Source organism: Manis javanica, chromosome 3, assembly GCF_040802235.1.
Source record: "Manis javanica isolate MJ-LG chromosome 3, MJ_LKY, whole genome shotgun sequence".
NCBI classification, from domain to species: domain Eukaryota; kingdom Metazoa; phylum Chordata; class Mammalia; order Pholidota; family Manidae; genus Manis; species Manis javanica.
Genome location: NC_133158.1, coordinates 58,936,623 through 59,041,300, shown reverse-complemented (window position 1 = coordinate 59,041,300; position 104,678 = coordinate 58,936,623). Strand labels below are relative to the sequence as shown.

At 41.9% G+C, this 104,678-nt stretch overlaps 4 protein-coding genes across 9 annotated transcripts; 3 read left to right on the top strand and 1 right to left on the bottom strand.

The window, feature by feature from the left end:
- Window positions 1-8,129: 8,129 nt before the first annotated feature.
- PARP9 (poly(ADP-ribose) polymerase family member 9) lies at window positions 8,130-53,174 on the bottom strand. 5 transcript variants are annotated; one of them, XM_073231554.1, is made up of 12 exons: window positions 52,811-53,032; window positions 47,479-47,531; window positions 40,312-40,342; window positions 39,156-39,796; window positions 37,657-38,504; window positions 26,951-27,178; window positions 25,494-25,712; window positions 21,503-21,563; window positions 17,790-18,179; window positions 13,891-14,027; window positions 13,114-13,288; window positions 8,130-8,914 (listed from the first exon to the last, which is right to left on the bottom strand). In XM_073231554.1, the coding sequence occupies exons 5-12, from the start codon at window positions 38,320-38,322 to the stop codon at window positions 8,538-8,540; spliced, it is 2,253 nt and encodes a 750-aa protein (XP_073087655.1). In that variant the 5' UTR covers window positions 38,323-38,504; window positions 39,156-39,796; window positions 40,312-40,342; window positions 47,479-47,531; window positions 52,811-53,032; the 3' UTR covers window positions 8,130-8,537. The 5 variants fall into 5 exon arrangements, with proteins under 5 accessions (XP_073087655.1, XP_073087653.1, XP_073087652.1 ...); XM_073231552.1 differs by lacking the exon at window positions 39,156-39,796 and having other exon boundaries at window positions 53,024-53,174; XM_073231551.1 differs by lacking the exon at window positions 39,156-39,796 and having other exon boundaries at window positions 52,811-53,035.
- A 31-nt stretch (window positions 53,175-53,205) lies between these two features.
- On the top strand, window positions 53,206-58,300 carry DTX3L (deltex E3 ubiquitin ligase 3L). 2 transcript variants are annotated; one of them, XM_017676906.3, is made up of 5 exons: window positions 53,206-53,389; window positions 54,137-54,315; window positions 55,117-56,640; window positions 57,063-57,280; window positions 57,845-58,300. In XM_017676906.3, the coding sequence occupies exons 1-5, from the start codon at window positions 53,206-53,208 to the stop codon at window positions 57,912-57,914; spliced, it is 2,175 nt and encodes a 724-aa protein (XP_017532395.2). In that variant the 3' UTR covers window positions 57,915-58,300. The 2 variants fall into 2 exon arrangements, with proteins under 2 accessions (XP_017532395.2, XP_017532402.2); XM_017676913.3 differs by lacking the exon at window positions 53,206-53,389 and adding an exon at window positions 53,516-53,655.
- Window positions 58,301-81,212: 22,912 nt separating this feature from the next.
- On the top strand, window positions 81,213-96,361 carry PARP15 (poly(ADP-ribose) polymerase family member 15). Its single transcript, XM_073230457.1, is given in 14 exon segments — window positions 81,213-81,254; window positions 82,720-82,833; window positions 86,488-86,665; window positions 86,668-86,723; window positions 87,705-87,773; window positions 87,776-87,925; window positions 87,958-87,960; window positions 89,166-89,254; window positions 90,884-91,008; window positions 91,011-91,022; window positions 92,048-92,108; window positions 94,333-94,502; window positions 95,956-95,971; window positions 95,973-96,361. Coding segments are annotated over 14 exon segments (1,317 nt in total). The 3' UTR covers window positions 96,205-96,361.
- A 513-nt stretch (window positions 96,362-96,874) lies between these two features.
- Window positions 96,875-97,942, top strand: LOC108407044 (large ribosomal subunit protein eL39). The gene has a single exon (XM_073231550.1). The coding sequence runs from the start codon at window positions 97,018-97,020 to the stop codon at window positions 97,171-97,173; it is 156 nt and encodes a 51-aa protein (XP_073087651.1). The 5' UTR covers window positions 96,875-97,017; the 3' UTR covers window positions 97,174-97,942.
- The last annotated feature ends 6,736 nt before the right edge of the window (window positions 97,943-104,678 follow it).

Here is a 104,678-nt window from a genome sequence, read left to right as displayed (position 1 = left end):
AAACAAAAAACAAATAACCCAATTAAAAAGTGGGAAGAGGATCTGAACAGACAATTCTCCAAAGAAGAAATTCAGATGGCCAACAGGCACATGAAAAGATGCCCCACATCCCTAATTATCAGAGAAATGCAAATTAAAACCACAATGAGATATCACCTCACACCAGTAGGAATGGGCAACATCGAAAAGGCAAACAACAACAAATATTGACAAGGATGTGCAGAAAGGGGAACACTCCTACACTGCTGGTGGGAATATAAATTAGTTCAACCATTGTGGAAAGCATTATGGAGCTTCCTCAAAAAACTAAAAACAGAAATACCATTTGACCTGGGAATTCCACTCCTAGGAATTTACCCTAAGAATACAGCAGCCCAGTTTGAAAAAGACAGATGCACCCCTATGTTTATCACAGCACTATTTACAATATCCAAGAAAAGGAAGCAACATATGCATCCATCAGTAGATGAGTGGATAAAGAAGATGTGGTACATATACACAATGGAATATTATTCAGCCATAGGAAGAAAACAAATCCTACCATTTGCAACAACATGGATGGAGGTAGAGGGTATTATGCTCAGTGAAATAAGTCAGGTGGAGAAAGACAAGTATCAAATGATTTCATTCATCTGTGCATTATAAAAACAAAGAAAAAACTAAAGGAACAAAACAGCAGCAGACTCACAGAACCCAAGAATGGACTAACAGTTAACAAAGAGAAAGGGAGTGGGGAGAATGGGTAGGAAGGGAGGGATAAAGGTAAAAAGGGGCACTACAATTAGCATACATAATGTAGCAGGGGTGAGGGGGTGGCACGGGGAAGGTAGTATAACACAGAGAAGACAAGTAGTGATTCTATAGCATCTTACTACATTGACAGACAATGCCTGTAATGGGGTAAATGGTGGAGAGTTGAGAATGGGGGGAATCTAGTAACCACAAACTTGTTCATGTAAGTGTATATTAATGATACCAAAATAAAACAACAAAACCATCTATATGCTGCCTACAAGAGACTAATTTCAAACCCAAGACATGCAAAGACTAAAAGTCCAGGGATGGAAAGAAAAACAAAACAAAAAAGGACAAAATCACATGATCATCTCCATAGATGCTGAAAAAGCATTCGACAAAATTCAACATCCATTCATGATAAAAACTCTCAACAAAATAGATAAAGAGGGCAAGTATCTCAACATAATGAAGGCCATATATGAGAAACCCACAGCCAACATCACACTTAACAGCAAAAAGCTAAAAGATTTTCCTCTAAGATGGGGAACGAGACAAGAATGCCCACTCTCTCCACTTTTATTCAACACAGTACTGGAGGTCCTAGCCACGGCAATTAGATAACACAAAGTAATAAAAGGCATCCAGATTGATAAGGAACAAGTCAAACTGTCCCTGTTTGTGAATGACATGCTATTGTACATAAAAAATCTTAAAGCATCCACCCCAAAACTACTAGAACTAATAACTGAATTCAGCAAAGTTGCAGGATACAAAATTAATACACAGAAATTCGCAGCATTCCTATATACTAATGATGAACTAGCAGAAAGAGAAATCAGAAAAACAATTCCATTCACAATTGCATCAAAAAGAATAAAATACCTAGGAATAAACCTAACCAAGCAAGTGAAAGATCTATACCCTGAATACTACAAGACGCTCATGAGAGAAATTAAAGAAGATACCAATAAATGAAAACACATACAGTGCTCATGGATAGGAAGAATTAATATTGTCAAAATGGCCATCCTGCCTAAAGCAATCTACAGATTCAATGCAATCCCTATAAAAATAAAAACAGCATTCTTCAATGAACTAGAGCAATTTGTTCTAAAATTCATATGGAACCACAAAAGACCATGAATAGCCAAAGCAATCCTGAGAAGGAAGAATAAAGTGGGGAATTATGCTCCCTGACTTCAAGCTCTACTACAAAGGCAAAGAAATCAAGACAATTTGGTACTGGCACAAGAACAGACCCATAGACCAATGGAACATACTAGAGAGCCCAGATATAAACCCAAGCATATATGGTCAATTAGTATACAATAGAGGAGCCATGGACATAACAGGGAAATGACAGCCTCTTCAACAACTGATGTTGGCAAAACTGGACAGCTACATGCAAGAGAATAAAACTGGATTATTGTTTAACCCATACCCAAAAGTAAACTTGAAATGGATCAAAGACCTGAATGTAAGTCATGAAACCATAAAACTCTTAGAAGAAAACATAGGCAAAAATCTCTTGAATATAAAAATAAGCAATTTTTTCCTGAACACATCTTAGGCAAGGAAAACAAAAGCAAAAATGAGCAAATGGGACTACATCAAGCTAAAAAGCTTCTGTACAGCAAAGAACACCATCAGTAGAACAAAAAGGCATCCTGCAATACAGGAGAATATATTTGTAAATGACATGTCCGACAAAGGGCTAACATCCAAAATATATAAAGAACTCACATGCCCCAACACCTCAAAAGCAAATAATCAAATTAAAAAACAGGTGAAGTATATGAACAGACAATTCTGCAAAGAAGAAATTCAGATGGTCAACAGGTGCATAAAGAGATGCTCCACATCGCTAATTATCAGGGAAATGCAAATTAAAGCCACAATGAGATATCATCTCACACCTGTTAGGATGGACAGCATTGAAAAGACTAGGAACAAATGGTGGTGAGGTTTTGTAGAGAGGGCAACCCTCCTACACTGTTGCTGAGAATGTAAATTATTTCAACCATTGTGGAAAGCAACATGGAGGTTCCTCAAAAAACTAAAAATAGAAATACCATTTGACCCAGGAATTCCACTCCTAGAAATTTACCTGAAGAAAATGAGATCCCATATTCAAAAATATATATGCACCCCTATGTTTATCACAGCACTATTTACAGTAGAAAAGAGATGGAAGCAACCTAAGTGTTCATCAGTAGATGAATGGATAAAGAAGATGTGGTACATATACACAATGGAGTATTATTTGGCCATAAGAAGAAAACAAATCCTACCATTTGCAACAACATGGATGGAGCTAGAGTGTATTATGCTCAGTGAAATAAGCCAGGTGGAGAAAGAGAAGTATCAAATGATTTCACTCATTTGTGGAGTATAAGAACAAAGCAAAACTGAAGGAACAAAACAGCAGCAGACTCACAGACTCCCAAGAAGAGACCAGCAGTTACCAGGGGATGGGGAGGGAGGGAGAAGTGGATTGAGGGGCATTATGATAAGCGCACATAATGTAGGTGGGTCACGGGGAAGGCAGTATAGCACAGAGAGGACAAGTAGTGACTCTATAGCATCTTACTATGCTGATGGACAGTGAATGCAATGGGGTGTGTGGAGGGAGACTTGATAATATGGGTGAATGTTAATAACCACAACGTTGCTCACGTGAAACCTTCAGAAGATTGTATATCAATGATTCCTTTAAAAAAAAATAAAGAAAAAAGAGAAAAGAAAGTCTATTTGGTCTTCATCCACAGTTCCTGAAAACACTGCATAGTCTTAAAGGTGAAAATGCATATTTTATCACGTTAATGAGAGGCTTTTGGACCCCCACCCCAGGGGCTGGAGGTTGAATCAGCCAATGGCAATAACTTAGTTAATCATGACCATGCAAAAATCCCTGAGAAGAGCTTCTCTCTTCTCCATCGGTTGGATCCTGGTTCTTAGTCAGGGAGGGCTCTACGCTTGGGGAACCAGCATGCTTCCATGTGCTACCCAGCAAGGCCCCAAACTCCAGGAGGATAGAAGCTACTGTATTTGGGACCTTGCCCTGTGTATCTTTTCATCTGGCTGTTACCTTGTATCCTTTACAGTATCCTTCATTAAAATGGTAAACGTTAAAAAAAAAAATTGGTTGTATTCTTTATCACATAAATTCTGACTTTCAAACAGTACTTAGCTTCTAATTGCAAATATTTGCTGGAAAAATTCTAATGTACCATAAAATATTGACCATAAAACCTGTAATCTGAAAAAGTGCATCATAAATACTATAAAACATTTATCTATTTATTATATAAGGTATAATGTATAAATTCGAGAGATACATATATCTCAAATATGCATCTTTATAAATTTATGTATTACATACTTCATCTATAGAAATATATATTTGAGATATATATATTTAAGATATATATTTCTTCAAGTATATATACCTTCAAGATACATATATTGCCAATTTTCCATATTGGCACAGATCTGTTTTGGAGCTGTCCATTCTATTCAGTTGGTCTGTTTGTCTATCTCTGCACCACAACACATCCTAATTACTGTAGTTGTAGAGTAAGTCATGATATGTTGTCAGCCAAGTCACTTCCACTTTTTCTTCTTTAAAATTGCCTTGGCTCTTCTTGGGCCTTTTTTTTTTTTTTTTTTTACTTTTTCTAAATTTTATTTTATTATCATTAATCTATAATTACATGAAGAACATTATGTTTACTAGGCCTTTTTATTTAATATAAATTTTATAACTACTCCATCAATTTGTATGAAGAATATCTGTTATGATTTTGATTGGAATTGCATTGACTTGATAAGATAAATTTTGGGGAGCATAGACATCTCTATTATATTAAGTCCTCCTCTCAGTGAGGGTATATCTTCCCATTTATTTAAATTTTCTTTAATGCCTTTCAATAATGTTTTGTAATTTTTTTCATGAAGTTCTTATATATCTTTTGTTAAATTTCCAGTTGCCTTATTTTTTTTACTGCTACTATTGTAATGGTAAAGAAAAAGTCATTACATTTCCTGTTTCTCGCACAAAGGAATGAAATTGATTTATTTATAACTTCTATTTAGAACCTTGCCAAATACTTTTATTCTAATCATTTGTCTCCAGATTTTCTTGGCTGCTTGCCTGATTAATTTCTGCCTTTATTTTTTCTCAATATAAGCTTAAAAGTTATGAATAAGCATGATTTTGGCTTTGTCAGAAAATAAGTATTATTTTCATTATCACTAACTTCTAAATATTGATGTTAAGTTTTCATGACCCATGAGGTGTTATTTTGAAGTATACTATCTAATTTCCAAGTGTATTCATTTTTAAGCTATTGTTTATTATTGATTTCTAAATTAATTACATCATAGGTAGTGGTCAGAGAACTTGGTCAACTGAAAATGTCTTTAAAATTGTTGAACTTAGAATATGGGCAATATATACATAAGTGTTCAGTGTGTACTTGTGAAGAATATGTATTCTCTAATTGTGGGTAGAGCGTTCTAAATATTTATATTAGGTAAAAACTGTGTTCATATATTCTATAGTCTTACTAAGTTTTTTTACTGTGTCTTCTACTAGTTACTGAGAGATGTATTAAATATGATAGATTTGTCAGGTTTGCCTGTAATTTTGTCAGTTTTTGCTTTATATAGTTTGAGGCTTGTTATTACATGCACACAGGTTTATCATTTTATCTATTTTTGGTTAATTGAAGCTTTTGTTATTACCAAATAGTCATCTTTACCCCAAATAACACTCTTTAACTTAAGGTCTATTTTGTCATTACTAATATAACTACCCCAGTTCTCTTTTGGTGAGTGCTTGCTAATTACATTTTTTTCCCATCTTTTCAATCTTTATGTATTTTAATGATGTTGCATCTCCTGTATACAGTATGTAGTTGGATTTAAACAAAAAAACAATCTATCAGTCTGTGACTTAACTAGCAAGTTTAGCCCAAATTCTACATATTATGATCATTTATGTATTTGGACTTAGTCTACCATTTTATACTGTTTGTTTCACTTTTTTTCCCCCTAATTCTTTTTTCTTCCTTCCCTGCTTTTTCCAACCTTTTGGGGATTTTTTTTTTATTCCATTTTTCTGTCTACTACTCAGAAGTTAGGTACTTTATTTCTCTTCTTTTAGTGACTACCCTTAAATTTTAATCTGCATAATAAACTAAGTAACACTAATCTCCTTCCTCTTAAATAACACAGGGATTTTGATTCCCTTTGGTTATACTCATTGCTCTGCCATATAACATGGTTCATTTATTCAGTGTCAGTTTATTTTATTCCCCAAATTAGACATTTCTATTACTGTTGTTTATTATAATCAAGGATTGTTTACATGTATCCATATATACTATTCTTTTGCTCATCAGGTCTTCCTGCAGCTTAGATTTGGTTTTATCCCTCCTTCCTGAAGTATATGCTTTAAATTTGAGTTCCCTGTGGGCCTATTGTTGATAAATTCAGTTTTTGATAGTCTAAGAGTATCTCTATTAAGGCAAAATAAAATTTAGTTAATTATAGAATTCTAGGTTAATAGTTAATTTTTCTCAGCCCTTTGAAAATATACTAATGTCTCTAAGGCTTCCATTGTCGTTATTGAAAAGTATATTCGTTTTCTGTTACTGCCATACCAATTACAACTTTAATGGTTTAAGACAGTACAAATTTACTGACTCACAGTTCTGTAGGTCTTAAGTCAGGTATGGGTCTCACTGGGCTAAAATCAAACTATTGGCAGACTTCACTCCGTTTTGGAAGTTTCTGAGTCCATTTCCTCGCTCACTCAAGTGTTGGCAGGTTCAGTTCCCTGCAGCTAAAGGACTAAGATCTCAGTTCCCTTGCTGGCTGTCAGTTGGGGACCACCTTTACCTTCTAGAAGCTTCTCTGGTCTTTGCACGTGGCCTGCTAGAGCCAGCCCAAGTCATCAAATCCTTCCTATGCTGCCATCGCTTTGACACAGCTAGGAAAGGTTCTCTACTTTTAAAGACTTAATGTGATAGACTGGGTCTATCTGGATAACCCCGGCTGATCTTCCCATCTGAAGGGTAACCTTATATCACATCTGCAAAGTTCCTTCTGCCATGTAAGGTAACATATTCACAGATTCAGGAGATTTAAGTGGGGGTATCTTTGCAATGGGCAGGGGAGGACATCATTTTGCCTACCGCAGGAAGTATGCTGTCAGCCTGTCACTCCATTGTAGATGATGTAGCTGTTCTCTCTGACTGCCTTTAAGATCACCTCTTTAGTGGTCTATGGTTCCACTACGATGTTTCTTGGTATGAATTTTCCTTATTCCTGTGAGCATTGCTTTTCCTCCATTTTCTTTTCAAATCCCCATTAAACACCTGCTAGATCTTTCAAATCTGTCTTCTCACCCTCAGTTCTGTTCCAAAGGCCTCATGCCCATATCCAAGGGCAGCCTTCATGTCCAAGCCTGATCCTTGCAAATGGTCACCCATTGGTCATTCTTGATGCAGACTGTGGCACAGGCCACCCTTGGAAGGAGAGACCCGAGAAAGAGGCCCATCAGGCCTTGAAAGTAGATTGGAACTATTTAGGCAGGAAATTTGGGGGTACCAGCTACCCGATGGATGATTTAGGAGTGACGTGTCTTAAGTTTTAAATGAGTATATTCTTTTGACCCTGTGAACTCCTCAAACTACAGGTCTAAGGCTGGGCTTCTCTTCCTATATCCAAGGCAGCAACATATGAGACAACAAGCATGCCTTTTCAAAAGGAAGAATGCTGGTACCGTACGGTGAGAAGGAGGAAGTATTCAGTGCAAGAGGCCAGGAATGTGAGGGTCAGCACCTCTGCACTGCAGAACTCTCAAGTGAAAGTTGGGCTCAGTCAAATTGGCTGCAGCCCTTACAAGGGCTATTCTCTATGCATAAAATATTATTCTGATTCTGCTGCCTATTTCCTGCTTCCTTATTTGCCTCTTTCAAATTTCTCAGGTCTCAACTTGAGTTTCACATTTAGAAGGCCTTCCTATGAACCTTTAATTACTTTATCCTTTTCCCCCTCAAATTTTCCCAAAGAATCTGTACTTCCTCTTTTGTTATACCTAATTACACTTGTTAAGTTGTCCACATCTGCCTTTCTGATTAGTCAGCCTGAAAGCTTTATGAGGACATTTGTTTTGTCCATCATCATATCCCCAGCACCCAAAAGGTGACTGAAACACATCTGGTGATCAAAAACTATTTGGTGAATTAATAATTTGGCCTCATGGTGCATGAGTAGCCTTGCTTAATATGGCTGAATCCAAACAGGGTATCAGTAGAGTATCAGCCTTTTGATGTCTGTCCATTTCAAATAATTTTACTTTATACATTATTTTTCAAAGCCAGTTACTCAGACAAATGTGATTTATTTTGATATCTAAAGCACTACATAAGATTCTCTGAAAACTCTAACATCATCCTGCTGTTCTAATATGTTACACTATCACTGTTTTAGAAAATAAAAGGCTTGGATTATGCACTAGAAAAACCTCTTCATTACATGTAAAATGTTTTCACTGTAACCTACAGTAAAGGAAATGAAAGGACAACTTGAAGGAAAGGGGATGGTTCTGAAAGTGCTTTAGTTGCTATCTACCCATCCACCCCCAGGAGATGAAGACAAAGATAAAGAAACTAAGATGCCAGTATGTTGCTGGTCCACTTGACATATGCAACCACTCTGAGTCGTTGATGGTCATTACTTGGTTGGTTCCTCCAAAGTAAGGACATGCCAGGGGTTAAAATCATGTGAGGTTAATCAACAGGGCTGCCACTTGACAATTTCCTCCAACGCTGCTCTGGAGACATCACTGGTCCTGATGAGTAGTCCTGTGGCTGTACATGATCCTGGGCACAAGTCCACAAATACAGGGGTGCAGCCTGCAAGCTACTAAAAATAACAAAGGTTTCAGGGCTGGAGACATTGTCGACCACGCTGTCATGGCTCTCTATGACTCCAGGACTCAGTGGTGGGGGAACAATATTTAAGTGATGACCCTGACAGAAGGAGCCTGTGAGGACTTCGGCCTCAAACACATAGATCAGCTTGTCTGTGGCAGGTGTTTTCTTCACCTGGCATGCTAGGTTTATGAGGTTCTTGGTGAAGTATATGCCAGCTCCATATTTTGGGTCTGATGAAAGAAAAAAAATTAAAAGATTAATATGAGCTGATGAACATACTGCCCACTGGGGTACTAAGATGTATTCTCTCTCTAGTCTTCCAAGTAATCGCTGTCTCTTGGTCCCAAGTCCCTGTGTCTATAGCAAAGACACCTTTAGACAAATTATCACTAATATATTAACATAATAACAGCTTACATTTAAATATATCTTCCTTCCTTTTTGTTTCTTTTCCTTCCTCTCTTTTTCTTTTTTTACATTTATTTGGGACTTAACAAGGTTCAGGTTCTAGAGCAACACTGAACAACGGATACACAATGTGGACCACATATGTAACTTTAAATTTTCTAGTAGCCACATTAAAAAAGGTAAAAAGAAACAGGTGAAATTAATTTAATATTTTTATTTAACCTAGTATATCCAAGACATTATCATTTCAACATGAAATCAATATAAAAAATGTTGAAGGAGGTATTTTACATTCTTTTTCTTGGTAGTGGTCTTTAAAAATCCAGTGTGTATTTCATACTCACAGAATATCTCAATTCAGATTAACCACATTTCAAGAGATCAGTAACCACATGTGGCTAGTGGGCACCATACTGGATAATATAGCTCTAAAGCTTCAAAAACGACTAACACATCATTCATCCTTAATCTGAAAAGTTCACAAAGGGGAACTCCCCACATGCAAACAGTTAAAACATGGCACAACTTTATGTGGCAAAGAAATATTATGAGATAAAAATCAAAGATTTATTTCCTGGGAGTTTCTTCTTGCTTTTTGTCCCTATACCCATTGAATTCTTGCTACTTATTAACCTCAGGGGAAAAACAGAAAGCTTAGAACAAAATCAATGGAATATAGAAATAATAGACATATATATAGTTATTTTTAATCAAAGTAGAGTATACAGTCTTAGAAAATATGACTTTCAGAGTTAGGTTTTCTGAGCAAGGACAATAGTTGTTTGAACCACTCAGAGCATGGAGCCTATACCATGTATGACAGAGAAAAGAACACAAAATATTTGAAGAACAGTTTTCTCACTTCAAGATAAATGACATTTCTGCCATCCAGATGGTGGGAAGAGAAGAATCAGAGAGGGCCAGACTAAACTTGTGGGGACTCTGAAGAAGGGGCTCCCTTCACTACTCCACGGCCTCAAGAGAACCTTGGAAGTCCAAATGCAGAATAGAAATCTCAGAAAAACTGGGGGGGACTTGCAAAGCAGGAGGGACTAATTCCTGGCTCTGCTGCATGCAGTGCCTTCATCCAGTTTGGCACCTGAATGCCAGAAAGCAGCAATGGCTGGAGAAGACGTCCAGAACAGGTGAGGACTGCCACATAACACTCTACTTTTCAGCTGAAGAATGTGCATACGCACACATTTCCTGTGCTGTACAACATGGCCTGGAAGAGAATTCCCTTGGCATAAAAAAGAGTGCACTCTGTAGACACTGTCCAAGAAGAAAGGGCACAAGGAAGTTCAGCACAGGAGGGTGCTAATAGCCAAAGCCCAGGGTAGCTTATCTGGCAGAGAACCACCAGAAGGGGAACCTGAACTAGACCACCCTCCCAACAATGCCTGTCCCACTATCTAGAGCACTTTCAGATAGAAGAGGACAAGAGGGGGCAAAACCTTGCAGGAACTGAGTTTAAACCCCAAAGGGTCTAAGAAAACTGAAAAACAATTGAATTTATCTTGATCTGTCAGGATGGAGTTTTCCACATCTGCAGACAATGGGAGCAATGAAAGCTTGGTGAAGTTCAGTTACAGAGCCATAAAGAGAACAGCCCCATGTCTGAGTTTTGTGGGACTATAAATGTTCATACTTGTTAGAGAAGTAACAAAAGAATGGAAGAAGTGCAGGAGCACAGGGGAGGAAGCAATTCACTGAGCCTGCAGAAGCAGGAGAAGGTGTCAATCAGGAGATGCCATTTGTGCTACATCTTCAAGGAGTAAGAGTTTGCAAGGCTGAAAAGGGTGAGGAGGGAAGGCATTCCACACAGAAGGGCACATAGAGGCATGAAAGCATACAGCATATTTAGGAAACTCTAGGAAGCTCAAGGTTAGGGTTCACGGAGGAACGTAGTGAGTGATAAGGCTGGTGAAATAACATGGGGCTAAGGTCTTACATGCTCAGGTAAAGAATCTGGGTCTTTACATTGTAGGCAACTAGGAATGCAGAATTGGCTGGAATGCAAGCAAAGTAAAAAGAAAAAAAATAAAGCTTTGTTAATAGAAGCTCCCTCGGCCTCAGGGTGGCATCTTAATTGACTGAGAGTTGCTTGAAAGGACTTGGAAACTTGGAGGGGAGAAAAAGCCAAGAGCCTTTGTGCTACAGATGAAAACTAGATTTTAAAAAAATGAGCTGCAAAACAACTTCAGTGGTGATAAAACTGATGTCTCCTGGCTTCTCAAGCACCTTCACCTATGTGTTCTCACCAGACACATGGACTTCCTAATGAGTCTATAGTCGGAACTGCCCAAGGGTAGTGGCTGTTAAGCTATAGGCAAGGGAAATGGGTAGAGCACAGAGATCAGCAAGTAAAAGATCAGAACCCTGAGGATTAAAGACTAGATGGAGACAAGATCTTTGTCTAAGTTATAAAGACACAAACTTGACCAGAAGCAAACTGCCTCATGCCTGCCGACTTTTTAAAGGAATTGTAAGCCGGAGAAACCCGCAAGCCTGGCTGTCAGCAGCCTGAGAGCCTTCTTGTCCCTGAGCCAGTCCTTGGACCCCTGGGGGGCAGTGGGCCTAGAAATGACCAAAGGAGGGTACATTAGGAAGGTTTTTCCAGAGTGCAAAACAAGTGTTTTTTCCACTCCCAGAATAGAGTCATCGCTATTCCTGTCCAGCAGCGTGTGATCTGTTGTGGACGGGTGACTTGGTTGTTTGGCTTCTCCCTTTTCCAAGTGGGAGTTTTTACTGCAGTTTGTCGGCTCCTTCAATGCATTGTTATGAGAGTCTGTTAGGGCAATTCCATTGCCTTTATGCTTTGAGAGAGGACTGCCTGGGCTTGAGACTGATGATGTGACAGGATGAGATGTTGGAACTATCTACCTTGGAAGGATGGTGGGTGTCTTAGATCTTTTGGGAAGAAAGATGTGTAGAGATGTTAGGTAAGTGATTAGCAGGTGTCTACTGCAAGACTGACAAGAGGGCACTTGCTGAATACGGAAAACAGGAGAAAAGAGATGATCTTAGAATAGTTTAGGTAGGAGGGATGGGGTGGGAAGAGGAGCCCATTGCAAAGGTAAGTTGTGAATTTTTAAGACTTTAAGGACCATACCAATCATCACTTTCCTCATTCCACTCAAAAGCTTCTTAGTGAGGATTCATTTATCAATTTTTATCCCCAGGAATTGCCCATGTTCAATTTTTACCCCAGGTATTGCTTATATTCTCTTTGGGGCAAAGAAAAAAGAATTTCCAGGCCCTTTGTTTTCTAGACATCTGGACTTGGAGTTGGCTGCACAGCAAAGATCATGTTTCATACATTGACAGGTAAAGATCAAGAGCCACATATGAAACGGACCAAATTCAAGCTACACGGCAAATTCAAGCTACACGGCTAGGTATCCTCCATGATCATGATTAACTTCTTAGCCTCCTTTGGACAGCTATCAAAGGGGCAATACAACAATTTAGTGTGCAATATTTCTGTACAACTGAAGAGACACAGAAGCTACACAGTGAATTTCATAGCTCAGAAGGATCTTAAGAAGTTATTCACTTTCCTGCCAGATAATACCTAATTCATTCATTAGCAGACTACAGGAAATGAAGAAGATGAAGAGAAAGGACCAACTTTATTAAATTCAGGAAAATGCCCTTTTAATTAAGTGATGAGGATAGTTTGCTAGTGTTGATAATAATTTTGTTGAGACAAGCCAAAAACCAAAAACCAAAATCTCTAGGTTCTCTGCAGGTAAAATGCATAAACACAAAAAGAGAATAGCTGGGAACTGCAGATCTTATGGCTAACCGTTTCATCAACATAAAGCCCCTCAGCAACAAAATATATTAAGGGAAAATAAAAAATATGATCCTTCCCAAATGACTTCACCTCTAAATGCCAGTCAAATGACCCTTTCCCCACAGGAACAAACGACATTTTATTAGTGGTGCATCATCTGCAGCAGTCCTGCTCACCAGTTCCCACACACAGTAGCCCCAGTTAGGAGGGGCTGCCACCTACCGCAGGGCCCTGAGTACATTCTTTGAAAGCCAACTCTGCATACCACTTTGCAGAACTGCCACGGGACATGCTGAAACAACCTGTGGCTCACAGGTTCCCTAGGCATTCTCTCTTCCATCGTTATTTTCTTTCCTTGGAAGGCAGCCATGAGAACTGCATTATCTATCTTCTCCACCTATAACCCAAGGAAATGAAAAACTGAAAAAGATACAAGAGAAAAACTGCTACCTAAATCACCTGGTACTCTGCTTCAAAAATAAAGACACTTAACAGGCATATAACCATGTACACAATTTGCTTTGTCTGTTCTTTGATTAATTCATTTAATAAAAATTTACTGAGTGATCACTGTGTGCCCAGCATTGGGAATGAAATGGTCAAAAATGTAAACATAAATTTTGCCCTCTTAATGCTCGCAGTTTATAATATGTAGTATTATTTATCATAATATATGTAATGTAACATGTATTTATTATATATCAATTATAATACAGTGTAAGAAATGCTATTCGATTTCTTTTGTTTTGCTTCATGATACACAGATAGCTTTATCCTGAGTCCTGGTCTATGTGTCTGTACATCCTAACATCATTTCTGCCTCGTGATTCCAACCATACCCCTCATACCAGCCCATACCTGCCCTTCTTCCCATTTTATTCCTAGGATTCCAGGTCAATGAGCAGCTAGCTTAGAGCCATCAGGAGGTGAGTTTTTCTTTTGGCTAACAGAACCAAGTGGTAGCAAGATGAATCAAATCCTGCCCTTAATTAAGTATACCTTTATAACCTGTAAACCACAGCTTTCAAACTGTTTCTTCTGATCCTGAATTTCTTGAGCTGAAAGCATTAGGCGTTTCAGAAATGTATTTTCTTTCATTTCATCCTGGATTTTTGGTTGCTGAGCAGTCCACTGTCCTAAAAATGAGTATCACAAAACTTTGTCTTAATGCTCTGTGCAAGAGAAAAGGTATGTAAAGAAATTAATGAAACAAATTATAGGAATTTGGAGGAATCAATTAGCCAGTTTAAACTGTATGCTTCATATGTTTAGGCCATGCAAGGGGAGCTAGGATACTTTAAGAAGCCACAGAATAAAAGAGGGGGTCCTTGGCTGATTTGGGTTTTGAGGCTAGGGGGATCAGAGAAAAAAGAGCATTAGTATATATGCTGTAATAATGATATATAAAATGTGTGGCTAATAGGAAGTGTTTGTATTTCTAGCCAGGCTGCCCATCAACAAAAAGAGACAGAGATAAGAAAACATTAAGGAATTATATGGAAAACAGAAGACATTTGTACAAAATATTAAGATTTTCAAAGACTTCTTATCTTTCTTTACCTCATTTGGTTACTATACCACCTCCACTGAAATAATTAACATACTTTTACAAATAATACATACAACTTAGAGAAGTTAAATGATTTGCCCTGTAATGCACAACTAATAAATACAGATCCAGGATTATAAAATTGGCTTTCACCAATGTTTTCTGTAAGGCACTAAGTGAACTACTTGGTATATATATCACTCACATGCCACCCAACCACAAAGAGTAAAATTTGGATATTGAGAGTCTATGGTGTCATATCTTTCCTCCCTTCCTTCCTTTTTTCCTTCCTTCTTTCCTTCCTTCCTCTCTTCCTTTTCTTCCTTCCTTTTTTAGATTTAAGGGACAGCCTGTTATTGCCTAAAGGATCTCCTTTTTGGAGTAAACATAGAGGTGGACAAAATGGAAACCCCACAAAGGCTTATTTTCTTTTAGTGTATTTTCAGTTGGACTTAAGACCATCTAAAATGACCCAATTCCCAACATATTATCCAACTGAGCAAGCTCAATTTAACCACATAAAGCAGATGTTAGATCCAGAGAAACTTGCTAGAGGACCAAGTTGTAAATCTGGAAGGCAGGAAAGACAATACTCCATAGCAGAGGAATTCCAAAGCCAGGAAATATTAAAGGAAGAGACTGTACATAGCTGACATTTACAAAGTATACTCTTAGAACTCAGTTCACTTCTCGAGTTCAGCAAATATTGACTGAGCTCCTATTACATACATGTCAGGCACTGGGCTGGGTGCCAGAGACTCAAAGGTCCACAAACTCCTCTCAGAAGCACTTACCAGGAAGGATAAAAAGAGCAACATAAAAGAGGAGACAATTAACTTCTGTTACTTAAATTTTACTGTTCTGATGGGTAGTTGATCTTCCCAGTACTAACAACTCACTTCAAAATTATCCATTTTGTTAAGGAAGACCTTAATCTGATTATGAGGGTGAGCCTGTATGAATCTCTGAAATGCTGCTGGGAATAGTATGCTTACTCATAAATGACCAAATATGTCACCTTGTAACAGAACAAGGGACTTGCATGACTAAATGGCCAATAGCTGAGAGACTGGGTCAACCTTGTATTATGAACGCAGTTAAAAATAATGCCACATGCTTTACAGGAGATCAATGTTTGTCTCTCGTCCGGTTGAGAAGTATCAGTGTCAGTTTAAATATCCAGTCATTACATTTCAAAAGCTAAGTAGAGAGCATATCTCCAGTCTCATTCTTGTTTATTATTTTTGTCCATGGTTTTTGGCACGGGGTTTTCTAGGAGTGTGGATACATTTATTGCCAACTCTCACTCACTTTGACCATTTCTGCCTGAACTATTTCTACAAACACATGGTGAAAATAAGGTGCCCTTTGAAATTTTGCATCAGAATTTTTGTACCAAACCCATCTTCCACATTACAGCTAGAGACCTTTCTAAAATAAAAGTTTAACTTTATCTTTGCTTAAAATCCTTCAAGGCTCCCCATGGGTTTCAAGAAAAACTCTGAACTCTTTCATGTGATTTATAAAGTCTTGCATGATCCAGACCCTGCTATCATCTAATTTCTTACAGTTTCTTTCTTCACCTTACTAACTTCTGCTTATTTATTCTTCATTCTCCTTTTATGACCCTTCCTCTCAGAAGCTTTCCCCTTGACCTCCCAAGTGTGGGTTAGGTGCCTAAACTGGTGTTCTGAAATCAATTCCAATGTGTGTGTGTGTGCGTGTGTGTGTGTGCATGTGTGTGGAGGGTGTGCCCACACATACAAACAAGCAATTCATGGAGACCAGCAGGGTGTCCGAAAATCCAGCTCAATTCTGACGCTATCTATCCAGAGATAGCATCAGATTCATATGTTAAGGGTTCAGTCCTACAAGACTGTCCCCTCCCCAACCCAGTCACAACCCAGGCTGATATCTTGATGCACTTCCTATAAATCAGAGGTTCCCATTATTTCCTCCTTTTGTTCAATTAATTTGCTAGAGCAGCTCACAGAACTCAGAGAAATACTTTACTTACTTGATTACTGGTTTCTTATAAAGGCATATAACTGAGGTACAGTCACATGGAAAACATGCTTAGGACAAGGCATGGGGAAGGGGGCAGGGCTTCCAGGCCTTCTCCCAGAGCTCCACTCCCCCCTAGTCTCCAGGTATTTGCCAAACAGAAGCTCCCTGAGCCCTGCCCTTCCTGATTTTTTATGGAGGCTTTGTTACAGTCATGATTGGTTAAATCCTCAGCCATTAGCAATTGATCCAATCTCCAGCCCTCTCCCCTCCTTGGAGGTCAGGGGTTGGGACTGAAAGGGCCAGCCCTCTAATTACATGGTTGGGTCTCCAGGTGAACAGTCCCCATCCTCAGGTGCTTTCCAAAAGTCACCTCATTAACATAACAAAAGACAGTTTCCATTCTTAACAGAAAATTCCAAGAGTTTTGGGAGCTCTGAGCCAGGGCCTGTGGACAGCGACCAAATATATGCGACAAATATGTTTTGATCATCTGAATGGCCAAATACAAATTCCTCATATTTCACAATATCACAGCGCCTCTTCCAGGTGCTGGCAGCCCAGAGCACTTTTCATCTTCCTCTTACATAACTTATCTGCTGACTTCCCAGTATCCCCAATTAGATTTTGAATGCAAATAATGTCCATCTTACCACTGTATCCCCAGCACCTAGCACAACATTTGGCAATTTCACAGATGCAACATACATTAGTTGCATAAACAAATGAAATAGCCTCTGTGTTTACCAAGGCGGCATTTTCAATGGGAGGATTTCCTAGTCAGCTCTTGGGCTGTGTTACAAGGATCACTCTCCAGACTCAAATTCCTAGTCATCCTGATGGGGTTTGCCCCACTGAATGGGTGACACTTGAGTGTACCTCACAGTATGAATGAATAATTTGTTTTGGTGAGAGGGCTCAAAGTAAGTGATTTTAGGGTTCCTAATGTTGCCAGAAACAAATTAATAAAACTCAAAGAAATGAATTAATCAAATGGAATGTGCTTACATTTGATTGCTCCATCTTTAGAGGTAGGGATGTAGTTTCTTTCCCCAGAGGCTGCTCTTGGGTTACCCTAGGCTTTCCATGTAATTGCCTCTTAGGAAATCCACCTCACCATAAGTATGTGCGTGAATGTGTGTGTGTGTTTATTTACTAACAGTTAACCCTGCTGGTTAGGAAGCCACAATACGGTTATGAAAGTTTATGGCCTAACACAGAAGCAGCATGGTTTCTCTCTCCTCTTCCAGTCCACCTCTCACCCACCTACACACATGCAAGCTCACACGGGAAAGAAGGAACAATTGGGAGAGTTGACTCTTCAACTTAATAGAAAATCACTCACCTGACAAGCTCCAAAGGGCTTGCTCCTTTTCTCTTGCCAGTTCCTCTTGAACTTTACACAGCATATGCTCGATATTCAAAACCACTTGAACGAGGTCACCCTGGGCTCCTTTAATCTCTAGCATTGCCTTTTCTGGACTGATGATCTCTGAGATAGAGACGCTTGAAGTTCTCTGAAGCTGAAGCAAAATATCATGTTCCTTTTTCCCCAGGTAGAGGATATGATTATTCTCAATGATGTGTTGGTCCTGGAGTGTCAGTATCTTTTGGATCCATACTTGGGCCTCACGCATGCTTTCTAGGTTGAATCCCATCAGGCTGATGGCAGGAGATCGAACTTTAAGCCCATTTTCTCTTTCTTCCTCTCTGGTCCACTCAGGGACTGAAAAGACTAAGATAAGCAACCACAGAAGACAAGTGGGTTTTAAACCAGAGCAAAACAAAACACCAAAGCAGTGTTTGCCTGGAGGATATTGTCACCATTATCAGCAGTAGCAGCTCCAACTAAGAACCTATTTCTGAGAGCTCAGCTGGGTACAAAGGAAATCTAAACATATAGCTTACAGTCTCTTGAGAAAACACAATTTAGCTTGTAGTGGGTTGGCTCTAACAAGTCTTGCCTCTGCTGTGTTGAATTTGTCAGTTCACAGGTGAGTTCAACTTGTGATCTCACCCTGAATGTTAAGCCACTATTATTTCCTGCTGAATGGGATTTGCATGAACCTCTTGCTACTACTACCCAGTTTAAAATCAAACTCTGAAAGCTGTAGAGCTCAGAGAGTGAAAATTCTGTAAAAAACAACAAAAAAGCATGTATTTCTGATTATAAAAATATTTTATTATTGATAATTGGGATCAAAGTACAATAAAAAGAAAAAATATCACAATTCCACTACCTAGGATTCCTATTTATATCTTATCTGTGTGTGACAGACCATTTTGCACCTCCACAACAAAATCCAGGGCTTAGCTGCTGCTTAACATAGTATATTCCATCATGTGCCCCTCTCTACAACCCCCTTCCACAAGAAGTAAATATATAAAGAAGAAGAATCTGATGTATTAGAATGACTCTGAACTCATATTGCAAAAAGAAAAAAAAAAGGTGGGGGCTGGGGTATGCAATGGACTAGCTGAGAGGGATTTTTGGGTGGCACAGTATCTAGAATGTATAAAGAATTCCCTCAAATCATTAAAAAAACCAGCAGCCAGCTGGGCAAAAGATTTCACACAGAAGGAAATACAAACGGCCCATATATATGTGAAAAGATGTTTATCTTCATTGGTAATCAGGGATACGAAAAATCACCCACCAGTTTGACAAAAAATCATTAAGTCTGACAATATCAAGTATTGGGAAGGATGTAGAGCAACTAGAACTCCTATATATCCATGAGGGATGTAAAACTGGAACACCCACTCCTAAAATGATATTATTTAAAGGAACTTTTGCACATGGCTATCAGATGTGTGCAAGAAAGTTCACATCTTGTTTGTAACAGCAAAAAACTGGAAATTATGCAAATGTTCTTCAACAACAGAATATTATAGCAATGAAAAGGAGTGAGCTTTAGCTACCTGGATAAATCTCAGAGACATATTTTGAAGGCAAAGAGCAAGGTGAGCACTTGCTATGTTCTAGGCATTGTTTTAAGTGCTTTATAATATATTATTTTATTCAATCCTTGCCACCCTACGAGGTAAGTAGCCCCACCTTAAAGTGAGGGAACTGATTCAAAGAGTTATTAAGTAACTTGCCCATAGTTATAGGACTCGTAGAGTGGTGGCCCTGGAGCCCATGGGTGTGTGCAGCAGTCTGACTCCGGCACTCCTGTAATTCTGCCTCCCAGTGAGTGATCCCAGGGCAATAGTGGTAATTAGCATCTTTCCCCCATGTGGTAGTTGGGTGGTACCAGGAGCTATGACAAAGTGCCAGGACAGACCTAGCAGAAAGAGGGAGAGGATGGCATAACGAAAGCCTATGTTTTAGACAACAGTGAGAATTGACAGTGCTCATAAGGGAGGCATAGTTGTTTTTCTTTTTTAACCCTTATTCTGCCTGGAAGCTTCTATTACTTTTTAGGAGAAAAATAAAAACAATACATGATAATACTTCATTTATTCATTATTATCAGGGAAGAAGAATAGGTAACTAAACTGTTCAGATCATTAAAGGATACTCTTCTAGCACCAGAACACATTTAATTCTAACTATTTATTAGTGAAATATTTTAACGGAAACACATTCCCCTGCCTTCCTAGTTTAACTTTTCCTTGATAATCTGAGATTATCATTAATAAGTAATGTCAATTATTGTCCTGTGCTGTAATTCCTTTATAGACATCCTCAAGAACTATTGGAGCAAATGGCTAATGCCTGGCCCTCCCTATTATTCAGATTAATGACACAGAGACATTAGTACGTTTCCTTTCCATACTATTGTCACCTAAAACTTCCTATCTAGCTTCCCTAAAGTCACTGTGGTTCCCCAAGCATGCACTGCACTTGATTGTTCCTGTGGGTTTTCTTTACCTTGGGCGCCGCATACCACCAACTCTAGCCATTGAAAACCTTGCCATCCTTAATGCCCAGCCTTAGACACATCTTGTCTGTGAAGCCATTCTTGACCCCTTCCAGTCAGAAGAAATTTCTCCCTCCTCTGGGTCACCTGGGGAGTTTGTTCATCCTTTCTTTCATTATTTATCCTCTGGCAGTTGTTTAATGCTTTAGTTTCAAGAACATTTCCATACACAATCTCCAGTTATGCTCACAAAAGTCTGCCATTATCATCATTTCACAGATAAATAAACAGGTTCATAAGAGGTGCAGTCACAGACCACAGCTCTTAAAGTTCCCGTGTCTTCATTTCATAAGTGAACTCTTCTATTAAAGGATATAAGCAAATCATTTTGACCCTAATGGGAAATATCCTAACAGTTTCTATTGCTGGTTGAATGCCTAGTGTTCTTAACATCTATGGAATACTGTAGATTAATAGACTCCATCAGAAGAGCACAGCCTAGTAGTCATGAGGCAATTCCATCCCAGGCCACTCAAACTCCACTAATAGAAAGGAGTTATAAGACAAAGTCAGTCCTTCTCCAGCAACAACCAGTATTGGTTTAGTCCAGTGATCCCCAAACCTGATTCAGCAGCAAAACTGAATAGGGAGCACTGAAAAATATACATGCTTGCCCACACCAGAGCTCCTGAGTGAGAATCTGTAAAGTTGGGGCCTATACATATGTTTGTTTCTTTGTTGTTTTTTTTTAAGTTTCCATCATGATCCCAATGATTACTGTTTGGGGTAGCATTGTGTTAATCCACCTACTATTATCTGGTATTATTGAGATGTGTTTTCTATGATTCATAATGAGTGACACCACTTAGATGAAACCTATTCAGACCAGAAAAGTTTGTGTCAGCTTATGAAAGGCAGAACTTTTTCTTAGAAAAAAATTATAGATCGCTATTTGTGAATGAACTATCTACCCTGAGGCTTACCTACTGCAGCTTAGCCCCTCTTTTTTCATATCATAAAACTGCAAGTAAAAAATAGAATCATGGCTAAGTATAGAGCATGGTATTCAAGCAGGAGCACAGTGAAATACATTTGGCTTATTTCTTCTCGCCTCCATTAGATTAGATGTTCAAGAATAGAATGAGCCTTTGGTGAGAGATTCTACTTCTAAGACCATGAATTTCTTACTCACCACTGTCATTGTTGAAATCCTGCAACTTGGACATACAGTTTGCCATTTTAGCTTTGAAAGCCTACAAGAAGCAAAACAGAGCAGAAAGTCACAAGTGGGGCTTCTTGCCACTGTCATCAAGTCCCTCTCTCTACTTGCACACAGCACACTTGACCTCCTCCACTCTGTCAATCCTCATTTCCAGTGCTCTGAATCTAAAACAGCCTTTCTGGAAGCCCTAGGGAACAGCAAGTGCAGCACTACAACTATTAGAAAGGTAGAGGAAACAAGTATAGGAAAAATGGAAAGAAAATCAAAATCTGGTATAAAAAAGATGTATATCCCCAAAACACAGTAATTTATTCAAACAGCATACCTTACTTAATGCATATCAGGCACTGAAATAAACCTGTGAATATGTTATTGAAGAAGACAAGTATTTAAGCAGATGCTCTTGTAATTCATAAAACATAAATTCAACTTAAAATGTTTTATATACCCTATGTTTTGTCTGCAGTTTGAATAAATGTTCAATTCCTGTAAAGTGCTTAAAATTGTACCTGGCCCATTGTAAGCATTCAATACATGTTAGCTATTACTGTAATGATTATTATATGGCAGCCTACAAAGATTTATTTATGTTGCCATGCAGATCCTTTATACACAGTGTCTATTCAAAAAAACCTCTCTCCCAGAGTTTGGAACCACCATATCCAGAGTCTTCCTTATTTAAAGTTGATTCAATTAGGAAATAATTGCTTCATTGAAAAGATGGTAAATAATGAGGAAAAGAAAATTTTGCTTTGTATCTGAACTTTAACAATGAAATTTCTTTATCTTCATAAACTGTATTTGCAGCTTCTATTTCCAGAGCAAAAAGCCCTCAACCTTACCATATGACTACCGTCATGACAGCGTACTTCCCTGCCATTCCTGTCCAAGAACTTGGAAACAAAACAAATGAGATCTCATTATCTGATGACAAATTGACTGATAATAGGTGTCATGCAAAATGATAAAAACCAGCTCCCTCAAGAAGTCACTTTAAAAGTCACTGTTTATTGCAGGGTTAGAAATCACCTAGGCAAAACTTCTGATGAACTGTGAAAGAAAATTGTACCTTAATCAGGTTCAATAACATAGAAAGTGTGCGTAACAAGCAGATGGTTGGCAAGGAATCTGGAAAAGTGGACCCAAATGGCAAGAATTTGGTATTTTTTTCCCACTCTGTCCACAAATGACCAACACCTAATGTAGGGATGTCAGAGGCATGATCCTAGAGGTGTTCGCTATTCTGAGATACAATGTCTGGCACAAGGTGGACATGCAATAAATATTTCTTAGATAACCAAATGAATAACTATCCACTGCCTCTTACAGATACTCAGCTCCACCAGGACCCTTATTATTGTGAAATACTGGTGAAGACAACTATTTCAGTCAGCTGGGGAGTTTTTTACTCACTGTTATTCATGAATTAGAAAATTCATGTGTGAACATATAAGTATCACTTATTGTGAGTTTAGTGTAGGCTGGTCTTCCCAAGTCAGGTCAACTCTGAGGTCCAAGAAACCAACTTTCTGGCCTGCAGGGACCTTGCCAAGGTAACGCCCCCTGTGAGGAACTGTGTACATTGTCCTCTGATCTTTCTGAACACACCCCCCTCATTGAAAGACTTTTTTAGGAAGAAAAGATGTGCTTATCAGAAGGCCCAAGGTATATACATATGTGTACACACACGTCATATTTCCATGTGGATATAATATAGTGTCAATATTGACGAAAGCCTGAAGGAATAGTCAATGCTCAGAGGATAATGTAAATCATTGTGTAAAATAATCCTCTCTTTTCAGTTATACAACTGAAAGATGTATCATCTCTGAAGTTATTTTCTGTGTGTTTTGTTCAGTACTTGAGAACATAGGTTTTGGGGTCAGACAGATAGACACAGGTGGGAACCTTGGTTTGGCCACTTGACTAGCTGTGCATATATACCAACTTCTGGGTTAAGATGTTTTCCCATTTATAAGATGGAGATGACAACAGTGGCTTCATTACAGGATTGAGGGGAGCAGGACATGAGATAGCTTCTTAGCACAGTTTTTGGCCAACATGATATATAGGGTGGCTATTTTTATTATTAGTCTCTAGGGGAGCCCTCAGACTGTGGTTATCTTTTATTTTTATTGTCCTTCTATATACATTTTTGCATGTCTATTGGAGAGAATGAACCTTCTTTTCTAAACGTGATTAATTCCTCTCGTAAGAATATGGTGAGAGTGGTGCAGGGATGCACTCAGGGCACCTATCTTGCCCAGTGACAGTCCTCTGCTTTGTGGGGAACTAGTGAACTTCATTTGAAAGGCAGGATGACTAATTTTGTCTAGAAGGTGAGCTACTCCACTGTAATTCGCCACCACTCGCAGGTCAGCTGTGACGAGCCGCAGCAGTATACTGGAGCCGGGTCATCGTGGCTCACCAGAGCCCCTGTGAACATCACGTCCCAGCTCCACCCCCAGTGACATCACACTGATAGCAAACACTATAAACCTCCTTGTGGCTAGGCAGGCAGCAAAAGGAGTAAGAGCCTTTACTTGTTCTAGGAAACAGCAAGCTAGTATAATTTCATTTTCTTGTAGGGAGAGAGAAAATGGCAACCATCTACACAGAGGAAGGCTGGGAGGTAAGAAAGTGAGCAATGAGAGGACTAGTGCTCAGAGCCGCTCTCTGCCAGGCACTGAGCAGGGCGCTTTACACCCCAAATCGAGACACTTGCCTGGGAATCACACTAGCACTTGGATGTTGCTGTTGGCAGAATGAGAAACCCACATCTTGAAAACCTATTTTCAGGTGCTGTATCTTACTTCTTTGCCTTTTCACTTTTCCTTAACATCATTGAAATTCCTTTTGAAAATGCCAGCTAAGCAAGAATAAAGCAGAGAGAACAGCACAGCAGTGTAGGCCAACTCCACTGACTAGATTAGAGACCTGTTAACATGTTGGAAACTCAGCTAGGTTGGGCCACTCTAAAACAAAAGCTGAGATGAAGGGGAAACCAAAAGAGCTGGACACACAAACCTCTGCACTCAGACACACAGACACACTGCCCAACAATCACGTCTCCCCATTTTGTATGAGACCACAGCTGATTTCTCTCTGAGGTCACCTACACAGGAGTTAAGAAAAAATAGACTGAATTTGGGGGCAGTACTGGGGACATGGCAAAAGTAGCCAGATACATTCCTGCCGTTAAAGAACTTATAACCTCACTGGGGAAAAAAAAGGTAACAAACAATTCATTTAATTAAGTATTTGGTTCAGCACTCAGTGGACTACAGCTCATTACAGCTGAATTAACAATCGCTAACCTTCAAGGAGGGTTTACTGTGTGTCACGCACTTTCCTAAGTGTTTTATGGGTATTAATTCACTTAACCATCACAATAGCTCCATAAGATGGTGGTTACTATCCCCATTTTAAAGATGAGGAAACTGAGGTACACAGATAAGGAAATTCACTCACCCAAAGAAGCTCACTGACTGAAGAGAAGACAAATAATTTGTTTTAAATATGTTGGATTTAAGATGACAGTCAAATATCCAAGTGGAAATGAGAGTTGGGGATGTGCTCTGAGAGTGGCTCAGAAGACAAGACTTTGCACAAGTTATGAGAGAGGTTGTAATAATAGTTGTGTTCTTGGAGGGAGAGAGAAGAGAGAGGAGCAGAGGACCTCACACTGAAACTATAGAGTGCTCACCTTTAAGAGCAAGAGGAAAAATAAATGCCAAAAAAGGGAAAGAGAGAAGCTGGATAGTGGAGTAAATGGCTTCTTTGATGACATTCTTTCCTAGGTCAGAGGTGGGCAATTAATAAAAATTAAATTTCACCAAATTAGAACATCACCATGTTGTAGAGTCCTTAGCCCTGTGTCTTACATGGAGATATGAAACAGCTGTCGTTGAATGAATGAATGAATGAATGAATGAAGTATAGGACATTTCTACGATAGTACCTTAAATGTGTCCAGTTCTTCTGAAAAGATCACAAACTTTACAGTTAATTGTTTTTTCAAATGGTGCTTGGCAAATATTAAAACTTCATCAAACATAATCTCTGCTGCTGTACTCTTCCATTTACCAAAGCTTTCAATCCCAAGGGCAGGAAAGGAAATGGAAGTTTTATTTAGCTCCAGGCATTTTTTCAAACACATCTTCATCACATTTTTCAGTATCTGTAAGATAATCAGATTGGCCTTTGAGTCAAAAATAAGACTCCACTTACCCCCTTGCCTTTGCCCACATTTTACAGTGCCAACCTCCACCCTTCCTCAGGTCATATCCTTGCCTCCTCAGAGTCAGGAAAGGTCCCACTACAGTTATATGGGTAGATGATGAGAGATGAAAGACTGAGGAACTGGGTGGCCCATTCTGTGCCATGCAGAACCTTAGGGCACCATGATTTCTCCCAGGTTACATAGCCTTGCCCACCTCCCCAGGTCACAGAGCCAGCCATCAGTTTCTCCCCATGCACTGGCCACTTTCAGGTTAACATAAAGAGCTCTTGGAAGTTTAATAAAGGATGTAGAGGTTAATCTAAGTAAGCAGAAGTCTTTCAATGTCTTCAGGATCTGCCAAGTAATTTCTCCTTGAGAAGTGATAGTATATTTGGCAGATTTAAACTTTCCATCATTTCAACATCCAAACTGAATACTAATACAGAAAGGTTGTAACTGAGGGGTAGAGAGTGACTGGAGAATCAATTTGGGATTAGTGGGCCAAAAATGCAGACAAAATAAAGATAAACAAAGGCAAGGAGGGGGATTAAGTTTCCCTCTCTCATTCTTTAATGCATTTAGTTTATGTGCCTTGGGTGTAGAGTTCAGCCAGAAAGCCAAGCTCTACAACAGGCACAGGTGGGAAGGTGCCACAGGGAAGAGATCTGACTTGAATGGTGCTGGAAGGGAAATCTCAGATCCTCCTGGAATTTAACAGATGGGAGGAAATATGGAGAGGCCGAATGCCAGGCTCACTTAGGAAAGGGCCTACAGGGTCATGGTGTGGTGAGGTGAATGGGTATGCAGACTCATAGAGCCCTGATGGTTCTGTGTCTACTTGTGGTATGCCCACCTAAAATTTAGATATGGGTGAGATAATATTTTAAATTAAACGTCTTAAGATAACTGTGACAACAGCACTTGTTCAGTATTTCAGGTATTCACAAGGAGTGTGTTCTTGGAGGGAGAGAGAAGAGAGAGGAGCAGAGGACCTCACACTGAAACTATAGAGTGCTCACCTTTAAGAGCAAGAGGAAAAATAAATGCCAAAAAAGGGAAAGAGAGAAGCTGGATAGTGGAGTAAATGGGGACTAAACCACTTGACAATATTTCATGAATATAACGACATGATGGAAATTCAACAAAGGCTATGTAGAGTATGGAGTTACATAAAGGTAAATTTGTTTTGACCTTACCATATTTAGTTCATGATATCCTGAAGGCCACAACACATGGAATACATATTCACAGGGCAATTTAAATCCTTCTGTGACCAGGATCAACTGTGAATCTTGAGGTACCTTAGCCATTTTTTTCCTGAATTCCCACTCTATTTCATCTCCTGCTTGTTGTAGAATTGATTTCGACACAGTTCCAACTCGAAGACCACCACATGGATGTACAGAATTAACAATTACATCTGTCTGAAAGAGGAAAAAAATGACAGGATTCATTATTAAATTATTTTTTATTAAATCTATTTCCAGGAAGAGCTTTGAAAAATATCATTAAAGACCCTAAAGCCCCAAAAATACCACTTAATCATGGATAGAAACTCGTATTTCCAAACTCATTCGATTGCAGTGCATCTGTTCGCCCTCCTCAGCAATTCGGCCAAGTACCTGAATGATACACTTTTATGGCAAAGGTCTGCTTACCCTGCCCCCATACTCCCAGACTTTGAGCATTTCCTGTGATTTTTTTGAAGCTTTATCAATAAATGGTTTCCTTCCCAGCCCCAATGTCATCACTTTTTACTATTTCTCTGTGAATTTTGTTTTGTTTTGTTTTACACAGTGTGGAAATAAAATTTCTCAGGAAATTTCTATGCTCTAATGCTCTTATTTATTTGTTTAGTTATTTTTAATGCTTTTTTTTTTTAAGGTGAGTAGTACATGGATGAAGAAAGCACAAATGATACAAAGAAGTCGTTAGTGAAAATAGGCCTCTGACTTGGTGGGGTCCCTAGCTCCCCCACTCACCCACCTATTCTATAGGCAACCACTTTTACCAGTTCTTCATTATTCTTTCAGAAATAGACCATACATATACATGGGCTATATTTTAAGTATCACTTCCTAGTTAGCCCTCAGAGGTATATAAAAGGGAGTTGTATCCTTCTTTCCTCCCATGCCCAAAGTCCCCTAAATCATCCTGATGGCATTGGCTCTCTTTGTGGGTGGCACTGATACTTCTCATGGGTGTTAATGAATGCTCCGCTTTGAGAGTACACTCAGACTTTGGGAGCACTGAGATGCTTTAAAAGTTTTAACGTTGGCAATAAACAAATACAATAAAACTTTAAAGGGATATGTTTTTCAATTAAGATGTTTCCACTTTAAATTGGCATCTTAATGACTTATCACATAAATACTTCATTTCATCGGGTCCCCTCAGTCTTTTTTCTAATTGTCTTGTAGGTGATAAGTGGTATTTTTCCCCTAATGATCAAGTCTATTTGATTGTGGCCACAGAAGTGTCATAAGTGTGACATCACTAACCCCCCCCCCAAAAGAAGAACATGGCTTTACATTCTTTCTCTTCCTCTGTTGCAACCTCTGCTCCCTGCTACCCACCTTCACTTATTCATCAATAATTTGCTAAATACCTAGATGCATACCCAGATCGGGCCCTGGGGTTACAGAGATGAAGAAACCATGACTCCACCCCCCCTCCAGGTGTTCCCTGCCTGCCAGAGGAGCTACACTAACCCGGAAATATCTAATATCTAGGTTCTCTTACTCTGACTCCATCCCCTCCTTGCCAGGGCCTCACCTTTGTGCTCAATGAACCGTGGCTAAATGCTGTGCTTCCCTTTGTATTCTCCACAGCTGCGGGCTCAAAGCCATATACTCAAGAACACAACTTACACATCCCCTAGGCCTCCTGATCACTCCAGCCCATTATTTTCAGTTTGTCTGTGTCTCTCTGATCACGTCATTCTAACCACACAGGACTCTCCTCCTGCCAATGCATTCCTATCATAAGTTGAGATCAGATTCAAAGCTTACATCACCCGAAATAATCTTTCCTGGTCCACTACACTTCTCTCTTGTCACAAATTGATATACTCTTAAATATTATGAATTCATTTTATATTAAGACTTGTTTACTATTGATAGGTTGCTTTAGAAATGTTCAGATGGTTGATCTCCCCAGTAAATTCTTCAAACAGAGGCTGGTTTACATAAAAAGAATATGATAGGGAGGCGGAGCAAAGATGGCGGCGTGAGTAGAGCAGTGGAAATCTCCTCCCCAAAAAACATAGAGCTATGAAAACATAACAAACAAAACTCTTCCTAAAATAGAGACCAGAGAACACAGGACGACATCCAGACCACATCCACACATGCAAGAACCCAGCGCCTTGCGAAGGGGGTAAGATACAAGCCCCGGCCTGGCGGGACCCAAGCGCCCCTCCCCCCGGCTCCTGGCGGGTGGAAAGAAACCGGAGGGTTTTTTGTTTTTTTTTTTTTGGGCGAGTGCTTTTTGGAAGCCTTAAAGGGACAGGGACCCCGTTGCTAGGGAGGCAGAGCAGCGGGACCGGTGAGCGGTGCCTGGGACCGGCGCCTGAGGATAAAGATTACCGCATGTTTTCCCCTACGGGACCGGTGGGCGGGTGCCTGAGACGGGCGCCTGAGGACGGAGGAAATCGTGCGCTTTTCCGCTTTTTTTTCTCTTTTTGGTGAGTGCTTTTTGGAAGCCTTAAAGTGACAGGGACCCCGGTGCTAGGGAGGCAGAGCAGCAGGACCGGTGAGTGGGTGTCTGGGACCGGCGCCTGAAGACAAAGAATATCCCCCGTTTTCCCCTGCGGGACTGGTGGGCGGATGCTTTTTGGAAGCCTTGAAGGTACAGGGACCCCGGTACTAGGGAGGCAGGGCAGCAGGACCAATGAGCGGGTGCCTGAAACCGGCGCCTGAGGAAAGAGAAAAAAAAAAAATCGCGTGTTTTTACCTTTTTTTTTTTTTTTTTCTGGTCCCTCTCTCATTGTTGCTGCTGTTGTTTTGTTTTGGAGAGTGCTTTTTGGAAGTCTTAAAGGGGCAGGACAGGATACTTAGACCAGAGGTAGAGAATCTGTGGATCTCTGGGCACTCTAACCCCCTGAGCAACAGGGAGCACAGAGGCCCCTTACAGAGAAAAATAGCCTCCCGGCCGCTCCCCCTCCAATGGGGCTCCACCACTTTGGAGGAGCAGCCCCAGCCAGGCCACGCCCACAGCAACAGCAGAGATTAACTCCATAGCAAACGGGCAGGTAGCAGAAGACCTGTCTGTGCACAGCTGACAAGCATAAGCCACAAGAGGTTGCTATTCTCCCAGGAGAGGAAGGCCACAAACCAACAAGAAGGGAAGCTCTTCCAGCGGTCACTCGTACCAGGTCTACAAACTATCTCTATCACCATGAAAAGGCAAAACTACAGGCAGACAAAGATCACAGAGACAACACCTGAGAAGGAGACAGACCTAACCAGTCCTCCTGAAAAAGAATTCAAAATAAAAATCATGAACATGCTGACAGAGATGCAGAGAAAAATGCAAGAGCAATGGGATGAGATGCAGAGAAAAATGCAAGAGCAATGGGATGAAGTCCGGAGGGAGATCACAGATGTCAGGAAGGAGATGACAGAAGTGAAACAATCCCTGGAAGGATTTATAAGCAGAATGGATAAGATGAAAGAGGCCATTGAAGGAATAGAAGCCAGAGAGCAGGAACGTATAGAAGCTGACATAGAGAGAGATAAAAGGATCTCCAGGAATGAAACAACACTAAGAGAACTATGTGACCAAACCAAAAGGAATAATATTCGTATTATAGGGGTACCAGAAGAAGAAGAAAGAGGAAAAGGGATAGAAAGTCTCTTTGAAGAAATAATTGCTGAAAACTTCCCCAAACTGGGGGAGGAAATAATCGAACAGACCATGGAATTACACAGAACCCCCAACATAAAGGATCCAAGGAGGACAAACATCAAGACACATAGTAATTAAAATGGCAAGGATCAAGGACAAGGAAAGAGTTTTAAAGGCAGCAAGAGAGAAAAAGGTCACCTATAAAGGAAAACCCATCAGGCTAACATCAGACTTCTCGACAGAAACCCTACAGGCCAGAAAAGAATGGCATGATATACTTAATGCAATGAAACAGAAGGGCCTTGAACCAAGGATACTGTATCCAGCATGACTATCACTTAAATATGATGGTGGGATTAAACAATTCGCAGACAAGCAAAAGCTGAGGGAATTTGCTTCCCACAAACCACCTCTACAGGGCATCCTACAGGGACTGCTCTAAATGGGAGCACCCCTAAAAAGAGCACAGAACAAAACACACAACATATGAAGAATGGAGGAGGAGGAATAAGAAGGGAGAGAAGAAAAGAATCTCCATACAGTGTATATAACAGCTCAATAAGCGAGCTAAGTTAGGCAGTAAGATACTAAAGAAGCTAACCTTGAACCTTTGGTAACCAAGAATCTAAAGCCTGCAATGGCAATAAGTACATATCTCTCAATAGTCACCCTAAATGTAAATGGACTTAATGCACCAATCAAAAGACACAGAGTAATAGAATGGATAAAAAAGCAAGACCCATCTATATGCTGCTTACAAGAGACTCATCTCAAACCCAAAGACAAGCATAGACTAAAAGCCAAGAGATGGAAAAACATATTTCAGGCAAACAACAGTGAGAAGAAAGCAGGGGTTGCAGTACTAATATCAGACAAAATAGACTTCAAAACAAAGAAACTAACAAGAGATAACGAAGGATACTACATAATGATAAAGGGCTCAGTCCAACAAGAGGATATAACCATTCTAAATATATATGCACCCAATACAGAAGCACCAGCATATGTGAAGCAAATACTAACAGAACTAAAGAGGGAAATAGACTGCAATGCATTCATATTGGGAGAATTCAACACACCACTCACCCCAAAGGATAGATCCACCAGGCAGAAAATAAGTAAGGACACACAGGCAATGAACAACACACTAGAACAGATGGACCTAATAGACATCTATAGAACTCTACATCCAAAAGCAACAGGATATACATTCTTCTCAAGTGCACATGGAACATTCTCCAGAATAGACCACATGCTAGCTCACAAAAAGAGCCTCAGTAAATTCCAAAATATTGAAATTCTACCAACCAATTTTTCAGACCACAAAGGTATAAAACTAGAAATAAACTCTACAAAGAAAACAAAAAGGCTCACAAACACATGGAGGCTTAACAACATGCTACTAAATAATCAATGGATCACTGAACAAATCAAAATAGAGATCAAGGAACATATAGAAACAAATGACAACAACAACACTAAGCCCCAACTTCTGTGAGACGCAGCGAAAGCAGTCTTAAGAGGAAAGTATATAGCAATCCAGGCACACTTGAAGAAGGAAGAACAATCCCAAATGAATAGTCTAACATCACAATTATCAAAACTGGAAAAAGAAGAACAAATGAGGCCTAAAGTCAGCAGAAGGAGGGACATAATAAAGATCAGAGAAGAAATAAACAAAATTGAGAAGAATAAAACAATAGCAAAAATCAACAAAACCAAGAGCTGGTTCTTTGAGAGAATAAACAAAATAGATAAGCCTCTAGCCCAACTTATTAAGAGAAAAAGAGAATCAACACAAATCAACATAATCAGAAATGAGAATGGAAACATCACGACAGACTCCACAGAAATACAAAGAATTATTAAAGACTACTATGAAAACCTATATGCCAACAAGCTGGAAAACCTAGAAGAAATGGACAACTTCCTTAAAAAATATAACCTCCCAAGACTGACCAAGGAAGAAACACAACAGTTAAACAAACCAATTACGAGCAAAGAAATTGAAACGGTAATCAAAAAACTACCCAAGAACAAAACCCCGGGGCCGGACGGATTTACCTCGGAATTTTATCAGACACACAGAGAAGATATAATACTCATTCTCCTTAAAGTGTTCCAAAAAATAGAAGAAGAGGGAATACTCCCAAACGCATTCTATGAAGCCAACATCACCCTAATACCAAAACCAGGCAAAGACCCCACCAAAAAAGAAAATTACAGACCAATATCCCTGATGAATGTAGATGCAAAAATACTCAATAAAATATTAGCAAACAGAATTCAACAGTGTATCAAAAGGATCATACACCATGACCAAGTGGGATTCATCCCAGGGATGCAAGGATGGTACAACATTCGAAAATCCATCAACATCATCCACCACATCAACAAAAAGAAAGACAAAAACCACATGATCATCTCCATAGATGCTGAAAAAGCATTTGACAAAATTCAACATCCATTCATGATAAAAACTCTCAGCAAAATGGGAATAGAGGGCAAGTACCTCAACATAATAAAGGCCATATATGATAAACCCACAGCCAGCATTATACTGAACAGTGAGAAGCTGAAAGCATTTCCTCTGAGATCGGGAACCAGACAGGGATGCCCACTCTCCCCACTGTTATTTAACATAGTACTGGAGGTCCTAGCCACGGCAATCAGACAAAACAAAGAAATACAAGGAATCCAGATTGGTAAAGAAGAAGTTAAACTGTCACTATTTGCAGATGATATGATACTGTACATAAAAAACCGTAAAGACTCCACTCCAAAACTACTAGAACTGATATCGGAATACAGCAAAGTTGCAGGATACAAAATTAACACACAGAAATCTGTAGCTTTCCTATACACTAACAATGAATCAATAGGAAGAGAAATCATGAAAACAATTCCATTCACCATTGCATCAAAAAGAATAAAATACCTAGGAATAAACCTAACCAAAGATGTGAAAGACTTATACTCTGAAAACTACAAATCACTCTTACGAGAAATTAAAGGGGACATTAACAAATGGAAACTCATCCCATGCTCATGGATAGGAAGAATAAATATCGTCAAAATGGCCATCCTGCCCAAAGCAATATACAGATTTGATGCAATCCCTCTCAAATTACCAGCAACATTCTTCAATGAATTGGAACAAATAATTCAAAAATTCATATGGAAACACCAAAGACCCCAAATAGCCAAAGCAATCCTGAAAAAGAAGAATAAAGTAGGGGGGATCTCACTCCCCAACTTCAAACTCTACTACAAAGCCATAGTAATCAAGACAATTTGGTACTGGCACAAGAACAGAGCCACAGACCAGTGGAACAGATTAGAAACTCCAGACATTAACCCAAACAAATATGGTCAATTAATATTTGATAAAGGAGCCAAGGACATACAATGGCAAAAATGACAGTCTCTTCAACAGATGGTGTTGGCAAAACTGGACAGCTACATGTAGGAGAATGAAACTGGACCATTGTCTAACCCCATATACAAAGGTAAACTCAAAATGGATCAAAGACCTGAATGTAAGTCATGAAACCATTAAACTATTGGAAGAAAACATAGGCAAAAACCTCTTAGACATAAACATGAGTGACCTCTTCTTGAACATATCTCCCCGGGCAAGGAAAACAACAGCAAAAATGAGCAAGTGGGACTACATTAAGCTGAAAAGCTTCTGTACAGCGAAAGACACAATCAATAGAACAAAAAGGAACCCTACAGTATGGGAGAATATATTTGAAAATGACAGATCCGATAAAGGCTTGACATCCAGAATATATAAAGAGCTCACACGCCTCAACAAACAAAAAACAAATAACCCAATTAAAAAATGGGCAGAGGAACTGAACAGACAGTTCTCCAAAAAAGAAATACAGATGGCCAACAGACACATGAAAAGATGCTCCACATCGCTAATTATCAGAGAAATGCAAATTAAAACTACAATGAGGTATCACCTCACACCAGTAAGGATAGCTGCCATCCAAAAGACAAACAACAACAAATGTTGGCGAGGCTGTGGAGAAAGGGGAACCCTCCTACACTGCTGGTGGGAATGTAAATTAGTTCAACCATTGTGGAAAGCAGTTTGGAGGTTCATCAAAATGCTCAAAACAGACCTACCATTTGACCCAGGAATTCCACTCCTAGGAATTTACCCTAAGAAGGCAGCAATCAAGTTTGAGAAAGACAGATGCACCCCTATGTTTATCGCAGCACTATTTACAATAGCCAAGAATTGGAAGCAACCTAAATGTCCATCTGTAGATGAATGGATAAAGAAGATGTGGTACATATACACAATGGAATACTACTCAGCCATAAGAAGTGGAAAAATCCAACCATTTGCAGCAACATGGATGGAGCTGGAGAGTATTATGCTCAGTGAAATAAGCCAAGCGGAGAAAGAGAAATACCAAATGATTTCACTCATCTGAGGAGTATAGGAACAAAGGAAAAACTGAAGGAACAAAACAGCAGCAGAATTACAGAACCCAAAAATGGACTAACAGGTACCAAAGGGAAAGGAACTGGGGAGGATGGGTGGGCAGGGAGGGATAAGGGGGGGGAAGAAGAAGGGGGGTATTAAGATTAGCATGCATGGGGGGGAGGGAGAAAGGGGAGGGTGGGCTGCACAACACAGAGAGGACAAGTAGTGACTCTACCACATTTTGCTAAGCTGATGGACAGTAACCGTAATGTGGTTGTTAGGAGGGACCTGATATAGGAGAGAGCATAGTAAGCATAGTACTGTTCATGTAAGTGTAGATTAAAGATTAAAAAAAAAAAAAAGAAAGAAAAAGGGGGATTACTCCTTGATAGGATAAAACTATTGGTAAATCAAAGATCAACGCATGCTTTAAATATCCTTAATGTTGATCACTTAAAGGGTGTCAAATGATCAGCTAAGGAGGTACTCTTTTCTGATAATATTCTTTTCTCTTAATAAAAAAAAAAAAAAAGAGCAGTCCCTGTGTGCTGACCTCCAATGAGTTCTGCACAGTGGTATAGAGGGCATGTCAAAGTGTGGGCAAAGGGTCTGTTTGTTTCTATACAGAAGATCAAGGCCTACCTTGGATACCCAGAAAATGAACTAAGATATGATATGAAGAGGAGCTTCCGGCATCAGCACTCTCTGGAGGACTCGTGCCGGGGGATGATCATCAAAAAGCCTCTACCGGGATCCGGGGGATGTTGTGGTAGTGGCTGCGTCCACCCCACCGTTTCCTGGACTTGCCATTGGAATGAGGAGGGAGATGTCTAGGCTGGCATGTGCATACAGTGAGACAACCAATTTGACCGGATCTGTACTGTTGGAACTCAACCAGGAGTTGGGAGGGGTGCAAGGTGTAGCACTCCAAAATCTTATGACTATAGACTATCTACGGTTAAAAGGACATATGGGAGGTGAACAGATCCCAGACATGAGCTGCTTTAATTTGTCTGATTTCTCTCAGACTGTTCAAGTACAGTTGGACAATATCAGTCATATCATAGACAAATTTTCACAAATGCCTAGGGTGCCTAAATGGTTTTCTTGGCTTCACTGGAGATGGACGGTAATTATAGATTTGCTTTGTTTATGTCACGGTATTCCTATTATGTTAATATGTGTGTACAAATTAGTTAGTAGTTTAAAACCTATACATACTTAAGGTACTCTTCAAGAAGATATGTCAAAGAAATAATCAATCCTCCCATGTTTTCTTCCATATGCTACCTCTATAGCTTTTCTTCTTCCTTCCTAATTACAACCCTTAAATAGAATTCGTGCCTCATATTGAAGTTACCGAGTATCATAATTCCTCCAGGTGGTAAAGATACCTCGAGACAAGTGCTGGGCATAGAAGCCACAGGGCATAAATCTGCAAAGAAATAAAAAGCTAACCTTTTCTAACAATATGGCTTCTCTCTCACTTACCAACTTTACATTTCCCTGTATGGCCCCGGAAGATGACTGGTTAGCCAGAGACGGGTAAGATTCCTCAAGGGAGGAACAACCTAAGACAGGCACAGTCGCAGGGGGGCCATCAGGTGAGAAATTGGGGATCAACGGAGGTGAGGCTCAGAACCTCATCCCCCCTGCTTTGAGAGAAATCTTCTGCATCCGTGGATGGTTTATTGCCCTTGTCTAGCTTGGATTAACACATAGTCTACAGGCACACACCTGATCATCTACAATTGCTCTCCTACAACACTAAACTATGTTTTCTACCTTTATCTTGCATCTACCTACCACTTCAGCATTTTATTAAAAATAATAATAATAATAATAATAATAAAGGGAGAAATGTGGGATCAACATATAAATCAAGTATAAAAATCAAATGAATATTCATATTTGACCTGATTGTTTCTGGTTCATAATGCGTGATCAAAACCGAAAGTTTCTGTGATGAATGCCCTTGTACTGTTAACCATGTAAGAATTTATTCACTATGTAAGAATTCGTTCACCATGTAAGAACTTGTTCGTTATGCTTCAGAAGATTGGAGACTGACGAGAGTTAGGCTTGAGATGGATTAATGATTGTACATTGAGCATTGACCCCCCTATACTGAATTTTATTGTTGTTAACAACCATTTGATCAATAAATATGAGAGATGCCCTCTCAAAAAAAAAAAAAAGAATATAATAGATTTCAAGTTCCTTGGAATCAAAGTGTGCTCTATTTCCTCATGGTACCTAAGAATAACAGTAATAATAATTACAAATGCTTACCATGTGCTAAGCTCTATTCTGAGTATTTTAAGTGTACTGAATCCTGCTCTAAGATATAAGTAATATTATTACTCTCGTTTTACACATGAGAAAACTGGGACCACAAGGTAAAGTTGACTTGATTCAGGTCCCCCAGTTTGTAAATGGCATAGCTAATATTCAAATTCAGATGGTCTGTCTCTGAAGTCCATGTTCTTATCCTTAACAAGATGCTTTCTAAACAATTTGAAATAGTATATGCTAAAACATACTTGATAGGTAATAAACAGTTCAGGGATCCCCTTTCAGTACAAGAGAATAGAAACAAAGACTTACCTTCTGCAGTTCAATGTGGCCGTGGACAACCTGGAGGGTCAGGTTGTTCACAATCATTGTATTGATAGGAGGGGTGGTTTCTTGAGTCACTGAGGATCCCAGCTTGTTCCACCCTAGGAAGATTTCTGCAGCAACTTTAAAGGCAGAAACAGTATGGTCCTCATTGCTTACCAGGTGAATTTCCTTCAAATTCTTGGCCTGTTGATTTCCTCGGAAATAAAACCTGATAGTTTCCACAATGGTCTTTGTACACAAATCCACAGGGAACTGGAAAATCCCAGAGCTCAGGGCTGGAATTGCTACTGTCTCAGTGTTTGGAGTGGAATGGGTGACATAGTCCAGAATATTTGTAATGGTTCTTTTCAGCTGATAGATACATCTGCGATTTTCTCTTGCCTCCCACCGAGGTCCAACAGCATGGATAATTAATTTGCAGGGAAGCCTCCCTGCTCTTGTGCAAGCTATCCCACTAGTTGGTATTTTACCAAATTTAGAAATATATGCCCTGCTCTCCTCTTGGATTTCAAAGCCACCAGCTTTCACCAGGGCGTGGGCCAGGCCTCCCCCATGAATAAGTTCTTCATTGGCTGCGTTTACCAGGACATCAACAGCATGTCTGGTGAGGTCATCCTTCCAAACAGATACCTCTAGCCAAGGAGTCACCATTCCTCTGAAGACTTGCAGAGAGTCACTGTGACCCTCCTGGCCTGGAGGGACCAGGGTAGCAATACAGTCAAATTTATTCTGAAGGACTTCACACAGTCGACTCACACTATTTTTAAAAATTTTGAAGTCATTGCGATTAATGGAAATTTGCCAACTATGGTTTTCTTGAAGAGTGTCAGTGTCTGGAAGAGGAGAGAAAATAATAAAGAAACGAGCAAGGACTTCTTTAAAAAGAATGTAATTCCATTTCACACCAGGAGGCTTAGTTTCCTACGTGCAAAAGAGACATGAACTTCCTTTAGCCCCCCTCCTGATTCTCCTTCTCACCAGGCATGTAACTAGATCAGGGATATCCAAGAGTTTTTAATGGTGGGTCACCCATAAAGTGCTTAGTTTTGTGCCTGGCATATAGTAAGCACTCAATCAACAGAAGCTACTGAGTGTATGGATGGGGGCTTGTGAATTTTTTTTATGTAAAAATGGTGAGTTCAGGAACACCTAAGCTTAAGGCACAAGTATCCAAAAGGACTTAATTATGAGTCAAAAATTTGTGGAGGTTTTATTCATACTTGTTTGCTTTTCGTCAGTATCTTTGTTTATGTTCCTTAGAAGCAGATTCTGAGATGAGGATTTGAGTGTAAGTTTATTTGGGAGGTGATCCTAGAAAATACAAGGTGCATGGGGTGGGGAGGACAGAGTGGGAAAGTAAGACAGGGAAAGAAGGGAATGAATAAAGGGTGTGTCAGGAAGCATATGAAGCTTGACTCCATGGGGGACAGAAGGGATGTGTCTCAGGGTTATGTAGCACCAGAGGAGCTGGGATATTCACCAACCTCTATCAGCCCTTGGCTAAGGATGCTCCTGCCAGGGCAGGGTCCAGAAAATGCATGGAGAGCTGAAAGAGCTACAGCAAACAATTCTTCATTGTACTCTAGTTTCATGGCATAATTTTGGTGGCATTAAGCCTGACTGACTAAAAATTATTTACTGTATGTGACAGACAAGATGTGCTGCTCAGATCCTCCTCCACTGTGGTTATGAAGGAGGGATATGGTTGGCCAGCAGCCTCCAGTCGTTGTCCCCTCAGGGTCCATTTCAGCTTTCCAGCCAAGGTCACGCTCTTCTCGGGGTAGCCCCCATCAAGGACTGAGCAAAGGCATTTATGTCCAACATGGGACTTCTGCAATGGGCTCTCACTGGCTGGCAGAGCTTTGTCAGGTCTCCAGGGTAGGCTGATGGCTCCACCTGCCCAATCCAGTTTCTTCTCTTTTCCTGTCATAATAAGCCTTTAGCTCTCCGAGCCCCAGCTCAGTTTCTGCTTCCTGGAGAACCCAACCTGTGACACTACTCATGAAACCTAAGGCACCATTATTATATGCCACTGAAAAAGGAAAAACGATGCCAATCACACCATGGCACTCTACTGACTGACAGGCGGGAACCTTATTCCAGAGATGGGGAAAAAAGGTGTGTCCTAAAATGGATAAAATGTGGTAATTAATTACATTTTACTTCATCCCGTTTCTAATCTGAGCCGCCTAGACAGACCTGTGGTGTTCTCCATTACCTAAATGCAGCAGCATGTGAGTAGCCAGACCCAAATGGCCTGCGCTTTGGTTGAAAATCTCTAGTGGGCCCCCCCTCGGGTTAGGGGTATGCCATTTAGCTCTCATAGCCCTTGTTGAGCAGAGTGACAATCAGTGGGTCACCTCTTCTGGCCAACTTCAGCTCTAGGGCTGTGGTCAGAGGAGTCACATCTTGTGAGCAAAGAAAAGATCAATGGGAGACTTAAGAGAACATGCCCGCTGCTGCCCCACTGCCTTGGCCACAGTCTCCCTTCTGGGGCACATGCTAGGGCACCACAAGGCCCTGCAGATCACATGCCTGTGGGCTTGTGGGAGGAGACATCTTTCTCCATTCCTCTTTCTCCACTGATGAAACATCTGAGCAAAAGTTTTCTGAAACAAGAGTGAGAATGAGATGTCCTACCTGACTTCTTGTACACTGCTGCTCCAGCAACCTGTAATGAATGAAAATGGTTGAAAGAAAAACTGAAAATGAGTGACCACAGCTAACCAATAACAAATACAGCAAAGAGAGGCGAGAGAAATGCTGATGGGAGTTCCGGGTTGGAGGGGGAAGCAGAACATGTGTTTGTTTAATCTGTGTATCTGAAATACTTGAAATACTAAACATTCCAGCAAACACTGATCCCACCCCACAGCTCTAGAGGCCAACACACTTCCATTCAGGATGAGATGAAGGGATGCAGATGAGGACTTGAAAAGGTCCAAAGGTCACAGACTCAAGACTCTCAGACAGGCCTCCTATCTTCAAAAGCTTTCAGGGTTTCTCTAGACGGAGAAGACCTGGGAAAAAGAGCCTCATCAGCTCCAGTTCCCTGTCTACCAGTCTAAGGACACTTTTTTTTTTTTTTTTTGCTTATTTCATGACACCAACCTGAAATAGGAATTTTCAGATTAAACAAATGAGGTGCCTTGTCTTTACTCCCTTGTTTTTTTGTTTGTTTAATGCTATATTTATTAATTAATTAATTTATTTTGGTATCATTAATCTACAATTACATGAGGAACATTATGTTTACTACACTCCCCCGATCACCAAATCCTCCCCACAAACCCCATTACAGTCACTGTCCATCAGCGTAGTAAGATGTTATAGAATCACTACTTGTCTTCTCTGTGTTGCACAGCCCTCCCCTAGCCCCTCCCCACATTATACATGATAGTTATAATGCCCCCTTTCTTTTTCTACCCTGCTTATCCTTCCCTTCCCACCCATCCTCCCCAGACCCTTTTACTTTGGTAACTGTTAGTCCATTCTTGGGTTCTGTGATTCTGCTGCTGTTTTGTTCCTTCAGTTTTTCTGGGTCCTTATACTCCACAAATGAGTGAAATCATTTGGTACTTGTCTTTCTCTGCCTGGCTTATTTCACTGAGCATAATACCCTCCAGCTCCATCCATGTTGTTGCAAATGGTAGGATTTGTTTTCTTCTTATGGCTGAATAATATTCCAGTGTGTATATGTACCATATCTTCTTTATCCATTCATCTACTGATGGACACTTGGGTTGCTTCCTTTTCTTGGCTATTGTAAATAGTGCTGCAATAGACATACGGGTGCATCTGTCTTTTTCAAACTGGGCTGCTGCATTCTTAGGGTAAATTCCTAGAGGTGGAAATCCTGGGTCAAATGGTATTTCTATTTTGAGCTTTCTGAGGAACCTCCAAAGTGCTTTCCACAATGGTTGAACAAGTTTACATTCCTACCAGCAGTGTAGGAGGGTTCCCCTTTCTCCACAACCTCACCAACATTTAATGTTGTTTGTCTTTTGGATGACGGCGATCCTTACTGGTGTGAGGTGATATCTCACTGTGGTTTTTATTTGCATTTCTCTGATGACTAGCTATGTGGAGCATCTTTTCATGTGTCTGTTGGCCATCTGAATTTCTTCTTTGGAGAACTGTCTCTTCAGCTCCTCTGCCCATTTCTTAATTGGATTATTTGCTTTTTGTTTGTTAAGGTGCGTGAGCTCTTTATATATTTTGGATGTCAACCCTTTATCGGATCTGTCATTTATGAATGTATTTTCCCATACTGTAGGATATCTTTTTGTTCTATTGGTGATGTCCTTTGCTGTACAGAAGCTTTTCAGCTTGATATAGTCCCACTTGTTCATTTTTGCTTTTGTTTCCCTTGCCCAGGGAAATATGTTCATGAAGAAGTCGCTCATGTTTATGTCCAAGAGATTTTTGCCCATGTTTTTTTCTAAGAGTTTAATGGTTTCATGACTTACATTCAGGTCTTTGATCCATTTTGAATTTACTATTTTGTATGGGGTTAGACAATGATCCAGTTTCATTCTCTTACATGTAGCTGTCCAGTATTGCCAACACCAGCTGTTGAAGAGGCTGTTATTTCCCCATTGTATGTCCATGGCTCCTTTATCATATATTAATTTGATATACCACACCCGTATATTAATTGACCATATATGTTTGGGTTAATATCTGGTAAATTCTGTTCCACTGCTCTGTGGGTCTGTTCTTGTACCAGTACCAAATTGTCTTGATTACTATGTCTTTGTAGTAGAGCTTGAAGCTGGAAAGTGAGATCCCCCCCACTTTATTCTTCCTTATCAGGATTGCTTTGGCTATTCGGGGTCTTTGGTGGTTCCACATGAATTTTAGAACTATTTGTTCCAGTTCGTTGAAGAATGCTGTTGGTATTTTGATAGGGATTGCATTGAATCTGTAGATTGCTTTAGGCAGGATAGCCATTTTGAGAATATTAATTCTTCCTAGCCAAAAGCATGGAATGAGTTTCCGTTTGTTAAGTGTCCTCTTTAATTTCTCTTAAGAGTGTCTTGTAGTTTTCAGGGTATAGGTCTTTCACTTCCTTTGTTAGGTTTATTCGTAGGTATTTTATTCTTTTTGATGCAATTGTAAATGGAATTGTTTTGCTGATTTCTCTTTCTGCTAGTTCATCATTAGTGTATAGGAAAGAAACAGATTTCTGTGTATAATTTTGTGTCCTGCAACTTTGCTGAATTCAGATATTAGTTCTAGTAGTTTTGGAGTGGAGTCTTTAGGGTTTTTTATGTACAATATCATGTCATCTACAAATAGTGACAGTTTGACTTCTTCTTTACCAATCTGGATGCCTTGTATTTCTTTGTTTTGTCTTATTGCCATGTCTAGGACCTCCAGTACTATGCTGAATAACAGTGGGGACAGTGGGCATCCCTGTCTTATTTCCAATCTTAAAGGAAAAGCTTTCAGCTTCTCGCTGTTAAGTATAATATGGCTGTGGATCTGTCATACATGGACTATATTATGTTGAGGCACTTACCCTCTATACCCATTTTGTTGAGTTTTTATCATGAATCGATGTTGAATTTTGTCGAATGCTTTTTCATCATCTATGGAGATCATCATGTGTTTTTTGTCCTTCTTTTTGTTGATGTGGTGGATGATGTTGGTGGATTTTCTAATGGTATACCATCCTTGGATCTCTGAGATGAATCCCACTTGATCATGGTGTATGATCCTCTTGATGTATTTTTGAATTTGGTTTGCTAATATTTCATTGAGTATTTTTGCATCTATGTTCATCAGGGATATTGGTCTGTAGTTTTCTTTTTTGGTGGGGTCTTTGCCTGGTTTTGGTATTAGAGTGATGCTGGCTTTATAGAATGAGTTTGGGAGTATTCCCTCCTCTATTTTTGGAAGACTTTAAGGAGAATGGGTATTATGTCTTCTCTGTATGTCTGATAAAATTCCATGGTAAATCCATCTGGCCAAGGGGTTTTGCTCTTGGGTAGTTTTTTATTACTGATTCAATTTCATTGCTGGTAACTGGTCTGTTTAGATTTTGTGTTTCTTCCTTGGTCAGTCTTGGAAGGTTGTATTTTTCTAGGAAGTTGTCCATTTCTTCTAGGTTTTCCAGCTTGTTAACATATAGATTGTCATAGTATTCTCTAATGATTCTTTGTATTTCTGTGGGGTCTATCATGATTTTTCCTTTCTCGTTTCTGATTCGGTTGATGTGTGTAGATTCTCTTTTTCTCTTAATAAGTCTGGCCAAGGGCTTGTCTATTTTGTATATTTTCTCAAAGAACCAGCTCTTGGTTTCACTGATTTTTTTCTATTGTTTTATTCTTCTCAATTTTATTTATTTCTTCTCTGATCTTTATTATGTCCCTCCTTCTGCTGACTTTGGGCCTCATTTGTTCCTCTTTTTACAATTTCAATAATTGTGACTTTAGACTATTCATTTGGGATTGCTCTCCCTTCTTTAAATACGCCAGGATTGTTATATACTTTCCTCTTAGAACTGCTTTTGCTGTGTCCCACAGAAGTTGGAGCTTTGTGCTGTTGTTGTCATTTCTCTCCATATATTGCTTGATCTCTATTTTAATTTGGTCATTGACCCACTGATTATTTAGGAGCATGTTGTTAAGCCTCCATGTGTTTGTGGGCCTTTTTGTTTTCTTTGTACAACTTATTTCTAGTTTTATACCTTTGTGGTCTGAGAAGTTGGTTGGTAGAATTCCAATCTTTTTGAATTTACTGAGGCCCTTTTTGTGGCCTAGTATGTGGTCTATTCTGGAGAATGTTCCATGTGCACTTGAGAAGAATGTGTATCCTGTTGCTTTTGGGTGTAGAGTTCTATAGATGTCTATTAGGTCCATCTGTTCTAGTGTGTTGTTCAGTGCCTCTCTGTCCTTACTTATTTTCTGTCTGGTGGATCTGTCCTTTGGAGTGAAAGGTGTGTTGAAGTCTCCTAAAATGAATGCATTGCAGTCTATTTCCTCCTTTAATTTTGTTAGTATTTGTTTCACATATGTTGGTGCTCCTGTATTGGGTGCATATATATTTATAATGGTTATAGCCTCTTGTTGGACTGACCCCTTTATCAATATGTAGTGTCCTTCTTTATCTCTTGTTACTTTCTTTGTTTTGAAGTCTATTTTGTCTGATGCTAGTACTGCAACACCTGCTTTTTTCTTCTTGTTGTTTGCATGAAATATCTTTTTCCTCTCTTGCCTTTTAGTCCGTGTATGTCTTTGGGTTTGAAGTGAGTTTCTTGTAAGCAGCATATAGATGGGTCTTGCTTTTTTTACCCATTCTATTACTCTGTGTCTTTTGATTGATGCATTCAGTCCATTTACATTTAGGGTAATTATTGAAAGATATATACTTATTGCCATTGCAGGCTTTAGATCCGTGGTTACCAAAGGTTCAAGGGTAGCTTCTTTATGATCTGTCTAACTTAACTCACTTATTAAGCTATTATAAACACAGTCTGATGATTCTTTATTTCTCTCCCTTCTTATTCCTCCTCCTCCATTCTTTATATGTTAGGTGTTTTATTCTGTACTCTTTTGTGTTTCCTTTGACTGCTTTTGTGAGTAATTGATTTTATTTTTTGCCTTTAGTTAGTATTTGGTTCATCTGCTTTCTTTGCTGGATTTTATTTTCTGTGGTAACATCTATTTAGCCTTAGGAGTGCTTCTATCTAGAGTAGTTCCTTTAAAATATACTGTAGAGGTGGTCTGTGGGAGGCAAATTCCCTTAACTTTGCTTGTCTGGGAATTGTTTAATCCCTCCTTCATATTTAAGTGATATTCATGCTGGATACAGTATTCTTGGTTCAAGGCCCTTCTATTTCATTGCATTAAATTTATCATGCCATTTTCTTCTGGCTTGTAAGGTTTCTGCTGAGAACTCTGATGATAGCCTAATGGGTTTCCTTTGTAGGTGACGTTTTTTCTCTCTCTGGCTGCCTTTAATACTCTGTCCTTGGCCTTGATCCTTGCCATTTTAATTATTATTTGTCTTGGTGTTGTCCTCCTTGGGTCTCTTGTGGTGGGAGATCTGTGGGCTTCCATGGTCTGAGAGACTATTTCCTCCCCCAGTTTGGGGAAGTTTTCAGCAATTATTTCTTCAAAGACACTTTATATCCCTTTTTCTCTCTCTTCTTCTTCTGGTACCCCTATAATGCAAATATTGTTATGTTTGAATTGGTCACACCATTCTCTTAATATCCTTTCATTCCTAGAAATCCTTCTATCTCTCTCTGCCTCAGCTTCTCTGTGTTCCTATTCTTTGATTTCTATTCCATTAATGGCCTCTTGCACCTCATCCAGTCTCCTCTTAAGTCCTTTCAGAGATTGTTTTATTTCTGTATTCTCCCTCCTAACTTGATCCTTTAGCTCTTGCATATTTCTTCGCAGGTCCATCAGCATGGTTATGGCCTTTATTTTGAATTCTTTTTCAGGAAGATTGGTTAAATCTATCTCTCTAGGCTCCCTCTTGGGGGTTGACTGGGTAATTCTGGACTGGACCAAATTCTTCTGCCTTTTCATGGCGATAGAGGTAGTTGTAGGCAGGTGGCACGTGTGTCAGCTGGGAGAACAAAGTCCCTTCCTGCTTGCTGGTTGCCTTGCCCTTCTTCGCTCCTGGTGCCAGTACCCGCACATGGGGAGAAGCTTCGGTTTTATATCCTGAGCCACCGTGGGTGGGACAGCCATCAGGACAGCCCAGAGCCCTGCGGGGAGTGGCAGGCATGCCAGGTGTGCTCTCCTGTAAGAAAGGAGACCCTTTGCACCCTGTCCCGGCTTCCTCTGTCTGTGCTGGGCAGCTGCATGCCAGCGGTGCCTCTGAGTCTGGCCCGGGAGGCTGCGGAGGAGGCTCTTCGTGGCTGCTGTGGGCACAGCCACTCTCAGGATGCTCCCCTGCTGTGGCTGGGTCATGCGGGAGGGGGAATGGACAGGAGGCTGTTTATTGCCATGATGGCCTTCAGAGCTATGCTGCTGCCCCAGGGGTTAGAGCGCCCGAAGTTCCCCAGGATTCCCAGCCTGCTGGGCCAATTGTGCCAGGATGATTCCATCCAGCTGTGGAGCCCCTGTCCCTTCAAGACTTTCAAAAAGCATTTGCTTTTCTTTTGTCCCAGGGGAGCCGGCTGCAGGAACCACTCACAGGTTTTACTGTTTTGTTTCCCTAATATCCAGCACACCGTGCACTGTGTGTCTGCACTCCCGGTGCAGATGACTAGGGCTGGGTATTTAGCAGTCCTGGGATCCCTCTCCCTCCCTGCTCCAGCTCCTTTCCTCCTGCTGTTGTGCTGGGGTGGGGGGTGTGCTCAGGTCCAGCTGGGCCACAGCTTGTATCTTACCCCCTTCATGAGAAGCTGCATTGTTGCAGATGTAGATGTAGCCTAGCTGTTTTACTGTATCTTCTGGTCTCTCTTTTAGGAATAGTTGTATTTGTTGTATTTTCAAAAATATGTATGTTTTTGGGAGATTTCTGCTGCCCTACTCACGCTGCCATCTTGGCTCCTCCATATTCCCTTGTTTTTATTTCCCCTTCAACCTCCTTCTCCCAGAATCCTGCAAAAAGGACTGCTGAATGATAAAAAAATCATCCATTCTCATGTTGACTCTTTTTTTATTAGGTCAGCATATTCCTGATTCCCCATCTCTCACAGTACAAGAAGAAAACTTTTATAGGGCTGTTAAAACCAAATAAGAATGCCAGGTAAAACTGAAGACCCCAGATTTCCTGCTGTTATAGGAAGAATTGTTCATGTGCTGATCAAGGTTCATGATTTATAAAATGTATGCTTTTTACCTTGAAAAAGTCCATTCTCCAGGTCCCTGGGGTCTTTCAATGGTGGCCTGCTCCTGGGAATTAACAGAAATGATACAATAAGCATTGACCAGTGTCTGCAGAAATTTGGTAAGAATACATCATAGGACTAAACATGATTTCTGATCTTGAGTATTTTTTTAAATTTCATTGAAGATGCAAACATTGTTTTGCCACTCTTGTTACTGAATCTTCTATCCTTTACAAAGAGGTTCCTATTGAAAACATAAGGACATTCAGAGAAGTGAAAGGGTGTACAGTAAGCAGCAGGGGAAGCTCTATGGAGAAGGGGAGTCTGCAGCCAGGCCTTGAATGATGGAGCAAGCCTTTACATATTTAGAAGAGCAAGATGTTATCAAGAAGTAAGATGGAGTGCAGCATTCAAAGAACAATGGGGAAAACCAGCCTTGTAAGTAAGTGAAGACCCTAGACAATGTTGGAAGAAAGTGGAAACTGAACTTGTGCCTGTGAAGGGTGTGTGTTATTGAGTTTGTGATAAATATCCTTGACTTAATTAGAAAGAGGAATACATGGATAAAAATCAGAAACTCTGGGAAAACATATTTTAAAGATTTTCTATCTAATCAGTAGGAATTAAGGACTATGAATTTTTAGGAAAATGTTAAAAGGCACAGTTGCCCACGTAGCTTATCTGCTTCAGGCCTCTAAAATGATGTCTAACGCCTTTGTGAGAGAAACATTTCATAGGACTATGCATCAGAGCCCTCTCACTCCTCCATGTCAGGAGAAGAGGCAAGTCTAGCACAATCCTAAAATGCAAGGACAAGACGAGCTTTTGTCTCCAGAGGGCACTGCTATTTCCACAAAAGGACCCTCCAGGGTCGGCTTCAGCTGCGTGTTGCTGGCTGGTCTTTCTTTGCTTTAGATGGTGGTGTACTTTTTTCCTTCATACCAGGAAAGACCCTAGAGAGAAAGGCAGTGAGGATGGCATTCACTGAACCCCAAAGAAACTAGAAACAAGGAATATATTGGCCACAACATCCAATATTTCCATTTTAAAAACAACAGTGACAAGAAAAGCCTTCCCAATTTTCCATCAGTTTCCTACTGCTTCTTTCTCTTCTTGCACTGCATAAAGGAGCTGCCTCTTCTCTGCCTACCTGCCCGCTCAGCACACTGTAGGCTGGCTCCCCACCTCAGCCACAGCTCCTCCATGTGGCTAATCCCAAGGGCCTATCTTCTGTCCTAATTGCTACTTGACTGCTCTCTCTACAGTATCTCATCCTTGGATTCCTGAAACCCTGCTGTCTTGGCTTCTCCTATGTCATCTTCCCTTAGTTCTTTTGTTACCTATCACTCTGCCTTTATAGGCCTTTTCTCTAGATTCACTTCCACAGTCCACCCCTTAATCGCTTGCTACAGGATTCTGTTTGAGAGGCACTGCTCAGCTCAGTCTACCTACCCTCCAAGGGTGAGTTCATCCACTTCCATGGCTCCAACTCACCAGGTGCAATTATGACTCCCATTTCTGTATCTCTAGTCTATGATTTTCCTAAGCCTCACTCTTCAATTCCATCTGGATGTCCCAAAGTCCCCTCAAACATAGTTTCTGCAAAACTGGACCCATCATCTCCTCATCCTCACTCCCTACTCCCTTACCCTCTCAACGCCCTCCAAAATCCATGTTTTATTTCCTGGATCCCATAGCTCAGTAAATGGTATGCCATTCATCCACTCATGTCAGAAATTCAGAATCTTCTCTTTTGCCCCATATCCAACCCCATCATTCATCACTTTCAAATATGCCCCTATCCTCCTTGCCCACTGAGATCACCTCACTTCAGGATTTTAACGCCTCTTGCCTGAGCTATGGCAATACATTCTTTTTAAAGATTTAAATGTATTTAATTTAATTTTATTGTTTTAATAGGTATTATATTTACTACTTCAAATTTAGAAAGTGTAAAAGGCTTTCTTCTACTCCCTCAGTAAATTCCCTTCCCAGAGATAGTCAGTGCTATGAGCTTTTCCTCTTCTTCCACAGGCGTTTTTACCCAAAACATAACATCTTACACACACTCTTTTGCATCTTGTATCCTTTTTTCATTTAATGTATCCTGGAGATCTTTCCAGTTAGCAGATAGAGAGCTTCTTCATTCTTTTGACTGTTCATTGTATTCCACTGTATAGATACACTGTAAGTTACTTAACTGCTAGTCTCTCTATTTATTTGTGGACATTTAAGGAGTTCCCAATCTTTTGCTATTACAGTGAAAGCTGTAAAGAACAACTTTGTACATAGGTCACTTCACACAGGCACTAACTGATCACAGGGACAAATTCCTAGAAGTGAAACTGCAGAATCACAAAGTATACGCAGTTGTAATTCTTAAGAGTATTGCCAAATTGCTCTAAAAATGACTCATTTCCAATCTTACCAACCATGTGAAAATCCATATCAATGGCCTCTCTGCCTCCACTCATTCTTGCATGGAAATGTACCCTCTGTATCACCATCAACATCAGCTTTCCAGAATGCACATCTGACTCATCACTCCCTTGCTTTCCCTGCTTATAACCATTCCCTTTCTCCCCACTGATCAAGACTTTTCACCACCTAGCCCTGCTGGACCAATAGCCACACGCAGCTCTTGAGCACCTGAAATGTGGCTAGTCCCAACTGAGATGTGGTTTAAGTGAGGCAAACACTGTTGCAAAGACAGTATGACAAAAAAGAATGTAAAATATCTCATTTATAATTTTTTTACATTGATTACCTGCTGAAATGATTAATTTAGGACATATTGAGCTAAATAATCTATCATTAGAACTAATTTCGCCTTTTTATACTTTTAAAACCATGGCTACTAAAATATTTTAAATTGTGTGGCTCCCATTTTATTTCTCTTGGACAGCACTAATATGGCCCCTTGTCATCTCCCTCACCCATCCCAGCTTCTGCAAGGCCTCAGTGCTTCCTCTGTGCTTCAGACCAGTGGTCCCTGTGCCTCGAAAGCTTGCGCCACTTTCATTTCCCCCTCTCACTCAGATTCTGCTTCAAACTTCCTCTTGGAAGCCGTCAAAAGATTTTGCCTTATTTACAAGTCCACCCCCCTTCACCAGTCCGTGAGCTCATAGCCTCCACTCTCATCTTTACTTCCCAGTCCACAGGGCAGCATGCCATTCAGTACTGTTGTCCAAATCAGGCACTGAGGGCAGGAAAGCCCGAAGAGGCAGCAGAAAGTTTAGAGTGGGAAGGCGGTAGGTAACTGGCGATATGTCATCATATCGGTGGACAAATTCAATTTTTAAAAAGTTCAGTTAAGAGAGAGGATTAAAGATGACGGTGTGAAAGGAGAGACAGGGGCTTCCTCCTAAAACTGGATACAATTAGAAAATTTAATTGGCGCAACTAATCCTGAGAGAGCAACAGGAAAGAGGACGGCGCCAGACTGCATACACCTGTAGAAAAGAGCAGATCTCAGCGAACGGGAAACGTACCAGAGCTGTGGCTCCTCGGGACCCGAGCCCCTCCCCAACCCGAGTTCACTGGCAGGAGGAAGACAAACGGAGCAGGGAGGGAGTGGAAGGCTCGGGACTGCTGAATACCTAGCTCCGGAGATCTGCTCTGGGAGCACAAACCTACATTTCATGGTGCTTTCATGAGATTCGCATAACTACTGGGTTGGAAAGTTAATACAGGCAGAGTTCCTGGGGACACTGGGATTCCGGCTGCTTGTGGAAAGCAGGGATCCATATCCGGTTGCTCTGAGATAAAAACTTACACCTGTGTGACCGGCCCACTGGTGCAGGCAGTGGAGACAGGCACAGCAGCCGGGAGGTGGGGAACAGCTCTTTCCTACCCCCAGGCACAAGTACCGCTCCCCTGCGACCCCCAACATTGCTTCAGGGCCTGAGCAGCTCCAGAATAGAGCTTCTGGACACTACAGGGCGCCATATACAAACATGAAACGCCAAAGGAACCTTGTCCAGAGTAAAATTGTTAATACAACTCCCGAGAAAGATTTAAATGATATGGACCTCATGACTCTTCCTGAAAGGGAGTTTAAATTTAAAATCATCAACAATCTAATGGAGGTATGGAAAAACATCCAAGAACTCAGGAATGAATTCAGGTCAGAGATCCAATTGTTAAAGAACAGGATGGAGGGTATTAAAAGCAGGTTGGATATGGTGGAGGAGACAATAAATGAAATAGAAACCAGAGAAGAGGAATACAAAGAAGCTGAGGCACAGAGAGAAAAAAGGATCTCTAAAAATGAAAGAATATTGAGAGAACTGTGTGAGCAATTCAAGCGGAACAATATTCGCATTATAGGGATACCAGAAGAAGAAGAGAGAGAGAAAGGGATAGAAAGTGTCTTTGAGGAGGTAGTTGCTGAAAACTTCCCCAATCTGGGGAAGGACATAGTCTGTCAGGCCATGGAGATCCACAGATCCCCCTACACAAGGGACCCAAGGAAGACAACACCAAGACACATAGTAATTAAAATGGGAAAGATCAAGGATAAGGACAGACTGTTAAAAGCAGCCAGAGGCAGAAATAAGATCACATACAAAGGAAAGCCCATCAGACTAACATCAGACTTCTCAGCAGAAACCTTACAGGCCAGAAGGGAGTGGCATGATGTATTAAATGCCATGAAGCAGAAGGGCCTGGAACCAAGATCACTTTATCCAGTGAGATTATCATTTAAATTTGAAGGAGGGATTAAACAATTCCAGATAAGCAGAAGCTGAGAGAGTTTACCTCCCACAAACCATCTCTGCAGTCTATTTTGGAGGGACTGCTATAGATGGAAGTGTTCCTAGGGTTGGATAGCTATCACCAGAGGTAGTAAAATCATGGTAGGGAGGGTGGAGCAGCTGATTGCGAGGCAAATGCAAAATTAAATTGACTATCCCCAAAGTCAATCAAGGGATAGACAAAAAGTACAGAACTTGATACCTAATATATAAAGAATGAAGGAGGAAGAAAAAGGAGGAAAAATAGAAAAGAACCTTTAGATTGTGTTTGTAACAGCACACTAAGTGAGTTAAGTTAGACTCTTGAATAGTAAGGAAAGTAACCTGGAACCTTTGGTAACCACGAATCTAAAGCCTGAAATGGCAATAAGTACATACCTATCGATAATCACCCTAAATATAAATGGAGTGAATGCACCAATCAAAAGACATAGAGTTACTGAATGGATAAAAAAACAAGACCCATCTATATGCTGCTTACAAGAGACTCACCTCAAATCTAAAAACATGCACAGACTAAAAGTCAAGGGATGGAAAAAGATATTTCATGCAAACAATAGAGAGAAAAAGTTCAGTTAAGTCTCACCTGAATTCAGAATGCGATTAAATTTTCGCTGCAAATAGCAGTAACAACAGTAGGAGTCCGAAGGAATCACAAACACTTGACTTAAACCGCTGACCAGTCTCCACCCTCACCGGGCGACGCCAGGCCCGCGGGGCCGCTGCTGGCCCGTCCCGTCCGCCGGCTGGACCGGAGAGCGGGAGCCGGGGACGGGGTACTGAGTCGCGACCTACTCACCGGACAGACGGCGGCCGGCAGCTCGGGAAGGACGGGGGTGCGGCTCAGCCGGGAACGAGGAGGGGCTTCCGGGAAAGCGAAACCGAAACGCTGCGGCCCGAGGTGGCGGGGCGGGACGTACCAGCGCCACCGTCCCGGTGCCCCCATCCCGGCGCCCCCGCGCCAGCCCCACGCCGAGAGCTATGGCCTCGGAAGACGACCCGCCGTCCCCGCTGCTCGTGCGCGTAAGGGAGTCCGTCCCGCGGCTACCGTGGAAGCTGGAGAAGTACTTCCAGAGCCGGAAGGCGGACGGCGGGGAGTGCACCGTCCGGCGCGGCGGCGGCGGCGCCCAGGGCCCCTTCGAGGTGCAGTTCAGGGAAAGGGCAGGTGAGCTGCCGCGCAGGGGGCGCCCCGACCCGGTTCAGGCTGACCTGGGAGAGGGCGCGGGACACAGTACGGCACCGTCCGGTGGGGGACGGGAGCCGGGGCTCCCGCTGCCCAGAGGCGCAGCCCGACCACGGAGGCCGGGGTTCCGGAAGTGCCCGGTGCCTGATGCGCTCTGACAGCGGTTAGACGTGACGCTTGCCAGGATCCTCGCCTGACTCGAATTTCTTAGCTCTTAGAACACTCTTCTCTCTCCCTGAACCTCGCAGGTACCTCATCTTTTAGGTATTCCACTTTTATGTTTTAAATAGTTATACCATTGATTTATTTTTGACAATGACATGAGACAAAAGAATAAAGTCACCTGGAGATGAAGAAAGTGAACATTTCGGCCTATTTTTTTGCAGCCTTTTGCTATGAATGTCAGTCAACATATATTTACAAAGTTCTGAGTCTGCATTTTGATACCTGCTTTTTCCACTTAACTTTATATATGAGTATTATTCCATATCATTGTAATGGGAAATGGACAGTTTCAGATACAGGGCTTTTAGTGAGTGGATGACATTCCATTACTTCTACAGTAAAACTTCAGCTGCCCACTGTAGAGTTCAAATAGGTCCCTGACATCCCCTATCACCAACCTACCATTCCAGGATGCGGGGAGCAGGGTACGGATGCATGTAAAAGGATTATTTGAAATCTCTCCCATTCCTATGTGTATGTATGTGTTTACTGTCTCCACTGAAGCTAAGGAGAGAGTGTTGAAAAAAGGAACTCACCAAATGGAGGTTGATAACAAACCTGTGACTATTATCCTGGAATCCGTTGAAAATTTCTTGGCCCAGCCAAGAGAAGGGGCAAAGTCTGACGAGAAGCATCCAAACAAAAAACATATTCCTGTTGCGGAGGAGTGCTGTGTCCAAAAGGTGAGTATTGACAGAAGCGGCTGGTGTGTTCCGGCAACTTTCTCTCCAGTCACCATACCTTTCATTATTCGTCCAATGACCATTTGCCAAGAAGAGGCTAGATTCAGTAACTATTTTGAAGGAAGATCTAGATGTTACACGCTGGGGAAATAGCAGTGCAGACCTTGAGAGGAAGCACAGCTTCAGAAATCTCCCCTCTGTTACATTCAGTTTACTTCTGTCCTTGTTAGCCTAATCTGCGGCCGTTGTCTTATATTTGAGCTTCTGAAGGGCAGGGTTTAGAAGGCCCAGCAACATTGCATATAGTTGGTTGTTTAAAAAAAAAAAAAAAAAGGAGGGGGGCTAAAGAAGAGAAAAAAAGGTAATAAGAAAATAAATCCTCCCCAGATTTATGGCTCCCTTGCAGGCTCTCAGACTTTTGTGAGAACCGTACATAGCAACTCGCCCAGAAAGAAATGCCTTCCCTCCACCTCATTCCCCAAGGTCAAGCAGAGAGCGACAGCTCTAGAATCCAGACTTCCTGTGGGTGTCCACTGAGTTTTAAAAAGTGCTTATGCCCAGGCTCTACATTTACACCAGAATCTCTGAAGCCTAGTCTTTAAAAAAAAAACTCCCCAGGGCAGTCTACTGTGCAGATGAGACTGTAGCATGCTGCCACAGCTGCAAAAAGGGTTTGAAAGAAATTGTCCTCTGCTGAGGGAAGACATAGTAGTCATTTCTTTAGTCTCTAGACATGCTCCTGAGAAGAGACCATAAGCCTGGATGTCTGAGAGATGTTATTTATTCCTTTTAAAATTTCAGATCTTTCTTGGTGTCACAGCTGACCTGAACTGTAACCTGTTCTCTAAAGAGCAGAGGGAACACATAACCTCTCTCTGCCCCAATATCAGAAAAATGGAGGGCAATGATGGAATTGAGAAGGTGTATGGTAACTTCAGAGATATTGAAAAAATACATGAATTCCTGAATGCACAGCTCCTGAAGAGTAAACAGAAACATGACTCTTCGCCTGTGACAACACAGAGGGAGCCCTTCCATCTGCAGGACAGGTGTGTTTCTCCCTCTGAGCAAAAAATCACATCAGCAGAGAAAAGCAACCGTTATGAAGCTTCCTTGTGTTCACTTGAATACTTCAGATATATTTATCCTGATAAAATAGACTCAATAGAGAAAAAATTTGGTATAAAAATAAAAATTCAGGAGACTTCTCCGAATATGGGCTATGTAGACTTCACCTCTAGTCAAGCAGGTAACCTCAAAGCAGCTCATGAGTCTTTTGCCAGTGAATTTCAGAAGAGTGTAGGAACTCTGAATCAAGTTTGTATCACCTTAGCAGATAGTCAACAGGCAAAGGAAGTCAAACAACAGTTGAATCAGCAGTTTACAAAGCTCCTTATAAAGCAGAAAGGAGGAGAATTAACTCTCCTTGGGCCCCTAGATGACACCTCAGCTGCCAAACATTTTTTTGCCTCCAAAATGACTGAAAGTCATGTCAAGGTACCTATGAAAATATTGACCCCCAGGCACATGATGAATGGAATTGAGGTTGACACTGCTCGTTATAAGCTTTTAGAAGCTGAATTACTCCAGGCGATATCAGAGATTGAAAAGAAGTATAACACTCAAAGGAAGATTGTGGGAAAAGCTCAGAAAACCTGCATTCTATTCGAACCAAAGGACAAGGAGGTAGATCTGTCTGTGCATGCTTATGCAAGTTTCGTTGATGCCTATCAACAGGTCTCATGTCAGCTGGTGAGAGAAGTTTTTTCACTTTTGGGCAAGGAGACAAAGCACTTATCTGGGACCAAGTTCACTGACGACTTTAGAGAAAGGCATCCAAATATACACTTCGCACTAACTCAGGAGTCAGCTGTTTTGACTGGGTTGCCAAATCACCTTGCAAAGGCAAAGCAGTATGTCTTAAAAAGATGGGCAATGTCTCCATCCGCTGGAGAGAAATGGAATGCAACGCCCATGGACATTGATAGTACTGATTCAAAAACAGCTTCCCCAAGATTCCAGCACTTTGCCAGTTCTGGGGTGTCAGGAGTAGATAAGGAAGAGGACACATGTGTCATCTGTCTGGACATCATGAGAAACAAACGAGTGCTACCAAAGTGCAAGCATGAATTCTGCACCCCTTGTATCGACAAAGCCCTGTCCTATAAGCCGACCTGTCCTGTGTGCCAGACTTCCTATGGTATCCAGAAAGGGAATCAGCCAGAAGGAACAATGTATGTCACTGTCACAAAACACTCACTTCCAGGTTATGAATCCTGTGGCTCCATTATGATTCATTATAATATGAAAGGAGGCACACAAACAGTAAGTGTTCCTGAGGTTCGTGGGTTTCTTTCCAGTATGCTGGGCTTACAAGAGTCAAAGAGGCTGTCTATTGCCAATTAGCGTATTTCCCAGGGGATTATTTCTCTGGTCATGTGCAAGTGCACTACATGGTGCTAAAAGTAGCAATGTTTGCTTATAACTTAGGGACCTTTTGTGTTTATTAAGGGAGAGAGAGGGTGGGTGGTGATTATGTGTTAGACTGGGGGACATCAGGAAGATGGATAGTGTTCCCAGTTTGAATTTAGGGGAAGAGGAGAAATATGACTTATTGGGAATATGAGCAAACCTTCAATACTTTTTTTGCTTTAGATTTGCTCTATCTGCAAATGAACATATCTGTTCATACAGTCGTATGTAAACCCAGAAGTGTTTTCATGTGACATTTTCTTGTCTTCATACAGGAAGAGCACCCAAACCCAGGCAAGAGCTATCCTGGAATACAGCGAACTGCATACTTGCCTGATAATGAAGAAGGAAAGGAGGTTTTGAGATTGCTTCGTAGGGCCTTTGAGCAAAAGCTTATCTTCACAGTGGGGTACTCTCGAGTATTGGGACTCTCAGATGTAATTACCTGGAATGATATACACCATAAAACGAGCCGTCAAGGGGGACCAGAAATGTGAGAGCCTTTTGAAAACATAATGGTTGCTTAAATAGAATTTATAGGTTGTAAAATTTGGCAGTTTGAGGATGTGACCGAAAGGATACTATTTACAGCAGTGGAATTGGGTAAGCTAAAGTATTTTGAAAGAGGCTTATCTGGAGGATAATTGCAAAGGAAGAAAGATTGTTTCCTATCACCTTCTATCCTCCCAATCACAAAGTATCATATGGTTACATGATTTTGCATCCAAGGGCAAGGGACTTCAGAATCTGAGATGAATGGTACCTAAGGTGATTTAATTTGGAGTTTCTTGTGAGGATGTAAGGCTTTGTGAGAGTCACTGCTTATCACAAGCTGAAAATAAAAAGCCTTGTTGGAAGGTAGATCCTGGGCAGACAGCTAGCTAGGCTCACTTACTAGTTAAAGAACTCACATCTGCACAGTTACAAATGATTATAAATCATTTGCCTTCTGGATTCCTTATGAATGTTTGCAACACTGATTATTAATGCCAGGGATTCCTGTAGAGACTCCTTAAAACCATTTGTGATGAGGCTGAGGGGTTTTTTCCTTCTGCAGGTATGGCTACCCTGATCCTAATTATCTGAAACGTGTCAAACAGGAGCTGAAAGATAAAGGAATTGAGTAAGAAGACTACTGGAAGATGTCTTGAGCCAAGCTTCCAAAAGACACAGTTGAAGAAGCAGAGTGAATGCCAATCTAAATCCTTATGTAGAAACACCTGGAAAAGTTTTCATCTAAGAAACAGTTTGTATAAGAGTAAGGATCTTCAGTTGAAACACTAGTTGCCAATTGATCCTCTTTTTATTGCTGTCTCTGGGGTGATCCTTTAGTTTTTTTGTTTGTTTGTCCATTAAGTATCCTAAAAGCAAAATCCTAGTGTGAATGGGAGAGAAAAGGGCTATGGTTATGGTTCCCCTCCATCCTTCATGGCCAGAAGAGTGGCCCAGAGCAGAAATCAAACAACCTTTGGAAATAAAAAGGCTGTTGTTTTTCACAGCACAGAACCTGGTATACAGTTGGTACTTCATAAATTTTTGTCGCTTGACTCAGGTTGCTAGTAACCCAGAAGAGGGATATATGCTCCCTGAATCTTTGGCACAGGTAGGATAAGGGAGCCATTTCTGGAGTCCTCACCTCTGATTTGCAAAACTGAGCTTCTTACTCCAAAACACTTGGCCTCTGAAGTCTGAGCAGGCCTCTAACTTGGTCCTTGCTTCCCCCTGATCCTTGTAATGTGCCATATGGGGTGTACTTGCCCTGCTAGTGTTAGGGTCCAGGCTTCCGAGGCTTCCCCAGAGAACAAACTACACAGGCATAGAGATGTAAATTCAAGCAAAGTCTTTATTCAGCCAACTAGTTGGGGTCCAAGTCAGCCCGATGCAGCGGGTCTCAACAAGGACCCCGAGCACTCAGAGCCAAGGGTTTATATAGCAATTTCAAAGCACTTAACTCATAGCAATTTTCTATAACTATACATTATTCTTGCAAGACATATATCCTGGGGTTAAGCAAGGGCAGGGTAAGACTACTCCTCAATGGTTAGGGAGGTTCTGCACGATAAGCTTGGTATGTAAGATTTACTGACCAAGGTTAGCTGACCAAGGGTCACAGCTGCCCACCACCGGTGCTCATGATTAACTTGTTTTTCAAGGCCTTACCCAGTTCCAGTTTTTCTTTCTAAGTCACATACTCAGAAAATGGCTACTAGGCCTTTAAGATGGCTATGCTTATGCTAACCTATTTCTATTCTTACAGTAAAATTGTAACATTTCCAGAATATCTTGCCTGGCTTTAGTACATCTGCCTATCAGTAGGTGTTCAGTGGTGAAAGAACTATGGCTTTAGTGCATTTGCATCACTCCTCAGGGGTGGAGAGAAGTTCATCTCCATATCAATGGGTAATTACCTGGGCAACAGAGGGCTTTATCTGTACCTGAGAAGTGGGAAGGGCCTCTTTTTAGCTTCTGTCGGAGCAGAAAAGAGAGAACCGGCCCAGACTGCAGTTTGAGCAATAAACGGATTTTAAACTTTATTTCTCCCTTTGACTGATTTCAGTTTTTAGAGGTATTTTGCCCCCGTATTTCCTCTCCCCGGACTTAAATCTGGCAGTAGTCTACAGGATTCCTCTGAACCTGAAATCTGTCATAATGGGTGCGACCTTTAGGAGGGCCACCCCTAGAAATGATAGGAAAAAGTGGTGCTCATGCCAAGGCAAGTGTGTCTACACTCGTGTGGTCGTGAAGGCGCCACCACTGCTGCTGGCCATGCCAACCCCTGCCCATGGCCCAAGCCTAAGGCTACTGCTTCTGCCACTGCTGCTGCTCCTGCTGCCAGCTGGATCCTGGTCACAACTATGGAAAGGAGCAGAGGTCCAGGTCACTTTGATAGGGAAGCAACTGGCTGCTGTGTACCACGCCTTGCTGGCTACGGAGCCCATCGCTGAAACAGCTCCGACCAAGGTAATAACCTCCTATCCCATCGCAGGGTGGGTACAAGACTCCCCACAGTAAGGATGAGTAGATGTGGACTTCTTCAGGTTGGAAATCAATGAAGGTTCCCTGTAACCATAGGTTGAGGACCTGTTGATTCCAATGGTGCCAAGAGGATATGGGTGTCAGGAGCCAGGCGTCTGCGGCCATTGTTTCCAGGAACAGTTTCCAGCGGAGAGAGGGGTCCATCTCAGCATGTGGTGAGGAGGTCACGTGAGGGTGAGGGGTCTTCCGTGGCCAGAAGCTGGTAGTTCCTGAGTAAAAGCTGGTTGAAAGCTTGATTAGAGATTTTCCCGACTTGGGATTTGATGAACTTTATTATACAGGGTAAGAAGAGACAGACAAGAAGAATGACTATTATGGGGCCTGCAATGGGCCAGAGCCAGGTGAGGAGGGGGTTTGTTAGTATTGACGAGAATGGGTTGGAATTGGAAGCAGAGTGGAGGCTGGAGGCAAGGTCAGTGAGTTTGGTGATGTCAGTTTCTACAATGCCGGATTCGTTGATGTAATAGCAGCACTCTTCCTGGAGGAAGACGCAGGTGCCACCCTTCTCGGCTGTAAGCAGATCTAGGGCCCGCCGGTTTTGAAGGGTGACTTTAGCTAGCGAAGTGACTTGTCTTTGGAGAGAGGCTAGGGAATCGGCAGTGGATGCCAGGGCTCCCTCAAGTTTGGCGTCGAGATCTCTAACTGCCCATAGAGAGTGACCCAAGGCTCCTCCTGAAAACCCCACCCCAATGGCTGAGGTGATTAAAGAGATACCGACCATGATGGGAAGGAAAGCAGCCCTTTTTGTGCGCGAGTGCAAGGGAGGTTGGAGCTCAAGGAATTCTGCCATGCTGTAAAGTGTAAGCTGTGGGATTAGGGTGACGAGAATGCAGGGTGTATCGGAGTTGAGAGGCAGTGAGTTGAAAAGGCTGCCATTACACCAAAAGAAGTGTCCCGGTTGTGTAAAAGTCTTGGAGCCGGAGGTAGGGGTGTAGATAGAGAGGCAGTGAAGTGCACTGGAGGGGGGTGGAGTTGGGCCTACACAGTGGTGGATGGTGAGATTATCTGGGTATTCTGGCTCCCATAGGGGTATGTCTGCCAGGGGACGGAGGGGTTGTCCTTCTGCATGGAAGGAGTAGTTGGAAATATTAAGGGGCACGGCGGCCAGCAGTGGGCGCTGTAGTGATGCGCACAAGAAACAATTGGCGGTGTTGAGGGTGTGGTTGAGAAAGATGGTGGTGTCTTGAATGAGCTGTAACCAAGAGTAGGAGGAATAAGATGAAGAGGCGCCGTCAAGAGTTTGGATAATGACCTTTTCGGAATGTCTGATATCTGATGCAACTTGAGAGATCTGGGAGCGAGAGGGAACATACTCTCGAGAGATATGAAGGGTACCGTGGGGGGTCGAGGACCCCTTGTAGTAAACTGAGGCTGTTACTCCAGCAGCCCATCGAGAGTCCCAGGGATCTGGGATTGATAAGGAGAATGAGCCGTTGGGATATTTCATGAAACGGTTGGAGGAGTAATACTGTGGGTACTGGAAGTCACCCATGTAGTGAATGGTGCAAGACCAGTAGGGGCATCCCCCGTAGGTGTCTGGCCATCGCCTGCAATAGGCTTGTCTTTGGTCATAGAGGAAGCAGAGGTAGGGAGAATAAAGGTAGCTGTAAATGAATACTTCAGTGGAGGGAGGAAAGTGGAGGTACAAAGGCTCAGAGCAGCCTTTCAGAGGGCAGTCTGATGTGGCAATGAGGGCAGTAACTTTTGTTTGATGCTGTGTGTAAGTCTGCTTGACTTTGAATCGCCATACAAAGGAGGATGGGGCAGCAGGGAAGACAATAGGAATGAGGGAAAAAAGCGAGAGAGCAGTAAAGGAGGAAAAAGTCATGATTCAGGTATGGATGGCAAAGAGGGTGCACGGGAGATGCGGAGCTTCAAGGGATCAGAGGGATGAGGCGTGGTAGAGTAGACAGCGTCTTGGGCTGTGTCCGAAGGACTCTGGATTGTGACTGATGGGTCTTGGGTGTCCAGAGAAGGTGAGTCTTGGGTATTTGGTTTCAACCTGGAGATATGAATCCAAGGGGTGACAGAGTTATCAGGCAGTGAGAGCTTGGCAGCCGAGGGGGTGCAGAGAATAACTGGGTGTGGACCTTCCCATTTCGGGGTGAGAGAGGGCTGATCCTCTGGTGGCTTATAAAACACTAGTTGGCCGGGCTGTAAGACAGGAGGATTTTGGGAGGCGGATGGATCAGGAAGGAGCCAATCTTGATATTTCCACAATTCAGTGCGGAGGAGAGAGAGTAGTGGAAGGGCTATATTGGGAGGAATTGGTCCTTTGTGGGAAGGGAGCCCCGGGGGTAGAATCGGGCGGCCATACATGATCTCAAAGGGTGACAAGAAGGAAGGTTTTTTTGGGAGGGCTCGAATGCGGAGTAGAGCTAAGGGAAGTAAGCGAACCCAGTCAAGGTGTAGTTCTAGAGATAGTTTGGTCAGGATGTCTTTTAGAGTCCTATTGGCTCTTTCTACTTTTCCTGAAGCTTGTGGTCGATAAGGACAATGTAAATGCCAGGGGAGCGAGAGCGACTTGGAGAGGTTCTGGATAATTTGGGCAGTGAACTCAGGGCCGTTATCTGATTGGAGGGAAGTGGGCATCCCGAACCTAGGAAAGATCTGGGTGAGGAGGATAGAGGCAACTACGGATGCTCGTTTGTTAGTGGTGGGGAAAGCTTCAACCCATCCTGAAAATGTATCTACTAGCACGAGTAGGTATCTGGTACGTCGTACAGGGGGCATGTTAGTGAAGTCTATTTGCCAATCTGCAGCGGGGACATTACCCCTTGCTTGATGAGCCGGGAAGGGTCGGGCTTTGAGGGGGGTATTAGGGTTAGTGCATTGGCAGATGGTGCACTTGCAGGTTATTTGGTTAAGTAGGGTTTTGTCTTCAGGAGAGAGAGGAAAAAAAGATTGTAAAAAATGGATTAAGGATTGGGGGCTGGGGTGGAACAGGTCATGTAAGAGGCGGAAGAGAGACTCTTTGTCCTGAGAGCAGAGGGCATCTTGTGATAAGGCTAAAACTGCAAGGGCAGACGGATTGTTGCCTGGTGCGTTTTCTGATAGGGCAACTGACCGGGCTACTCTGTCGGCCTTGTTGTTACCTCTTGCAATGGGGGAGTCATCTTTTTTATGTGATTTGCAGTGGACTATGCCTAGTCGGTGTGGGAGTTGTGAAGCCTCTAAAAGTTTAGTAATTAAGGCTGAATTAGTTATGGAATTCCCTTTTGTGGTGAGGAGGCCTCGTTCTTTCCATACTGCCGCGTGGGACAAGAGAATGTGGAATACGTACTTGGAGTCAGTGTACAATGTGAGAGACGTGTCCCGGGCCAGAGTGCAAGCTCTGGTGGCTGCAATGAGTTCAGCCTGCTGATTGGTTGTACCAGGGGGTAGGGCTCGTGCTTCAATGACATCTTCGAGGGAGACTACTGCATATCCTGAGTAGTGGATGCCCTCATGTTTAAAGGAGGACCCATCAGTAAACCAGATGAGGTCGGAGTGTGAGAGGGCTCCTTCGGAGATCGTGGAGTGGCATGGAAGGAAGTTGTGAAGGGCTTCTAGGCAATCATGCGAGGGAGTATGAGGAGAGTAGGGCAGAGAAAGAAGAGTGGCCGGATTTAGGGGCGGGCAGGGGAGGAAAGAAATGTTTGGATTTTGGAGGAAAGAGGACAGTAAGGTGAGGAGTCTGGAGGGGGGGAGAGTCTGTAAACTTTTGTAGGTTAAGAGATCTTTTAGGTGATGTGGGGACAGAATGGTAAGTGGCGCTCCGAATGTTAGTTTATGAGCTTCTTTCTGCAAGAGCTGTCCAGCGGCTAATGCCCATAGGCAGGGGGCCCATCCCCGAACTGTGGGGTCTAATTGCTTGGAGAGATAAGCTACTGGGGCAAAGGATGGGCCATAATATTGGCCTAGGACTCCTAGAGCTTGACTGGACCTCTCATGAATGTATAATGAGAAGGGTTTTGACAAATCAGGGAGATGGAGAGCTGGAGCTTTTACAAGGGCTTGACGGAGCTTAATGAAGGAGTGTCGGGGTGAGGATGATAATGGTTCTTCAGGGGGGCCCTTGCTGAGGTCGTATAGGGGTCTTGCCAACAGGGAGAAGTTAGGGATCCACGCTCTAAAATACCCAGCCAAGCCTAGAAAGGAAAGGATTTCTGTCTTGGTTTTGGGAACGGGCAGGTCAGAGAGGAGTCGTTTTCTGTCTAAGGTAATGGACTTTCTTTGCTGAGACAGAAGGAATCCAAGGTAAGTGACAGAAGGGGAAGAGATTTGAGCTTTGGCAGGGGATACTCGGTAACCTCTGGAAGCTAGAAGGTTAAGTAGAGACGCAGTGTCAAGTTGAGACTGTTCCCACGAGGGACTGCAGAGCAGAAGATCATCTACATATTGTAATAAAGTGGACTCGGGGTGATCATGGTGAAACTGTTTGAGGTCTTGAGCTAGGACTTGTCCAAAAATATGGGGACTATCTCGGAAGCCTTGTGGTAAAACTGTCCAAGTAAGCTGAACAGAATGTCTGGTGTATGGGTCCGTCCAGGTGAAGGCAAAAAAATCTTGGGAGGAGGGGTCTAGGGGAATAGAAAAAAATGCGTCCTTGAGATCTAGGACTGAGAAGTGGGATGCAGAAGCAGGGATCTGCGATAAAAGGGTGTATGGATTTGGAACTAAGGGATGGATAGGGACAACGGCTATGTTGATGAGGCGAAGGTCTTGGACAAGGCGGAAAGATCCGTTGTTTTTTTTAACAGCTAATATGGGGGTATTAAATGGGGAGTGAGTGGGTCTGAGGTAGTTTTTGTTTAAGAGATCTTGAATGATGGGTTGGAGGCCTATGAGGGCTGAAGTGGTTAGGGGGTATTGGGCCTGACAGATATACTGAGAGGGGTCACGTAATTTGATAGAGGCAGGGGGACATAGGGCCATGGAGGGGCTTGTAATGTCCCAAACTTTGGGATTTACAGGGTGTATAAGGGCAGAACTGGAGCTTTCATTGGGTAGAGGGGGGCTGTCGGCTATGAGGACCATCAGAAAGGGAGTACTGGGGGCTGTGGGATTGGATATAGTTATGGAAACGTGGAGGAGGGAAAGGATGTCCCGTCCTAGTAAGGGGATGGGACACTGGGGCATAACTAGGAAGGAGTGGGAGAAAGGTATGGGACTGTCTAGGATTGTGCATAAAAGGGGGGGGGTTTCAATGGGAAAATCTGTTTACCTCCTACCCCGACTATAGGAGTAATGGCTGGCGTGGTAGGGCCCCGGTATTCTCGCAAGACTGAGAAGGTGGCTCCTGTATCTAGGAGGAAGGAGATGGGGCGACCGTCTACTGTTAAAGTAACCCTGGGCTCCTGTTTGGTGATGGAAATGGTCGGGCGAGAAGCCCCCGGGCCCCGTCAATCTTCTTCTGCCAGCCCCACTACGGTGGGCTTAGGATGGGGGTTGTTCGTCCAGCCTCCCCTTCGGGTGGTTGGGCAATCAGACCCCCAGTGGCCCTTTTTGTGGCATCTGGGGCATGGGGTGGTAGGAGATCTGGGGGAGGGGCACGCCCTTGACCAATGTCCCTCTTTTCCGCACTTGAAACAAGCTCCTTGGGGGGGCTTGTCTGTAGAGGGGCGCCCAGGTTGTGGTTTTATCAGCTGGGCCAACATCTGGAAATTGGCCTGATCAGCTTTTTGTTTACGGCGTTCTTTCTCCTCCTCCCGGTTATGGAAGACTTTAAAGGCCACTGTTAGGATCTCAGTCTGTGGGGTAGCGGGGCCCTGTTCTAACTTTTTGAGTTTAGCTTTAATGTCGGGGTAGCTTTGAGCTAGGAAGTATGTCATAAGGACCTGTCTTCCTTCAGGTGTTTCTGGGTCCAGGCTGGTATACTGTAATAGGGCTTGAGTGAGTCTATCTAAGAACTCGGAGGGGGTTTCATCTCTCTTTTGAATTATGTCTTGGAGCTTTTGAAAATTGACTACTTTACGAGCTGCCTTTTTTAGACCTGCTATTAAGCAGGAGGCAAAAATATCTCGAGAGTGGAGACCCACAGCGGTGTTATAATCCCAGTGTGGGTCTTGTTCGGGGACAGCAATGGGACCAGGGGGACAGGTGGGGTCAGTCCTGTGGGTTTCGGTAGCATGCATTTGGGCGAAGTCCCAAGCTCGTCTACGCTCCTCAGGGAGGAGAGTATTGGCCAGGAGCATGAAGATGTCATGATGCGTGAGGCTGTAAGACTGGAGGGTCCATTGAAACTCCCTGATGTAGGTCGTGGGATCAGTGGAAAAGGAACCTAGGCGTTTCTCTAGTTGGGCTAAATCTCCTAAGGAGAAGGGGACGTGAACACGCAAGATGCCTTCGGATCCTGCTACTTCCCGGAGCGGGGCGATAATTTTGGGAGGCCCTCGGGACCGAGTCTGAGGGGGACTGAAGGGTTCTGGCTCAGTCTGTGCAGGGGAAACAGGTAATGGGGGCAAAGCCGCGATAATTTTGGGAGGCTCTCGGGACCGAATCTGAGGGGGCAAAGATGGACGAGGCTCTTGGAACTTAGTTAGAGGGGGGCTGAAAGGCTCAGGCTTGATTTGCGGGAGGGGGGAAGGTGAGGGGGACAGAGGAGGAGGTGGTGAGGTGCAGGAGGAGATGGTGGAGGAGGGGGAAGGGAGAGGATGGGAGGCTTCTGCGGGGGTGGAGGCGGCGGCGGCGATAGAGGAAGGGGGAGGGGCTGTTGTAGGAGAAGAAGGGGAAGGGAGAGGATGGGAAGCTTCTGCCGCGGGGAAAGCGGCAGCGGTGGCGGCGGTAGAGGAAGGGGGAGGGGCTGTTGTAGAAGGAGAAGGGGAAGGGAGAGGATGGGAAGCTTCTGCTGCGGGGGAAGCGGCAGCGGCGGCGGAGGAAGCGGAAGGGGGGGGCGCTGTTGTAGGAGAAGAAGGGGAAGGGAGAGGACGGGAGGCTTCTGCCATGGGGAAAGAGGCGGCAGTGGCGGCGGAGGGTGGAGGGGTTGTAGGAGGGGGAGGGGCTGAAGGGGGAAGTCTGTATGGCGGAGGCTCGTCGGCCGGGTCAAAGGTAATTGAAGAGGGACTGGGAGTGTGTGGAGGGGAGGGAGACGGCTTGCAGGCTAGGAGAACTTTGGGCGGGGAGCAGGTGGTGCAGAGGCTGGGATTTTGAGCTAGGAGGCGAAAAGCTTCGATATAGGGAATCTCCTTCCATTTTTTCAGGCGCTGGCAGTAGTTAAAGAGATTGCGAGTGATGTTAGGATCAAGAGTTCCCCCTGCGGGCCATTGGTTGTTATTGTCTAGGGGGTATGTCGGCCAATCTTGGGAGCAATATTTACGGAGAAGTTTTGGTTTTATATCAGGCGTCAGGGAGAGGGTAGCCAGATGCTTAAGCAGGCATTCAAGAGGTGAACTTTCAGGGAGGGATGAGGAGGCTCCCATGGCTAAAGGACAGAGAAGGAGACAAACAGGGGAAGACGAACGGAGATCCTCAGACTGGAGGCAGACCACAAGGAGACAAAATGGCTAAAGGACAGAGAAGGAGACAAACAGGGGAAGACGAACGGGGATCCTCGGACTGGAGGCAGACCACAAGGAGACAAAGGGCGTCCCCGATGATCCTTGGTGGTCTGCGGAAACTCGTATACGAGTCGGAATTTCTTGGGAAGTGTGGGTCGTCACCCAAACTTCCCTAAGAAGGCAGAGTGCCGGAGTCACGAGGTACCTAGCGCTAGGCGTTTTCGGCGGGCCGAACAGGTTTCGGCGGACGGAACAGAAGGAGGAGGGAGCGGGAAAAGGAGCGTTCTCATCCGCAAAGGAGTCACCTCATTTATGGCTGTTGGGGGGGGGGGCTGAGAGTCTGCTGCAGCTGTGAAGGCCTGAGGTGGGGGTTTATGGCTTTTGGAGGAGGGGCCTGAGGGTCCGCTGCAGCCGTGAGGGCCTGAGGCAGGGATTTATGGCTGTCGGGGGAGGGGCCTGAGGGTCCGCCGCAGCCATGAAGGCCTGAGGCGGGGAGCGTTCCCTCTTCGTCCCCGAGCGTCAGGGCCTTGCCGGACGATCACGGTCAATGGCACTGCGATAGCTCAGGGAAGAGTGGCCCACCCCGGGGAAGTTTTGCTTAAAAAGTCTCAGCTGAGGTGGGGGTTTATGGCTTTTGGAGGAGGGGCCTGAGGGTCCGCCGCAGCCGTGAAGGCCTGAGGCGGGGAGCGTTCCCTCCTCGTCCCCGAGCGTCAGGGCCTTGCCGGACGATCACGGTCAATGGCACTGCGATAGCTCAGGGAAGAGTGGCCCACCCCGGGGGGGGGGGGGGACTTACCTAAAGGCCAGAGAGGAGTGGTGAGTGTGATGAGCCAGCGCCGGAAAAAGAGGACGAGGGCAAGCTGCTGCTGGTGTTGGGGGAAGACGGGGCCCAGTTGGGGTGTCCCGTCTCCCGGGTTTCGGCACCAATGAAAGGAAAGGAGCGACACACAACAGCAATTTACCGGAGAGTTCCGCTTTATTAGGGAAAGGTGCTGGGATATATAGGATGGGGCATAGGGTGATTGTGGTGTTACTTCTACGGGGCTGGTGGCTGTTGGCTAGGTGCTGGGATTGGGAGGGGGGCGAGAGGTGATTGGGCTTCAGGTGGCGCCGGCGGGAACCGAGGACCCCGAAAAGAAGCCGGAAGTTCGCCATCTTACTGGTGGGGACCCTTCAAGAATAGCCGGGAATAGTAGCTGCCTTCCAGTCAGCAGAGAGCAAGGAAAAACAGAAGGAGGAAAGAGAAGCTTATTGAATTCCTGCTCAGCATTAGGTACATCCCTTGCCAACTCCTAAAGCCAGGGTCACCTGGCATCCAGTGTCTGCTTGAATCTGCGTGGCATGGGAACTAAGCCCCTGCCACCCCAGGATTTGGGGGAGTCATAGAGCACTGGATAGAGTGAGATTATTTTCTGAGAGCTTCCCAAAGTAAAGAAAGGAGATTTACAGGCAGGCAGACTGTACAGCTGCCATCCCATCTGGGTCACCCAGGTGACAGGAACTTGCAAGCCCAAATCAGAGCTCTCAGTAGCCCCTGCCTACTTATCTAAGGTAGGACAGAGACAGAGTGAAGACTTGTGCTTAAGTCTGGAAAATAGAATGAAATAGCAAAGTAACAAAGACACTTATCACTGGAAGAGCGCAGAGACAAAATGTGATGAGTTGAGCAGTGAGAAGTCTTTATGTAAGGGAAAAAGGTTCGCACTTTAAGAAAGGGGAGTGTGGGCAACCTCAGAGAGGAGGCACCCCTCAAAGTTTAGGGTTTGGAGTTTTATAGGGCTTTTTGGGTAGGAGTCAACATAAGGCATGATGTATACAGGTGATTTATAATTCCTTTGAAGTTTTGTCTTAAGAATAGGATTATTTAGATGACTGTGTTGGTTCAGATTCTCAGCATTCTTTATCCACATAGATTTATTTACACTTTGGAGGTCTATCTTATGCCCTGGTTACAAATTTAGTTGATTACGGGGCTGGAAGAAGAGGAAGAAGAGCATATAGATTAAGTTAAAGTATAAGCTGGGCCTTTTTTTGCAGGCCATGTATATTTTACAATGGCATGTCTTCAGTACAATGAAGACATGGGCTGAGCTCTGATACTTTTTTTTACCTCGGGAATATCTGAACATTTCAAGTTGCTCCTGGTCTTTGAAACTTCAACAAATTAACTAATTAACTCTATGAGTCCTTTCTGGCTCTCTGGTTTTATCTGGTTAACTCTTTGAGTCCTATTTAGTGGGCTCCACTAGCCTTATTCTCCATCCACACACTCTTATCCTGTCTTTCTGCCTAACAAATCTTGTCTCCAAACTATTAATCAGTTTATTTCCCTGTGTTTCTAATACTTTATATGTATCTCTATTAGAGTAGATGTGATATCAAAATCCACTTACCCTGCTTTCTATCTTAGCCTTAGCGTGGTGCTGAGCATCACCTCTAAGCATCAACTCCATTTTCACGCCTTCTGATTGCCCACTGGGTTCAGCAATGGGACGTACCAGCAAGAGATTGGAGGGAAGGGGGAGAGAGTGGGTGGGCTACTTTACTCCACTTGCTGTCTCCCAAAGCAGCCATGGGTCGCATTAAGAGCCTCCTCCTACAGGCATGGCTTCCCCTCCCTTGCCACTTCAGACTAGATGCTGATAGGAAGATAGGGTTGCTTTGCTGTTTCTCACTGGCTCCCTTGACCCTCTGTCTACATCTAAGCAATTCCTTTATTAAACTCTCTTCAGTCAACCTACTTTTGAGTATACAGGTATCTGCCACTTTTAAAAAGTTCGAGTTAACGCCACTTCGCTTTTACAAAAGACCTACATGGTACTTGTTTTTGCTCACAGAAAGAAATCAAAAGAGGATTTTCACTTTCACGAAGAAAAAGCAAATACAGCATTCGGCTCTGGTTGCTTTGCAGCAAGCCCTTCCGGAGGCTGCTCACACTTAAAGCAGCCAGAGGGGTGCCGCCGAGCTCCTTCCCTGGGAACTGCACTCCGCGTCCCTGCATCAAGCCACCAGGGCTTTCAACTCTGTCTGGGAGCATCTGTGATTAATCACGATTTATTTTGTGCGTGTGTTAGCAACGTGTGTCCTAAGGTGTCAGAAACCTTAGGTTGTTTTTGGGTCTGGGAACGCTCAAAAATTTTTTTTCTTATAAATTCATGGTAATTGCTTCTGCCCTTTGCTATTTTGGCTTACAGAAAGTTTCAGTGGAACAGTCTATTTTCGGATGGGGGAGGAGGGGAGTCCTGTGATCCATACTCGGCCAGGACCTTTCATATTGCAGCTGTAAATGTGCATTGGTCTGTTTTTGCTTCTCCTGCCCCTTACTTCCACCCTCACCCCTGGGGGAAGGGATCTGTTTAATGTATCTTCATACTTTTAACACAATGCTAGGTGTATCGAGATCCTTCAATACCTATTAGCTGGATTTAATCATGTCTTGGCAGTTCTGAGCGTTCTAGCCCTGTCTTAGGGAGCACAAAAAGGTCGCGGTGAATTCTTCTGAATGGGTGTGTAGGGAAAGTGGGGAGGGGCCGGAATGGGATGCCTTGCAGAAAGGGGAACACCATTGATTTTTTGTTTTAAATGCCAGGCACCCGTCAGACATTATCTCTAATCCTCTAATCCTATAATGGTATCATGGAGTAGTTATGGCTGTCCCTTGCAGAGATCCAGCCACCAAGGTTATATAACTGATGAATTGCAGAGCGCAGGATTTTGACCCAGAATTTGTCCGACTGCAACGGCTGTTCCCAAAGGGTGGCAAAAATCCGAGTCAGTTTGCTTGCTACTTCAAGACCACAACCTTTGGCAGAAGCAGTTTTCAGAGAAACGAAAGTGAAAGATGATAGCATAGCCCATTGGGTAGGGTGGCCGGAGTCCGGGCAGAGCGGAGCCGAGGACGGCTGCGCCAGAGCCCTCTGCTGCTGGTCTGACAGTCCCGGGGCCCTGAGACCCCAACCGGCCAAGAACTTGCACTCGCACTGCAGCCCAGGGATGCGCAGAGACCCCCACACCCATCAGGACCCTCTCCTGCGGCCCGGCACCTACCACCCTTGGCTTGTCCTGGAAGAGAGCAGACAGCGGTACTTGCCGTAGATTTTTTTTTTAAATTGCCTTCCCTCCCAATTGTAAAAGTTCCTTATAAATCAGGGATATTAGTTCTTTGTGAAGTACGTTATTAATATTTCATTTCACTTTGTCATTTGTCCTTTGAGTTTGTTTATGGTGGCTTCTTTCTTTTATGCAAAATGCTTTTATTTTTATGTAGTAAAATTTACTAATCTTTTATTTTATTGGATCTGGACTTTTAGTCATATTTAAAAGCTTTCCTCTGTAAGGTTGGAAGCACTGAGGAGAAGGGTGAGCACGTTGGACACTGATGACCTGCCAAAGTCCCTGGCTGCTGCCCCCTCCCAACCTGAAAAATGTGCCTTAGGCTAGCCAATCCTCATACCGCTGTAATCTATGCTCTGCCTCCTTCTACCTTCTTTAAAAACTCGCTGCCTGCCCTGCTGAGTGTGACTTCCCCAGCCTGTGATAACCAGACCAGAGAATATCACCCAGGAATTGCGTTCAAATAAACTGCCTGGCCCATTGTTGCCTCTCATTGCCTGCTTATTTCGGTTAGAATTGATCTTACATTTGGTGCCAAAATCCCGGGAAGGAGCGTGAGCGCAGGGCCCTGACCAGCCACCGGTGGCCATGCCCCCTCCTTCCCTGACCCAGGACCTCAGCCTGCTCTCCGCTGCGTGGACTATTTTCCAGTGAATCCCTCAGTTTCCCCCGGTCTGTTTCCCTTCCTAACTCGGTTTCACCTGGTCCATCCAAAGTCATACCTATGTCCAGGTCTGGGCATCCAGCCCATCCGCTGCAGGCATCTGGGATACCCACCCCTGGCCCTGCGGTGTGGGAGACGTCCCTCACCCAGGCTCCCAGGATGTCTCCCCTGACTTGGTGCGCTTGGGACACTGGGTGCTCCTCTCAGCGGGATTAGTTGGGGAGGTGACACAGACATGGGGAACCAGCCCTCAAAAGCAGAGGCTCAGACCCGTTGCGGTGTCTCATTTCTAATTTGGCTACTCTATATTTGTCCCGGAAAGTTTGCAAACGGAAACTAGTCTTTCTTTGCTCTGAGGCCGGGCCTCAGTATCCCTTGGACAATCAATCTCACTGGTCCCCTGAGGGAACTTTCGATTTTGGCCTCCTCACCGACTTGACTAATTATTGCCATCGGAGTGGAGAGTAGGGTGAAATCCCATATGTGCAGGTTTTTCAGACTTTGTGCTCCCGCCCAGACGTTTATGTTAAGTGCTCAACAACTCAGGTTCTCCTGGCCCGATCTCCAGTTAAAGATTGTCAGCCTCTTACTCTGCCCAGTCCTTCCTTTTCAGATCTGCTGGAGGACCTTGGTCTCCCACCTCTCTCAGCTCGCTACCCCCACCCCTCTCCACCACTATCTTTAAGTTCTTTGTCCTCCCCCGTGTTGCTGCCATCTTAAAGTCCTACATTCTCAACCATGCCGTCGTCCTGCTCCTCTCCTCTTCCGGTGGCTGCACCACCCCCTCCCTCTCTCCTTCCGCCTTCACCACCCTCTTCCCCCACCGGAACATGCTCCTCCCACCCTCCAGTTCCGGAAGCCACGGACAAGAAGCTAAAAAGAAAGAAAGCAATTAAATACCAGTAACTCAAATCTTTATAGCAGTCTTTCTGTCTGTGTATATGTTTTTATATGAGAAGTGTTGCTAACTCTAGTCGTTATGTCTCAGTCTATATGTTTTTGTGTCTAAGCATGTAGATGAAAGATTTCTCTACCTCTGAATGGTATTAATAAAATTGATTTAAAGACAAGCGCTTGTGAAAATTGGGCATTCTAAAACTTCCAGAGAATTCTAATGGAAAATAATAAGCATTAATGCTAATTTAAGTTTAACTGAAACAGACACATCCTTATAGTTATCAGCTGCCAAAATTTACTTAAAGTCATTTAAGTTGATGTTATCTGTTAAACATTTCAAGAAGATGCTTAAAAAAAAGTTTGACTTTGTCTAATGTTTAGTAAAAGTTTTGTAAGTAATCTAGCATGGTTGCTAAAAATAAGTAAACAAGTGTAGCAAATAAACATCTTAATAATAATACTGTATTAATGTATAACAGTGTATATATATGCAAACAGCCTGAGAATTTTTGTGGTAACCAAAATTCTTAAAGTTTGCCAAATTATATAAACATATTTTGTGCCTAATGAGAAATTGTGCTGTAAAGCGCATTTCCAAAAATGATAATATACATTCATAGATGTATCTATCTGAAGAATGCTAGTGTAACAGTTTACAGTGGCCTATTTTTCAGTGTTCACTGAAGATTAAAGTAATAGTTTTAAGTTCTAATTAAAACCACTTAAAGTAATAAGGAAAACATTTCTGCATGCTAAAGAATGTGTCTTTTGATAAAAGAAAGTAACTTTGTTCTAAAGTACAGCTGTTTATTTAGAGAGAGAACTCTAAATATAAAAAGGTTGTAGAAAGTTTGTAAAAGAATTTAATATGGTCATGCTATATAAAATTAAAGCAAATGAGTCTCAGTATCAAGTACACAGCAAAATTAGAATTTTGTTTTCAGTTAAAAAGGACAAAGTTTTCTTAACTGTTAGTCTGCTCTTAATATTAAAAATTGCAATGGGTTCTCTAATTGTTTTATCAAGGCAGTTTCTCATGCTTAAAGTCTCAGTGAGTTGTCAGAGTATTTAAGAAAATGAGATCTTGATATTAAAAAACTAAAAGCTAAAGTTTGCTAACAACTGTGTAACCTTCTTTATTTGCCTTTGAGGTATTTTGTTGTCATTCTGGTTAAATAGATACATATTGCTTCATAGCAACCTATAATCCTATTTAAGCAAGTGCCAAAAAAAAATCAAATTCAAAAAGGTACTTTTACCTCTAGTTAACTCTGATATTTTCCAGAGGGCCCCTGGAACATGTCAGAAGAACTTTTTCTCATTAGAGAAAATATTTAGCTAATTTGGCTTATTTATCTGATATATGATTACCTGCTTAATTACCTAGAAAGCACTATCAAAAGGAATAATGCTAAACTTTGTTACTGAATATTTTGTGTTACAGAAATATCCAAATTGCCTTATGACAACTGTCTTACAGTAAGCTCTCATCAGATCTTTAACCATTGTCATTTGTAAGTCTTTTGTCATTTATAGTCACTATTTTATTACTCCTGGACTAGTAAAAAACTGAATTTCAGCAGAACAGGTATTAGTTACATAAGATTGAGTAAGCTGAAGAGGATGATTTTGTGGCTTTTTGTTTCAAATGTTATTAATAAAATGTTTTAAGCTTTTTCTCTTAATCTGACAACAGTTTAATAAATGACTGCCTTTACAAGCAGAATTGAAACTTTATCTTTCTCTCTACCTGATCCCTCCAGAATTTAAAAACTCTCAGTAACTATTTTTATATCTCATGGCAGTATGTTTATTTGCACAAGTTCAATAAGAATCTGCTTTCCTTGTAAGAGGACCAATTAAAAACACTAGTTATATTACCAAGGCTTTGACTGGAACGTCATACCTGAGAGACATTGTGTGTAAACTCAGATATGAACAGACAGCTTTAAGGAACTAAGATTGACTTTATAAAGCCAACAAAGCCCCTTAGAAGAACTGACCTGCTGCCTGGCTTACAGAGTTCCCAGCAGCCTTACCAGGTGAGTAAAGAAGGGCACTTCCTGGCAGGTGCAGGAACCTCAAAAAAGTCTTGGGAAGCTCAAGAAGAGAGTAATTCACCCAAATGTACAGGTACTGCAGGCACAATCTGATGGCAAGTCTGGCTTAGCTGTCTGGCCTTGAGAGGCCTTTTAAAGTTCAATCTAAAATTCCTTACAAAAAGTTCCAGCAAAGCATATTTAAAAGAGCCTATGTAATCAATTGCTCTTCTTGCTGCACTTATGCAAATAATTAAGCCAAGTGTTAATTATTTTCTTAACCTGGTTGCTTCTAATAAAAATGAGGGTGATTTTAGAGAAAAATATTATTTCAATAATGCAGTCTTATCTATACTAAATCCTAATACTAGTCATTGAAATGTAAATTCAATTCAGAATTCTAGTTTCCCCATGATACTTGGCTATGATTCTCAATTAAACTCTTTATATTTCTCGTTCTCACATTCAGCCATGCATTCTTAATCTCATCAAGTTTGTCCTTCCAAAATAGAAGTGCCAACCTTCCGAGGCCCTCTCAACTGACCACTGATGGAGACCTAACTGCACCCTTTATGCATCCCCTCTCAGCATGAAGCAGCCAGAGCAGTCATCGCCTCTTTTCTCTAGCAGCAGCTAGAGTCTCTAGCTGTAAAAGAGAAAATAAGACAGAAACCATAACCTTAGACAGAATAAATTGAGAGCCTCTGGAGAAAGCAAGGCAGGATGTTTGCAGTCAGAGCAATGTAACTACATGCTAAGAAACTCCCCCACCCCCATGACTCCCCTTGTCAGCCAGAAGTAGCCAGATCAAGTCATTGCCCATTATGACCAAAAGGCTAGAATGTAGGGTTGGAAGCATGGGGGAGAGGGGTAAGCACGTGGGACACTGATGACGTGCCAAAGTCCCTGACTGCTGCCCCCTCCCAAACTGAAAAATGTGCCTTAGGCTAGCCAATCCTCTCGCCGCTGTAAATCTAAGCTCTGCCTCCCCCTACCTTCTTTAAAAACTCGCTGCCTGCCCTGCTAAGTGTGTCTTCCCCGGCCTGTGATAACCAGACCAGAGAATATCACCCGGGAATTGTGCTCAAATAAACTGCCTGGCCCTTTGTTGCCTCTCGTCGCCTGCTTATTTCGGTTAGAATTTATCTTACATCCTCTACACCCAGGTTATAGTCATCCATGCTTTTTTCCATCTGTAATGCTTTATTTTTCACATTTAGATCTCTGATACTTTTCGAGTTTATTCTTGGGTAGGGTTTAAGGAATGGAAGAAATTTTATCTTTTTTCCAAATGGGCATCTAGTTGTCCCAACATCATTTATTAAAAAGATTATCACTGCCTCAGTAAGTTGAGATAGCACCTTTATCATACACTAGATTTTTATATGCATTTGATTATTTCTGGAGCTTCTGTTCTAGTCTATTAACAAGTTTATTCAACCACTGTAGAGAGGGTTTGTCATGTATTTTCATGTCAGGGCTAGTCCTAGTCCCCTTACAGAGTTCTTCCTTCTCTGTATTTTCCTAGCTATTCTTGTGTGCTTGCTTGTTCTTATGAATGTTAGGATTGACTTCTGATTTTTGATCAGCATCAGGAAAATCTCACTGGGATTTTTATTGGGATTGCATTAAATTTACAAATTGAATTACAGAGACCTGACATCTTGAGATGGTATTGAGATAGTCTAAGAATGAAAGATGCCATTTCATTTGTGTCTTTAAAGGGTGTTTATCATTTTCTTACACACAGAACATTTCTTGTTAAGTTTGTTTCTAAAGACTGTACCTTTTTCTTGCTATTGTGAGGTTTTTCATTCACTATATCATTCTAAAGAATTATTTGTGTATATGAATGCTATTGACTTTTCCTTTCATTTCAAAATTTAAGGTATGATTTACGTAAATCAAATCCATACTTTTTAATATGCAGTTCTGTGAATTTTGACAAATGTATATACAATAGGGTAATAACCACATGATATAAAAGATACATAAATAGTGATATAGTGTGCATGCAATATTTTATACACTTTTTAAAAACTACAATACAACATTAAAATATTCATATTTTATATCCCAACTGACATTTTATATGAAAACAAAAACATTTGGAGAACTTTGGGAAAAAAAGCTTTCTTGCAATATGTGCATTTCTTACTAAGGAATTGGTGTACTGTATTTACTACTCTATTCTATTTTCTCTCTCTTATATATATATATATATATAAATATATATATATATATATACATGTATATATTTAACAACTTTTTGTTAAGACCCTTAGAATTCTTATTGTTGACATAGTGGCTAGAGATTGGCTTTCAACAGTGACTTTGCACAAAGGGCTGGGGGTGGGGGTTGTAACCTTATCCCCACTGTCTCCACTGGCCTGCCTCTTCAAGCCATCCTAAATAAGCATACGATCTGTGTTAGTTTTCCATTGCTGCATACCAAATTATCCAAAAACTTAGTGGCTTTACATAACAAACACTTCTTATCTCACATTTTCTGTGCATCAGGAATGTGGGAGCAGCTTAACTGGGTGATGCTGGGTCAGGATCTCTCATGAGGTTGCTGTCAACATGCTGGTTGGAGTCATCTGAAGGCTTGTTGGGAACTGGGGAGTCTAAGCTCACACACATGGCTGCTGCTGGAGACCTCAGTTCCTTGCCATGAGGGCTTCTTCCCTGAGCTGCTCCTGATGGCAGCTGGCTCCCCCGAGAGTGGAGTGATCTGAGGGAGAGAGGACGCGGTGGGGTGGGGTGGGCTCTAGTGCCTCTTGTAACCTAGCCTCAGAAGTCAGTGACATAACATCACTTCTGCTACATTCTATTGGTCACTCAGAAACACACCCTGACACAACATGGAAGGAGCCTATACAAAGACATGATCACTGGGTGCCATCTTACTCACACAATCCAAGGAAAAATAGCTTCAAGACAATCTCCCTTCACCACCCCCAACTTCTAAGATTCTAGTCACACCTAAGCTTTCTGTATAGAAATTATAGAGCACCTCTGGCCTTTAAAGACCCAAGATATATGTATTTAAATTTTCCTAGAATTTACAAGCTGGATAATGATGGCAGAGTTACTTTCTGATTCTCCTTTTCTTCATTTAAAAAGTAGAAGTAAAATCTATCTCACAGGGTCGTTGTGAAGATTAAATTAAGTGGGATAACATTTGTAAAATATCTAACTTATAGCATGTATTCAATAAATAAAGCTATTGCAATGATCAAATTAGGAAAAATGGGAAACACAAGTCACTAATATAATGAAGAATAATAGATATGAATTGTGTTTTAGATAGTTCTATATGCTGCAGCTGGTAAAGGGATAAAGTGCCATTATTAAATGATGTTTGAATACTTCAATGTCCTTCACTTCTATTGTTAATACATCTGACATAAGAGTACTGTAACAAACTATTTCTACTGGGTAAAATGTATTTGAAAGTAATCTAGTGAATTCAGTTTAAAAAAAATACCTGCCCCCTCCCCCCACACAAACACAAAAGCAAAACAGTTACCTTAGATGTGAAATGGGACCACTAAGTGACGGCCATCTTCTACTTGGCTGGGAACTCACTGTCTCCTAAGTTGATCCATTCCACATTAGGATAGTTCTAATTATTTTTTTAACAATTAGCATATTAAACCCAAATATATTTTAAGGTAGTTCTGCCTACTAGTCCCTGTTCTTCCTTTTTAGAGTTGTGGAAATAGATCCTTTATAAGAGAGCCCTTCAAATGTTTAAGGACAAGTATTAATATCCTGCTTTTGGCATCCCATCCCACCCATTATCTCTACTTTTGCAAGTTAAAGATGCTCAGTTTCTTTTATATATCCTTACGTGACATGGTTTACAGTCTTTTCATGGTATCAGTTTCCCTCTTCTGAACATAGTTAGTTTTCATAATCCCTTTGCAAAGTTTGGCACCTTGTACTGAGCACAATACCCCAAACATTGCTGTTTTACCAGTGAAAAGTAGAACAGAATTATTATTCACAGCATACATTCTCGTGACTGCGTTTCTCTTATTATAGCCTCAAATCTCATTATCTTTTGCTGAATAGACTTCATTTTTATAGCAGTTTTAGGTTTACAGAAAAACTGAGTAGAAAGTAAAGAGAATATTCTGTGCCCTGCAGTTTGCCCTACTATTAACATCTTGCATTAGTGTGGTGCATTTGTTACAATAGGTGAAAACTATTGATACATAATTATTAACTAGAGTCCACTGCATTAGGATTCACTCTCTGTGTTGCATGGCTCTGTGGGCTTTGGCAAATGCATAATGTCATGTGTCCACAATCACAGTTTGATGCAGAATAATTTCAGTGCCCTAAAAATCCTCTGTGCTCCACCTCTTCATCCCTCCCTCCCTCCCTCCTCAAACCCCTGGCAGCCACTGATATCTTTACCATCTTCATAGTTTTGCCTTTTCCAGAATGTCATAGGCATTCTGTTGGACTCATGCAATGTGTAGCCTTTCCAACTAGCTCCTTCACTTAGTAATAGGCATTTAAAGTTACTCTATGTCTTTTCTTTCTATCTCTGAATATTATTCTATTTTATGGAAGTACCACAGTTTATTTATCCATTCAGCGTCTTGGCTGCTTCCAAATTTTGGCACTTACGAATAAAGCTATAAACATTCATGTACAGGCTTTGTATGGATGTAACTTTTCAACTCATTTGGGTAAATACCAAGGAGTTCAAATGCTGGACATTTTGTTTTATAAGAAACTGCCAGACTGTCTTCCAAAGTGGCTGTACCATTTTAGGTTCTCACGAGCTTGAGTGAGAGTTCCTGTTGCTCCACATCGTTGCCAACATTTGGTGACCTTTTCTTTTCTTAAACACAAATCTGTCACTGTTGATTCATACTGAGTGTACTGTCAACCAAAACCCCTTAGATGGTTTTGCATGGCTTAGCGGCTAAGTCACACTCCCTTTCTCCCAAACCTATGTGGTCATTCTCTGGACCTCCCTGAGTGTTCTTCCTTCCTTCAGTGCCTCTCCCAGATGCACTGGTGCTCTTACTGTATTAGGTGCACTTAAAAGCCAACTGCTGTGTGTATTGCTGTGAAGGACTCCCACTTACAATCTCTCCAGAGGACTCCCTTTAGGAGACTAAAGGTCTGGAGCCTGGAGGTGCTGGGGAGTATTTAGCATGCATCTCCTGACCAGAATGGCCAACAGACCATAACAGACTTGTATGGAGGTACAAGGAACCCTTCCTTGTCTCAAGATTGGGAGCACACTGTGGTGTGGCTTATATAGTCCAGAGGTCCTTGTGGGATCGGGCAGAAGCCAAGCTTAACCTAAACTACATTCTCTATCTTCATCTCTCACTTCCTACAGGTTTCTCCTGAGGACACACTTTAATAAATCACTTGCACATGTATTCCCATCTCAGGCTCAGTTTCTAAGCCTAATTTTATGACTTCTCTTCATTGCCACACACAATTGTTTTTAATAATTTTGGCTATGGTAACTCTTACTTTTAAAAATGGTATTGGCTTTACTTCTAAAAGGTTATTTTGAGTTGCTCATGCATTATTTGTATTTACTGACTCTCTAGGGGCCAGATATATATTTTTTAAGTCACTTCAATATCAATGAGAAAATCAGATTCATTTCACAAAACTTCACTGCAGAGTAAACATGAGTGGAATAGATCTACTCCATTAGATGAGCATTAGCTCCATTGTGTTCATGAACGTCACATCTTTCATTGAGCTGCTTGACATTTCAGGATGACATACTATTTTAGAGTCTTGCTGGTATCAGGATTTCTTTTTGCGCCAAAGATTTTGCCTGGATGTTATTGACCTTTTCTTTCCAGTGGTGGGTACCAGCTTGTCCTAAAAGCTTGACTTCAATGAAAAGCTCATCTTTGTGTTTCCTTATTATGTGTCTTTGGGCCCAGCCTCGTATGGAAAGAAGTTCCTGAGAAAGTTACTGGCATCATTCCTACGGGTCCTGGATCCTTTCATATGGAAGATCTTGTAGAGAAAGTATCACCAGACTGGAAGGATATTATAAAATGGGAAGGTATCACTGACAGGTAACACAGCCCCCAGTGACCTATAAGGGACTAGACTAAAGCCACATAACTCACTCAAGGAGGAACAAAGGTCAATGTCATCAAGACCTGGACAGATGTCTTTAAAAAATTCTCCCACATCATGTCTAAATATCAAGTCACCAAACTGAATGTGAAGCCAGAGGTATGGGAAGAGAGGAAAAAAGCAGAGAAGATGATAGGATTCTGACTGAGTCTGATATGTCCAAGAAGATGGTCATATTAATAGGTTGTTTGGAAGTTGCAAAAAGAATTGTAACCCAATTAAAGACACCAACCAAAACACCAAAAAGGAAAAAACAAAATTTGTCAAAGCACGTGACTGGTTCATCTGGAAGGTTTTCTAGTCTTTGGAAGAGTATAGCCACGGAATCCTCAGGGCTGGAGGTTATGATAATGCTTACACCAAATATACAAGACTACGTGCAAGAGAGTATAAAGTAAAGAATGAAATTCCTGAGCAAGTGAAAAGGATTACTCAAGAAGCCCATTTGCAGTCCTTCTGGAGTTTTCTGTTTATCATAGAAAGTAGTGTGAAAAATTCTCTGAGACTATTTTAAGCAAAGACAATTTTTGAGTTTGATCAGGCATGGAAACACATTTCATGGCTTACTTCTGGTCAAATGATAGTTGTTGCCTGGAGCTCTATGTTGAGAAAGATTCTCAGACTGTCTGGGTTGATTGAAAAAGAGTGCTGACACCAGTTAATAATGTCTGTCAGAGGGGCAGGAATGGGGTGTGGGGTGTGTTGAGGTGTGACATGTGCCATGTTTTTATGATTCTCACCAAGTGTGAAAATGCTGTCAGGTAGAAGGGATTCTCTTCCTTGATTCTCTGAAGAGCAGACTCAAGTATTACGTCCTTCATTGGCTAGTAGTTTGAGCAAATGGCTTCATCTCTTTGCATGCTGGTTTAATGAAGTTTCTATACTGGATGATCTGTGTTGACCATTTAAATAAAACTCTATGACTGATTAATAGTCAAACTACAAATGCATTATTGTGGAGAACTGACAGGTGTGTCTTAGTCTGGGTTCTCCCAGAAATGGACCTGAGACAGGGTCCAAGTGCAAGTGATCTTAATAGGGAAGTAAAGGACCCTGGTAGGTTGCATTTTCAAATCAGTGGGAAACTCAGAGTGAGTCCTATCAGGGAGGCAAGGTTGCTGGGGATGGTTTTATACCAGCTCCTGTCAATTATTGGATGAGGGCTTGAGGGGGTAGGAGGATGGCTTAATTTACTTGCATTTCCATTCTGGTATAGCAGCAAACAAACCAGGCTCTGGCACTATTGGAAGTCCTCAGGCAAGAAATAGTGTGGGAAACACGACCAGGGTGCCCTCAAATATTAAGAGCTGGAGGATATGGAAAGGGTCTGATGAGCTAGGATTCTTGAGGGAATAAGTAAAAGAGCTCACTGGCATTTAAAGTATTAAATACAGTTGACATTCAAACATTGTGGTAATAACTTATTTGCTTTTGAGTCTTAGGGGTGAGTTGTAGACTGAGTCAGAAAAGTCTGTAGAGTGTAATAGTTATTTCCTGTTTGAACACCTATAAGGAAAGGCTTAGATAGCATTGCCTAAAATGCTTTTTACTGTTTTCTCCACAGTTAAGAGACCAAGTCAGCTGGAAAAATCATCTTTCAAAGAGTAATGTCCTGGCCTCAATCCAAACCAAAGATGTGAACCTGGTGTTGATAAGTGGAGATGTTTTACATGTTTGGGTGAATGGTGTTCCTTAGTAAATCCACCAAGGAACAATGCAGTTTAATTAATTGGTTTTGTGATTTAGGGTCAAAGATTAAGATCCTACAAACTTGAGAAGTTAAACCCACCTGAGGTTCAAGCAGAGCTGTACTTAGCATCCCCTGTATTCTTCTACATGTACTCATGGGAAGAGATACATGTTTAACCACAAACCAGGGTGGGCAAATGCACCTCTTTTATGTCTCCATAATTTATCTTGATCTACTGTCAGCCCGTTTCTGTTTTTCTCTATTTCAGTCAGCATTTATGAGTAAGACACATGTTCATCACATTATAATATCACCCTTCTCCAACGCACCCCGTCACTCCTGTCTGAGCGTTTTCCGAGACAGGCTGAAGGAAGAGGGAGCAAGGGTTCCAGTACAGGTACTAAATGCTCAGCTTGGCTCTGGCCAGCCTCGCCCTTCCCGTCACCTCCTTTCCTTGGAATCACCAGTGAGCAGGAGATGCGAGCCCTGTGTTCTGTCCACAGTTGACATCATGATACACAATCCTGGCTGCAGAACAGAATCCTCTGCAAAGCTTTGGAAAATATGGATGCCCAGGCCCCACCCTTAGAGATCCTGATTTTAACTGGTCAGATATGTGATCTAGGTGTTAAGTTTTTTAAAGCATTCCAGGTGATTCTAATATGCAACCAGAGCCAAGAATCACTGGTTTGGAAGCTTCCTCAGTGTTCTATAGACCCCACCAGTTTGACACTTGATATTGACCCTCAGATGGCACACATCAAGACTAATGGAAAGAGAACACCTTTGAGAAATTTGGAGACTCTTAAGGATTATGCACTCCTGGAAATATCCTGTGCTTTAACTGCAGCTAATGAGGAGGCAGAGGGGAGGCAGCTGGCCACTTTCTTCATGTTCTGTAGAATAGCTGAAGTCCTTAGACTCCTTTGTCATGTGGGGTCAGGACCATGTTCTTAGATCTGCAGGTTGAGACATTGAATCTTACCTTCTTACCCAGATTTGGATTTGGTAACTGTCTTGCCAATGGGTTTCAGTTCTGGTCAAGGCCATTATGGATTCAGTGAGACCAAAGAATGACAGTGAAACATTCTTGGAGTGAAAGGATTATACCCAACTTTTTTCCCACGGTGTCAGGTCAGTCACTAGAATCCCGTCCACTCAGAGTGAGTCTGCATGCAGCAAGCCAGTCTCTGCCTCTGGGCCTCTCTACCCCCACAGCCGTCTCAGTCTCTGTCCTTGCCACCACTCCAGCCTCTGCTCTGCTCTCCTGCAGCCGTGCCACCCTGTCGCCCTGAGTACTGGGCAGAGCTCTTTATATAGAGTCAATAACAATGTATTGCCCACATGTGTGTAGTGAGCTAGCCGACCAGGGCCAGGTGAGAATCCTGGCCATAGGAACCTTCACTTTTTCCACAGTAATTAATCACACCGACACTAATTAAATTCAAAACACTTATTATAAAACTGGAGTTGTAATTACTTAATTTGCAGTGAGGAAGATAACTGCCGTGGCTACCAGTAATAATGAGGTCTGTAGCTGACTGTTTTGAGGTTGCTCGGTGAGTATAATCAGACCAGAAAAGATAACATAAAAGCACAGTAAGGTTCTTTTTCACTCTAGGAGTAGGCATAGTAAGCCAGTTCTGGCAGGGTTCAAATCCCACTCTACCAATGACCAGCCATTGATCATCCCCCTTATGCCTCAGTGTCCTTATCTATAAATATAGATGATGCTGGTATTAAGATTGTTGTGAGGTATAAGCAAAATAGTTAATATAAAACACTTAGCACCTTCCAGACACAGAGTAAAGATTTTTTAAATCATAGCTATTATCATTATCCCTTTATGATGGACCCCTTTAAATTTTACATCACCCACTTACTACTACAATCTACCTGAGATACATATTACTTACCTTCATCTTACAGATGGGGAAAAGGAAGTCTTTTCACTGCATAGTCTGTTAAGTTGATCATTAAACTCTTGTCAGCTCATGTCAGGGACCCTATCCTCAACATCGGGTGGTGCTGTATAAACTTTGGAATCCTCTTTAAGTCTTCTCCAGACCCCTTTCCCTACCCAATTAGTTTCCAAGTCTCCTTTCACAACGCCCCTTGTACATGCCCTTTTCTTTTCATTCCCACAGTCAACTCTCGCTTCGCATCCCCCAAGCACCCCTTAGTACTAGCCCAGCCTCCTTGCCTTGAGTCTTTCACCCTCTAATCTGTCCTCTGCCTTGCTGTTTGGTACCTACTCCAAAAACATTGTTTTATCAGGGGCTCCCTATTGCCTATAGGATAAAGTCCCCAAAAGTGGGGATTTTCAGATCCCTTTATCATCTGACCCCAAATTTCCTCCAGTCCTGTCTCTCCCCAATGAAACTCTCCTTTGGCTAAATTGGATTCCTCTCTGACTTATCTTAATATGATTTTCTTAGCTATTCACCCCCCTAGAGTGCCTTTCAGCCTTCTTTCTCCTGTTCCAGTTATATCCCTTATCCTTTGTACAGACTTTACTAACCAGTCCAGTCTAAAAGATTCCTGCCTTTTTTTGGAAATTATATAGCAATGAATAATTGTATATTTAACACAGAGTTTCTTTTGATTCTCTTGAAATGATTTAAGCATGAACGCTATTTTACTTTTTTACATGTTAATATATTGCTTCCCCAACATGTGTAGGAATCAGTAAGTAGAGAGTGAGGCTGCGAGGTGAAGCGAGGCAAAAGTGGATCAAGTCTTTTGGAAGGCTCACTCCCTCTTGTCCCTGAAGGGAGCTTCTCTGGGTCTGAGATTTGTTTATGCTAATTAACATCATATGACCCATTGATGCTGATTATTAGCTTAGAGTGATAAATATGACTATTATGTGGCCCAAAGACACAGACACTTTTTAATTTATAATGAAGAAGAGCTCCCAGGCAACCAAAATATTGAAAATCCATATGATCAGAGCATTCTCCCTTCCAAATTGACCATAAAATTGGAATAGGCAGAAGTGGACAAATTGAGTATCTAACACCTTTTGGCATCAGGCAATGAGCCCAACCCTGCTAGGGGTGGCCTCAGCACAGACCCTGGAGAGCACAGTGCCCTGGGACAGGCTGGAAAGGACACTGCCTGCCTTCACTTCAGTGACCTTCCCTTGCTCAAGCCTTCAGGGCTGACCCAAACCCGCTTCAGATGGACCCATTCTTTTTTCAGGTATGTTGATAAAGTCAGTTACTCTCTGTTCCTGCCAGGCTCAAAGTAGTTCTCCCTTTTCAGTCTCTCTCAATCTTTCTGCATATTTTGTCTCACTCTCTTCCTTTCTCTTCCTGCCTCTGCCTTTCATGCTCACATTCTTTCTTTTCTCTCTCTATCCGTCTCTGGTCTCTCACTTACTTTCATAACTCTGCGGTGACTCACCACATATTGACAGTAGTATGTAGTATGTTTCCTTAATTTCTAAGTTTTGGGGATCCCCTCATTTTGGTGTCTAAAAACTAACAATAGACCATAAGCACCTTGAGGGTAGGGCTGAAGGTCAGTACTACAGCTCAATGTGTCTTGTGCATTATCCCATAGTCCTTAGCAGGAAATAGGTGCGTAGTAATTATCTATTGATTTTATTGCTAACAAACTGTTGGTGTTTTCCTTAAGGCCCATGTCGTTGTCAACATTGTCCGCATGAATGTTTGGCTTGGAGGCAGATGGCTATCTCAGGCTCTTTGGAAGAATGCAGGGCCAGTGCTTCAGAAAGAGTGACATGCCAGCAGGCAGGGAGCCGAGGAGAGTGTGGGTAGCATATTCATGACAAGTGGCTGCCATTCAGACTACAAACTGTGCTTAATGTCGTGGCTCCATTCTGGGATAATGGATCAGGGTCTTCTTGGCAGGTAGAGAAAGTCCTTAGTTCTCCCCTTCATTTGATAGCATTGGTGATCTTCTGGCATGGTATAGCTCTGTGGTTCTCAGCCAAAGTGAGTTTATTCCCCAGGGGACAAGTGGCTTGTTACAACTGCTGCTGGTAGCTGGGGGTAGCGGCCAAGCATGCTGCTAAACATCTTAGCAGCACACGCCAGACCCCACAACAATGAACTGTCTGGCCCAGATTGAGAAACCATAGTATTGGTTGAACTCTGTCTATTTTTTGAAATCTTTATATTCCACGAAGAGTCCATCACAATTACCAGTTATTTCAGAGTAATTGACCCTCAAAAGTAGTAACAATCACTGTGGGTTCTCCAGGAATGGTGTCTGAAGATTAGTTTAAACCTTCAGTGTAACAGAGATGTGGGCAGAGCTGCGGTGAGGAAGGACGAAGTCCACAGCCTTCTTTTGATGGCTTAATTCTCATCTCTACTCCCAGTTTAACCCCTAAGTAAATTTTGCTCAGGATATAAAAGTAATACATGTATATTGCAAAAAATACAGAAAGTACAAAAATAAAAGCCATAATCCAGCCACCTAGAAATAACCTTTGTTAACATTTTACTGTATTTCCTTCAAGTCAATTTTATACAGATCTATTTCTTAGTTGAGTTTCCTTTGCAAACACTTTTTAATCCTGACTTTTTTTACTTAATGTAAACATTTCCCCATGTTGTTAGAAACTCTTCCTAAATGTCACTGTTAATTGCAATGAGATACCATTGTTCATGTAACTATTCCCGTACTGTTAGACCCTTCCCTCATGCATGAGTTTGAATCTCCCTGGAAATTCCTCTTCCCTCATCTTGTTTTCTCCTTCTCACTCCCCAGGCCTGAGAAAGCCAATGACAGTGCAGAAGGCATAGCCAGAATTGCTGGAGCCATAGCTCTTCTGCTTTCCACCAGCTTGAGCCCTAACTTATGTAAACATATTTTATACCTTTCAGATAATGGCAAACATAATCAAGAAATGTTTGATGACTATGGAAGAGCTATCTTTTTCCTCAGTCACATTTCCCCCATAATTGGAATAGGAAATTTGAAGTTTCCCAAAGCTATTTTTGCAGAAATAATCCTTTCAGAAGTGTTCACATTTAGCAGCAGTGTGTGGATGAAAACCTTACAAGAAGTTTACTTTCTGATACGCCCAGGTGATGATACAAACCAGGTACGCTTACATATCTCTTCTGGTCATTCTAGCAAGTGAACCTAAGTGCAGTCAGAGCAACGTCTTCGTAGACCTGTAAATAACAGTGTTTCCTACTTCCCTGCCCATAAGTGTTGGTTGCTGATGGGAGGTTGTCTTACGGCTTAACTCTGAGGTAACCCTGATAACTCACACCGTCCTGCCTAGACAGTTCATCAGGAGACAAGATAATTTATAATAAACAGAGTCCTTGAAAGAAGCAGAGTGTTACTGGCATAAAAGTGGCCTGCTGCACATTTAAACAGTACTAAATTAAAGCTAAGCCATGGCTTTATTTATAGGGAAAAGGTGGGATGAGAGAAGCCTTAAGAATTTGGTTATGTGGATAAAATACAGACAGTCGATATATGTCTGTGAGGGTCTAAAGCTAGAAATACCTGTACCACAGTCAGTAGTAGAAACACTCAAAGCGCAGTGACCAAGGACTGTCCCCCCAGTACTGCCCTGGTAGGTGGCGTTCCTTGAGAAGTACTCCTTAGCCAACTGGCCCACTCAGTACCAAAGTCTGTTTTTGCTCTTGAAAATGTCCTATTGATTTTATACAAATTCTGTGTAGTCATAGCAAAAATGCAAACAATGTAAGAGTAAAAAGAAGAAAAGTACATTTTGGTGTGAATCTTGATTTTGCCATTCCAAGGTTGAGTGAAGTAACCTCTCTAAATCTCAATTTTATCGTGTGTAAAATGAGCAGGGCAATAACACCTCTCAGAGTTGATGTGAGAATTAAGAGACGGTGTGTTTAAAGGGTTTTGCATGGTCTCTAGCATGGAGCAAGCCTCAAAACTAGTTGAGAAATAGTTATTATCACCTTTTTATTTCCTGCTTTAGGGCAACTGCTACACTTTACAACTTTACACTTAACACTTTTTACACGTTACGATTTACTAATGCTGGCCCTTTAAAAAGATATCAAATATAATTTTGTTTTGAGTTCTCAGTTATTCTCAGGCATTTGGGATAGACGTGGTTTTCCCATGAAATCAAGTGACTTGGGACTGGTATTTATTGAGAAAATGCCTAGGCTGACATGCAATTCTTTAACTAAAAAGTCTCTGAGGTAAGAGGAAATCTATGGAAAATGATTGGCTATTCTCAACTAATCATCAACTAACTGATGTCTGATGATCAATGGTCCAAAGAAATGGATTGATATTTCTACAGAGCACTGCTGTGGTCAGCAATTGTTTCTTTCTATTTCCAGGCACATTTAGATGCATTCACTAGATGGTCCAGTGGCAATCCCAGCAAGGACAGGATTCTCACAGCTGGAGGGACCCAAGTTCTGGCCAAGTTGTTTTTCTGAGGAAATGTTCCCCTTAGTAACTTTTCGGTGGTAGCTGAAGTCCAACCGGAGACAAAGCTAATTCACAGGAGGAACCAGTGATGGAGGAGGTGCCAGCGTAGGTTCCAGGGCTGGGCACACAAAGAATGAATCATAGTGACGTGAGCCACATCATTGGCAGTGAGGCCAGAGTTTCTGAGATGTGATAATAAAAGAAGAGGCTTGAGGAGTGGCTGTGTTCTGGGAGCCCAGGACCAGTGGCTGTCCTGCTGCCACCATGATTACCCCTTTGTGCTGCTTTACCTCCCCCAGCTGGGGGTCTGCCTGGGCTGTTGAGGGCTGGGTTCAGCAAGGGGGACGTTTGGGAACGTGTAGGCCTGAAGCTCTACTGCTGTCACTGTGTGCTCTGGCCCTTGGGGATCTGATGAGGAAGCTGCTCAGTTACGCACCTCTGGAGGAGTGACTGCTGGAGCCCACCCGCCACGCCAATCACAGGCCGTCAGTGTCTTGCCCAGAGTCCACTCCACTGTGGGTCACTGGGAGCAATGCCTGCCCACAGGCGCGTGGGCCTGTCACCTTCCGCTCTGGGAGGAACCATCCAGCGAAGGTCTTTGCAGAAACTCCCCCCCTAAACATGCACACATGCACATGTGTATGGCGCACTAAACTTTACTGGTGGCTTTCAGATACATCAAATTATTTAATCTGTGCAATGACCCCATGGGCAGTTGGGTCTGTTGCCCCTGTATAAATGTGGAAAGGAAGATCTAAAGAGTTCAAGGGATGAATGGAAATGGCACCCCTAAGTTATAAAGCCTCCGGGTGTGGAGTGGACAGTAATAGGCCAACATGTTAAAAGTAATTTCCTCAGAGCAGGCTTGATATTGCTACTCTAGCGGGATGTGAAGTGGCAGAAGAGCTCATGTTTTGCAGTTAGTGAGCTATTGTTTAACATTGGCCGAATAACCTAGGCGTGCTGAGACCATTCTAAAATGGTAATAAAATAACCTCCCACAGGTACAAGTTTTCAGTTACAAGATGAATAAGTTCTGGAGATCTAATGAACAGCATGAGGACTATAGTTAATAATGTTTCCTATGTTTGAAATTTACTAAGAGTGGATCTCAAGTGTTCTCACCACAAAACAGTAGCTATGGGAGGTGATGAGCATGTTAATTAGCTGGATTGTAGAATGTATCCTTATATCAAAACATCACATTGCAACCTTAAACACATACAATTTTTATTTGTCAATCATACTTCAATGAAGCTGAAAAAAGAATCCCCCAAAGATGTTGTCAGCAGAATGTGAAGGTGCACTTTGCCCTCTCCTCCTTCCTTTCTTGTGACATCACAGCAAATCGGTGATCCGCTCAGATCATTTGCAGACAGATGATCCAATCAGATGTTTCTGCCTCATCCTATTTAACTGAGAAAATGTAGATATGAATACTGCCACAAGCATTATTTTCAAATTTCCTTAAAAAGGAAAACCCAGCAACTTAACAGGCTAGGCGACATGGTCATGTATGGATTTATGTCGGGGGAAAGAAAGAGGACCAGGAGGGGAATAGGCCCCATGTTGTTCTTCCACTAGCTATTTTTTCATGCATTTTCTTTCTTTCAGGTATCTTCAGGACTGTCTCTAACGCTGGGTTCACAGAGTGTGAAATGGAGATTGGTCCAATTACTTTCCAGATTTTTATTGGCAATATCACCAAAGAAAAGGCAGATGTTATTGTAAACTCGACAGCAAGGACATTTATCTGAAATCTGGTACTTTATTTTAAGCCATATGCTTGATTATAACTATTAACATGGCTAATGTCAGGGAGGGAAATTGTGACTAATGTTGCCTTGAGTAGACAGTGTTGTAGAAAATATGCAGGCCTGGCATCAGAAAGACCTGGGTTTTCCCAGCCATACGACTTACCACATGTGGCCTTGGGTAAATTTTTGGAACAGTTTCTCTGCCTATCAAATGTTGTCTGTTTCCCAGAGGAGCATTAGACAGGGTGTAACTGATATAAAGGTGAGATGGTACTGATGAATATACTTAATTTACACCTGCTCTCATCCTCTTTGAAGCTCTGAACTACCAAAATGCCACACTTATAATTTAATAGCTTTAAGTTCTTCTACTTTTATTTCCCTTTTTACATACCTCAGTTGGCACTCATACCTTGCCTCCTGTAACTTTCCTGTACACTACACTGACCCACAAATGAAATTCAACCCCTTTTTCTTGATTTTTCCCAAACATGTTTGACCATGCCCATTGATGCAAAACTTGAGCATGCCCTCCCCATGTCTATTCATTTATAACATACACATATACTCTTATGTTATGTATTTTTATATTATAAAACATTAACTCTGACATTAAAAGGGTACAATAAAACATAACTAGAAATAGCAGGTTAGATATTTTCTAAACCGCAAATATTATGGAACTTCTTATACAAAAGTGAATCTGAAGAATGGCCATTCAGCTTCTCAGTTATAAATGTGGACATAAAGAACATTCAGTTATTTGAAACATGGTAAATTGAAGATCCCTGCCCCTTTTTGAAATTCCACTGAAGCAACATGAAAGGAGTTAAAAGGGCATAAACCCACAGGGAAAAGAGAACTGGAGGGAAAACAGTAATGAACAAGACATAACAACAGATTTTTAGAATATGGAAGCAACTATATGAATTATGCACAAAGGGTTAGCCAAACAAAAGTCTAATGTACAAAAGCAATAACCACTTATTGAATTTTAACTGATGCCTTTTTACATTAACCTGTCTTATTAGGGGTGTTGAAAGCAATTTTAGAAGGTGCTGGGCCAGCTGTGGAAAATGAATGTGCTGTACTGGATATAATCTCATGTTATTTTGCTACAATCTATTGAACGTCAGAGGGCTAAGACCACCATGAGAGGGTCTCTGGACAGAGTTGGTGGTGACCACCCATGGGTGAGCAGATACGGGGGTAATGACTTTGCAGCTGTGGGGGAGAGGTCCTTTATCCCACACACCATGTGTCTTGGGTGCAGGAGGCTCCATCATTGCCTGAGGTACCCTGGGCACATAATCTGATCTTTGAGATTTGCTTCTCTCATCGGTACGACGGTTCTGCTAAGAGGAGTGTGGTGACAGCTGTCCACACGTGGCGGTGGGGTCAGGGCAATGAATGTGAAAAGTTTTGTAAGCTACAAAATGCTGTATAAATGATCTTTTATTTTCCCCCAACCTTTTGCTACTGCTTACAGCACACCATGCAGCTGACTTCCAATCCTTTTGGGAATGAATGCAGAGCCTGGGTGGGTCTGAGGTGTTTGCTGACACCAGTCAATTCTCCAATTCTGACACCACCTACCTGGGGTTAGCGTCAGATCCCACAAGTTCAAGGGCTGTGCCCCACAAGACTGCCCCTACTTCAAATGCCAGTCTCAAGTCCCAGAGGCCATCTGTACTTCTGACTGACTGGCTTTTAATTCAGGAGTTCCCACAAACCTTTTCTCAGGTTTGACAATTTGTTAGAATGACAAATTTGTTAGAATGGTTTACAGTGTTCTAGAGGAGTGTGGACAGAACACAGGAACACACTTTTCTTAGGTTTACCAGTTTATTATAAAGAATACAGCTCAAGAACAGCCAAGTGCAAAAGATGCATGGGCCATAACATGGGGGCCAGAGCTCCATGCTATCTCCAGGAACACCACCCTCCCACACCTAGGTGTGCTGACCAACCCGAAGTTCCCACACCATGTCACGGAGGGGGCTTTATGGAGGTTTCATTATGTAGGTGTGATTGATTTAATCATTGCATTTGTGATTGACGTCCTGGAGGTAGGTAGGGGTAGCTGAAGTTCCAATCCTCTAATCTTGGCCTGGTCTTTCTGGGGACCAGCCTGATTCTGAGGCTCTGGAGCCCTGCCGCCCCCAGGAGCCATCTCATTTGCACATAAAAGACACCTCTCACTCACGAGATTCTGAGGATTCTCAGAACTCTAAGTCAGGAACAAGGGCCAAAGACCTAATATCTATTTTTTATATGTAGCATGGAACCTGTAAGAGTGATCATAAACTATTCATCCTTCAAAACCAGGACGCATGCCTTGCCGAACTGACAGTCAGTGACGAGTGTGATTTTAAGTCACCGTATCCCATGGTTGACAACAGATTCCCATAACGACCTGCTATTGTGCCTGAAACTCCCGCCTTGGTAGGCCTCCTCTGATTAAGACCTTTTCTCTGGCGTGAATACATTTCTGGAGAGAGATCAGAGGAAGGCGGTGTTGATCATCAACACAGGATGTTAACAGGAATTTGTGGGGAGAGCGAGCTGTACCTTGGAAGTGAGCGGGGACAAGCTGGAAGGGCCTAGGGAGGGAGAGCAGGTGGGACACTGGAGGCAGCCGGGGCTCTCCAGGGGGGCAGGCTGGGGTGAGCAGGACCCCACTCTCCTTTCCTCCAGCTGCTGGAACCCTGCTTCACTCGGGGTGCCAAAGGCCAGTGCCTTGATATAAGCCCTGGTAATTGCTGTGCGCTCAAGAGCATTCAGGCTCCTAAAGAAGAGAGACATTTTCACCCTTTCATACCTGCAGACCACAGAACACACTGCTTTTATCTCCTTGAAAAATTAATCCCTGTGAATGAGCACATAACATGCTCTTCTGGAGAAGAGAGTGAGAGCTAAGGGCTCTGCATACTGACTGCTTGGGTTCAAATCCTGGGCAGCCATAGGCTACTGGACCTTACCTCTCTGTGCCTCGGCTTAATCTGTGAGATGGAGAAAACAGTGCCTACCTCATAGCCTTGTTCTGAGGACTGAGTGGGCTAATGCAGGTAGAGTGCTTTTGAGCAGTGCCCCAAATATTCAACAGTGTAGTTGTGGAGTTAAAGAATCCTGGTTGTAAAGAAAAGGAGCCTGTCACAGTCCCAGTGAGTGAAACCAGCTGGATCAAGGGAGGCTGGACTTGGTCAGGAATCTTCACAGCGTTTTTTGACGTTGACTATTTTCTTTTCTCAGTAATGTGATTGTTGCTTCCCATAAATAATGTGCTGGGTGTGGTTCCTTTCCCTCATTTCATTTCCGCTGCACAGCCTCACAGAGATTTTATAATTACACAAGGTGGACACTTAATGTGCAAGATAATAATTCACATTCTTGGGGAAAACAATGTCAGGAAAATGGTTTACAGTGTTCTAGAGGAGTGTGGACAGAGGCAGTACACATCTGTTTCCCTTCCGGCCATCAGAACAGGTTTGCAGCCTCTGATCATTCCAAGGTTCTGAATAATCCAGATTCCTTTAGATTTACTGTTACTGTTAGTGAACTCAATGCTGAGTACACAACAACAGTGATGTAAATCAAAGAAGGGCTACCTTTATGTCCCTGTGAGCCATCTATGAGGCCTATGCCTCTTTCATCCATCTTTCTTCTTTATTTTATGTTCCCTAAGCATCTTTTCATGTTTGGCCCCTAACTTCCTGGTTTGCTTACTATTCATTCATTTATTTATTTTTTGGGTGATTTATTTCCTCTCATTATGTCAGTTACCATTTCTTCATAGACTCTCAACTCATCATTTCTAGCCTTTTCTAAGATCTCACTGAGATATTTCAGTTACCAGAAATTTAACTATATTAGAATCCAAACTCACCACCTTCATCATCCCTTGCAAATAGCCACCCCTCCTGAGTTGTCTTATTTTATGGTTTCCTCCTTTGGTGGTGGCTGTATTTGGAGACAGGGTCTTTAAAGAGATAATTAAGTTAAAATGAAGTCATCAGGGTGGTCCTTACTCCAATATGACTGGTGTCCTCGTTAGAAGAGGAGATTAGAACACCAATAAATTCAGAGGGAAGACTGTGTAAAAACACATGGAGACGATGGCCACCTACAAACTTTGCAGAGAGGCCTCAGAAGAAACTAATCTACACCTTGATCTTAGACATCTACCCTCCAAAAGTGTGAGAAAATGAATTTCTGTTGCTTAAGCTACCAGTCCCTGGCACTTTGTTCTGGCAGCCCTAGCAACTAATATAAGGGGCATTGAAAGACTTCCTTAAGATCACACAGCTAATCAGGGGAGAGGCAGACATACGACCCAGATCTGTGTCTAAACCACATGTTCTCCTTTCTGCACTGCCAGCGCCCTTCAGCTAAAGAACCCCAGGAGCACACACTGCCAGGACCTATGAGCATTTCAGCAAAGGCTTGTTAGAAAGGATTTATTAATGGATTTGAGCTTGTTTTAGGTGATTATGGGTCCGTCTCAAGTAAGCAGGATTTTAGTCTGGATTGGTACTTTTAGGAAGCAGACAAAATTCTATGACTGGGTATGTTATCTAGAAGGAGAGATGAGTGTCACTACAGCTGTGATTAATGCAGCAGCAGTTGCTCATATTAATCAAGATATGGGATGTTTGGCCATTTTGTGGTTTGGGTGCTGTCCACGGTTTTGTCTGTGGTGGGACATGATTAGGCAGTGGTGTTGTGTTTGCCTTAATTCATCCTGGTAACAGAGTGGTCACATTTGATGAAGTTCTTTGAAACTGTGTTCAGCCAGAGAACACCAAGCCTCAGCTACAAGGGCCAGCTCAGTCCCTGGCCGTCAGGAGCTGCTTCCTTCTCAGCACCAAGACCTGCATTTGCTAAAAGACCAACACCAGCTGAAACTTCTTTTCATCAGTTAAAAAAAATTTTTTTTCAGGAAATTCTGGAAAAAACTGGAGTTGCCGATGACATCATCAGTGCTGTTGCAGACTTCACATGGAAACATTCCAGAGCACCAATAAAAAATGTTACAGTTGCCATCTTTAAATCTGAGCTGCTAAATGTCTTCTGTGACCACATGAAAAAAAGAGAAATCTCCGTATCACCTACCCTTCCATCCACATCCTTAAAGACTGCATGTAAGATGTTCTTTAAAAAGTCATGTGGGGTCTCTGATATCACTTAGAAAATGTTTAGATGTGAATGCCCACTGTTTTTTTGTCAGTTTCAGGACTTCTCAGACCACCTCTTAAGACACACAGGAAAACTACAAGAACTGTGAAACACAATCTCCTGTCAAATGATTATTCTTCTGAGGGGCCAAATCATGCCTGGGAAATAGGAACAGCAAATAAACAGGAAGAGATTCGAGGAGAGAAAGCAGAAAGACAGGAATAAGCACAGAAAATCCTAGACCAGATCTCATTATTTATTTATTGACTGCTATTGACTCTCAGTGTCCTTTGTCGCTATGAACTAGTTGATCAATACTTGTTTATTGATGACCCACCTCTAGACAAGTTAGCCTGGAAATAGAAGCAGCTGCAAGGAGGGAGTGGCCAGGGTCATCTATCCGGTTGTGCTACATCAGGAGCACGCAGATTCCCAGTTGCTTCCTGTAAGGTGTGTGATTATGCTGTGTTTAAGAATCTGTCAACCTGATCCTCTGATCCAGCTTCCCCCATTTTGTGGCTTCTGTACTGCTGTTAAAACAACTAGAAATGAACGCATGCACAGCACACCACTGGCGCCTGCACTAATTCTCACAAACTCCACTTCCACCACTTCTTCCTGCTGGGTTCTGAGACACGAGCCCAGCTGTCCACCCATCGTGTGCTCTGGAGAGAAGACTGATCTTTACAGGAAGAAGGATATTTTTATTAGTGGCAAGAAGACCATTTCAAAGTGGAGTTGTCTGTCCTCCAGACATACAACAGTGAAATTCTTGTTTCAGCAAATATAGCCATTGTAGTATCTGCTGTTGACTCTATTCCTCACCATGTCTTCTCACAAGACTTTCAGGATCAAGCGATTCCTGGCCAAGAAACAAAAGCAGAATCGTCCCATTCCCCAGTGGATTCGGATGAAAACTGGTAATAAAATCCGGTACAGCCCCAAGAGGAGACACTGGAGAAGAACCAAGCTGGGTCTTTAAGGAGTCATGCATAAGATGGCACACCTATTTATGCTGTATCAAAGTCACATGCTCTTACCATCTCACTCTGTAAACACTGCTAGTATCTGGGAAACTGGGTGTGTTTTATTGGGGAAGTGATTTTTTTTGTTTCTGTGCTTCTGCACTAGTCTGTTTGTTCAGTAATACATACATGAAACCTTTTGCATGAAAAAAGAAGATGTTACAGAACCACTGGTTATATTCTTCACATTGCATTTCCATCTCAGTGGCCAATGTATATTATGATTGAGAATTTGTGCCTCTTTATCCCCCTCACCAACCCCATCTGCCCACTCCAACCTGTCTCAGTGTCTGAGTCTACTGCTGTTTTGTTCATTTTGTTTTGTTTTTAGATTCCATATAAATGTGAAATCATAGGGCATTTGTCTTTCTTTGCCTGGCTTATTTCACACAACATAATACCCTCTAGGTCCATCCATGTTGTCGCAAGTGCCAGGATTTCCTTTTTTATGGCTGAATAATATTCCATTGTATATATTCCAATAATATTCCAAGATGTACCACATCTTTTTTATCCATTCATCTGTTGATGGAAACTTGGATTGCTTCCATATCTTGGCTATTTGAAAATAAAGCAATAATAAACATAGGTGTGCATATAAAATAAAATAAAATAAACTAGAAACACAGCCTCCTCTGGCAGTCACTGTCTTTGCCCTTGAGGAGCATTCAATCCTAAACACTGCATTTTACTAGTGATGAGCCTTGTCTTTCATCAGTAGCCTCCCTATACTGGAAACTGTTGCCTGCCGCTGCCAGTAGGAATTGCAGTTCTCTTTATACTTATTTCCTGATAATTCTTCTCCTCAATGTGCCAACACATAGTACATGTAAGAGCTACACACACACACAATAAATAATCGTTGGATCTCTTAAGGCTCTTGTAGTAGCAAGTGATAGAAAATCCGATTTAAACTGGCTTAAACAAAAAATGGGATTCATTGACTCATGTGACTGTAAAGTCCAGGCATACCTGGTTTCAAGTCCAGTTTGATCCAGGTGTTCACATATCATCTAGATCCTGACTTTCCTCATCTCTCTCTTCTTGGCTGGATTGTCTTTATCCTCTGGTTTCACCTGGTGAAAGATGGCTGCTAGTAGATTCAGGCCCATGTCTTGCATGGTCAGTTCCAATAGGGAAGAAAGTATCCAGGGGCAATATATACTTATCATTGAGAGCACGATGCCGGGGAACAGAATTGCTCCTGTAAAGGCTGGAATTACTTTTGATTGAACCAGCTTAGGCCATCATACAACCAGAGACCTAGAATTACAGTAAGTGGCCAGTCCAGAGTCACATGCTGTACTCTTGAGCTGGGGGGGGAGTCACTATCTGAAGCAATGGGAAAAACTGTTTCCCAAAGGAAATTCAAGGTACTCTCACCAGATGAAGGGGAAAAGGACACCAAACAGTTAAAAATAAGGTATATCTACTATAGTATTTATAAATTAATGCTTACCCCCCTTTGGTCTTTGTAGAAGAAAATTTTTATTTAAATATATGAGCAGTAAGTTATTATCAGTAAAGTAAAAAATAAAGTTAACTGGTTCATCCACTCCCACTCCTTGTTTTCATCAAGAATTTAAATTGACTTACAAAATTTTAAAAATAAAGCAGGGAAGTTCAAGAGAGAAACAAACAAAAAAATAACTAAAATGAGCAGACAAGTGGCCATGTGGCCCTTGAGGCCTTACGTCACCTGTGCTGTCAGAAGGAGCAGTAGTTAAAATGTCCGAAGAAAGGAACTTTGGTGGCAGAGATAAGCTTGAATTTCAGTAAGAATTTATCATCTGAACTTTTTTAAAAAAGCACTTATCAAGTATAGCTTTGAGTTTCATTTGAGGAGAAGACACACAATTACTTTTTCAATGTTTGCCGAAGCTATTTATTGATTCAGAAAGGCTTGGTTGAACACCAACAGTCCTTCAGACACTAGACCTGGGAGTCGTGTAAGTGGGTGGGTATGGAAGCCATTGGGTGTGGATGGGATTACACATGGGGGCTCTGAAGGGAGTGGACACTGAAATCAGAGCCAGGATTCAGGGTGTTTAATCCCACCTCCACATGTAGGGAGGCAACTGTGTCAGAAAATAGAGTGACACTTATCTTTTAAAGGAGATTTATAAGAAAGGGCTCAAGAAAGTTCCTGGCACATGGTGAACATTTATAGAAAAGTAACTGTCACATTATTTCCCATGAAGCACTGGGCTGCAAGTCAATAGAACACCATTCTGTCCCTTACTTTGAAGGTGGCCTTCCATGTAACACTGGGCGCATGAGCACAGCTGTCCTGGGATTTAGTTACCTTACGAAGAACCCCACCCTAACCCTAACCCTGGACCCTGAACCTAACCCCTCGCTGTCACCATCAACGTCACCCATCACCTCTGTCTATCCGGAATCACCACAAGTGGAGTAGTCACACAGTTTGGAATGGCTTAATGGTACGATTTAAGTCTTTCTTCTCAAGAAAATACCTTTATTTTAGACCTCATATCCCTATTAAATATAAATGTCTCTGGGATGTAGAACAGATAAAGCTTCATAGTTTTTTGAGAACAGTAACTGTATGTTTATGGAGGACTTGGCATTCCCTAAAGTGCTTTCACACCCCTTATGCTATTTTAAACTTGTAACAATCCCATGAGGTGGTGAATAGAAGCAGATTTTATCATTCCCATTTTACTGTTGAGAAAATGAAGATTCACTCAGAAGTGGCATTATGAATTCAACCCCAGTGGCCTCTCAGGTTGAAGCTAATCACTTCTTACTATTATCTTTTCAGAGTCTGGGGCTGACTGCACTCCTGAAGGCAATCCCCCTCAGGGTCTTTCAGGTGTTACTCTTTTTTTTTTTGTCTGAGTTCATATTTGACCACATCTCTCACTACTCACAGGATTGGAAAAAAATTGTAAGGTAGAATTAGTAAGGACATGGAATTTAATAAAAACAAATTTGGATTGTTAAGAGCAAGTTTTGCTGTACCATATGATTGCTTAGTTATAGAAAGCTTGTAATCCCAGGTGGCCATGTTATATTTCAAGTTACTACTTTGAAAATTAAATCCAATTGATTTGACAGGGTTATGCTTGTGCAGAAGACAAGAGTTAACATAGCAAGCCTGAGGCAGTTATCCTTTGAAAGGCCTGCTTGCATGGGTGGCCCCTGGCTGGCAATTGAACCTAGATTTGGGAAGGGATCCCCCAGTTCCCTAACTGATAAGAGGAGTGGCTCAGAGAGTGCCTAAGCTGTTTGTACAGGCACCGTGGTTCGTACTGATCACCTGCTCTCCTTCAGGGACTCTGGAATTTTGGTACCTGCTTGGCAGAAGCTGTATACCTTCAACTTTCTTGATAGACAACATTTCACGCGCATCATCAACAGTTCAGTGCTGAGGGGCGAAGTGAAGCACACCCTGCGCAACCCCACTGGGAGAAGATCCCTGGAAGCCTGAGTCTGGTTTCCTCCAGACTTTTCCCCACGACCTTTCCCCTCTGCTGATTTTCTTTTGTACCCTTTCACTATAATAAATCACATCTGTGAGTATGAGTGCATGCTGAGTCCTGTGAGTCTCCTAGAGAATTACTGAAACTGTCTTGGGGGGAGGCTTGGGGATCCCCAACACACTGTTGTTATTGCACATATAATTAAATCAAATTTCTGTCTGGCGGTCTACATGTGTAAACTGAGTTCTCAATCATACTTTTTCCGTAATGAAAGCCAAAAATAGTCATATTTATTCAAAATTAAGTGAATCAAGACTTTGTGGTTAATATAAAAGCAAAGGATAGATTTTAAGGGCTAAGTATGGAAACAGTTATATCCTCTATTAGCCATTTCCATAGAACTGATTCAATCTGGGATCAGGTCTGTCCAAGAATTCCAGTAGATTTTCTAAGGAGCCCCAGAAAGAAGTTTTCATTCACTATTCCTTATCACCCCTCTTCTCAAAGGATTCAAGCAGTACTAATTGGGAGAATTATAACACTAGATGCCTACTTTTTTTAACAAAAGAGAAAGGTCTCAAATGGTATAAACTTTATCTTAAGAAACTAGAAAAAGAAGAGCAATAAACCCCAAACACACCAAAGAAAGAAAATAAGGATTAAATCAGAAATCAAATGCAAGCAAAAATAGAAAAAGAGTAGAGAAAAAAAGTAAATCTGAAAGTCATTTGTTTGAAAATAATAACAAATTGGTAGAGCTCTAGCAGACTGATAAAATACAATAGCATAATTGAAATTCATGAGTCAGTGTCTTGCTTGAGCGTTTCAGCCCCAGGCAAGTTCACTATTTCGGTGAGACTGAGAAATGACAAGGGAGTGTTCTTGGGGTAAAAGGATTTATACCTGGCTTTATTCTCACACAGTAGGTTGAGCACTAGAACAAGGTCTGCATACAGCAGTCTATAGATTTGTAATCCACCTCTGTCTCTGCCACCTCCCAGAACACTAGGCAGAGCTCTCTACATAGTGACTCAGTCAATAATAGCTCATTGCTATTGGATGTGGAAGCAGTAGCCTAGCAGTAGGCCAATTACATCATCAAGTAGTTTAGAGTCAGGTGAGGATCCTGGCCACAGGAACTTCCATTTTCCCTACAGTCAGGCACTATATAATGTTATTTATGTTTTTATCTTTTTATATTATATAATCCTGAAAGCAACCTTCCCTAGTAAATAACATTATACCTAATTTAAAGATGAGAAAGTTAAGATTTATGGATTTCCGTTAATTTGCCCAAGGTCACATAGCTGGTAAAATCCAGACTTAGTCTTGAACCCAAGTCTGTTTGACCTAGACCCTAACCATCATTAACTACCTAACTCCTAATACCCTAAAGAGAATACAAGGGTGTCCATCTAGATTCGCATGTTAGGAATGACTGACTTTTCTCCCAGATGCTAGGAATAGCTGCTGCTGACAGTTCAGAGCATCCTTCACAGGAAATTGATCCCAGCCAGCAGAGAACTGCCTCCCCAGCCTGGGTGATGCTGAGATTCAAAGGAAAGGATTTCTTTCCTTAATTTGGGATGACTATAAAAACCACTGTAGTTCCAGAGTTGCTCATAGGATTCTTTGAAGCTTCAGTTGCAACTTTATTGCAAATCAGTTTCTCCCTCTGCCCAGATCTGCTTTCCTCTCCTTAGTAAACTTTCTGCACTCAACTCTCTGTCTCAGAGTTTGCTTGCAGGGGCCCCAGTTAAGACATATCCTTTTCATATTATGGTTTGCTTTTCTAAATAAAATTAAATATCAAACAATTATAATAAATTCATGCAATTCTACATTATGGGAAATGAAATAATAGTCATGTCAACTATTTAACTTTCAAATTGTTCAGAAAAAAAGTTTTTTGTGCTATTCTTGCAACTTCTGTATGATACAAATTATTTCAACATAGAAATTATCTTTAAGATTGAAGACATTTTAGGCAAACAGATTGAGAAAGTTCATCATCCATAAAATTTGCAAAGAAAACTGCAAAGGAAAAGTATCTACTTGAAGAAGAAAATTGAACAAACAGGGAAAGGAGTGGGCTTCAGAAACAAATTGTTAAATATACTGATAAATCTAAATAAATATTTACTAATTTTTAAAAGACTAAATTTTTAAAAAACAACTAACAATAAGAGCAAATAGGGGTAAATTTTGTTCAGGTCTTTGTATTGTTTGAGAAGAAGATATATTGATTAACTTTAGACTTCATTAAATCTGAGATCTGTGAAAGAATAGATACAGAATTTGTAAATTCAAATCAAACAGAGTAAAAGAGGGAATAAAGAAAAACTAATAGAAAATAAGAAAGGAAGAAACATAAGCAAGGAAAAACATAATTCAAAAACTCGTGAAATAAAATAGTGGGAGCAAGTCCATCTATATTAGTCATTTATAATGTCTATAAATGTATATTTACTGATTAAATTATTGATTCAATTACTAATTCTATCATATTTACTAATTAAAAGAGTGGATTAAAAACAATCCAGCCATATTCTGTTAACAAGACATAACTAAAAAAAGACATGGAAAATTTGATAGAAAAGGGATGAAAATTTGTTCAGGTATATCAGAATGCTTTCAGCTATAGGCAACTGAATACCTAACTGAAAGAGGCTTAAACAACAAGAATATTCACTGACTCAATAAGAAATCTGGAAGTAGGTGGCTCTAGCGCTGTTTCTGTAGATCAATGATGCCATCAAGGACCCAAGCTCTTCCTTATTCTGCATTCAGTGACATTACATTGGGAACTTAAAATCAGCTATGCTGGGAATATTTACACCATGGAATTGGCAAGCACTATAAACCAGAGCTTGATTGCTTGTTTTATTGCTTGTCTAGACTTAAGAAATAGAAAATGTATTAATAAGACAGCTTAAATCTGAAAGTGTGTGGTGTCTGTAGCCATCCACTACATTTTAAAGAACTGTCTTGCCAATGGGTTTCAGCCCCAGAGAAGTTCACTATGGATTCAATTTGACCAAAGAAATAACAGTAGAACGTTCTCAGGGTGAAAGGGTTATACTGAACTTTATTTCCACGGTAGGTCAATCACTAGAATCCCGTCCACTCAGAACAAGTCTGCCTGCAGCAAGCCGGTCTCTGCCTCTGAGTCTCTGCCCCCACAGCCATCTCAGTTTCTGTCCTCAGTGCTGCCACCACTCCAGTCTTGTCTCTGCTCTCCTGCAGCCTTGTAGCCACGCCACTGTGTCACCCAGAGCACTGGGCAGAGCTCTTTATATACAGTCAATAATGATATGTTGCCCACATGTGTGTAGTGAGCCAGCCAACCAGGGCCAGGTGAGAATCCTGGCCATAGGAATCTTCACTTTATCCACAAGAGCACAAACAGTTGAGGAAACATTCTTCCAGTATTTGAAAACTATTATTCAATCAGACAAAGAAGGGGATCATATCACTGGCAAATAAGAAAGCTCTGACCTATGTCTTCACTGTTTCACTTTCATCTCACTTGTTAATGTAAACAAAGTATCAACCAACATTTATGTCAGAAGACCTTCATTCATTAACTGCAACCACAAGTTTGGCTACAGATAAAAAAGTTGGGAAAAAAAAAACTTGGAAAAATTCTTTGTGAATCAATTGGCTAATTTGTAATCAATTTAAAATTTATAACAGAGAGTATTGTACATTTTTATTTGTAAATTATGAGTTATACAACCTATATATCCATAAAATTTATAGTAAAGATATATGTGCAAACTTTTTACCCCCAGAGTTCTAGTTATTCAATATTTAACAGCACATCACTTGTGCTGATCATGCAGAGTATGGTGTGGGAGTAAAATATTATATGTTTTTCTTTTTTAATATTATCTAGATTGCACTCTCTCTGGGAGTTTAATGCTTATCTTGAGACATAGGCATATGTGTCTGACTCAACTGTTACCTACTGGATGGCCAGGGAGGAGTTCACTCTGCTTTACTCTTCTCACACA

Excerpts from the sequence above, each read along its gene's own strand:
- PARP9 (XM_073231552.1), bottom strand. Across the intron at positions 21,564-25,493 it reads AAGAACTGGACACATTTAAG|GCTTTCAAAGCTAAAATGGC; the intron begins GTACTATCGTAG and ends TGCTTCTTGTAG. Across the intron at positions 13,289-13,890 it reads GTGGTTTACAGGTTATAAAG|GTGGAGAAGATAGATAATGC; the intron begins GTATACTTAATT and ends CTTGGGTTATAG.
- DTX3L (XM_017676906.3), top strand. The coding sequence starts at position 53,206 with ATGGCCTCGGAAGACGACCCGCCGTCCCCGCTGCTCGTGCGCGTAAGG. Across the intron at positions 53,390-54,136 it reads GCAGTTCAGGGAAAGGGCAG|CTAAGGAGAGAGTGTTGAAA; the intron begins GTGAGCTGCCGC and ends TCTCCACTGAAG. Across the intron at positions 54,316-55,116 it reads AGGAGTGCTGTGTCCAAAAG|ATCTTTCTTGGTGTCACAGC; the intron begins GTGAGTATTGAC and ends TTAAAATTTCAG.
- LOC108407044 (XM_073231550.1), top strand. The coding sequence starts at position 97,018 with ATGTCTTCTCACAAGACTTTCAGGATCAAGCGATTCCTGGCCAAGAAA.